General features: G+C 38.1%; 6 protein-coding genes across 6 annotated transcripts in view; 2 read left to right on the top strand and 4 right to left on the bottom strand.

Annotated features, from left to right (window-relative positions):
* The window catches only part of LOC145773781 (radial spoke head protein 9 homolog), a 9,991-nt gene extending 8,172 nt beyond the window's left edge, over positions 1-1,819 (bottom strand). Inside the window, exon 1 of the mRNA XM_082584913.1 lies at positions 1,499-1,819. Within this exon, the coding sequence (XP_082441039.1) occupies positions 1,499-1,725 (227 nt within the window). The 5' untranslated portion in view covers positions 1,726-1,819. The remainder of the gene's footprint in view (positions 1-1,498) is intronic.
* Positions 1,820-26,019: 24,200 nt separating this feature from the next.
* On the top strand, positions 26,020-35,747 carry LOC145780387 (uncharacterized). The gene is made up of 2 exons (XM_082592079.1): positions 26,020-26,512; positions 35,523-35,747. The coding sequence occupies exons 1-2, from the start codon at positions 26,146-26,148 to the stop codon at positions 35,732-35,734; spliced, it is 579 nt and encodes a 192-aa protein (XP_082448205.1). The 5' UTR covers positions 26,020-26,145; the 3' UTR covers positions 35,735-35,747.
* Positions 35,748-46,883: 11,136 nt separating this feature from the next.
* On the bottom strand, positions 46,884-52,396 carry LOC145765537 (mitochondrial ribosome-associated GTPase 2-like). The gene has a single exon (XM_082577375.1). It carries the CDS (start codon positions 52,394-52,396, stop codon positions 51,230-51,232), a length of 1,167 nt encoding a protein of 388 aa, XP_082433501.1. The 3' UTR covers positions 46,884-51,229.
* Positions 52,397-67,707: 15,311 nt separating this feature from the next.
* LOC145772387 (melatonin receptor type 1A-like) lies at positions 67,708-91,570 on the top strand. Its single transcript, XM_082584268.1, has 8 exons — positions 67,708-67,969; positions 70,782-70,930; positions 73,763-73,926; positions 76,808-76,884; positions 78,790-78,937; positions 81,809-81,893; positions 88,736-89,022; positions 89,615-91,570. The coding sequence occupies exons 1-8, from the start codon at positions 67,828-67,830 to the stop codon at positions 89,823-89,825; spliced, it is 1,263 nt and encodes a 420-aa protein (XP_082440394.1). The 5' UTR covers positions 67,708-67,827; the 3' UTR covers positions 89,826-91,570.
* A 7,181-nt stretch (positions 91,571-98,751) lies between these two features.
* On the bottom strand, positions 98,752-110,796 carry LOC145778418 (14-3-3 protein epsilon-like). The gene is made up of 6 exons (XM_082589899.1): positions 110,621-110,796; positions 108,750-108,943; positions 104,880-104,986; positions 103,120-103,262; positions 102,510-102,713; positions 98,752-99,646 (listed from the first exon to the last, which is right to left on the bottom strand). Exons 1-6 carry the CDS (start codon positions 110,682-110,684, stop codon positions 99,591-99,593), a joined length of 768 nt encoding a protein of 255 aa, XP_082446025.1. The 5' UTR covers positions 110,685-110,796; the 3' UTR covers positions 98,752-99,590.
* Positions 110,797-120,609: 9,813 nt separating this feature from the next.
* LOC145778399 (14-3-3 protein epsilon-like) lies at positions 120,610-140,869 on the bottom strand. The gene is made up of 6 exons (XM_082589881.1): positions 140,675-140,869; positions 135,496-135,689; positions 131,858-131,964; positions 123,067-123,209; positions 121,961-122,164; positions 120,610-121,556 (listed from the first exon to the last, which is right to left on the bottom strand). Exons 1-6 carry the CDS (start codon positions 140,739-140,741, stop codon positions 121,498-121,500), a joined length of 774 nt encoding a protein of 257 aa, XP_082446007.1. The 5' UTR covers positions 140,742-140,869; the 3' UTR covers positions 120,610-121,497.
* Between the last annotated feature and the right edge of the window lie 3,310 nt (positions 140,870-144,179).

Raw genomic sequence — 144,179 nt, 5'->3', positions numbered from 1 at the left:
GAAATCTCCCTATTGATCGGTTCTGACAGACCAACACTTGGAAAATGGACTTCGAATTGCGATCACTTCCATTAAAGTAAATTTGGAACAAGCCGTCAGGAAAAGAAGCCAGCTGCAAACTTCTCACTGAGCTCGTTTAAAGACAGTGTGACAATAAATTTGAATAGCAGTTTTCTTCAGAAATTTATGCGTCCTAACTTATTATTTCTGGAAGGAGATAACCCCTAATATAAGAATAACATGAATAACAAGAAAAACTACTCTTTTGTGCCTGCAACTACTAGAAATCACATGTTAAATAAACGTGCGGCCCGCGGTTTCACCCAATTATTTATATCTGGCCCTCCTGTAACAAAGGTTGCACACCCCTGGCTTAAGCTACAAATAGCGTTGAATAATGCTAGTTGTAAGCTAAAAATAGATCGGAATAAAATGTTCAATAACAGTTACAATGAATGTTCTCCAATAAACTTCTGGCTCAGTATGGCCTCTTCATACTCAACGCTAGCTTTCCATGCTGTTCCACAGCTACTGATTTTCACTTCCATGTGGGAATGCGAGCAGGGATTTTCAGTCATGATCAACATCAAGTCAAAAAATCGAAACCGACTAGACGCGCCCGGAACTGACGTTCAATGTGCTGTTAGCAAATTTACACCGGGGATCGACCAATTGATGGACAGTAAATAAAAACAAAAATCTTATTAAATTTAGTTGTGGTGCTTTAGTGTTACTTTAGTACCCCAATATTATTCTCCTGAATACAATATGATTCGATCAAATTAGTTGTTCTGCAAGAAGTGGTACGCTTGGCAGTACAGAGCGTCCAAGTGGTACGAGATTGTAGAGAGGTTGGGAACCCTTGCCTAGAGCATACATATCATATAAAGGCACAACATAACACTAAAAAAATAAAACGACAACAACTGGTGCAGGAGACACTATATAAGATGGAATATAACTGTCAGTAGAGATAGGTATACAATGCACTATGTATGCGGTTCACAATACATCATCAGACTAACAAAGCCTTTGATTGGTTATTCTTGGTAGTTTTGCATAGGCCTACTTGCAAAGGCTTTTTGACGGAGGGCCAGTTATACTGAGATTGGCAAAGTGAAGCTTTTTGATTGTTGAAGTGTTGTTGTTGAACAATTATTCCATCCACTAAGTGCCGCTGAATGGAAAGCAGTCCTGAAATGTATTGCTTAAGCGCACACCCCGAAGCAAACCAGCGCCTCATAATCTTGAGTCGAGTAGCCTACCTGAACACTTCAAACTACAGTAGAATTTGCCTATAGTGACTTTGGCTATAGTGACACCTCGCCTATAGTGACACCTGTTGCAAAGTCCCGTTTGCATACGCAACAGTTGAGTAGAATTCGGCTATAGTGACACTTCGGTTATGGTGACACTTTTCCGCGGTCCCTTTAGGTGTCACAATAGGCGAATTCTACTGTAGTATGATAAGGCACAATATATTTCAAAGTAAAAATACCTGTATAAAGACTTTCGATCATTCATTTCATCTTTTCCACAACCTTGAGCAATAAAATAGTCATCTTTTATACCCAAAACTTTACCCCAGAGAGCTACTTTATGAAATTTGTAATGAGTTTTCACTATGATCAAAGAAGTTTGCAATGCTGCCTTTTGTTCAGGGCTCAACACTATTCCACTTCCAGCCAAATAATCAATGGATAAATGAAGACCTTCAGAATCCATTGTTATATCAATCTACTGATATCGTAAGTGATTTGACTTCCCTGTAGCTTCTCTCAATAACAAAATAGTTCATGAATTGTGTTGTGTATTCGAAGCGCGAGTCAATTATCTCTGCTTGTTCTGTCGCCATAACGACAGTGCCAAATTTGGCTACAGAGTTGCCAGCAAGCGGTTTCAATGCCTGAACAACTGAAAAGAGCATTTTTGAGACTTTTCTCATAAAACTGTACAGTAAATTTGCGTTACACATTGTTTCTACATTTAAAGTACCGGTATGTACAATAATACAAAAAAGTGCAGAACACAATAAACACCCTTTTCAAAAGTGGTAGCCTACACAATATCTGTCAAGTGTTACACTTTGGAATCACAAAAAATCAAATAGACTACATTTTAATGAGTAAACGACACAGGAATGGGATGATCAATGCAAAGGTACGAACAAGTGCAGACTGCGATTCTGATCATAACGTGGTGGTGTGCAAAATAAAAAACAAATTGAAAGCATTGATGAAGACAAAGAAACGTTCATTGTGGGATATCAACAAGCTAAAGGACCCCAGACAACGGGAAAATTTTAGAGAAGAACTGGACAATAAACTCGCAAAGAAATGTTTAGAAACGGACTGGAATAAGATGAAAAGTTGTATAAAAGAAGTTGCGGAAAACATATGCGGAAGGCATTTGTTAGAAAAAAAGCAACAGTGGATGACGAAAGAAATACTGAATAAAATGAAAGAAAGGCGAAATCTGAAAGGAACATTGCTTGTAAAAAACGCACTTTTGTACAAAAAACTAAACAAAAAGATCCGACAAATGTGTAGAAAAGCAAAAGAAGATTACTGGGAAAAAAAGTGTAAAGAGTTGGAGCATTTAGATGACATGAGATCGCCAAAACTGTTCACCAAACTAAAAGAAATGAAAGGTCAAACTCCAGCTGCAAAGATGGGGCTGATCGATAAAGATGGACAAGTAATACAAACTCAAGAAGGAATAACCAACAGATGGCAAGAATATGTGTCAGACAGTCAGAACTATATGATGACGAACGAGAAAATATAGAAATTTCACCAGCAACATCTGAAGTTACAAAAATAATGGAACATGAAGTTAGAGATGTCATAGAAAGACTCCCAGATGGAAAATCAACTGGGATAGATAAAATTCCTGCGGAAGTTCTAAAACAACTGGGAGAAACGGGATTGCAGCACATGACGAAACTAATAAACAAGGTATACAATAGTGGTGAAATTCCGGATGACTTCACTAAGAGCATCTTGATCCCAATACCAAAAGTAACAAAAACAATGAAATGTGAAGAACACAGGACTATAAGTCTGATTTCACACGCCAGCAAAATTCTGCTACACCTTATCAAAAAAAGGATAACCCCAATAATACAACAACAAATTGATGAAAATCAAGCGGGATATAAAAAAGGATCCAGAACAAGAAATGCAATCTTCCTTCTAAGAACAATTGGCGAACGCAGAATAGAAAAAGGAAAACACACTTACATTGCATACATAGATTACAGCAAAGCATTTGACAGGATAAAACATACCAAATTACTGCAATTGCTCGAAAAATTTAATGTCCCGTTCTTACAAAGAAGGCTTATAAAAAACATATATTTTAAACAAACAGTAGCAGTTCGAAGTGGTAGCAGTCTCACAGAATTTTTCCCGATATTCAAAGGAGTTCAGCAGGGATGCATACTCTCACCAATATTATTCAATTTGTACAGCGAAGCAATAATCAAGGAAACATTAACAACACTAAACAAAAACGGAGTAAAATTCAATGGTCAAATAGTAAGCAACATACGATACGCAGATGACACTGTCATACTCGCCGACACAGAAGAAAAACTACAAGAAACCATGGACAAAATCAATGAAATCAGTAAAAAATACGGAATGAAACTCAATTTGAAGAAAACAAAGACAATGCTCATCGAAAAAAGCAATGGAAATAATAAAATAAACATTAAGCTGGAAGGAGAACAATTGGATCAGGTCACCACATACACATACCTAGGGTCCCTCATTACACAAGATGGAAGATGCACCAATGATATAAAAAGAAGAATCGGTCAAGCAAAAGCGTCATTTTGGAAATGCAAGGAATTTTTAAGAGGAAAAATAAATTTACAATTAAAACTGAGACTTCTATCTTGTTACATCAAACCAGTCATGTCATATGGAAGTGAAAGTTGGACCTACAGCAAAGAAATTCACAAAAAAATTAATGCTTTTCAACTCTGGTGCTACAGAAGAATATTAAAAATATCATATAAAAAACACATTACAAACGAAGCAATTAGGAAAAGAAATGGAGTGCAAGATACATGGGCAAACGACTTGGCAAAACAAAAGATGAAATTCGCGGGATATATTTTGAGAGGATCGGCAGGACAGCTACATCAATTGGTTATTGAAGGTATGGTGGAAGGAAAGAGATGCAGGGGAAGAAGGAGACGAACATGGGGAGATGACGTGATACAGTGGGCTGATTTGTCAAGCATTGGAGAAACAAAAAGAGTAGCGGAAGAACGTGACTTGTGGAAGAAAGTGACAGCCAACCTCCGGATCGGAGACGGCACGTGATGATGATGATGTTACACTTTAGCTAAATCCTCTCAGATTGATTCAATGTTTATCCTCAGACCGGGAAAGCTCTTTGAAGAGCTTAATCCTGGCAGTTTTGCATACTTGTAGAAGCTTTGAATCACTGACGCAGGCCCGGTCACCGAGATTGACAGATTGAAGTTTCCGATTGTTGAAGTCTTGTTGCCAGGAAATTATTCCATCCATTAGATGCCACTGAATGGAGAGCAGTCCTTAACAAGCGTTGCTCAAGCGCACACCCCGAGAGTCGAACCAGCGACGCTTGATCTTGAAGCATCTTCGTCCCAGAAGTGACGCACTAACCAACTGATCTATCGGGGCGGGCTGACCATCACAACGAAAAACTTCAGCTATTATGGGCTACCATTTTGGTTCGCATTTTATCGCTTTTACCATTTTCTCGACTGTTGTCATCTTTTGATAAGCATGCTTGCTTCCATGGTAAAACATAGGCTCAGTGTTGTACGTTGACGCCGTCAATTTGACGGCGTCATTTGACGGCGTCAACTTTTTGTTGACGCTGAGGCTAGCGCCGTCAATTTATTTTTCAATTGACGGAAGTGATAGCGCCGTCAACTATTTTGCCGATTTTAAGCGTCAAGCGCTAAGCGTCATTTTTTGTTTTCATGGAAAATCTCGTTTCACAATGTATTCTGGCCAGCGTGACTCATCCGAATTACCGGCTTTTGCGTTGGTTGGAATGGCTCCCTGGAAGACATGCGGAAGAAGTTCTCCAAATGGTGATCACCCATGTATTGAGAACGAGGGATCAGAGACAGAAAGCGAAATCCATGAATGGCATCGCGGACGTTGAATATACTTTATTTCAAGAGCTCTATGCCCCTGAAAAGAGCGATGTTGGTGCAGTGGACCTCGTTAAAAGATTTATACGTGCTAAACTATCACAGCACGCTTGGAACAGTGATACCTTTCCGACTAAACGTTTTCAACTTGTTTTTGAAATACAACACACCAATACCAACCAGCGCTGCTGTGGAACGCATGTTTTCACTTGGAAAGGACAATATGCGCAGGGGCGCCGGAAGCGGGGGGGAGCAGGGGGAGCGGATGCCCCCTTGCCCTCAAATTTCTGTGGATTGGGAGGGAAGAGGGGGCAGTGGTGCCCTTTTAAGGTCATGTAAGCTACTGCACACTTTGCAATATAACAATTTATGCTATTCGCTTTTAGCCTAATTATAAGGTTCTATTTTTGCCTCAAAATAATATTCACGACACAAAATTCTCCATCACAGTAAGTTATATTACATCATTATAAAATAGCATGATGCCCTTCCGTGCCATTGTTCTTTGTATAGCGGACACTTGTATCATTACTCGATAATGAGCTGATAGATGAGCATTATCGCTATATCTTATCTTAAAACTTACAAAAAAAATTGGCCTTTCAGCAACAAAAGTGCCCTTTTTTCATACTCCTGCCCATCCAGTCAAAAATCGCTCCAGCGCCCCTGAATATGCGTCCCAAACGCAGCAGATTGTCAGACAAACGTTTTGAAATGCTTGTTTTTCTGCAAGGAAATAACTAATAGGCTGAGCAGCTAATTACAATACAGTCCCAAAACATAATACCTGCTCTTTATTTATACTATAGCTATTGTTAGCCTGAACTTGGTTGAAATATTTCCGTTTTATGAGACGCTGGCAAAAAATAGCGCTAGAAATTAGCGCTGACGCTGTCAATTTCTTTAAGAGCTTACGCAGTCCTTTACGCCGTAAAGTTTTTAGGCAATTTGCGCTGACGCTGACGCCGTCAAATTATTTCAATGACGCGTACAACACTGCATAGGCTATACATCTAACAATTAAAACAATGAAAACTATTAATACTACAAAAAGTGCTCAATGCCAAGCAAAAAAGCAAAGCAGAGCGAATTAAATCAAATAAATTAAATTAAATCAAATAAATTAATTAATAATTAAATTAAATCAAATAAGTTAAATCTCGTAGCAACTATGATTGATTTATATCTAACAATTGATATAACTGCAGACAGTGGTACAGTACACAGTTTCATTTTTTTTTCGAACGACGATCATAGTTCAAGGTCAAAGTTCTTCATTGTAGGCTATTCAAGGCTGCTGAGATTTCATCAGGGACTGTTCTCCATTCAGCGGCACCTAGTGGATAAAATAGCTTACAGACTTCAACCAGAGATTACTAAGAAACTATCTATGCTTCAACAATCGTCAGTCAAACTGTCAAACCATAGATGACTTAGGCAACTGATTGTATAAGTACGGTAATCTCTAGTCAAACTTGGTGACCAGGCCAGCGTCGTCGTCAGGTAAGGGAACCTGGCATGATTAAACCATAGTGTCTCTGATTAAACGGTACCTCGAACACCCATTGTCACTTGTCAAGCATGGTCACTGGTCAGGCCTACTTTTAGTGTTTTTGCTTCGTCGCTTGTGTGTTTTTGCGTAAGTGTTTTTTTTTTCTTTTTGTTTTATGTTTGTTGTTGTTTTTTTCTCAGGCCTACTACTTTTGTAAGGCATGATATTTTTTGATGTTTGAATAAAACCACAGGAATTCACTTTTTTGTTTACATTTTTACGGAACTTATGCTTATCTTGTTTGCAACGTAATGCCGATGCTTCACATTTGTCACATTAAAAACACGGAAAGCAGCTGACTCGAAGACTAATATAGTCTTTCGCTGCTTCCTGTCTGTTGTTTAATATATTTGTACCCGTTTATATTTGTACCGTATACTATTTTTCGCAGCATACAAAATAAAAGGTTTCTTTCTCTCCCTCTCTCTCTGGTGGTAACAACTAGAACATCACACAACTAAAGCGAAAGAGAAAATTGAAAACAGAAAACTAATCGGGAAAAATGATGGTTTGCAAAAATGAGAGAATTGGAAGTACTGTAGTTACTTTTAGCGCCAAAAAATCGAGATGTTTTAACTATTTCCAGATTAGTTCTCTTTTTTTAATATTCTCTATCGCCTTAGTTGTGTGATGTTCTAGTCGTTACCCTCTCTGGTCGCCTTTTCCGGTAGGCACTTTAACAAGCAGATTTCTAATAAACTACGAACCAATCAGAAGCTACGCTGTTCATGACGTCATCAAGGTTGCGCTTCGGAAGAATAAAGGAAAAACTCAAATTCTAGCTAAATTAAATCAAAACTTTGCCATCGGTTGACTTGACGCATTGGGTTAGGGCGGTGGTAGTCATTACAATGACGGGGGTTTGATACCCATACCCACCTCTGTTATAGCTCTTTTTTTTTCTCCAATTGCCAAATAAAGTTTAAAGTAATAATAATCAATTCTCTGGCTGAATGCTGGAATGGTCAACAATTGGGCAGACAACGTAGCATCTAATTGGTGGTAGCACGACAATTTAAAGCAGACAATTCAAAGCCGAAAATTCAAAGCCGTTTATTCAAAGCTGATGATTCAAAGACGAAAATTCAAAGCGGTTGGTTCAAAGACGAAAATTCAAAGCCGTCAATTAAAAGCCGATAATTCAAAGCTGAGATTAACGACAAAAAACAAAACAGAGAAAAGCCGACAATGCAAACCTAAAATAGTTCATAAGAAAACAGTTTCAATTTAATTACATACCAAAAGCCGACAATTCTAACAGAAAATAGTTTGCAAGAAAACTACATGCCAAAGTTGTGAGCAATTCCACGCAGATACTGAGCCGTTGTTTGAGCATCATACTGTTGCACAATGCGAAGGATCCGTTCATTTAGTTGTTCATATTTCCTTTTTCGAGATGGAGGATTGTGGCCTGCCACAAGACGTTCCATTAGGACTTCGTTATGTTTTTGCTCTTTCTTAAGAGCGTTGATGCAGCGAAAGATGGACGGACGAAAGCAACCGACAGTTGATTGAAAACGTCTATGCCACCCTTCAATGCTATTGTTGGTACGATGCTCTCCACGCAAAGTGCGCTGATAAACATTCCAAAGTTCATTTGGAAACACAGCAGGTCTTCGATGCCCGTGGCGAGTTGGTCGACCAATCCAAGTGTCCTCAAAGTAATCAGCTACAGGTTGAATTCGGTGATCAAATTCTTCATCTATCACTAGGGCTTGTAATGCGTTCTCAACGTCTTGTTCTGGTACCGTACAAAAGCTAGTGCTGCCAGGCCCCGCGCACTCATTGCAAACTTTCCATCATCTTCTTTATAAGCTGCTACCAATCCAAATTGCTGTATTTTACGCCAAACACATTGCTGTAAATGGAAAAAGCAGCCCGTCAGTGAAGTTGCGGGAAAATCGTCTTGAATGGCATTGATTGCAGCCTTCTCAAAGTCTGTCATCCAGGACATTGGATTTATTTGAGGTCGAAGGTTTTTTATAGCCCGCAAAAGTCGACAATAGGTTTGAGCAGCTTTGTTCGGAAGAAGAGCATAGATAAGAGGTACAATTGTGCCTAATTCAATAGCATGGATGGTATATAGCTGTTGAAAGAGATGGCTTGGAGCTGTGCTAAACGTTCCATCAGAGAAATAGCTTTGACTCTGAGAGAGAAGTTCAAGGTTACGCTGGGTACTGAAGATGCATATGCGATCATTTCCAGGCCCAGAATCATAAAGCAGAAACACAGTACCATCATCCAATTTCTTGAATTCTAATGGAATTACCAGTTCTTCAGCATTTGACGGCTCCACAGGAATATTTTGTACTTGCCTTCTGGCTCGCTGAATGCTGCGTTTCAAAACACGTTGCTCAGGAATTTGAGCTGCTGCATTTGGATGCAAATCTGCTGTTGCCGCCGTAATGATTTGCTGAGTTGTAGCGTAAGACGTTGCTGCTTGCAACTTAACCTGGGCACAAACGTCCAAAACCTGCTTACGCTGACCATTTGGAGCGTGGTTATGTTCTCCTACAAATTTCGCTGCCTTTTCATTGCAGACATGCATTCTTGCTTTGCACTTATTTTCCTTCCAATACTCTTCACACAACCAGAAGCTTAACCCCTCACCAAGCTTACTCTCCCTGTCGTGATTATAGCAGTAGCCGCCATGGCATGCTTTATTCCTTCCTCTTTCCGTTTTCGTGAAAGAAACATCCATACTACTCCTTGTTCGACTTCTGACTAACTTCAGCATTGCAAAACGATGGACTTTTGAGTACAGCACGAGCTCGCACTCTTATCACATCACAATAAGATTAATTAATTTCAATTATTGACTTTTCCAATCAAGCGGATTAATTATCGTTAACTTTGAACTGCCGGCTTTCAATTGTCGGCTTTCAATTGACCGCTTGGAATTGTCGTCTTTGAATTATCGACTTTCAATCGACCGCTTTGAATTGTTATCTTTGAATTATCGGCTTTGAATTTACCACTTTGAATTATCGGCTTTGAATAGACGCATAACCCTAATTGGTTCGTGGTTGGATTGGACAGAAGTCCATGGATTTGGATATCTGCATGTTAAAGCAGTGCTTCCACTTTGAAGGATTTTATCCCGAAAAAGAGATTTTTCAACGCTTCAAAGGATAAAAAAGGGAAATGAAGATCGGAAGGATTTTTAGGGATTTTTGACAATTTTACAGGAAAATTTTGTCTTAAAAAGGGAATTGTAGTTTTTAGCAATATTAAAGAAAATTTTATTAATATTTCCATTTAAAAGTTCTCAAAACGACTAGAATAACGATGATCAGCTGGTTCCGTCGCCACTCGCCATCCGAAACCTCTTCTCACTCTTTTTCCCATTCTCGCCTTCACTCGATTTTTATTCTCGCCATTTTGGTAATTGGACGTGAGTGAGTTAGTTTTCAGGGTACGAAATGAGGGTACCAAGTGTTCAGGGTACGAATTAGGTTGCACCCATAATAGGGCTAGCTAGGCTGTGTATACGACATGTATAATTGTACCGTATGGTGTACACAGGCAGACTGAGTCAGTATCATGAATAGGCCTAGTATCTTAAAGTTTTTCATCAGTCTCAGATGATTGTGAAGACGTTACTGACAAGGAGAAAAAAGAGATAGCCTCGCCTTATAGAGTTGAACAAGTTAGCGCATCAAGGAAAACTGAACTAAACACATAAATAAATTTGTTAATCGATGGATAATAATTCGTTACTGCACATTTACCACCTGTATATTTTCGGCGTTAGGGATAGGTTAAAGAGTCCGTGTGGGAAAGATGAGAGTGGTAATAGGTAAATGATGTCCAGGACTCCAGGTGATAAATATCCCAGAACCGACTAACTGACAAGCGGTTTTTTGGCTAGACAGTGAACAAAGGAAGTAAACCATGTTATTGTAAAATATGTGCTGCTTTTGTGTAGCCTACTGTTCTAATTAAACAACGTTGCTTCGACATACCGTTGCTAGGCTACTGAAAAAAATCATGCTAACCTTTGTAATTTATTTAGCAACTTTATCTTATCAGATTGGGTTTGTCAACTAAATCAGCCATGCTAGGTACTGCCTGCAAGGTTTTGTTTTTTTGTAGCGATTTGAATACTGTACCACTTCTTCAATTTACTGATTTTCTGTTCTTTCAGGTTAAAACGTAACTTGGGTGAGATTAAAATAACTTTAAAGTTGTATTGGCACTTTTTTTACGGTAGGTAACTTGAATAACGTCAAAAATAACCTCGCCGATGAAGGAAATTTTGAAGGATTTCCGACTGAGAAAAAAGGGATTTTTCAGGATAAAAAAGGAAACTGAAGAGGATTTATCAATTGTCAAAAGTGGAAGCACTGTGTTAAAGGGTAGGCACTTTAACATTACCCACTGGTCGAAGAGGTACGCAATCATGCGTGACATGTTCAATCAATATTTGTGTTTTAGTCACAATTTCGACTTGTTAAAGTGGCTACCATTAAGATCCTTCTTGCACTCAGTTCAGTTGCAGAAGAAAAAATAGTATTAGCAGAGGGTGGGAATCGAACCCACGAAATCGAAATTACTATACTCCTCTGCCCTAACCATTAGGCAACGGTGGTTGTGGTGAAGCATTCAGTTAAATTTCTTTGTATCAAAATTTTTCGATCAGAATAACACGTCACGAGTCACATGACTGAAATCAGCTGAATCGCGAATGAACATGTCACGCATGATTGCGTACCTCTTCGACCAGTGGGTAATGTTAAAGTGCCTACCATGTTAAAGCATAGTTAAAGCATAGATATCTTACATTATAGATATGCAACTCAGCAATCGTGGAATTATCGTCATGCTCGACTGACTTTATGGACACAATCAACAATCAAGGTTGCCAGCTTGGCTAGCGTATCTATGGTAGGCTATTATTGTACGGTTTGGGCTTGGCGAGTGGTGGCTTTTGAGCTCCTTTGGAAAATTTTGTTTGGCGTATATTTCAAGTTTTCACAGAATAGCCTACTATGAAAAATCAAGACAACAACCTTTCTTCACGTAGGTTATGCAACTTCTGTTTCATGATCGTTGGAACTTTCATTTAAGCTTATTTCCAGTGACTCATTAAAGCTTGTTGTAGGCAGTTTACAAACCTGAGATAGAGGGGCGCCTGAACAATTTTAGGACGAGAGTTTTAGGATGAGATTTAGCGATAATGCTGGGCAACTCATTCGTTTTCCCGCTATTAGCCATGAAAGTCGAAATGTGAGACAGATGAATAATTGCAATAGCTTGAACAAGAAACGAAAGGTAAATTTCACATTCATAGCATCACAATCTGCTGCAAAGTATAAAATGAGTCCACGGGATAATTTGTGTGGGCCTACTGTAGGCTATAGGCCCTATAATTTGGCTATTTGCAGTAGCTTACATGACCTTAAAAGGGCACAATTGCCCCCCATTCAGAGAAAATTTGAGGGCAGGGGGCATCCTCCCCCCTGCTGAGACAGCTTCATTAGCATCACGGATCCAACCGCCAAACCAAGACAATTTTAATGTTTGGTACACACCATAACTAGGCTATCAAATGCTGTAGCACAGCTTTCGGTAGCCAGCAGTAACTTTCATTTTGGTAACACTCAGTAGATTAATTGAATAAAACTTCAGCTTGTCCTGGAACTACAGCTCCAAAAAAGGTCTTTACTTACTTATCAATGGTTGACAGCCTTGTTGTTAGGCATTGTCGGAAATTTTCAGGGGTTGTCAGGCATTGTAGAGTAGCTACTTTCAGGCATTGTCTAGGATTTCCAGGCATTGTCGAACATTATCAGTGGTTGACGGGGTTGTTAGGCATTATAGAATATTTTCAGGCATTGCCAAACATTTTCAAGGGTTGTCGAGAATTTTCAGGGGTTGTCAGGCATTGTAGAGTAGCTACTTTCAGGCATTGTTGGGAATTTCCAGGCATTGTCTAGGATTTCCAGGCATTGTCGATCAATATCAGTGGTTGATAGGTTTGGTAGTCATTATGGAACATTTTCAGGCATTGTCGAACATTTTCAGGGATTGTCGAACATTTTCAGGGGTTGTCGAGCATTTTCAGGGATTGTCAGGCATTGTCGGTAATTTCAAGGCATTGTCTAAGATTTCCAGGCATTGTTAATGCTAGACAACCCCTGAAAATGTTCGACAATGCCTGACAAACCCGTCAACCACTAGTAGTGATCAACAATGCCTGGAAATCTTAGACAATGCTTGGAAATTCCCAACAATGCCTGAAAGTAGCTACTCTACAATGCCTGACAACCCCTGAAAATGCTCGACAATCCCTGAAAATGTTCGACAATGCCTGAAAATGTTCCATAATGACTACCAAACCTGTCAAACACTGATATTGATCGACAATGCCTGGAAATCCTAGACAATGCCTGGAAATTCCCAACAATGCCTGAAAGTAGCTACTCTACAATGCCTGACAACCCCTGAAAATGCTCGACAACCCCTGAATATGTTCGATAATACTTGAAAATGTTCGACAATGCCTCACAAGCCTGTAAACCACTGATAATGATCGACAATGCCTGGAAATCCTACACAATGCCTAGAAATTCCCAACAATGCCTGAAAGTAGTTAGCCTACTCTACAATACCTGAAACCCCTGAAAATGTTCGACAACCCCTGAAAATGATCCACAACCCCCCAAAAATCCGACAATGCCCGACAATGCCTGACAATGCCCGACAATGCCTGACAATGGGTATTTAGAGGTACCCTCTGTGACTGTGATTTGTTTTCAATCGCCAGAATCTCCATAAAGCAGTCCATGCGGAACGAAAATGTGACGTCAACACAAGCAATCCATACGTCAACTTGAAAACGAAGAAAGTTTTATTTAAACAAAAACCAAAAAAATATATTAAAAATAAAGTTGTTTTTCTGTGCCAAGTTTGAAGTCAATGCATACAGCCATAGCTACGCTGTTAGCCTTCAAACATCGTTACGCACCACTGAGTTGCATATCTATATATAAGATATCTATGGTTAAAGTGCCTTTCCCTGGGCATTGTCAGAGTTGCCAGTTTAAGTTGGACCAGTTTTGTGAATTGAAGTTTGGGTTACGATTCAGGTGAAGATTAAGATTATACCAAAGACAGGCAAGACACAACAATACGACAGGGTTGAGCATTACAACAGTATATACTTTTTACATATTTACAAAATAGTTTAACATTCAAACGTTTTCGGGTTAACCTAAGCCCTCATCAGGAATCTGAAAATATTAATAAAATGCAATAAATTTCAACTTCTTGAAGGTAACTAGCTAACTAATTGTAAGCATCAAGAAATACGCAGCGGTTAAAAGCAATAGTGTGGAAAACCAAAACAAACAGACGGACGGAAAACAAAATTACATTAGAAAAAAGCAACCACATGACTACAAACGAATTAGCAAGTCAAGTCAAGTCAAGTCAATTTATTTTGTTTTAACAGCGCCATATATTAACATATAATCAGAGTAAAATGTAATTGTCAAAACAATGCATTGTACAACTGTTGGTTAGATTATGGCGCAATCAGGATGGTAGCGAAAGACCATAAGCAGTCATCTAGTCAGCCACCACCCCATCACAGTAAATCTAACTACACATTCATACACACTAGTGTGCAGAGGCAGGCACACTACTTCATTGAATAAAAAGGGTTCGCCACTGAGATTGAAAAACAACTACTGTTGGTTTGAATCTGCATTCTCAGACTGAGTAAGCCGAGGATGAAGATTCAAACCAACGACCAAGAATTGACCAACCACCAATAATTAGTGATTGTGTGCTATAATAGGCTACAGCACTTGCGAAAGTTTTCCTGAAATAACGAGGAAAAACGTGGATACCACCACCGAATTGCAACAATTTTTATGTGAAGCATACAAAAACAGGGCAATTTGATACTAATAACTGTAGAGAACAAATATTAATAAGTACGATATGATGATATAGGCCTACTGTAAAGGTAAGTTATCCTTTGTATTGAGCACTTAAGGTACGCATGTACTGTATATTCATGTAACAGTTGGTTTTTGAGATTTTTTTTAAAGCAATGGAACGGTAAGTCTTTTATATCGTGTGAAATTTCACTCCACACTTGCACACACAAGAAATGGAGTGTTTTTTTGCCAAAGTTTGTTTCAAACCTGGGAAGAAAAAATCTGGTTTTAGCCTTATGTCTTGTATCATGTTGATGTATGTCGTCTAATTTAACAAAGTAGCCAGAGAAACATGCTGGCAAAAAATTATTTTCGTACTTGAACATGAACTGTGCATTTGCAAGCTTTGCAAGGTCACTCACTTTTAATACCTGAAATTTGCTGTACATGTAGGTCGTCGAAGTTTTCCTGTCACCAAACAAACACGCTCTAATAAATTTGTTCTGAATCACTTCCACCTTGTGTACTAACGTTTTGTTGGCCCTACCCCAATTAATTATCGAATATTGACGATTTGGTTTAAATAATGAAAAGTAAATTAATCGTAATGTGGATAATGGGACATAGTATCTGATTTTGTAAGCAATGCCACATACTTTACTCAATTTTGTGCAAAGGTTAGAGATATGGGCGTTCCAGTTCAATCTGTGGTCCATCGTTACTCCAAGATATTTTACTTGATCAGTTTTGTTAATGCTTTGGCCGTTTAAGGTGAGAGGACCACAGGGAAACGTGATCCATCTAACTTAGTAAATCCCTGTGGTGCTTAGTAACTTAGTAAATCCCTGTAGTAGCTTAGTAGTAACTTAGTAAATTCCTGTGGTACGTTCCCTGTGGTGCTAATTCGTTTGTAGTCATGTGGTTGCCTTTTTCTAATGTAATTTTGTTTTCCGTCCGTCTGTTTGTTTTGGTGTTCCACACTATTGCTTTTAATCGCTGCGTATTTCTTGATGCTTACAATTAGTTAGCTAATTACCTTCAAGAAGTTGAAATTTATTGCATTTTATTAATATTTTCAGATTCCTGATGAGGGCTTAGGTTAAGCCGAAAACGTTTGAATGTTAAACTATTTTGTAAATATGTAAAAAATATATACTGTTGTAATGCTCAAACCTGTGGTATTGTTGTGTCTTGCCTGTCTTTAGTATAAAAAAGCAAACTCTCTCCCGAAACTAGATTAAGATTATGTCCGACAACCATTTCAAACATCTGCCAATTTCTTAAAAAAAGCCGACAATGCCCGGTAATTTTCAAAGATTGCCAGATTCACAAGTTTTGCCCGACAACTGGGCTTCCCATTTGCGCAAATTTTGGCTTCTCATTTGCGAAAATATTTGGCAGTTGCAGGTTTTGATATTGTTGATTCCTTTGAATTCCTATTATTTCAAAACGACTTCATGATTATTAAAAATTTGAATTCTATGGACTTTGTGTCTGATGCAAATAAAAAAAAAAATAAATAATAATAATACTATTTTTAGTGAAAACCATCTTGCAACCCTGTCCTGACAATCGAAATTTAGATTTTAGAGGACGGTCACGGACTCACGGTACCCCGTACCCGCTACATGGTACCTGCATAAAGCTCTCCTCTCAAAGAGTTTAATCGCATGAGGTACGTACCGTACCAGATTAAGCTCTCAAAGAAGCTTTCTCAGTCCAAGAATAATATCCTAATAATAATGGTGTTGCAAGTGCTGCAGTGTTTTTCACCTTTTATGGTAAATTACGGTACATTCCGGTAACAACAACACAGTAAAAAATCCAAATAGAATAGGCCTAGCCTACTGTACTACTAAGCATTGAATCAATTCACAAGTTTATTCTTGGTCTTTTGATTAACATGTGAGGTTATGGTACTTGCTGCTGGTGAAAGCAGAAAAATTAAGGGTGTTGTTAATAAGTAAGTTACTAAGGTTTTAAGTTAAGTCCGTTTTGTTGGCCTAGTTGTTACGGGCCCACTCCAGACCAAGCGCTTGAGCAACGCATTTCAGGACTGCTCTACATTCAGCGGCATCAAATGAATGCAATAATTCCCCCTAAAAGAACAAGCGGAAGCTTCACTCTGTCAATCTCAATGACTAGGCCTGCGTCAGTGATTCATACCTCTACAAGTATATGAAACTGCCAGTTGATTAAGCTCTCAAACAGCTTTTCCAGTTTGAGGATAAAGATTAAATCAACCACGTACCGTATGTTTTGCAGTGTTCTGTCTAAATGCAGGTTTGTAATAAGTGTACATAAAAGTACTGAACTATTATATTGAGAATTGAATTAATTGCATATGAAAATATTTAGGTAATTTTTAACATGTTTGGCCTAATTTTGAAGTGGATTTGGCTTTTTTCTGAGTTTTTTCAAACACAATTTTTATCTATATGAATTGGAATCTACGGTACACTGTGATTCACCAAAAAAACATAGGGTTTGTTTAAATTGTTAGGAGTTGTACTGATGTGTTAAACTGGTGATGGATGATGATGAGGTAATAGATTGAGTTTTGCTTAGAGCAGCATGATAACCTTTTTCGCAGTTATTGATAAAATGATTATTTCAGTTTAATTACTGTACTGTAGCAAAACATACACTGCAATGAGAAAAGACTGGGGAAGTTTTGAATTGCCAATTTGTGAAATACATTTTCATAGCAGGGTTGTCGGTATTTTACCCGACCCAAAAAAAACCGGGTGGGTTTTTTTGAAAAAACCCACTTAAAAAAACCCAAAAAAACCCATAAAAAAACCCAGAGCATCATATTTGTCCAGTTTTTATTAGAAAATTAAAAAAATGAACAAAAACACTACAAGGCACTTAAAACAAACTTTAAATTAGGACTTAAGGATGTGGTTGTGAAGTAAATTTCCAAGAATAAACTGAAAACGCAGTGGATATTGTACACAAAATCAAATACAAAATCAAATAATGCCACTTTGTGTATACTACATTAAAACTCATTTATGCAAGAAGGCCTTTATAGTTAAACTGGTGAAAGTACTACTCTACTGTAGTCTGTATATTAGGGTGGTCCCCAAAATCGAATTTTTGAAATTACCATGTCTTACCCTCTGAAAAGTCTCTAAATGACTTAAAACTAAACCTATAAAAAATTGAGACCCATTGGATTACGTTTAGGGGTGCCACAATGAACTTGAAAATCGATCTGAGGGGTCGCGGGGAATTTTTGCTTAAATTTACATAACTCCAGAACCAGATGACATAGAGAACTGTGCTTGGTGTCAAAAGATGCAAAGCAACCATATTCCTATCTGTGCTCAAGAGGAAAGTATGCTCTAACTGCTTTAATTTTTGAGAAAATCCAAAAAAACTGAAAATAGGGTTGAAAACAAACTTTTTCGCCCTATGTTGCTTCAGTGAATTATGTATGCTTTACTGCAGGCAGCCTGTATGTGGCCTGTTGCTGTAATTGTATTCATTTATTTAATTGCACCAATGCACCTATTAAAGAGGTAGTTTCCTATATACGGGGTTAATCTTCCAATCACAGTATGACACACAACCATGTGGCTTCTATTCCTCAGCTTTCCATGACTTTATTTAGTATCAATACAAGGCATAGCAGTGGCACTTGTTCACTATTTGGCTAAGAAAGTTGGTGTTTTTGTTACCAAGCAGATATGTAAAGAAATGGAAATCATTGCTGAAACAGCCTTTTTAATTTCTACTGCCCATTGTTCACTGGAATGGAAAACTCCTTCCAGCTATAACTGGTAACAAAAAAAGTTAAACGGTTACCACTAATTGTCACTGGAATGACTACTAACACATTGCTTGGAGTGCCAAAGTCGCAGTCTTCATCAGGAAGTGCGCAAGCTACTGGACTAATAGTAGGCCTAGATGTGTTAAAGATTTGGGTGTTGTTGAGTGTTGACAATGTAAGAGCAATGTGTTTTGACACGACATCCAGCAACACTGGTGTTTGGTCTGGTGCCTGTATTTAATTGCAAAAGAATTAAACAAGGACTTGCTCCATTTGGCTTGCTGTCACCATATTCTAGATTCTAGAACTTGTGCTGCAAAGAGCGTTCTCAACATTGGGCCATCATCTGGACAGGATATTCTTGTTTTCAGGTGATTTAAAGCAAAGTGAGATAGCCTAGTTTTGACAAAGATTGTTATGTCACCTTAGAAAATGATAACTTCTGCTGTGCTGATGAGATCATTAGTTTTTGCATAGACCAGTTGAAAAAAACTCAATCAAGAGATGACCAAGAGTTCCTTGAATTATCTATCATAATTCTTAATGGAGCACCACCACATGGCATTCGGTTTCGTTATCCTGGCGCCCTTCATCAGGCAAGATGGATGGCCACTGCTAGTATATATGCATTGAAGATTTGGCTGTTCAGAATGCAGTTTGATTTGACCAATAAGGAGCAATGTGGTTTCAAAAAATTTGTCATTTTTGTGTTAAAAGTATATTTCTTTCTTGTATTGCAATGTGCAGACGCATTGCTTATAACTTCTAATCTTGGTTTACTGCTTCTTTAACAACGTGCGACCCACGGAATGATCTGCAACCCCAGATAAAAAGACTAAAGGAATATCAGCAAGATGATTCAGCAGTAGCCAAGGAAGCAATGAAAACATTCTCAAGGCACTTATGGTACATAAGTGAGGATGCAACCTAATTCTATATACTGAACCATTCGTACCCTCATTTTGTATCCTGAAAAAATCGAGAAAAAAATTTAAAAAAGCCAAAATAGTACACGAATTGGAGTTTCCGCTTAACCCTAACTTTAAGTGAAGAACTTATTGGCCTTGTATTTTTTGATGAAGGTGTTTCAAGTATTGGAAAAGAAGCTATGGTTTTTGCCTTGACCCATAAAAGTATGAGTAGTCCACCATTGAAGCGTATTTCTTCATTGCCAGATGATGTCTTTTCAAAAGATTTATCAGACTTTGTCACATCCAACACCATGCGATTGTTCCAGATTCTGGATTTGCCATCTGACTTTCTAAAGCTGGAAGTTGTAGCATGGGATTTGGATGAAAGTTATAATAGAGCAAAAAGGGTTGTTAGTTAGTCTTCATGTGATCAACGATTTTGCTGAAAGAGGTGTTGCATTGATGCAAAATTTTAACAATTTGCTGACAAAAGATGAAAATCAAATGCAGTATATTCTGCGTCATCTTCGAAAGTGCAATAATATGAATATTGAGAACCACTTAAAGTCCACAGACTAAATCATATTTGATATACGAGACCTGTAAATGTGTCCACTCTAGGTGGGTGCGATCTAACTTATAAACATATTCAGCATATCATTACAGTATATTTTATAGCCCACTACAGACTGGAGTAGTTGTTACTGCCAGATTTGGCAAGATTGTTGCCTATTTTTTTTCATTTGTATCTGCACTCTGCAGTGCATTGTATATTGCTGAGGTTTTGTTTTTAAGACATTTATTTAGGCGGTTTACGTATTTTGACAAAATTTTCGTATTTTTGTCATTTTTCACTGGTCATGTGGCACCTCTAAACCTTTATCAAAATACTTCAAACTTTTAGTGAACTGTTTTTTAGTGAAATGGAACCAAATGAGAGGGTAAGAACCAAACTTTTCCAACTTTAAAATTTTACCATACATTTGAGGACCACCCTACTGTATATATGATGTGAAATGCAATTTAGGAGGCTATTTACCAATTACAGATTCTGGATTCTAACGCATGGCTGTTTCAGAGCATTTGCCTAAATAGCCATTGGCCACGCAATCGCTCAATTGCTCATCTATTACTATATATATAATATATATATATAAATGATAAAAAATATTTAAACATGGTGGCATAAATGCTCCTTGCCTTCAAATCTAAAGCAAATCATGCAATAATGTGATTTCTACCACGGTAGCATCAACTTGATATAGAAATCAGTGGATGATGCAACATCCAACTTGATCTTGAAATTAATGGATGATGCAACATTCAAGCAACAACAGCCCTAGTGCATTATTTTATTGAGTTATGCAAGCATGTACTGTGAGTGAAAGGCACTTCATTCGTAAAAAGTAGTTTTGAGGTGAAATAAGCATGAATCTACCTTTTTTTTGCATCTTTTTTTAAAAAAACCAAAAAAACTCGGGTTTTTCTCAACCCTGTTTCATAGAGTCATATTTTCACTGAAAGTGAATTTAATTTTGAATCTCCTAATTACTGTAAAGTAGTGCAGGCGAAATTGGTTAAGCGCATACTGCTTGAACGTACCAATCATTTTATTGTATCACAATTAGGGGTGTTCAATTTCGATTAAGGTGATATTCGAAATTCATTTTTCGTATCGGACATATTCGAAATTATAGCCGCCCTTTCGGCTGAACGTGGTTGAAAGTAACTCAAGTGGCGCAAAATCGGTCCTGTCACATTTTGCAAGCGAAAAAAGACTTTGACGCATGTGCATCGTCGATCATGTGACTATCACACGCTCTCGCGGGTCCAACGGCCAGTCCTGCACCAGGGATGCCAGGTTGGCATTTTTAATGCCAAATTTCTCTCAAGAATGAAGATAGCTAGGTTGTGCAATAGCAGAAAGTGTAAGCTGAGCTTTGTCGCAGTTTTATCCATTTTTTACCGAATTCATACGCGCCTAAGCCGTGGGGGCAGGGCCGTAGCCAGACCGCAGAGCAAGGGGGGGCCAAAAAAATTTCAATGGGCAAAATCATTATAATTGTAGCTGTTGCTCGAGAATGTTGAGATTTTGCCAAGGGGGGGCAAAATTTTTTTCAGGGGGGTACGAGGCTCCCCCGGCTGGCTACGGGCCTGCGTGGGGGCCAGGCCCCACGCATATTTCTGTGTGGGGGCAACTTTTTATGCTGTATTGATACATAAAACAATAGATGAACTAGCGATCGGCAGCAGGAAAATACTTTTTGAATGCAAACCGCAACAGCTTTGCGATAAATAATCACTAGAACGAGTTGCGATGCTACCATCCAACAACAGACAACAAAATCTGTCATTTTTACATTGATTTAATGTCTGCAGACGTTGAATCAATGTAAAAATGACTGATTTTGCTGCCTGGGACATAGCAAAAATCTACCATTTCGTGTCGATTCAATGTCATCAGATGTTGAATGCACCCAAAAACAACATAATTTGCTACGTAGACGGAGTGTGCGTTTAGCTTTATGCGCTTGAAAACATACTCGATGTCGCTTTCGAGTCGAAACCTCTGCAGTGAAATGTCGCAGCAGTGAATCGCTCGCTGTGAAAATGAACTTGAAGTGTTTGGGATCCCAGCGACCTCGGCTTCAGCGGAGCAATCGTTTTCAAAAGCTGGCCTGACCGTCACGAAGCTGAGATCTCGACTGATGGGTGACCATGTCGCTTGTGTTCTTAAACACCAACATGGGCCTGGAGCTGTAAACGTTATTTTGTGTTCTTTTTTCGCAAATTTTCATCGCTTTTTTTTCGCGTTTTCTAGCGAATTTTCATGTTGTTTCTTTCAATAAAATCACATTTTGCAGTGTGGTGAATAGTTGTGATATTCGAAATTCGGAAATCGAAAATAAATTAAATTTCGAATATTCAAATAATCGAAATTGAACACCCCTAATCACAATGTGAAATCCCAAACCAAAGCCTATCTAATGTTAAGTAAAACTTACTGTATCCCATTAAAAGGAATTTATCGGATAAGTTTATCAGCATTTGCTTCTCGTTTGCATACTTCATTCATTTAATCATATCATTGTCTTTGCTTACAAACATCTGCACAAAACAATGAGTCACGTGACAAACGTTTACTGGTAGTGGTAGACAAAAAGAAAAATGTCCCTTTTTTCCCATAAATGTCTGCTATGTGCAAAAGCAAAGTGAAGAAAATAAGCTCATCAGACAGATGCAATTGCATGCCATTAAAAGAAAACAAGAGGTTGTAATCCCGTTCTGTGATCTCATGAGCAAGACATCGTATCTCAAAGATGTAACCTTTACACAGCTGGACTTGATTAAGGCAAAATAATGGACAAAGGAAATAATCACATCACAACAGATCTAAAAATAGCACGTTTGAAACTATGACCCGGCTGGTCAAAGTTCATCTTGTGACAATATGTGAAATCACAGAAATTGGTAAAGATAAAAGAAGTCAGATTGCCGGTTATCTGGAAAATACTTTAATCGTACAACTGATAATGCTCTGTGTTGTGTAACAAAGCACTAAAAAACTCCTCCGAGTTTATTAAACTTGCAAACAGTTGTAGGATGAAACCATACAGTCGTGAAGAAATCGAATTAGTACACACATATTCCCAACAATAGCACTTGTTCACAATAAACCTCTTTTCTGGAGAAAATTGGTTAAATGTATCTATCATATAATCGTATTCAAACATCAAGTAAATTGCTGATGAGATTAACTGATTTCGTCTGCAGTAATTACAAGCATAGTACTGGTACTCCGGTAGTGTAGGCTTTTTTGATGTTGGGATCCATCAGTTAAAAACATCTAAAACTTAATATACAGTTTGAAACAACTAGTGGCATTTTTTTCTTCAAATTTTAATGTAAAACACAATAAATTTATCACTACAGTACTAATGTTGTGTTTTTGTGAATTTCTTTTGAAAAAAATTATTTCGAACAGCCGTAGCCACCTATCTGTTAACATAAAATATTGACCAAACTAAGAATTAAGACTTACTAATTTTCTTAAGGGAACGTTCAAATATTACGTAACGCCTTCGAGGGGGAGGGGGGGTTTATGCAAAGCGTTACGTTAGCGTCACATCGGGGGGGGAGGGGGTTCAAGCAAAACGTTACGTAACGCTGTCGAGTACGGAATGGTAGTTTTTTGTGCTGAATTCGTAGTGAAAAAGCGTTACATGGGGGAAGGGGGGATTGAAAAAAGCGTTACGTTGGCGTTACATGGGGGAGGGGGGGGTCAAAAATTCGGAAAAAAAGCGTTACGTAATATTTGAACGTTCCCTAATCACAATTTCTTGTCAACAGCTTTAAAATTTTCTTAAATTTGGACAGCATCTGGCATACAATGCAATTATTAGACTTATTTTTTTTTGCAGTCTTGTAGCCTTTTCCTAAGAAATATCCTTTATATTACAGTACGGTACTCAGCTTTTTTGTCCTCTACTTTACCTGTTTTTCAGAAGTTTGGTCTTTGGCTTGGTTTAACTTTTGCATGAGGTCATCCTGGTAAATTTATCATTCTGTCACATTTGGTCATTCAACAGGAGCTATCGTTATAGTCTCATACAATAATTACAACTTTATTTGTAATATATGTATATATATTGATAATATGAAACCAAGGAACTTTCAGAAATAATTAATTAAACTACCATTCAACGTTTTATAGGCAGAGAAAACTTTTTCTCGAACCGTAGAAAATGTCATTATCAGATCACCACTTCAATGCGTGATGGAAATCTACAGATAAATCTGCATCAGGCATTGCAGAGTGCAAAAAACAGTGTTGCATTTTGCACTCTGCAATGCCTGATGCAGATTTATCTGTAGATTTCCATCACGCATTGAAGCAGTGATCTGATAATGAAATTTTCTACGGTTTGAGAAAAAGTTTTCTCTGCCTATAAAACGTTGAATGGTAGTTTAATTAATTATACTGTATGAGTGTATATATTATATATTGCTTTAATGCTGTACCTCTTCATTCAATTTCATCAAGTCTTTTTATAGTGTGTCAGTAATATATTTTACAAAGCCATGTGATATGGATAACAGCAATGCTTCCCTTTTGTGAAGTGTTTGAATTTGTGTCTTTGAGATATGCTATGTAAAATTAGCTTGGTTTATCTTAAAACGTCGTTTCAAAATTCCTATTTAAGTCCATCCATTCAGGCCAGGTTTTGATTGTTTTCACATTGTATATATGAAGTCTAGCAGTTAAGTTCATAAGATGTCATTAACTGCGTACTGTAAACTTACTTTGCTAGTTTACTCATAATGTTGAAGATAGTATCAATTGCATATTATCTGGATTTTCTTCATATCTCAAACCATTCTGTTTTCCACAACTTACAGACTAGGGTAGAGTTCATTCCATTCATTTTAGAATTCGTGTTATTCAGGGCTACAAATTGCTGTCTAGCGTTATTTTATTCATGCTTGATGTCATGAATTGATGTGCTTTGAATAATTTACAAAATATAAAAATGGGTCTAGTTAATTCAATAGGCCTAGGCTACCGTATGATATATCAGTGAAGCAAACAATAACACTTTCCATAGCAATGCGTTAGCAGGAGTCTACAAAACGCTAATTTCGACAATATTATGACACCGACTAGGCTACTGAAATACCGTAACTCGCGTCATTTATAGATGTCATATTATAGATTTAATTGCGCTTCACTAGCACTGCAAGCACTATCTCTGACCAGCGCAGCCTCAACCGCCTAGTTCACGTCATTCAAGTCTCTCGTCATTGTGACTGCGGCATAGATATTGGAGATAGAGAAGATTGATTGATTGGTAATTTTCTTGGCTGAAGAAATAATACATACCTAGCTAAAACATTTTTTTGGGTAATTAACTATAACGTCATAGTTGGTAATTTCATAAACCGCAACTTGCTCAGGGCGTTGGCTTCAAGTCATTATTGTAGTGTAACATTTATTTGGCATCTGCTCCTTCGGGATTTAGCATGACTTTGAATGATTTCATCACAACTGTTGTTATGAATCTAGGATTAGCTTATTGTTGAATTTTGAACCACGTAATTATCTTTTTCTTCTAATCTGAAAGTATGCAGTTATGCACTGTACTTTAAATAGTCCCAAACAAGTTTTTATTCATATTCTTAATTTGTAAATTTCTCAGAGTCTTTCGGTTTCTTTTCGATTTATTACCTTTCCAATTCAAACTCACGACAATAAAACTTCTTTGAAACTCATACCACTTTCGGTGTTCTATCAAAGCATTATAGTTAGGTTCAGCAGTGGTTCTGCTGTCATCAGGGTTAGCAAACAAAGAGCCATCAACCTTGTGACTGAAAAGTTTATCAAAAGGTTTTCCAGTAGCTATTTTACTGTGTTTGTGGTCTACTTGCAGTTTGAAAGCATTGTAATCCATTTTGTATGGCAGTAATTTGGTGGGTCGGTGGGATGAGGTGATGGATATTAGATTCGACCTTCGTTTTCCGACCATATAACGACTGAAGCCGGTCGTTGAAAATTTATCACTCCCCTCTACTCAGGATGTAATTAATTGGGTTGACTTAGTTGCCATAGTTTGTACCTTACTAAATGGTAAGAAAAGAACTTTATCCTCGATGCTTGCTTACAAGCCCGACGTCACCTTTTGCCTGTTCAGATTTGATTTCAGAAAGAAAAAATATTGTTTTTATGTAGATTTGAACTTCATAGTTTGTGAAGTGCGTAAGTCATTTATGTAGTGAATAAAAGTCCCTATTATATGCATGACAACACTTTGAAGCAATGCGATGGTAAATTTTGTGATTGTTGAACAATTCTTTACATCATGTCTTTGAATAGCAATGGAAAATATGCAATCAAACTTGGATCACAAGGATCTATTTACAAAGCTACTGGCAATAATCAAGTAATACTCAATTCTATAAATAAATCACGGAGAGGAGTGGTTGGATTTGCTGCGTTTGTTTGGATAGCGTGTGGTGCATATGCATATCATACTTGGAAAAACAAAAAGGAAGAAATCTCGGAGGCCACGGAAGAAAAAATACCTGAAAGTGATCCAAATCTTCCTAAAACTATGGGAGAAGCATTGACTTTTAAGAAATTTAAAGGCTGGGTAGAAACAACGCCTGAAGAATATGCCAAGCATCGCATCTCATCCAACCCCAATGTTGTTTTCAACAAAGAAAAACGTAAGTAATGTATATATGTATCCCATAACTAGAGATCATTAAAAACGTTTTTTTAGTCGTTGTTTTTACAGTATACTATTTCTAATCGTTTCATACATTTTTATAAGTAACAACTGTTTTAGTTATCATAACAAAAAACCGCCGAAGAAATTATAACATTATAGCTGCTGAATATCTTATTATAAATTAGTTTCCTGTAGTTTTGACTATGTTCCGCAAATCAAAAGTGTGGCTACATGCTTATGTGCTCTACATGCTCATGTGCCATTCTTACCCAAGTCGGAAACGTCTGAAATTCCCATCAGGTCGGAAGTTCGATTCCCGCTCAAGACATATGGATATGCACCACTGATGATCCCTAACAAAAGGGAACATTAATGATTTTACAAATCCCCATATCCCCTTAAATATAATTAATTACATATTTCAATTGCAAAATTTAAATGTTTCAATATTTATGTTTATTGATGATTTTTTTTGCAGTTTGATTTTAGCAAAAACAAGTAAGTTAGTTGCATTTGATAAAGATTTGCTTGCAATGTAAAAGTCCCTGTTGAACCCCAACTAGCGGCTCATCAAAAATACTGATATTATGCGTGCAACTTGCCAAATGTAATTGTAATTTGGACCAAAATTTTTTTGAAATTACCATTAGTACGTAACAACAAAAATTCTAAATTATAATTACAATCACATGAAAATGTGTAATTAATTATAATCAATAGTAATTGATAGGGGCGCAAAAATCAGTTGGTCAAAATTAAAATTTGTGACTTAGGCTACACTTTCTTCAAAATCCAATTTGCACCCAATGCAATACAAAGATCAAAAAGGAGTCTCTTTCACGGCAGCCATTGTTAAACAATGGAATTGTGACGTTGCAAAAGCAACATTGTGCCTCTCCTGGCTCATTGAGCCTGACCAGAGCACTCAGTCTGTTCCAGGAAGAAATTAGCATCAAAGTTATATTGAGCCTATAAGCATGCTTATATGAAATTTTGAGACCAAGAGTCCAAGAATTAGGCTAGGTATGATTTATTTTACGTGCTGTGCTGGCGCTGTCTGGAGCTTAGCAGTCTGAAGTTTTGAGGTTCATTCACAACTTCACAAATTGTGCTTTATGAATATACGGTACCGTACTTTTACCTAATTTCCTCAAGTTATCAAACGGATAAAATAAACGCAATTCGTAGTAGAACACACCAATGTTGGGGTTGGGGATGATTCGCTAATATCAGTTTCTTCAATCTCTAGTTAGCATACAACCCAACTGTCACAAAACCCGCCGACATGCCAACAAATGTCAGCGACAAATTTAATTAATTGTATAATATTAGTTTTTTTTAAATCTGCCGGTTGTTTTATTTTTATCCACAGTTATCCGACAAAAATACTTACATCATCATAACATAGCATGATGCCCTCCTGTGCCATTGTTCTTTGTATACCGGACACTCGTAATATTATTACTCGATGATGAGCTGATTGATGAGCATTATTGCTATATCTTATCTTAAAACTTAAAAAAATGGTCTTTTAGCAACAAAAGTGCCCTTTTTTCATAATCCTCCCCCCCCCCCCCAGTCAAAAACCGTTTCGGCGCCCCTGCATATCTATATAGGTCGGTCATCGCCGGTTGCATCAGCACAGCGCTCTATTGAGATGAATTTTAAGTCAGCACATCATCAGCCGGTCATGCCACTGCTAGCAGGTGGCCTCCACATATATTTCCACACCATTCTGTCTTTTGCCGTTCTCATCCAGGTAATGCCAATCTTTTCTTCTAGGTCATCTCGCCATCTTCTTTTTGGTGTCCATTCTGTGGATTTAGCTCGGGGTGGCTGCCCCCCCGCAAATTATTTAAAAAAAAATCCTAAATCAAATGTTTCTAAGTTCAGATTTGCGTTAGTTTGACCTTCTTTGCGGATCGATCTCAATTAAAAGATCTACTTGTTGCAACAAGAGCGCTGCTCCTAAGATAACCAAAGAAAGAGAAGTACGGTAGCCGATAAACGCCAGCATGGTGCCGTTGAAGCTTAGTAACAATGATTGAAAAACGTTTTTCTTGATTTCTTCTGCTTTGTTTTTTCTTGGGAGTGTCAATAACGAGGTGCTGTTTGCTCAGTTTAGTATCTACGCGTATTAAGAGCTAAAGTTCAAATTGACCAGCATATAATTTGAAGTAGCCTACAGGCCTCGAAATTCGTTGTTGTTGACGGCGGACAAACGTGTCCGGTCTGAGCAGCTATCTCGGCGGACAAATTAAGTCTCACGGCTGACACACCAGTTTTAGCCGTCGATCGTCATGCTTAATCACTTTATCTTGATAATAATTCTTAGCCATTTCAGACCTACAACTAAGGTTTTAGAAGGCATTTTAAAAATTCAGTGAAGTCACTGTGAAAGGCTTTCATCAGACCAACGACTTGCGCTTGAAGAGTCAAAGCGCCGTGTAGCTGGTCAATACGTCACATAACTGATTAACTTCCACCGAACGAGGTCGTGTGGCTTATTGCGTCACAATGCTCTGGGCAGGAGTCGGAAAATTTCTACACTAATGCTACTATTTTCTGTTGTGCAAAGTTTCACAGGCTTTTTTCTTTAAGTTTATTTTTGCGTGTCATGTGAGCGAAAGTGAATTTTCCTTGGGTCTTTTCTTTCTTACAGTAATACCAAAACTTAACAAATTTTGTTGCATCTTGCTGTAATAGCCTACTCGTATAATCTAATTTAGTAACCAACCTTGCCGTATCATTATTACTCGGAGATCAAAGCCAAACATTGTGACGTAAAACTTGAACTTAATTGCGCGTAATTAGTGTAGAACAGGGGTAACCAAACTACGGCCCGCGAACTGATTTCATCCGGCCCGCTACGTGCTGCGGAAATAATAGCTGCACTACAACTGTTAAGGAAAAAAGTTACCAAACTTTTTGTAAAGGACTGACGTTGCTGTTGAGCTACACGCAACTTGCTTGTCCTGCTAAGTGCTAAATAATGATTTTTCCATATTGTTTCTTATGACATCACAAACTTTGTTGTTCAAAACACCAATGTTTGATCAGTGCTCTGTTTAGGCCAATCATACCAGCCAGACTAGACATCATAAGCAGAAGGATTTGGACAATTTAAGTCAATGGAGATTCTAAATAATTGTATATCTTCTCGCAATTTGCATCCGGCCCGCAGCTGTAATCTCGCAGCAATCAGGCCCTCAGAGAAAAAAATTTGGAGACCCCTGGTGTAGAAGTACCATAGGCGTCATTTCAGGGGTGCGAAGGGTGCTTGAGCACCCCAAAATGAAAATCTGAGGTAACAACATAATTGCGAGAGCACCCCTGGGTCCTGGTTTGCATACAAACAGCGCTTCCACTTTTGTGGTAATTACCACAATTGTGGAATTTTCATCATGCTTGTGGTAAAAATGTGGTAATGAAAAATTTGTGGTAAAAATGTGGTAATATGGAAATTTTGTGTGGAAATGTTGCCAAAATGTGGAAATTATAAATTTTGAAAATTTGACATAAAATACTATGAATAAATAAGAGAATTTAAACTGTTGTCCTCCAAAATCGAACAGATATGCAAAAAACTACTTATAATAGCATGTGACTAGCATGTTCCGCTGTTTTCGGTTTGATTTTGGAATGCGTCCTGACTTTTGACTTTGAAGGTAGGGTGACCATGTGATCATATTCATAGTCAATATGTCTTTCAGATTCTAGCTGCGGTGTCAAGTACAGTACTTTGCAGTGGCGTAGCCAGGGGGGAGGTTACAACCCCCCCTTTGGCACGCGTGTGACGTCACGATATTGAGAATGATGCTTTCAGTCTCTATGTCTCTAAAACAAAGTTTGCCTAATTTTAAACGAAACTGCATTAAAAGAGCGAGTTTTTCGAATGCTACACATTCAAATATCTCAGCCAGGAATTAGCAACAAGAAAACATGATCTTATTCTTTTGCTATGCCACCAGACAGCACCATTTTACAGGAATATTTATACCCACATTTTTGTTGAAAATGCTCTCAGAATGCACCAAATTTAAAGTAATTTTTCAAAATTTTCTGGAGAGGCCCCCAGACCCCCCGCCGCTGGGTGTCGCCTTTGGCGAAGAGGTCGGCGGCGTCAAAACTCCCCCTTTCAAAATTCCTGGCTTAGCTACTGGTACTTTGCTTTCTTAATTTGGACGTTCTGTTAATAAACTGAGTACGGTAGTTGTTTTAGGCCTTATTTTACACTATATAGTGTAAATATAACCAAATAATAGCGTTGCCGGATAAGGAATTCTGTCGTAATTTGAGAAAAGTTTAAAGCTGTTGAAAACAAAAACTTGCATTTTAGAAAAATTTTTAGTTCTGGGTAAAGATCAAAACCCTAACCTTATTCCTAAGTCTTACCTTAACCCTTACTAACTTTAATCCTAACTCTGACAACACCTGATAGTAACTATGGCAACAAGTGGGTAAAAGTAGCCACTGTGTTAATGTAAAAGTAAGTCGAAATACAGTTAAGATCGGCATAGGCACCGACTTTTCAAAAAACCTTGGGGGGCGAGAAAGGTGATGACGTCATAACCATAACGCTACTTTACTCAATTAAAATAGTCTTTGATTAAGCTTACCGTTTTGTTTATATTGACACCTAGGTCGCAAACCGAATTTATTACAACCGCTGCTTGAAACAATTAGTTTTACGCATACAGTACGCCTAGTCGTAATAATTTTGATATTATTAGCTCATAATTGGAACAGTTGGAAAACAAGCCGATTCATTTCCTTTTCGTGCGAGTGAATAACACCGATCAAGACAGTGAAGTTATCGAAATAAAACGCAAAAAATCATGATTTCAAGCAGAGTGGAAACCCGCTATCAGTTTTATTAACCTCGTATCGCACGTTTTGCTAATTACTTTCCTTCGTTTTCTCTTCTGTTTTTTATCGAAAGTCTTTATAGTCTTTTATCAAATACCGTATATACTCGAATATGGATCGAGATTTTCACAAGTGGTTTTCACCTCAAAAATACAGGTTCAACTTATACACGGGACAAGCTGTTGTCCCCAGCTCGGCAGTTTTCAAAATTAACGCATTTTTGCTGCGGCAAAATCATTGCCGACGTAGATTACGGAAAGTGAAATGGCGTCGGCCGAAGTAAAAGTTTTGAATACGTTTATTTGCAAAGATTCAAACTTAACTTTCAAATTTAATGATTTCTTGTCAATTCTAAACTTTATGCACTTGTTGAGCAATATGCAAAGCTCACTAGACAAAACAGCAAAAAGAGCTGTTTTAAGAGATCAATTTTTTTATTTTTGCGTGTACTATATAATCGTTCTTATTACGTAACATTCCATGATCATTAAAGTCGATGTCAAACCTGAGCGGCCGCATAAAACAATGATGTCAGGTTGGCTAGGTGATAATAGAGGTAAGAGACGTGAATGCAGGCAATATCTGCGACCAAGACCATTAAACACCTTCTGTTTTATCGGTTTTCAATTTAATTCTCACACATTGCGAACAAAACAATGCGTTCTGTTGAATCATAATTGATCTCACAGCGGGGCGACCTCGTTGAAAATAGCTCGTCTAATTTAGCTGGTTTACATAATACTGCAGTGAATAGTTACGTGACTATTCCAGCAGCGTAAGTTACTCTACACTCTACTTTGAAATTTCCATACGGTATGATTTCCAAGCTGTATTCATGTAATTGTTCGGTGTGTCGTAATTTCAACTCGATAAAGTTTGCTAAAATCGATTTCATGTTTGAAGTCACAAAAAATCTAACGGACGTTTGGATAACTCGTGAAATGAGAATAAACATTTAACCTCGCATTCGCTTTTTCACTACCACGCGTTTTGACTTTGAAGTTGCTCCTCACGCGCGGGAAGATAAGCAGTGTGTGACTGTGAGCGTGCGTGCGGTGCGCATCTCAGTAGTAATTCACGTTCCAGAGAAAGCCATGTGATCAGCTGCTCTTTTGCGGGCAAGAGTCATGCAGGCTGTTTTTCGCTTTCGGCATTCTCTAAGTCCGTTTAAATGATCTAAACCTCTCGCGAAGTATTTTATCTTTGAAACACCACTTGTAAAAGATTTTTGTTGCCCCTCAACCATAAATTTACGGGGGGCGCCGCCCCCCGGCCCCCCCGGGAGTCGGCGCGTATGAAGATCGGGTAAAAAATCACAGTAAAAAATGTGGTAATCTGAGGACAAATGTGGTAATACAAGTGGTAATCTAGCTTTGTAAAAGTGGAAGCACTGCATACAAAATACACCGATTCAAATGGAAATTTGCATTGCTAAATATCGTTTTTTTTTTCTTTCTTGAAAGTCGTTTCACCAAAGCGCAATATTTTCAGTGTTTTACATTTGTGTGTGGCACGCAGCGCCACACATATCAAGGGCATACATGATTGTACTATTGCGTAACAATTAAGCACAAACACGCGCACTGCGTCAAGAAGTGCCGTTCGAGAGAAAACAATTTGTCTGGCTCGAAGAAAATTGCTGTTTTCTACTCAAACGTCTACAAAAACATTCTGCAAACGGCGTCAGATGCAATCGTTAGCGGTTTCCCTTGTTCATCATACCGAATGGCAGACTTGCTACGAGAGCTGCTAGAGAATCCCACAATGAAAGACGACGAAATTGCTGTTTTCTACTCAAACGTCTATAAAAACATTCTGCAAACGGCGTCAGATGCAATCGTTAGCCGTTTCCCTTCTTCATCATACCGAATGGCAGACTTGCTACGAGAGCTGCTAGACTCTAGAGAATCCCACAATGAAAGAAGCCGATGTTACGAAAGTAAGCCAATTTTATGATGGTGATTGGGAACGCAAGGATTTGCTGCGTGAACGCAAACAGTGGTTCGCTTGTTGCAAACGTGACGGTGATGTTGTGACAGTGAATACGCTACGTCAGAAATTCATTGCACAGCCGTCAATGGTCGATATAATGCCAAATATATATGCAGCTTTGGTAACTTACATTGTTATGCCGACTTCTTGCTGTGAAGCCGAACGTTCCTTTTCGTTATTACGACGCTTGAAGACCTACCTTCGCAGCACTCAAACGCAACAACGACTGAACAATTTGGCCGTTATAGGTAGTCATCGCGAATTGGCGGAGAAATTAAACATGGAAGAACTTGTCACGGAGTTTGTTTCCAAGACAACGACTTGCAGAAACAAATTTGGATGTGATTAATTTATAGCAAGCCGCATTATAAGGCAGACGTGAACAAATTAAAGTCGAATATATTTCAATATTCAATGTAAGATCACTTTCGCCTCGCATGTAATACGGTACTTGTTTTCATTTCTATCTGATCGTTTGACACACCGCTGCAGTCTATTCGATTACACATACGACAAAATTATCTTTTAGGTTGATTCGACGTTTCATGACGTAGGCTAAACATGGTTGAATTTACTATTAGATTGAGTCATTTGTTTTAACATTTTCCATCGGTCAGGTTTTCAATTGATTAGCCTATATTGACAATTTTCATAAGATAACTTAGAGCACCCCTAATTTCGACAAATTTTTTTAAAAAAATTACGCCAATGGAAGTACCTGTACTCCTATCGATTCTTAGCGAAGAAATCACTTTTGTTACGCTGATTCAATGTCATCAATCGTTGAAGCAACGTAAAAATCGAAAGTTTTTCTCCTTGAATGGAAGCTAAGGGATACAGTATTCACATTTTCTAGATGCGCGCTAGAATGCGCTGGAAATTATATTATCGCAACAATTGTTCGTGCTATGCAATGACGATTTGTATCGCTAGTTCCTGTGTTATTTCTCGGCGGACAAATATGACCGATCTAGATGGTACTTCCCGCGGACATCACATGCTGTGAATTTCGAGGCCTGAGCCTACATTATAAAGCTTGGCGATATACAATGGCATATAGACGCAAAAAACATCAATGCTGACAAACAAACATCAGCATTTTGAATGTAAGCAATCAGTCGGCTAGAAAGTTTGCCCCCCCCCCCGGCGATTTTCAAAACCCGGCGCCTATGTAGGTTATTATAATTATAGACCAAGCCTATTTTTAATTTAACATTTAGCCTACTTGCCCTTTTTAATTCCAAATATATAATTATAAAAGCAGACCATGAAACAAACCAATACAAAGAAAAATGGAAGTGGGGCTGAAGGGCAAAAGTTGACAATTGACATTAACGATACTTACAACAAACCAACGATATTAGCAAATAGAAAGTCATAACAACCTTATGTCGGATTGTGTCCAATAATTCACTTGGTTGTAGGCTACAGTATACACAACGTCAGATGAAAAAGAAAGGGGACCCCGCGCGCGTTAGCTAGTTTTTATGTGGGAAATAACTTGGAAAGAAGGCACACAGCGCAGCATTCTATCAAATTGATTAGCTCCGCAGAGAGAACAAAACTTGCACGACGAAACAATCTCATGTGACTGCCTTTGAACATAATAAAACAGCAATAACACGTTTATTTTCTTCCTAATTTGTTTATAAAAGACTTGTATGCAATATTTAACTTGAATTGTTAAAAAGGGCGCACATTTAAACTTTGCCATGGGCGCCATTTTGCATAGGTACGCCACTGAATTGATCCAGTTCAGTACTTTACAGTACGGACATTTTGCGGGAGGGGGTAATTTTTTCAAATTTATGAGGACATTTTTCATAATCAGCCCATAATGTCGAATGTAATATTAACGAAAGAGAAAGGTGATAAAATATGGGGGAATGAAATAAGATTATAGGCTACTGCATTAGCCTTCACATAGAAATAATCTCCCAAAATGTAGATACTAAACTCGTGTAGGCTACTGCTTCAGTACATTTATAGCTCTAAAGATGAAGACAAGACAAATGTACTTTTCGAAACGTTCGCTGACCATGAGTTTAGTATCGACGTTTTGGGCTCTTACTTTTTGATAAATTAACCAGGCATTCCAACTATTTTGCTCCTAAGAAATAATAGGTTTGTTTAAACTCTTTCAGAACGAGTGGAAATATACAAAATATATCGTTATAAGTGGCCTTCAATTACGCTGAAAACTGGAGTTCCAGTGGATTTGATCAAAAAAGATGAAGATGGAAATTTATTATTTGATGACGAAGGCTACCCCATTCGCACTATTAAAAGAGGAAAGTTTTTCCAATTTTTGCATGATGATTTCTTGCAATTTTGTGGTTTTTTCGGAATAAAATAAAATTAGCAAGCGATTTACTGTACGAGATTAACTGCTAGAGCAATTACAGCCATATACGCAGTTTGAACCGGAAAATAAGAGAGGTTGTAAAATGGAAAATTAGTTATCTGCTGAAGATATGAAAATGTACATTGAGCTTGTGCAAACATCAATACAATGAAAGTTTAATCTGGTGTGAAACAAACTTGGGCAACTAAAAAAACAAAAACGCTTTTAAAACTAATTAATAACTTACGTGTTTTAAAAAAGTATGTTTAAAATTTGGCACGGTTGCAACAGTGCGAGATGTAGACTTAAACACGCTGTGGCTGGTCGCTAATTTAGAAATGTTTCAGAGGGTGGGCTACCAAAGGGCTATCAAAAATCTTTCAATATAGGGAAAAAATTCACATTAATCATTTTTAAAAGTATAAACAACTCTTAGATGTTTTATAAAAAGAAATACTTTGTCGGCTATGACGACAATGCAGTAGAGGATCTAGAAAAAAGTTGGGGAAGGGTTAGAGTTTTAATAAAGAAGAGTTTATAAGATCAATGCAAAACTTAATGTACGAAAAGGTGAAGGCGGTGTGGAAGCCTGCTCCCGGAAATTTTTGACAAGTTTAATCTTGTTTTGGTCACTTTTCAGGTGCAATAATGTTTTTTTTATCAAGATGCACATTTTGTATGACCATAGGTCGCTGTATACATAGTCTATGAAAACAAATTCACCCAAATTAAAATTGGTTTTGAGTAGAAGGTTTGGTTTGAAATTTAAGTCAGCCCACCAGGCTATTTAAAATAAATTCATTTACAATCACAGGATTTCAATAATCTATTTCTTGAAAATTTGTATAGCCTAGTGCAGCGTTTCTCAACCTGGGGGTCGCGAAGGTCCTGTCACAGGGGTCGCAATGAATTCTTCTGGAAAAATGAAAAAAATTTGCAGCAATCACTTTGTATACAGTAATGTCGTAGCAAGGGACTAATTGGTTACACTGTTACAAAAGGGAAGGCGTAGCTCGGTTGTAGGCCAATTTATCATCGTTTGTTCAAGTAGAACGAATGAACTGAGCCTGTTTAACAGTCTCAAAACGTTAGTTGTCGAAAAACCTTGGTCTGCGAAGTGAAGAAAATTGCGGTCGTCGTCGCCGTGTGAGCCTCTGGGGGCGAGGGTCTATCCTTTTACAACCCCAGATTCACGATGCTCCCGGACAACACTGGAAGGCTACTAGAGAGCAGCCAGTCTTTGGTTGCATCATTAGGGTTGCCAGATGTTCACTATTGTAGTGAACAAATCACTATTTTAAGAAAATGTTCACTGTAAACTATTTTGCTAATAGTGATAGTGAACATGTTCACTATTTTGACAATTAATTTTTGTCTACAATTCTGTCAATATATTTTAGCCAATAGCCATGGATTAACCAGTGACTATACACTTCTGCTGCTTAGAGAGTAAAAGCACACGAGTCTGGTGCTTTGAGGAAAAGCCCCTAATATGCTACCCCAGTGTAATTTCGCCAAAGCCAGGCTTGGCCAGCACGAAGTCTAACAGTGGAGTGTACACTGTACAGCCTACGTAGCTGACAAACTGAAAGCCACTAGCCTGAGCAACTAACAGCCTAGAAGTTTGGCCATTTAACTGTTTGTTTATAGACTGTGTAGGCCAGCTACTCAATCATGTGTGATGTGGCTAATAAGTTAAGATCATCGCTGGAAAAGCGGACTAACTTCTGTCAGAAAGAAACTGCACCTAAATTGTTAAAATTTGTCCAGTATGCAATGTCTATCCCTGTATCTAATGCCAATGTTGAGAGAATTTTCAGTGTTATGGGTAACATATGGACAGATGAGCGAAACCAGTGGCGTAACCAAGGGGGGGTTTGGGGGTTACAACCCCCCGCCTTTGTCACGCGTGTGACGTCATGATATTGAGAATGATGCTTTCAGTCTCTATGCCTCAAAACAAAGTTTGCCTAATTTTAAACGAAACTGCATTAAAAGAGCGAGTTTTGCCAATACCAAACATTCAAATATCTCAGCCAGGAATTAGCAACAAGAAAACATAGACATAGCTCTATTACCGAAAAATGCCCAAGAAAACATGATCTTATCCTTTTGCTATGCCACCAGACAGCACCATTTTACAGGAATATTTATACCCACATTTTTGTTGAAAATGCTCTCAGAATGCACCAAATTCAAAGTCATTTTTCAAAATTTTCTGGGGGAGGCCCCCCAGACCCCCCGCCACTGGGTGTTGCCCTTGGTGAAGACGCCGTCGGGCTTTGCCCGCCGGCCGTCAACCCCCCCCCCCCCCTTCACAATTCCTGGCTACGCCACTGCTTTGAGAACTTTGAGGATGCGGTGGCGCGGTTTCAAAATGTTCACTATTTTGAGGAAAAAAATCTGGCAACCCTATGCATCATCCATGACACGCAGACCTTCCACTCCGTTAGGTGGCTTGAAGACGGTACAGTCATTGGTGATGTCCGTCTGCGGCAGGGTTGCAAGTATCGGTTCCAAATCGCTATTCGATAGCTCTATTCTCTACTTTTTCAATATCGATTACGTCATGGTCTTTTCTTTTTTCCGCCAATATCGTTTATGGTTTTTCTTTACTTTTTTTTATGTGAATTGATATTCTTTATTCGATTGTTTTGCGACTTTTTTCAAGCCTTTAATTCTACTTAATAATAACATACGACGGACAAAGATATCATAACGTATTTTGACGCTCATGCGAGAAAAATGATATTCGAACAATACCGATCAAGCGGAGTTAAAAGAATAAGCATTTTGTTTGAAGTTATGCATGATTGAGCTGAAAGGAAGCACTGGTAGGCAGTATAAAATCAGATACGTAATTTGTATTTTTTTTGTAATTGCGTTTAATATCGATTAGCCTATTCTTTATTCTCTACTTTTTTGGGAGGCTAATGAAATCGGATATTTCTCTACTTTTTTGTTTGACAATCGATATCGATTTATCCCCTCCTTTTTTCAATATCGACTTGCAACCCTGGTCTGCGGTCGGTTTCTCGGCACCACATTCACAGGAGGAGGAAGAGGCCATTCCCCATTGGTGCATGGTTGAGCGGAAAACCCGACGCCCGTACGGAGACGGTTGAGGCGTACCCATGCCTGTCTTGGTAATGTCAGGCCAATGGGGCGTGTGTCGGCGTCGGGGATGAACGAATAAATTCTGGTGGTGCTTGACTTACATTCAGAATTCCATTTATGGTCCGCCCAAGTAGCCGCAGAGATGTCTTGTTTATCAGCTTCGTTGACCAGAAGTTGAGCGGCTGGCACGAATGGGTGTCTTGGGTGCTCGTTTGGGAGAGCAGAGATCTTGTGGTGGAGAAGGTGGGTAGGCTCCAGTCCAGTTCCCGTCGGCTGAGAGACAGAGTGGCTTCTTCGCGACGAAGCTCAGCGGTTTGGATGCCATCGAGAATGGGGAGATTGTCCAATGGTGTGGGACGCAGGCATCCGATCACTGTGTGCAGGGCGCTGTTTATGGCAGTGAGCACTGCGGCACCAAACAGGTGTACAGTACTCTGCTGAAGAGTAGACACGGGCTAAGACTGCTATACGCAAAGTGTCAGCCCTCGGCTCCCCAGCTAGAAAATTGCGGTAAGAGTGAAGAATAAAGTTGTTAATAAACATTTGTCTCAATCAGACTTTAATTATTGTGCAGTTACGTTTAGTGAGTGAAGAGTAAACGTATTTCAGTGCTTATAAATATTTCAGTTTTATAGCCTACTTACCATGGACAAGAAACAAAAATATTTTGAAGAGTATTTAATGTTTGGCATTACTTCCATAGTTAGCAACAGCATTGAGAAGCCACAGTGTGTTTTGTGCAATGAAGTTCTCAGTGCTAAATTTATGAAGCCATCAAAGTTAAAGGGCGGGGAAACCCTAATTAACTCTTCGAGTTTTTTGTTTCAGCGTGATGTCATTGTATACAACATGCGTTTTAGAAAAACAAAAATTCAAATTTTGTTGCCCTTGTCTCACTAAGGCCGCTTTTGTTAGATCCCCGTTGGCGAGGCAGCTCGCGTATCCAGCTGTGACGTCACAAGGCACATACAGTATTGTTCGAAGTAATTGAAACTGTCAAGAAAACAGGCTGAATTTGTGTTTATTGCGATAATTTAACAGATGTGTATAGTTTAATACCTAATGTGGCCTCCACCTTCTTTCAATATTGCACGAACACGGTTTGGAACAATTTTTAGGTGTTACAAGGTCAAAGCCTGCAACACACAACAGCAGTGCAAAAAAATTAACTGTTTTTTTTTCGGTAGAAAACCCTGACATTGCAGCATCTGAAAGATCAGGCCGCGAAAAGTCAAAACACAAATGCCCTGGAACAGAAAATAGCTTCCCAGTTTCTTTGGTTGGTGAACATATTCTCCGGATCCGTTGTCAGCAGGACATTCAGCAGCTTTATAACGTAACCTTAACAAAAACGTTAAGTGAACGTCATTGCAAGAATTGTTAAGTTTCATTTTACAAGCATTTATCTTCAGCCTGTTTTCTTGACAGATTCAATTAATTCGAACAATACTGTATGTACCTTGTGACGTCACAGCGTACGGCGTCACGGCTGGATGCGCGCGAGTCCTTGCAAACGGGGATCAAACAAAAGCGGCTTTAGCGAGACGAGGGCAACAAAATTTGGATTTTTTTTTTTCTAAAACGCATGTTGTACACAATGACATCACGCTGAAACAAAAAACTCACAAAAAGTTAATTTGGGTTTCCCCGCCCTTTAAAACGGCATTTAGAAACACAGCATTCCAATCACATCAGCAAGCATTTAGAATTTTTTCAACGCCATGAGGCTGGTTTGAAACGCCAAACATTAAAAGTTGTGACATTCAGCAGTTCTTTGAAATTAAACGTTATTGAAATGTATTTTTGTGCTAATTTTTATAGCTTATCTATAGAAAAGAGAGCAGGAAGGGGGTCGCAGGCTGTATTCAACACCTAAAAGGGGTCGTGAACCACAAAAGGTTGAGAAACACTGGCCTAGTGTTATGTAGCCTAGGGCTTCCTGAACTTATTTGCTCGCGACCCCTTTAATCTCCTAAAAAATTTCGCGACCCTCTACAGTTAAAATGATAAACAGTGCGAAATGTGCATTTGTGATATTAAAAGGCTTAATTCGAACGAAACTACAGTAAAAACAAGCTACAGGTACTCGAAACCTGCTACCTCAACACATATCTATTGGAAACAAAAAAACATATTTATTCGGTGTGATGGGTGCGACTACTTTCTGCTACAAAGTAAGTTCAGCCGTTGCTCAATGTTTCGTACTGCTGGACCTAGTCTCAAGACTGTTTCAATGTTGCTTAGTCTGGAAAGATTCAGCAAGTTAGGACTTCGAAAATCTATTCGAGGTATCCCCATTTTCACCTATAGTATTTTTGCGACGCATTTCACTTTATAGCCCGTATCCATTAACATTAAAATTTTATAATTGTTAATTAACTATAGGCTATTTAAATGAGCAGTGTTTATTTCGAAATAGGGCATTATTTTGTTAAGTGTTTGTGGGACACAAAAAATGTCCCCCTCTTAATCCACTTCTGAAACTACATCCATGCCCAATATTGCTGGTTAGGTGAATAAAATGTGATTGAGCAAAAAATTTTGCGAAAAAAACATTAAGTTACATGTAAAATTACAAGCCGAAAAACGCTGTAGAGAGAAACCTTTATATTGTCTGTTGCGAAAAATAGTATACGGTACAAATAATATACTCAGCTACAGACAACGTAGCTGTAGCCAGTGTTGTACGCGTCATTGAAATAATTTGACGGCGTCAGCGTCAGCGCAAATTGCCTAAAAACTTTACGGCGTAAAGGACTGCGTAAGCTCTTAAAGAAATTGACAGCGTCAGCGCTAATTTCTAGCGCTATTTTTTGCCAGCGTCTCATAAAACGGAAATATTTCAACCAAGTTCAGGCTAACAATAGCTATAGTATAAATAAAGAGCAGGTATTATGTTTTGGGACTGTATTGTAATTAGCTGCTCAGCCTATTAGTTATTTCCTTGCAGAAAAACAAGCATTTCAAAACGTTTGTCTGACAATCTGCTGCGTTTGGGACGCATATTCAGGGGCGCTGGAGCGATTTTTGACTGGATGGTCTGGAGTATGAAAAAAGGGCACTTTTGTTGCTGAAAGGCCAATTTTTTTTGTAAGTTTTAAGATAAGATATAGCGATAATGCTCATCTATCAGCTCATTATCGAGTAATGATACAAGTGTCCGCTATACAAAGAACAATGGCACGGAAGGGCATCATGCTATTTTATAATGATGTAATATAACTTACTGTGATGGAGAATTTTGTGTCGTGAATATTATTTTGAGGCAAAAATAGAACCTTATAATTAGGCTAAAAGCGAATAGCATAAATTGTTATATTGCAAAGTGTGCAGTAGCTTACATGACCTTAAAAGGGCACCATTGCCCCCTCTTCCCTCCCCATCCACTGAAATTTGAGGGCAAGGGGGCATCCGCTCCCCCTGCTCCCCCCCGCTTCCGGCGCCCCTGCGCATATTGTCCTTTCCAAGTGAAAACATGCGTTCCACAGCAGCGCTGGTTGGTATTGGTGTGTTGTATTTCAAAACCAAGTTGAAAACGTTTAGTCGGAAAGGTATCACTGTTCCAAGCGTGCTGTGATAGTTTAGCACGTATAAATCTTTTAACGAGGTCCACTGCACCAACATCGCTCTTTTCAGGGGCATAGAGCTCTTGAAATAAAGTATATTCAACGTCCGCGATGCCATTCATGGATTTTTCGCTTTCTGTCTCTGATCCCTCGTTCTCAATACATGGGTGATCACCATTTGGAGAACTTCTTCCGCATGTATTCCAGGGAGCCATTCCAACCAACGCAAAAGCCGGTAATTCGGATGAGTCGCGCTGGCCAGAATACATTGTGAAACGAGATTTTCCATGAAAACAAAAAATGACGCGTAGCGCTTGACGCTTAAAATCGGCAAAATAGTTGACGGCGCTATCACTTCCGTCAATTGAAAAATAAATTGACGGCGCTAGCCTCAGCGTCAACAAAAAGTTGACGCCGTCAAATTGACGGCGTCAACGTACAACACTGGCTGTAGCCCTGTAGCATACGAACTAAATATGCGTAGGTCTCTAGACGTAGATGGGCCCCCAACCGGGGATTGGAAAAGCAGTAAACACGGCCTAGCATGATTTAAGCTTTTGATTATCGAGCTTCTGCAGCAATTTTTTTCTTTTTTAAATAGCAAAAAAAAATTAATTATCATAAAATATAGCAAAAACAATAGCAAAATTACTCGCAAAAAAATAACAACGTCTAGCGTTTCACTTCTAGAGGATAAAAACTAGTAGGAGTCTCAACTCTTGGTAGGCCTACTAGTCCAGTCGTTGAAGGGTTTTACCTTGACTTAATTGGTGTAAAGCTGAAATTTTGCACATTGGTTCTGTTCATTATGTACAATGACCAAAAAAAAATCCCCGTCAAAATTTTTTGGTGAAAAAAAGTTATCCGCTATTTTCGAAATTCCGCCATTTTTTTCAAAATGGCGGATATACAATTACTGAATTATTCAATTTTTATGAAATTATAGTTAGTGTTGGTGCTCATTTAAAAGTAAATTTTATACTGCAATTATTTCACACTGGCAAAGTTTTGGTCCACCGTGATTGCCGGAGGAAGTTTACGGATACACGGAAAAAGAGTTCAGAAAAAATGCCTGCAAAGAAATTACCGTCTGTGACAAGGAAATTCAAGCTTCTGGAGCCTCCAGTAGGCTATACTGCGTCAAAAAGGTGCTGATAGGATTAATGTTGCTAGTACTAATAGAGGGGACAATACTGTTGCGACAGCTGGTCGAAAAGTACACATAGACTGTCGTAAACGTTATACCAACCCAATCGATATACACTGCAGCTTAAGACGAACAGAGAGGAAAGTGGGTCCTGCCTCACGGAGAAACAAAGTGTTCGAATTTTTGATGGCAATTTCCACAGTAAGACTCATTGTTTGTTTTGTGGGACTCGAGTTCTCACGGACAGACCTGGCTTTAGTTTTGTTAAAACAGATGTTTTTGCAAGGACTATATTAGAGTGTTGTGAGAGACGTTCTGACAATTGGTCATGCGCCATGAAAGGTCGTATTGAATAGTACGGTAGCGATTTGCATGCTGCAGACTGTTTATACCATCATTCTTGTAGTGTTAATTTTATATGTGGATTTAACGTACCCTTGCAATGCGGCAGAGTACCTGAGGCAAAACGTCTAAAATCTGGGCGACCTAAGGATGAGGAACAGGACCAGGCATTTCTAAAGATGTGTTCCCATCTTGAACGGAATGATGAAGAACAGTTAACGATATCAGACCTCAGATCTAAAATGAAGGAGTTTTTAGCAAATGATGATTGCCTTCCTTAAGGATCAAAATATCTGAAGACCCAATTATAGAAACAGTGTGGTGAATCTATTTATATAGCTGAAGGTCAGGGCCTTCATTGCATTGTCACTATGAGAGAGAAGACATCCGAAATCCTCCGATCTCATTACCTAAAAACAAGACATGAGGATGATGAAAAGTCACAAAAGAGAGAAATAGTTAAAACTGCGGCAAGGCTCATCAATAATGGTGTTCCAACTGTTAATGATCACTATCCAAGCACAGACGCACTCCTAAATAATAATAATAATCGTGTTTCATTTGCGCCCAAGGCGATACATAACATACAATGACACTGCGATCACAGATGTGATAGCCTACAACAGACGACAGGAGGCAGCGAAGTGACATATAGGCTTAGTCTTCGAGTCAGCTTCTCTCCTTATTTTGGGTTGCCATTAAGTGTCTGTGTCTAGACACAGTCGCGTGCTCTGGAGCGGTGTCGAACCCACATCCTTTCGAACGTCGCGCAGACGTTCTCACCACTTCGCTACGCAACCGACACTCAATCTCGGTCCTGAAGACGCAGAAGACATCCTGAAGCGCAGAAGGCATCCTGAAGCGCAGAATACATCACTGGCTGGTTATGTACCTTTTTCTCAGGATCAAACCCTGAGGAATATTGTGAATGGTGTTGTGGCCGAGAATGACGTTAATGTAGGCATAAACAAACGAAAAATGATCGACTTGATCAGTAAAACACTTCGGGGTAGTCAAAAGGCTGCAAAGTGATCAATGTCCCAGGGGATGCTGATGTTCCGATTGTGAAGGCTACTGTTGTTAATGTAATGTCATACTCGACAACGTTGATTGAAGAAGACACAGATCTGTTGGTCCTGCTTCTTCATTATGCGCAACAAGCAAACAAAGATCTATATTTCCGTTCCGACAAGGAAAATGCTGACAAAGTGTATCAAATAAACGAACTGAAAATGGTGATGGGTGAAGAATTATGTTCCCAATTACTTTTTCTACATGCCTACTCTGGATGTGACACAGCATCAAGAATCTTTGGTGTTGATAAGCAATTTGTCTTTCACAAGCTGGTAAAGGGTGCTGCTACTCTGAAAGACTGTGCCAATTACTTCCTTCTTCCAAAGCAGACAGCAGCATCCATTGTGAACAAAGATTGTCAAGCAATGGTTGTGATTTTTGGGGGCACGCGGACGGATTCCCTCTCGTCATTGCTACAGATTACTAATAAAAAAGTAGTCTCTTCCCAATCATTTGTGACGCCTACCAGAACGCCCAGAACGCCTACCACCTACTGAGTCATCGACAAAATTTCACTGTCTAAGGGTTTACTACCAAATAATGGTCTGGCTAGGACAGGAGGTGATATGGAAACTTACGGGTGGGGTTGGAAACTGGAAGGCAGTCAGTTTGTGACAACAGAGTCGGACATGGATGCTGACCCAGATTCCCTCTTATAGAACCTACAGCAACTGTACAACTGGCTGTAGCACTGCCAGGTGGAGCTGTAGGCAGAATAATCTACCCTGTACCGCATCATGTGGACAGTGCAACTTGATGCCTGTAACAATACGTACAATCAGTCATTACTGGATGAAGATGATGACCAGGACTAATTGATGGAGGTTTTTACGTAATTTAACGTGGAAAGTAACCGCTCACACATCATTGGCCAGTTGTTCAATTTTAAGTTATCTGTTATTTTTTCTTGCCTTCAACCGCACTACAGTATATAACCTTGTGAAGTTTTATTTTGAATGTTATTCGCTCTGAGGATGCGCGTTCTCATGGTGCGCGAAACGTCAGTAAAGCAATAAACCATCCTGTTTGTTGTAGCTTTTACTTTCAATTTCATCAGATGAACGTTGCAACTAGTACTAGAAGCGATAATTGTCCTAATGAACACCCAAACTTTTCAGTATTCAACTGAATGTAAATAACTTAATAAGTGGTCTGCCATTCCTGTACAGCCAATGTTTCACGTTATTGGTTTTGTTTCATATAAGTCTTTCCATTAAACTAATGAGTTAATTTCATTTTCAATTGTTTTAATGAATTCTTTACCACCTTAAGCTTTGGGATAGACGCCAGAATTAAAGCTCTAGCATGAATATTAAGTGAATTATTGTCATTACACTGTTTTGTCGGCCATCTTGAAAATGACAACTTTCCGGTGCTCTGATTCTCCTAGATTTTTAATATATTATTCTTGGTGATAGCCTAAATAGGCCTACTAGAAAAAACCTTTTGGAAAACCTTTTGTAGAAAATTTTTTTTGTTTTTAATTTTTTGTTTGAAAAGTTTGTTTATCCGCCAGTTTGAGAAAAAAATTGGTGGATTTTCAAAAAAAGCGGATAACTTTTTTTCACCAAAAGATTTTCACGGGGATTTTTTTTTGGTCAATGTACATAATCAACAGAAGCAATGTGCAAAGTTTCAGCTTTACACCAATTAAGTCAAGGTTCGACCCTTTTTTTCGCTTCAACGACTGGACTATACGGAATGTAAGTTTTGATAAGTTATAGAATGAGTTGGCTTTCAATATGTATACTTTTCAATATGCATATGCTAAAAGCGAAACTCATTCAACTTCAATATGTATGTTTGGTATATGTCTCAAGAAGTTTCAACGTGCAGTCGAATGCAGAAAAGTAGTTTCAATAGTTTTCAAGATGAGCAGTGTGCAACTGTAAAAACTCTCGCTGTGGGCTTCAGTTTCAAGAGTGATTTCGATCAGTTTTCTATTCTTTGAAAAAGCTTAGTTTCGTCAGACCGGTCTTAGGCTACTTTTTTTGTTCCAATGTGTCAAGTTGGCTTGTGCAATCGCATTAAACTACTACGAAGAATATAGACGCCGTTCTTTGTTCATCCCCACCACTACCGCGCTCGGGACTACTGCAGCAGTATATGGGTGATCCATCTTTAAATAATGCCGTTACAATACAATAGTCTTGCAGATAGATTAGATGTAAAAAAAATGTTTTTACCACAATTCCCAAAGTCACACTTTACCTTCCCGAAAAATCTACTTATTGTCAAAGAGTTTTAATAGAAAATAAGTAACCTATAAGGAGGAAAATAAAAAAAGCTATACGGTTGCCTTCTCGAAAAGGTAGACCTTCTATGCGTTTCTTCGTTGGAATCATTCAGTGTCAACTTTTGATATTTTCTTACGGTGCTCTGCTCCTGACAGCAAAATCCGTCATTTTTACACTGAATCAAGGTCTGCAGACGTTGAATCAATGTAAAAACGACGGATTTCGTTGTCAGGAATTTTGCAAACTGTGCATTGCAGGCCTCGAAATATCCGGCGGTCATGACCTCCAGAATGACCTCGAATGTCTGCCGAAGCCTACTCATTGGTCGGTCATAAATGACCGCCGCAAAATTCTTGACAAAAATAGAGCTAATGCAGCAAAATATATTTTAAAAGTCGAATTGTTACAATTGTTTATTTAACGCGAACAAATACGGAGCTGAAACAATAATAGTACAGGCAATTGCTTTAAAGATCACATTAGAGTGGCGTGGTTAACGAGCTGATGGCAAAAGTAGCCATTTTTACATCATTTCAACGCCTTGCAATGTTGCCTTGAAATAAAGTTGTCTGAACTTTTCGGCAAGATATGTATTCCAATTTTAATAATGAGGATTATTGCGTTACATTGATCGTTTGTTAAAAAAAAGTCACAGAGAAGTCAAAAAGTCACAAAAAAAAGTCACAGAGAAGCAAGTCTCAGCTGGGTTCCGCACGTGCTTAGGCGAATGTGGCGACCTTATTCACGCTGATACTGATAGAAATAGAATTTTTGCACAGAAGGGAGGGTGTTACACACATTTGTCTGGTCAGATTCATGGTCCCACAACCACTTAGTTGTGGGACCATCAACCATTGCAGAGTTATTCTGCTGTAGAAAATCTTCTTCTACAAACACGACTACACAATACTGTAGTGTGATTTTGTGCAAAATCTACATGCAAAAAATATGTCCGGTTGAGATATTAAATGTCCGCTGAAAGGGCCAGTCCGGTAGGACATGCTTGACCGCCGGAAAAAAATACAAATTTCGAGGCCTGCATTGCCAAGATATAGCTACGTGCCCACAATATATCAAGTATATACATTTACATCTCGGTTACGCAGCAGTCATTCAAATTTAAAAAAAAAACACACACACATTGTCATTGTAAAATACAGAAAAAATTGTCACCAAAAGTTGAATTTAAATCATGGTTTACGGCATCTGCGGAAAATACATGATAAACGTCAGACAAGCGCATGTCACATCACTGAAAACATGCAAATTTTTGCCTACAACAAAGGTGAAGTCATTACAGCACAATTTTTTACGAGTGGACAGTATCGGATACGGAAAAAAAATGGGGCGTCATAGTTCCAACAAAGCTAGTTTATTAAAACAAATAACAGTGCTTTATGCCACCAGATATTAAACAAAGCAAAATTCGTCAGACTAATAAAATAATGGCGTAACTCACTTTTTGATGAAATTGAGATATTAGTGTTTTGTAGGTCCCTAAAATGTCACTGCCACTTTATTTTCTAAGACCTACGTTAACGAGAAAGAGGTATTTTCATAAAAAAAATGTCAAATGGCCTAACTCAAACCCATGACTTAGGCCATTTTACAAATCTTTTTAATCGTTTGTTGGAAATAAAGCTTTCTTCCAACAGAGCAGATGGTCAGAAGACGACAATCTAAATTGTACAGAAATAGAGCTTCCACTTCATCACAAGTCTAGGCTATTAATTTAGCACAAGATTGATTGATTGAATCTTTATCCTCGGACTGGGAAAGCTTCTTGCAGAGCTTAATCCTGGCAGTTTTACATACTTGTAGAGGCTTTGAATCACTGACATAATTATAGTTTTTTTTTTCTATTCTACTGTATGTATAGCAATCTTGGCCATTTCCAAATAACTATCCTACTTAAATCAATCTGTTTTCTTCCTGTTTCTTTGAGAAGCTTCATTTTCCTAGCACTCTGGTAGTGCGACTTATCACCTCACACTGTGATACAGGTCAGATCTTCTCAATGCACCATTTCTCAGTTGGAAACTTCTTGCACCCATGGTAGGTTTTTGTAGAAAGCCATTATTGGACACTTAATTAATCACAAACGCATAATACATCATTTTAATTTTGTTTTCTGATATACTGTACATCAGTATTGAATACTTTAAAATTGATTATGCAATTATGTTGCAACTCTCATTGCCTAATGCCTATTTTAGAAGAAATAGTTGCTCAGTGCAAACAATTTAACTTTTATGTGTAGGTAAATGTGCCAAAGTGGGAAAAGAGGAAAAGGACTTTTTGGCGAAATTTCTCAATGACTTGCCTACTGTACATTCCCATTACTGTAGAAAAGTTCACAACGTACAGCAAGAAGAAATTCTTGTACCCTGGAACTACCATAATCCAACTTCATCGACAATATAAAGAGCTTGCTGAATCATCAGGAATACGATCATTGAGCGCAGCCTATTTTAGTGAAGTATTTCATGATAAGTACTTCTCCGTCTTCATACCACGTAAGGATCAGTGCGACGTGTGTGTTTCATTCAAACACGGTAATATTACCAAGGAATGATACGATGACCATATCAAAATGAAGAATGAAGCTCGAGATGAGAAGACGAAAGACAAAGAGTCCGCTAGCACAGTAAAATCTGTATGGACAATGGATTTACAGGCTGTACTTCTGTGTCTCAAAACTAAGGCAAGCAGTATGTAACTATAAAACCAAGCTGCAGGTACACAATTTTACACTATTCAATCTTGAATCAAAAGATGCTTATTGCTATATTTGGAATGAAACAGAAGGTGATTTACGAAGTGAAGTATTCGCTTTCTAGCAGTTTAATCATTTCTAACGGGTAATTTCTGGAAGCCCCAGTCTGGAGGAGATAATTATTTGGAGTGATAGGTGTGGATATCAAAAAAGAAACTCTAATGTCTCTATCTAGTGCCTATTGTGCCCTTGCATGGAAGCATGGCATCATTATTCACTATTACTCAGAACTTCAGAAGTACCTTGTGGCTGGTCACACTCAAATGGAGTGCGATAGCATGCACATTGCACAGTACCATCAAGCGAAAATTGGTAAACAACATTTTTACGACGAGGGATTACGAAATTATCATCCAGAATGCCAGGATCAGACCGCATCCGTACAATGTACAGAGGATGCAACACAGTAATTTTATGAAAATGGATAGATCATACTTGTTGAGTATCAGGTCTGGAAAGAAAGCTGGGGATCCCACGGTTCATGATCGTAGAGGCCTAAAATATGAAATCAGTGGAAAGGTATTGTACAAGCTCTCATTATGTGAGGCTGCACAGTGGGTGGATCTGCCACAGCGGTCACAAACAAATTTAGGCGACACTGAATGAATTCCTGTTTTACCAAGCGCTCTTCCTATCAAATTGAGGAAATACAATGATCTCCAATCTACGAAACATGTTATGCCAACATAGTGCCACTCCTTCTTTGATAATTTATTCAGCTTGTCTTACCAACTCTGAACTGTTTTTGGGCGAAATATGCAGTCTAGCATGAAATATAACTCCTATCGTTAGATTGGAGTTACTAGGGATTTTCCTGTTAATTCTAGTCGTATTATTACGGTGATAATGTCAACGTTAAAAAACTTATATTGACAAACTCAAAATATCAAATGGACCAAGTCATGACTGACAGTGACGACTGTGCGTTCGGAAAATGGCCCAAGTCATCCCAGCACATTATGGGATGCAAAATGAAGCAAATCAAAGTATATAAGCTCATTGTACTTGTGTCAACATGCTATTTTCATTTAACTGTACAATAAATTATGATAGCAACAACTGTGTAATCAGTTTTTTTTTTGATTATTTCAAAACAACAAAAAATGAGTTACGCCATTATTTTATTAGTCTGACAATAAAAAAAATTTGCAAATATTGCATGCCTTTTCCGATTTTGGGGAGAAATTTGACCAAGCGCCACCTAGATCCCTTACCGATAGTGCATGAAATGTACGCTATAAAAAGGAATTACCATTCTAATGCTATAGTTTGTCCATATATTTTTCTTTCTTTAATATCTATATCATATTTTTCTCGTATTTTCATTATTACATCTTCTAAATAATTACCCATTTTTCCAGATACGGGTAAAATTTCAAAATCAAGATTAAGTTCTGTAACATGTTGTTTGAAAGCTGGAAAGTTTTCAATTGCTTGTGGTAGATCTATTTTATTTCCAAGAATAATCCCTGGTCTCTCTGTAAGATCAATATCAAAATGTTGAAATTCATCAAAAATTGTATAAAGTTCTTCCCATGGTTGCGGAACTGATAAGTCAATAACATACAAAAGAAATCTGCAACGTTCAATGTGTTTAAGAAAACGGATTCCACGTCCTTTGTTTAAATGCGCACCTTCAATTATACCTGGTGTATCAGCAATAGCTATTTGTGTAAAATCTTCGAAATGTAGTATGCCTACATGAGGCACAAGGGTTGTAAAGGCATAAGCAGCAACAGCAGGTCTTGCTCTTGTGAGGGCTCGCAAAAGAGTTGATTTTCCTGCATTTGGAAATCCAACAATTCCAGCATGAGCTAATGTTCTCATTTCAACCCATACAACCATATGTTCTCCAGGCAAGCCAGGTGTGCATTCTTCAGGCGTTGTGTTAACACTACTTACAAAAAATCGATTCCCCATCCCCCCAACACCACCAGCACACATCAGAAAGTTTTGTTCATGTTTACAGAAATCTGCTATAACCTCGCCAGTTTGATCGCATCGTACTAGTGTACCAACTGGCACAGAAACATACAGACTCTTTCCATTTCTTCCGTATAAGTCAAACGATCCTCCATCTTTTCCACTTTCAGCACTATACAGAGATTGTAGATGTTGTAAACTTTTCACGTTGTTGTCAGCAACAAACATTACATCTCCACCTTTACCTCCATTTCCACCATTAGGTCCTCCAAATGCGGACACTTTGTCACGTAAAAAGCAAGATCTTCCATCTCCACCTTTTCCTCCACTAATTTTTATGCGTTTTTCATCAACAAACTTTCTGAACAATTGTTTTTCTGACAACTGTGGCTTTTTTTGTGTGTAGTGCCCACAAGACAAACATAAATTTCTGAAATGAGTAGATCTGAAAAAGGAGAAGCAAATTGTTCTCTGAACAATTTTCATCTTCATTGTAACCATTCAGTTGTCATATACTTTCAAATGTCATATAATATACCCCTGCAACTACATTATATCCAACAGTATTGCAAATATTCAACAATACAAGTTCACCTAAACACAAAAAGTAGATCTCACTTTGCGTATTTGCCTAAGATCTGTGGTCTTAATCTGCGGTTCATTATTATTCATTAGTGCTCTAGAAATTAAGATAAAGTAAAACATTTTAAAGGTTCAAATGTAGATATTCTAGTATAAATAACACTGAGATACTACTGCCTACCGGTAGTATAGTATAGTACAAGCCTTAAAGCAGCCGGCGGCCATCGCGGCCATGGCCACTAAGTAGTGCTTGAATGACCGCCGGTGCTACCTCTTCAGTCGGCCAAGTTTGGCCGCCGGTTTCTTGTAGCCAACTATTTGATTTCGCAAAAGAATGATCGTGGATTAATTGTTGAAAATATGTACTAACAAAAAGTGATGCAAAATTAGATCAGCGCGTTATAATCACTACTGTTGTATTGTGCGGGAACATTCGCTATTGTATGGAATATTGCGATCACCATTCACCAGCTTTAAGTCTTGTTTGTAATTTTCGACGTTTATTTTAACAAAGTGTTAATCCGAAGTGCTAATTTACATCGTTGCAATATTGTCGTTTTTATGTCGATTCAATGTTGTCGGACATTGAACCGTTGTTAAAAAGGAGAACTAGGTTAGCTGACATCCAAGGGGAAAACACACGTGTCTTCATAGTTGAGAAATGTTCCCGCTGTGAGTTAGTGACTTCACACTCTCAATGGTGACATCATAACAGAATAAATGGTCAGGTTTTATGAAAGGCGGTATGCAGTTGAAACAATTTACTAAGCTGCGAGCAGTTGAAATAATTTAGTGTCGTTAAATGGTCCCACAATTCCGGATTACATTCCCGATAAAGTAGTTATTGCGTGGTACAACGATTCTATTGCAGGACGTCGCCCAGATTTCAACAACGCTAAGTGATCATTTTAGCATTGTTGCAAGTTTAATTCTATAAGTGCTATCGTTATTTGTATTTTGGCCTCCAAGCACGCAGATTTGGCCGCCGAGAAGGACCTCTCGGTAGGCCACGATGGCTGCCGGAAAAAAACACGAGTTTTAAGGCCTGATAGTACTATTATAAAGTCACTGGATAACAATGTTGAATGTTTTCACTTTTCAGTGTATACTTTCTACATTTTCTGAGTTGTTTTTTTCCAAAACCAAGACAGATGTGTTTGATGGACCTCAGATTTGCACGCTTGTAAGTGATGAGAATTTAAAAATGGATAGCAAGTACAAAGCGGCATGGCTATTTTATGTTGTGCACATAGATACCGTACCTAACAAAGTGTCATGGGTGGCCAAGTGCCAACAAGCAATATAGTTTCATAAACATGTACTAGTAGTAATACAATGCCATGAAGCAAAAGGGAGGATGATTAATGGTCGACGATAATTGGTCGTTAACTATTAAAGTATTGTATTGTTACAGGGTCCATTTCAAAATCAATTACGATGGATGCTATGTTATTCATGAAAATAAGGCAAAAACTTCATTTTGGCAACTTCTGACTTATTTAATTGAAATAGATAAAAGTTGTATTAAAGCAGATATAAACAATAAACATGGACCTTCTGAGAATTTTAGGCCAAAAACCAACGTCAAGAACCGACTTTGGCACTGCTATATTTTTTCTCAATCCGTTCAGTGGACAAACTTAGAAGTCAAAGTGTTTAGGGTACAAAATAGGTGACATCCAAATAATGAAAGCGTTGAATGAAGGAAGTGGCTACACTTACGGCGTCGTAAATACAGCCTTTTTTTAATCTTTATGTTGCTATTACTGCGCACGCGCGCTGTTGCTGCGTCTGCGAGCTTGCTGCGTATTTTTTTTTCTTTTTTCACCTTCTTTTTCTAAGCGAAACACGAAAGAACAAATGAAAAAAAGTGCATATATAACTTCTAAATTCAAATGTTGTTGCCAAGTGAATCTGTGGCGCGTGCGATCTTTGTCTGGCTCGCACTCACAAGAATATGAGTTCGATACCACCAGTGGTGACCTTCTTTTAAAACTCAATTCTAACCCGAAGTGAGTCAATCGTTAGGCTACGCATTTTTGTGGCCGTATTTAGATCTGACCATCACAACGAAAAACAGTACCGTGCATGACAAACATAGCAGAGGTCTAGAAAAAGGTACCGTAGAAGCAACAAAACTGGGAGGTTATAGCATGCATGATACCAAAGCAGGACAATCAGTTTGAAATACGGCACGGTCGTAACCGTGGCGTCGTCGTAATACCTTAACAAATTTTTTATAAATTTAACACAAAAAGAAAAAAAAGGCTAGTGAGTTTTTTTTCTTTAACAATTAAAATGAGTAAAAAAAAATTCTAAATTTGTGAAATTTTTAGGTGTTACGACCGTGCCATATTTTAAACTGATTGTCCTGCTTTACTATCATACACGCTATAACATCCGCGTTTTGTCGTTTCTACCTTTTTCTATACCTCTGCTATGTTTGTCATATATTGTTTTTCGTTGTGATGGTCAGAACTAAAAACAAACTAAACTGAACGGCCACAAAAATGCGTAGTCTAACGATTGAGTCACTTTGAGTTAGAATTGAGTTTAAAAAAAATCACCTTGTGGTGAAATCAAATTCATATTCAAATTCATTGTTTGCGCCAGTAATCAAAATAAGAGTACGAGCCAGACAAAGACCGCACGCGCCACAGATTTACTTGGCAAAAACAGTCAAATTTAGAAGTTATATACGCACTTTTTTTCCAGCCACAGCGTGCAGTAAAAGTGACGTAAAGATTAAAAATAAGGCATGGAACGGCTGTATTTACGGCGCCGTAAATGTAGCCACTTCCTTGAATGAAATAATGTTGAACAGTTACTAAACAACTCATACCCAGAAGTCAGAACATAGCACTTTACAATTACAAAGTAGGTAACAAATTATTTTCAATTACAAACTATTTTAACGGTAAGATAGAGGAGTGGATAAGGCGTTGGCTTTCCAATTATGTAAACCTGGTTCGACTCACCTCATGGCTTAAGCTGGTTGTTGAAAAACACCACTCAGCTCTACTTAAAGTGTAATAACTTCGGTGGGAGTAGTTGCTGATGGAAAGGCGGCCGAGAGAAAGAAACTGGCCAGTGGCCACCCTACTCTCATTAGTGTCAACAGCTGAGTATAATGAGAACCTTATCTTCTCATAATTCCCTAAAAGCTTAAAACTGAGTATGGAATCTTTACTGCTATTTTGCATTCATCCAATTTCGCATTTGCACCACAATGTAACCTCTCAGTGAAATTTATTTAGAATCGGTTTCGCTATGAAAACAACTTCAGCTTAAAAATCTTGCAGAGTCAAAAACCAGAAAACTGGGAAGTGAACAATGGTAATTCTGACAGAGACGGGAAATAATGGTGTTGCTAACTGAATTGAAACAAAAGTTGCATAAAAAAAGTGTTGCCAGATAATCACTTGTTAATACAGAAAACAATTGCAGTCGTTTTATACTGTACCAGTGGTTCCCAACACGTTTTTAAGGCGACTCATTTTAAAAACAAAATCAGTTCGATAAAATCTTGCGACCCAAGCAAATTGTCGTAATATGTTAAAAGCTATACAAAAGTGCGTTGCAAAAAAACAGCACTACAAAAGCAGTAACTTTTTCCGAAAATAATATGTTTTTCAAATTACTACAATCAATCATTTTATTTTTCGTCATTAACGCGTCCGGGACGAAAAAGATACTAACTACAAAAATCGATATAAACCTACCAGCACGTTAACGAACGGGAAAAGGTGGCAAAACCTTGAAAGGTTTAAAACATGTCTGAATGAAAAATTATGTAGTAGGCTATATATCAGTAGTTAGCACGGGCACGGCCACAAAACCCAAAAAAACCAATAGCAAAAAAATAAAACAAAAACAGAGAAAAGCACACATGTAGTAATGAATGACAGCCTAATGAAAAGTGTTGTGAATTGAATTTGCCAGTTCCAATATTGATGTGGATGAGCAGTTATAATAATAATAATAGGATGGAGAAAGAAAACCGGACATAAAAGAAACCCATCCTCAGGCAAAAGCCCGTTTCAATGTGGCCCAGGAGAGCAGGTGTTGAGCTCTTGTGATGTCTGTGCTCGCTTGATGTCAATGAATTTTGGAAATCGAGGCGTTATTTTGCTTATTCATAACCGAATGTCGGCTTCAACTTCCAGCTTGTTTCGATGTTTAGTTTTCATTGCATACATGGCGCTAAATCCAGCCTCACAAAGCCAAGTTGTTGCAAATGGAATCAGTTTTTGAATCAGTGATTTTGAAGCTGTGGGATGCACCTTGTAGGCCTACATGGAAGCCCAAAAGTGGATGTTTGCAGAATCTTTGTGGTATTTGTCTTTGAAGCAGACAAAAGAAATATGATTTGCTGCTTCTGTCGTTATGTCCATAAACTGTTCTGCCACATGGATGGGAAGTTGAGGCAGGTCTTTTCCAGCAAATGGATCAATTATCTAATTATTTTGGCTATTAGGTCAGAGACCTCAGAATACCAGTGTACTTCAGAGATCCCTGTATTAGGTTTTAGGGATTCTTCATAGTTGTTGCGGACAATCGTTCAATAAATGAAACGTCACATAACTTACGTCATGGAATATTTTAAAAAATGAGCAGAGATTGCAACATACTTCGTAAAGACCTAGTGTAAAACATTGCACAAACCGTTTCAACACCTGTGAACTTGCATAACAATGCATATGGACTATTACGTCACAGAAGCTGGTTACGTGCGTTTGAAATATCTCAAGTCAGTTTCGTCATTTTGGACGCTTCAATACGCAAGCCCAATTTTATTGAACTGCTTACGTAGGCTACACAGGCAGTGCCGTTCGGATCGTGAACAAACGCCCTTTGGTACCTTTGAGGGACGACCCTAGAGATTTTACTGTCATCACTCCTGCCTCACTGGAGTCACTGTTGACCCCATACTTAGACCCATATTGTGCTGTTGGGCAACCACATGATCGTGACCAACTAAGAAGGGATTATCGGTTCAATTTGTCACTTTTTCAGCAGTTTTGCAGTAAATGGATAGATTTTTACCTGCCAGGGCTTCAGGGCCGGAAAAATGGTTAAAAATGGCCGAGAATTTGGAGCCTGGTCAACTTGTAGTGGTGGGTTTTCTCCAAGACATTGGCAAACGTGGGAAGTATCAACTTGAGAGGGTGCATGAAGTGGTCCCACAAATCAGGAAAGGGAAGCCTGTGGTTCGTAGAGCTAAAGTTGCCGTTTGCAACTATGATGAGAGTACGGGGAAGTGAAAGTAGACTACGTGTTGAGGGATATTTCGTGCCTCGCCCCCGTAAAGAACACTTAAAAGTTAGGGTTTGAGCCTGGTTCTGTCGGCGGTGGCCGACACTTGTCTGAGCCCAGAACAGTCGGTTATTATCGCAACCATTGTACATAGCGAGTACCTATGGTACCAATTTCATGTATCGTCGTGTATTATTCATATTGTTGTTCATTCTTTGCATGCCCTTTGTATTTGCGTATTAACTTAAACGTGAGTGATTCAAGCGATTTGTGTATCGCGTGTCTTTTATTTATTGGCTCACGATTGTCGTCAATTCTTTTTTAGTTATGCCATGTCAAACTGTCATAACTAGAGGTCGCTATGTTGCGGACAATCGTTCAGCAAATGAAACGTCACATAACTTACGTCATGGAATATTTTAAAAAATGAGCAGAGATTGCAACATACTTCGTAAAGACCTAGTGTAAAACATTGCACAAACCGTTTCAACACCTGTGAAATTGCATAACAATGCATATGGACTATTGCGTTTGTTTGTTTGTTTGTTTATCTTTATCCTGCATTGCGGGAAAGCGGACTTGAGCGCTATGCATCGGTGTACGCCTTCCGACATACACCTGACCCACGCTGCAGCCGACGGCAATGTCTGTTTTCGGTTGTCTACTCTACTTATGACTTGAATTTGGTATTACCCATTACTCGAAATCGATCACTAGGTAGAGGCAATTATCGTAAAGTTTCTTGCCCAGAGAAACAACAGCAAGTGCGGGTGGCTGGAGTCGAACATGCAGGCTCTCGACTGCGAGCCCAACGCGCTAACCGCTTGGCCACGGCCGTCACAGAAGCTGGTTACGTGCGTTTGAAATATCTTTTTCGTTTCGTCAGTCAGTCAGTTTTTCGTTTCGTCAAGTCAGTTTCGTCATTTAGAATTGTCGTTTTGAAAAGTTGGTCGAATGTTAAAACTGCTTTGCTTGTAGCCTACTTACCAACTAGACGAAATTTCTGTCTTTTATCCAAGTAATTTGTATTGTGGCGACAAGTTTTTTGTGCGTACGTGTTGCGTTCACTTTTCGACAGCCGGTGGCTATTTTTTGCTGAAATACAACTAGTGAAAGACGTTTTCAGAAGAGTGTTTTTTCGTTGTTATCGCATACAGACGAAAGGATCTGGGAATTTTATGTTACAACTTTCCCAAGAAGATATTATGGTTTACCATTGTGACCAACAGTAGTGCACACAATTTCTGGCAAACTGTTCCAGGTGTCCAATTATGATTTGCTTAATGTTCCTTGCCACAAATATATTACGTTAGCTGAGGAAACATATCGTACTCATCTCTGGTGACATAACTTTTCCAGAGTATGAGTTTTTTGTGGTAAGCAGAAACTTTTGCGGCGTGATCAATTACCGTAAAACCATTGCCTTGCATAGATAAATTTAGAGAATTCAGAAAGTCAAATATATCGGCAAGGTAAGCAACTTTTGCGTTGAAATCTATTTGCAAAAACTTCTCGGCTAATCCCACACAGTTTTGTTGCCTCCGAAAAATACTCTCCTCCCGCAAATCACAAACTCGGTTAAGGACACGACCTCGGACCTCGTGACAAACATCGCACTCCCGTATGCAGTAGCAATGCTTGATAATCAGAATCCATGTCAGTGCACAAAGACGAAACCAAACGCCGATTTAGTGGCTTTGCTTTGATGAAGTTTACACACTTCCCAACATCGATCAACACTTCGTGCAGCTCTTGAGATAGCTTTTTGCAGCAATGCTTTTTGAGATAGCTGCACCAACAGCAACTTGCAGCAACAGCTTTTTGAGATAGCTTTTGGCCTCTCTGTGGAGAAAGCAATGAGGTCATACAGCACTTGGAGCTTTGTCTTTGATGCGTTTTACCACACCAGACTATATGTGTGGCCCAACGTGTGGAAAACTTTGTCATGGTTTGTCCGACATAGTATTCGTGACATAGCCTAGTGCACGGCTGGACGTTGCAATGTAGCTATATCCCGTAATTTTGGCAAGTTAATTTATGTTTGTGACTGAAAGCTTTGTTTAGTTTACATTTAATAATAATAAGAATATTTAATAATAAAAACAAAAACTGTTAAAAGTTCTTGCACCACGAACATGCTACAAAGCTTTCTGATGTCTCGTCATGAAACGCTTCATGACTTGTGTTTATATTTTCCAGTTTTGTGATCGATCTCTTCACGTTTTAAATTTTTTTTAGTGTTTTTTTTTTTCGCCTAAGATACAATATGGCTGAAAAAGGATCAGTAATCAATCAATCCCTCATCCCTAATAGAGACAATCCCTAATAGGCACTGCACTCTCTTTAGAAAACCAGAGGGCATACTATTAGTTGCTTGAAAAAGCAGAACTGTAGGCAGTGCTGTAGTCGAGGGTATACTGCGTATACCGCCGTATACCCTCGACTACAGCACTGCCTGTCAGTCTGTTTTTATAACTGCAAGGCATTGCTTCAAAATATAACACTGCATTTTTATTTTACCAACAGAAGCTAAAAAACAAACATTAAAAAGCTACAAGGTTATCTCTTTTGGAGTAAGTTGAGCAACTGCTGTAACTAACGTCGCACTCTGGACCCCATCTTGAGTTTTGCCACAAAATTTAAAATATTTAAAAAAAACTACAAAACTAACTGATCTAAACTTTTTATTGAATAACATCACTTTTCATACCTACCAAAATTAAACAAAACACCAAATTTGATAAACCTTACTACATGGTGTAACAATCAGTGATGTACGCGCATGCAAAAAATATTGACGCCGTCAGCGTAAACGCAAACGTTCGAAAAAACATACGCCGTATGTGTCAACGTAACTTGTAAAAAAATTTGTCAGCGTCAGCTCATACACTAGCTTTAACTCATTTTGTTTGCTAGGTGCCAAACATTCACACGGTATAAACCACTCGAAACAAACAAGTTATTTTGAATTTCCACGAAAAAAAAACAAGCATCTGAAGGTGTTCATCAGACATTTTGTTGCATTTTGGTTTCAATAGCCTATGTCTTTGCCCATTGAAAACATTCTTTCAATTGCAGCGCTGGAAGGTATTGGCGTGTTGTAGCGAAAAAAAGACATTAAAAAGTATGCGTTGACGCTATACGCTAAAAAACCGCGAAAACTTTACGGCGTACCCTCAAGCGACAACTATCCAAAAAATGTGGCCGTAAGCGTTAGCGTAAACAAAAATTCTACGCCGCAAGTCTACGGCGTAGAATTTTCGGCGTATACGTACATCTCTGGTAACAATAAAATTATTCAGTTTTTCCTCGGAGAAAAGGGTCGATAGTTCGACGTAATAGTAAATATGATTGCATGCCATTGTAATTCTCACCTAACATAAATAAAATTATTGAAGTGACATCATAAGACAGTGGTTCCCAACCTTTTTTATCCGGTGGACCCTTTTAGTCGATATTCAAATTTAAATTCCCCCCCCCTATAAATATAGTTTGTTAAAAACTCGTTTATATTAATATTGTAATCTAAGTCTTGGAAGATAAACTAAATTTTCACTAGTAATAAGCTTTTTAGCCTGTAATATTCGTTTTCATATTAAAATAATTTAATTAATGAAGAACGTTGCTGAAAAGTATTTTATTCAAAGAATACATTCAAAATATAAGAGTTAATGCATTTAACAGTCTGTGTGAAGCTTGTGAAGTCTTCTGGAACAAAGAAGCTTCAAGATCAAGCGTCGCTGGTTCGACTCTCGGGGTGTGCGCATGAGCAACGCACGTTAAGGACTGCTCTCCATTCAGCGGCATCTAATGAATGGAATAGTTCCACGGCAACAAGATTTCAGCAATCGGAAACTTCACTCTGTCAATCTCGGTGACCGGGCCTGCGTCAGTGATTCAAAGCCTCTACAAGTATGCGAAACTGCCAGGATTAAGCTCTGCAAGAAGCTTTCCCAGTCCGAGGATAAAGATTCAATCAATCAATCAATAGCATTCTCCACGTCTAATCTGTTTCTCTGTTTTCTTTTCATTTGCAAAAGTAAAAAACGTGATTCGCATAGATAAGTGGAAGCAAATGGAAGGATATTTCTTTGCCACTTTGGAATAGGAATTACACATTTAATGGCCAAAATCCAGCGATTAATAAATCCGTTTTGAGTTCTAAAAATTCATCCTGTCATTCATCGGGAAGTTTTTCCATCAACAATGTGAATGAATTTCGTATTAAATCAAGATTATATTGTTATAAATTTCAGGAAAATATCGAATGAATTCCAGTTCTAATGCTGTGAGATCACGACCTACTAGAACACGGCCGAATATGTTGCTATTTAAGGAAATTTCTAAAAGTCTGAATTGTTACAATCATAGCTATGATAAACCTGTCATCTTCCCATTACCAGAAGTAAGTAAAATAAGCAATATTTGCACCTAGACATATGTTTGGCTTTTTTAACCGGAGATTAAGTATGTACGTTGAGCACAGTTTACACAATAATAATGTAATATGTTTCTCGGCAGCCGATTTGTAGCAAGAATTGACAGCGATAGACACCGTGTTTCGCCCATGAGGCTGGGCTCGTCAGTATCGCACCACTAATTCTGCCACAAAGGTATTCGACCACCGCTTTACCAGTCAGTTTAACTCTTATCTTTGTGGAAAGAAAAGAGCCAACAAAACCAGCAGGCGCCAGGGCAGAGGACATTGTGAAGAAAGGGGCGTTCTTCCCGGCTATCAGCACAAGGCTGAGCACTCACTAGTACAGCGAGCAGTTGCGATTCGCTAACCATAACGGTGTAGCTTCCACGCTAGCTATTCAGACCATCCAATCAACAATATGTTTCTCGGCAGCCGATTTGTAGCAAGAATTGACAGCGATAGACACCGTGTTTCGCCCATGAGGCTGGGCTCGTCAGTATCGCACCACTAATTCTGCCACAAAGGTATTCGATCACCGCTTTACCAGTCAGTTTAACTCTTATGGTCTGCACACATGTTCAATAATTGTTCAATAATCAAGCTACACATGTTCAATAATTGTTCATTCTAACTTTTCTCTTTCAACTATCAAGCTTGCTGGTGAAAGCCTCCAAAGCATCTTTAAATAATGCTGAGCGGTACTGGCATCTGCTCTTGGAAGGGCCAACCAAGCCAGGGTGGTCGAAAGGTAGAGGCCAGACAAAACGTAGTCTCCCCGCGACCAGGACAGATTGATTGATTGAATGTTTATCCTCAGACTAGGAAAGCCTCGGACTGGAGAGCAATCCTTAACGTGCGTTGCTGAAGCGCACACCCCGAGAGTCGAACCAGCGCCGCTTGATCTTGAGCGCAAACCAACTGAGCAACTGAGCCTTCTAGTACCTTGACAATCTTCTAATGACAGTGACATAAATCAATCACTCTCTTCCAACCGGCCTTGAGCCTGAAGGAGGCAGTAGCCTACAGTTTGTAAATTCCCATGGTATCAATATGTCAATCACTCATTGATACAGATAACCCATGTTGATTCTAGTGAAAATCCTAGTAAAAATTGCAAAATTCCCCCCTAGTGGAGAATTCCCCCCCCTCCCGGTTGGGAACCACTGTCCTAAGTAATATATTCAGGACACAGAAAAAACAAATTCCACCGACTCGTTTATCCAAAAGCAGGGTTGCTCATCTTACCCCATTGCACGCTTGGTCACAGCGGTAAACCATAATCTCTTCGTGGGAAAATTGTAACGTAAGACTCCCAAATCCGTTCGTCTGCATGCAATGACCCAAAAATAAACACACTTTCGAAACGTCTATTCAAAGTGTATTCCAGTAAAATTAGCCCGAGGCTATCGAAATGACTGGTGCAACGCCGTACACCTAAAAACTGTCACTACAATACAAATTACTTGGATAAAAGACGGAACTTTTGTCCAGCTAGCAAGCACTAAGCCAACAGTTAAATGTGCGGCCAACTTTCAAACAATCATTTTACGAATGACCAGAATAGATATCAATATCTCAAATTCACGTAGAAAGTAACTGTGACGCAATAAATGAAAGACAATTATGAAGTCATTCCAACAGGTGTTTAAAGCTGATGTAATATTTCCTGTTTAAACAGGCCCAAACAAGTCCAAACAAGTTTGACACAAGTCTATGAACGATGGTGCAATTTTGGCACATTTTCTAGCAACTTCCATGACGTAATATTCAGTAGACTTGAACGGTTTTATATGACGTTTGATTTGTACAGAGATTGGCTGTAACAACGCTTTACTTCATTCTCCCTAATTGGGAGATGAGATTCACAATATCCTTTCTGGTGAAACTAAATACGGTACGGTATTTACTATTTGACAAGTCAGACACGATCAGAAAGTGGCTGGTATGCGGTATCCCGCGAATCCCGCGATGCACTTTGCTATTGCTTGGTCAATGAACATACTAATTCCGTACATGGCCTTGTTACCGCTGGAATGAATGATGGTGTATCCATCCCGAATGCTCTAGATCTGAATCAAGAAGTGTGGAGACGCTCTGGGTGCACCCCTGGCGTCTTCATCACAATTATCAAAAAAAGACAAATGACATTTATCGGGCATGTCTACCGCAAACGCGGAATTGAACACTCGGCAATAATGGGGCGACTTCCTGGTCAAAGGCACCGGGGCGTCCACGTTTGGAAATCTTCAAAAATCTTTCAACATGGACAAACCAAAATTTTGAAAACTTAATGAGAAGTATGGACAATCGATCGTTGTGGAGACTCACGGTAGCCGACGCCTTATTCAGGCATGGCCGATGGTGATGATGATTTACTATTTAGTGTTTGAAATATTTCGACTTCTACAAAGTGTCAGAGGACATTAAAGCTTTCAATAGAGAATTGCAAGATTTATAACGACGTTGTATAAAGGCATGACGTGATTTTCGCAAGAGAGCGTCAATTGTTGAACCATTTACTGCAACATGACATTCACGTGCACTAGCATAACGAGAGATATTGTGTAAAATACGAAACGAATCATTAAAGGCAATTCCAATCCTGTTGAACGAAGAGCAATGGTAATAGTGCCATGGTTGACATACTGTACTTAAAGAAATACAATAAGAGGGAAACAACACATTTTTTACTCTTTCTAATCGTTTATTGTATTCAATCCTTAATTTGTTCGCTGTGCTATAAAGAGGTTTAACTTGTCTTGGTATGACACTGTCATCTGATAAAGAGGAGTCGATATGAACACCCTAATAGGCTACGTAATGCTTTTAACAAAGTGCATCGATTCCTGTTTCATAAAGATTTTAGACGTACCAGATAGACCAAAATGTTTTGTTTAGATTTGAACAACATTTCAAAGACTATCTACAATTGAAAGTAGGCTAACGTGATGTTGCTTAGCGAATTCCTTGCAGATTTCAACTACCGGTAAGCTTAATATTCAAGTAAACCAACAAATGTGATATTCAAAAAGGCATTCCCTACGCAGCAACCAGGTTGTAGTAGCCTGATTTCTTAGCTTTTGAGAGTACAGTAGCATTTAAATTTTTTACCATTCCAATGCTGAAAACAGGTGTATATAATGTTGTAATTTGGGTCGATAAAATACAACTGACTGAGCAAGAAAAGTTTGCACATCAGAGAAAAGTAACATTTTTTCTCGGTTTTGCGAAGGCATGTAATTAAATGCCTCAACCCTTGGATCCTTCCCCGCTTCCGGCTATAAATCGAACACAAAACTTTTTAGCACCATTGAACTTATTAATCCGGCAGTGTGCTGACGTAGCCTTTTGTAATCTTGTGGTGATGATTGTTGTTGAATCTTTGAAAAACATGGTTAACTTTACATGGTGCAAGATCGTTGTGCACTGTGAAGTATGAATTTTCGGCGCTTCCTGCATTTAGAGAATCTTGTTTAGTTTGTTTGATGGTATCAGAAATGAATATTAAAAACATGAAATTCTTTACAAAGAAACGAAACCTAAATATTAATAATTTCATTTCAAAATGTTTTTGTTTCGAATGACTCTGGGCTACGGACAACTAGAGTAGTTCAAATATCTTCGAAATTATTTACGTTGCAACTTTATGTCGCTGGGCAGAGAAATACTAATTGCGATATATATCATTGGGCTTAGTTCTTCAAATCGAGGAAACGAGCGATTGGATTCACTTTGAGATAAAAGAGAAACCACATCACTTTGCGTGAGAAACGGATGTGAAAAGAAAAAAAGCTCGATTCTTTTCAGCTGATGACAGGTTTTATTTAACGCTGTAATTCAGTCTTCCTTAAATTGTGGTGTCGTTTCTCGTTTTGTTATTCAAAAGCGTAGTTTGAGGTATTGTGATGATCGACTCAACCATGAAATGACGATAATAGCCCAGAAAGAAAAAAACTGGACAAATGTATAACATTACCCAATGCCCAGTACAATGTGACACAGAACAGACAAGATTTTACAATCGCACGTTTCGTTGGAGAGGTTTAACGTTTCTGTAGTGCTATTCTCGAATTGTTTGAACAAGAACTACAGATACATTAGAACGGGCGCTCAGCAATTTGATAAGCTTGTGGCGAAATGAGAAAACATTGCTTTATGAAGCAGAATTTGTTAGCGTAGGCTTACCAGAGTTTTTTTGTGGAGGTAAATTATTGTGTTAGCTTCATCTTTGATTAGGTTTTGATTACAAAAACACGGCATGAAAGAGATACAAAGTTACATGCATTGTAGCTTACGATATTCTGTGCGATACTTAGATGAGTCTTTTTAAATACAAACTGCCAACCACACAGAACACAGTAGGCCTATTGGTTTTTAGTGTAAAGTGTGACCTAAATCTGGTAGACAGAAATATCACTCAAACAGGGGCGTAACCAAACGGGGGAAACATTTTTGAATTTAGGCTGAAAGTACTCTCAAAATGCGCAATTTTAAGGTAATTTTTCAAAAATTGTTGGGGGAGGTTCCCCAGATCCCCCTATGCGTGCTTTCCCGTTACCAACTCATTGCCAGGCTCACTGACGTTATTAACTATGCTGACACGTGCAATAATACTGAATTTGCCCCTTGAAATTTTGTGCTTGCTACGCCTCTGCGCTTCGTGGTAGATTTGTAGCTCACTAATCACACGTAGGCTACGCAGTGTAAAACTTGTTCAAGTTTAAGTTAGAAGTGAGATAAAATAAATTATCAGACATATACAGGCTATCTGTTAACATTCCATTGCGCATACTTACTAAATTATTCTACCACGATTGTCACTGGCCTAATTGGATGTTGTTTTGACTGATTTGAGAATATTATTTTGATACTGTTGCCAGACAGCAAATCAGGCGTTTTTTTACATTGATTAAACTTCTGTAGACGTCTGCAGTCGTTGAATCAATGTAAAAAATGCCTGATTTTTTGTCTGGACGAGTCTCATTAGCGTTACCACAGGAACAGGGCTTGAGTTGGCAGGCTGAAGTGAGAAAGCTTAAAAAATGAGGTTAGACATTATAATCTCTTCTTACCTAGTGTTGTGCGCTTGTTTGATTAGTAGGCGATCACTTGTAAACAAAAGATTTCTCGAATAGTCAATGCGACCTGTAAGAACAATTTCTTGAGACTGACTGAAGAGTGAAGCCAGTCAGTAGTCTTATCTCTTTGAATGCTTGTTATTGTTAGGCCTAGTTGTTGACGACTTTCAAACATAGCGTGCTAGTTAGTAGAACTTATCAGAAAAGAGGAGTTGATAATAATCAGTTTTGCATATGAAGTACTGTAGATTTAACGCTTTGCGACGTTGCAACCACATTACAACTTTCGCGTGTGTGTTGTGACCAGAAAGGCAGTGAGTGTTTCCTGCTGTAGTCTTCATTCAGATGACATATGGATTGAGTTCACCTCGGGTTAAATATCATTGTTCTTATTGTAAGCATGGTGTTAGCTTTCATAGACACACGCTAAACGTGTCACGTTTTGATTCATTTCAGTTTATGAACTGGGGAAGTTTCTAGCCTGTTGTGAGTGCGTGTGTGTTCGCACAGCAAAATGAGATAAAGCAGTGTAAGATAAGCCTGTTTTAAGATCATGACAAAGATTATTCAGTTTTGCACATACTGAAATGGCGCTGGATAATAATAACTTTGTTTCTACTGAGGTCTTATTGCAAAATGCTACGGAATTTTCCTCCGAACTACCTGCGTCACAGGTACTGATGCATCCCTACGTCGAGATTCCTTTTCTGGTTATCGTTATAACGATTGGTGAGTTTTACTTTTTGTTTGACTTACATTCTTCCAGCAGGCAGTGGTAGCTATTTAAATCGTCACACCTTGTCACCATAACGAATTAACGATTAGCATAGTTGTGTGAAAATGCACTACAGTGTGATGATGTTTAGTGCAACATGAAGAATAGTCATCGTCATCTCTTCAGGAATGTCTGACCCAGGTGCAAATAGAAAGCAAGGCTCGCAAACTACAGTCGCCTACTGTACCTGTGCAGTATATTATCTCGATGTATTTTTAACTTGACCTGAAGAAGTGCAAGTGTTACTAATGGGTGGTTCAAATAAATAGTGCACATTCAAAAGTTTATCTAAATTAAACGAATTTTTTTCGTTTCGAAACAATATTGTTTTAGTTAAGATTTTTTATATTATTAATTGAAACTAGGCTATTATAATTTTGTGCAGATGAAAAAGGGTTTGTGAGAGCGCATTTTTCTAATTTCTTGTCCTAAATTTTGCAACAATTGCACTGACATGCAAAAAGTTAATGACATTGCTTAGAAAATAGATTGCAACAAGTAAGTTATAGCTGCACTCACTCATTGCTCAATGTTACTAAATGTTTTTCTGAACCAGCTGTTAACAAAATATTACAAGGAAGTATGTTGCATAAAAAGTAAGTAAAAACGTTATATCGTCATCTGTCCCTGTCATGCATTTGTCCCTTTATTAGATGAGACCTGATGTTTGTCCCCGCTGGCATGGGTCCGCCAGTTTTTACAGCTTTTCAGCCTTGCTTCCGGGTTGTTGGCAGGGCGCCGGAACGATTTTTGACTGGGGGGAGGGCAAGATTACGAAAAAAGGGCACTTTTGTTTACTAAAAGGCCAATTGTTTTTCAAGTTGTAAGATAAGATATAGCGACAATGCTAATCTATCAGCTCACTATGTATTGAGTAATGATAGCCTACAAGTGTCCAGTATACAAAGAAGGGCATCATGTTATGTTGTAATGATGTCACCTACTGTTGAGCCTTAAAGCAGCCTGCGGCCATGGCCGCTAAGTAGCGCTTGAATGACCGCCGGTGCTACCTCCTCAATCGGCCAAGTTTGGCCGCCGTCTCTTCTAGCCAATTCTTTAATTTCGCAATAGAATGATCGTGGATTAACTGTCGAGAATATGTAGTATCAAAGAGTGACGCAAAATTAGGTCAGCGCGTCATAATCGCCACTGTTGCATTGTGCAGGAATATTTGTTATTGATGGAATATATCTATCTGCGATCACCAGCGCTGTAAGTATTGTTTGTAATTCCCGACGTTTATTTTAACAAAGTCTTAATCCGAAGTGCTAATTTGCATCGGCTGGCAATATTGTCGTTTTTATGTCGATTCCATGTTGTCGGACATTAAAAAGGAGAACTAGGTTAGTTAGAAAGGAGAACTAGGTTAGTTGACATCCGCATGGAAAACATTTTTTTGATCATATTTTGCAAAAATTTTGCTTCTTTTAGTAATGTCCTTCACATCATTGAAATACTTATTTTATTACCTTGCCGTCATCGTCAACACATGTCAACGGTATTTTTCGTTGCTAAAGAGAATTCTAGGGGAGTGGCGAACTTCTTTAAAGTTAGCCACATTGGAGACACTCATGCGAGTGTCGTTAGATGGTCCCGCTGTATTGGATTACAATCCCGATAAAGCACTTATTGCGTGGTGCAACGATTCTATTGTAGGACGTCGCCCAGGCCCAAACTTCAACAACGCTAAGTGATCATTTTGCATTGTCTCAAGTTTAATTCTATTTAGGCTACTTGTGCTATCGTTATTTTTATTTTGTATTTTGGCCTGCAACCACGCAGATTTGGCTGCCGAGAAAGAGCTCCCGGTAGGCCACGATGGCTGCCAAAAAAAAAACGAGTTTTAAGGCCTGTACTGTGTTGCAAAATTTTGTGCCGTATATATTATTTTGAGGCAAAAATGAATGATTATAATTAGGCTAAAAGCGAATAGCAGAAATTGTTATATTGCAAAATGTGCAGTAGCTTACATAAATTTAAAAGGGCACCTTTGCCCCCCTGCCCCTCCATCTGCAAAAAAAATTGAGGGCAGGAGGGCGGCCGCTTCCCCTGCCCCCCCCCCCCCCCCCCCCCGCTTCCGGCGCCCCTGGTTGTTGGGGTAAAGTACTGATAGTACATATAAAACTACTGTTTCTTTCTAAACAACTAATTTGGTCTTTAATACTTTTCTTGTCATCTTTTTTTGTTTTTACTTAACCATGATTTTATTTGGAAATTGATAAGGTAAAAAGATGAAATTGAACACCCCGAAAAAAATTTCAGTCACCTTTTTTGCTTACGAAAAAGTTATGCAATTTATTGTTTTTTTATGCACATTCTTGACTTGCTGTTAAATACGCTATAATTGCATAAATAGAGCGTTGTGTGATGTGGACTTAGCCTGTATTAGCTAGAAGGAATACCAAAAATAAAGTTGTTAGAAGAGGGCTGCCATGTAATATTATTTTGAAAAACATTCTCCTTATCTTTTTTCATGACCAAGATTTATCCACGTTGGTCGCTGCCCTGCCAAGAAAAGAGTTTGTCAAAGCTGGTCAAGTCGTAAAACACAGCGATTATACTGTTTATGAAGAGTATAATACTTTTAGAGTTTGGATAAAAAAATTCTTCGTAGGCCCATTCCAAAAATTAAAGCAGCAGTTGCAAGTCTCCGAAATGTCTCTGCTGTTTGAATAAACGAATTCTAAACGTAATATGGATTGCCCTTGGCAATGCTTACTGAATTTCAGCTTTCGACTACTTACACAATGCTTTTTTTCAACGCAGGAACGGTGGGAAATTTATTCATTATAGGTGCCGCTCTGGTTGAACGATCTCTTCGGAACATGGGATTGACGTTTGTGATCAATCTTGCCGTGGCAGATCTTGTTGTTACCGCTTGGTATCTACCACAAATCCTGGCCAATGTGGCAAGCGTAAGTTTATTGACTGTTGTCACTCTACTGTAGTCTATATTGAGATCACTAAGGTAAAAACTGCCGACAGGAGAATAACCAATGAGGTCCTCTGGCCCCAAATTAAGACACTTTTCAGAAAAAAGCACATTATATCCATCAGCTACGAGGTGGTTTTTAAGTTTCCAGGTCCCTTGGAAAGATTCTACTCTCCCCTAAAATTATCCCTGGTCCTGGTCCACAATTTCCCCCTGGACCCCCTGTCAAAGCTACTGATTGTCAGACCCGAGTCATTAGCGTCAATTTGGTTACCTCACATATTCGTACTATGTCTTCTCCCGAAATGTTATGCTTTTCGATATTGCCTTTGGACGTGGTATGTTGTATCAAACAAACTGCATGCTTTTTAAGAAAGTCATTCGTATGCTTAAGTTTTATTGCGATCTTCTTTTGATAGGATGCGACAAGTTTTAAGCTTTCTGTGGGGTGTTTCAATAGAATTAGTTCCACAAAGATGAGTGTTTTTTAACCGTGATTCTTTCAGTGGAAAAATCGTCCTTTTTGTATTTAATTTGAATTTGCGTGATTGATATGCTGCGGAATTGCATTCAGTGACGTTGATTAGTTATGTTTGTTTCGAGTGTAATGAATAGTTGAAGACCTTGTCTTTTCATTTCTTGAGGTTTGGTAATAACATAAATAATAAATATGTAATAAATATGTGAGGTCTGGGACAACCTTTATATTTACGTATCTCAACTTCCCAAAACCGTTTGACGCATGCCTCATAGTTTGCCAGATTTACCCTGGTTTGTGCGATAACAAGTTTATTAGGTTATGCCATATATTGGTTCCACGCATTTGAGTTACTTTCAGGATACGTAAAATGTTGACATACTGATCGCATCATTCGGATTGAAGTTATTCGGACCGCGACATAAAGACTTGCTCTGTTAATGAAAAGTTTGGCAAATATTTGTCTCAATGATTGTGCTTAAGATTTTCAAGCAAAAAGGTTTGTGCTTGTGGTGGTTTTGCTTCGCTCTGAATTACACATTAGTGAAGCTTTCGCTTCGCCCAAGTGAAATTCGTTTTAACTTAAAAAAAAAACCATTAGCCAACACAGAGGATATGTCGTTTTGCCGGCCTCAAAAAGAATTGCAAATAATTACGCAATATAATAAATCGTTTATTCATAAAACCTTCTCAAATCCCACGCAATGTTAAATGACTAACTTTCTGTTTCTGTAACATGTCTTTGATGGCGCTTGTAGACACAGTCCATTGAAGCGGTATCACTTTCATTCATAGCACGCTTTCAAGACGGTGATAACAAAGACGTTGGAGTGATGTTAGTCAGTTGTTTTATTTTATTTGAACTGCTGATCAGCTTTTGACGTAGGCAACAGAACTGATGGACAAATGAGGTAGGTGTAGCCAATGTAGATGACAGTTGTTGGTTTTGGTTACTGGTTAGGTATGGAATGGTAGCAGTACATTTCATTTCATTCCTTTTTGGAGAATAGGGTTTTGTATCGCACCATCAATCCATCGTTGTTCCTTGAAAGAAACACAATAGCCACTGTGGTGTTCAGTTGCTTTGCGTTAAAAAATATTGCTTTATTTTGTAACACCCAACGGTAGTAAGACAGGCCAACATGCCTGACGTGCAAGATAGTCAGCCTTGATGCTACCTCGCTCTACCTTTAACAAAATTATTTCAAATATATCAAATTTTAGGTTGAAATAGTTTGGTTTTGAATCTTTATCTTCGGACTGGCAAAGCCTTGATAGGTTATTCCTGGTAGTTTCGCATACTTGTAGAGGCTTTTGACGCAGGGTCGGTTATCGAGATTGGCAGAGTGAAGTTCTCCGATTGTTGAAGTGTTGTTGCCGGGGAACTATTCCATCCACTAGTTGCCGCTAAATGGAGAGCAGTCCTGAAATGCGTTGCTCAAGCGCACACCCCGAGAGTCGAACCGGCACCGCGTGATCTTGAGCAAATATCTAATTCTGAAGATGCAACAATCGCTCTGATATGGGCAGCTTGCTCCTGATAGGCCATTCGGTTTAGGCATATTTCATACGATGCATTTCAATCGTGTCGATTTCAATTCATGTAATTTAACCCGTCATAAAAGATTCTAATTTTCTTTATTTGATAACCTGCAATGTCGTTTGTTGAGAGCGTAAGCACTACTTTTGAATTTAAGGAGGTTTTTTAATGTTTCTGAAATTGTCTTATTGTTGGTTTTAGTTTACTCCACGTATGTGGAAGTGACAGAGTCAGTGACGATCCATGTATTCAACATTTTATGATGGTTTTACTAAAACCTGTTCCCTTCAAACCAGACTAAACTACTTTGATGTCTTTTTCTGTAGTGATGATTCCTGTCCCTGAAACACGTTACACCAATTTTTCAATTAACTTGAGTTTCGAATGAAATTCACCAGTATAGCACCCGTCAAAACAAAAATCATGATTTATATTTGCCATTCATAAAATCAAACTTTGGCAAGAAGAAGTTATGTTTCAATAGAGTGTTTGTATGGAATCAAATCATTACAGTAACCATGCATTCCTAAAGCATATCATCTGCTTATCTCCTTGCACATAGTCTTTATGTTGCTTAGTTTTTGTTATTTTACTGTATTATGTTAAGTACCGGTATTATGGTCCTTAGGTTTTGTGTTTTGCTTATATGTTGGGGTGGCAACTGGCTTTGGTGACCATTTGGTCTTTCGCTGTCATCCTTGCTGTGCAAACTATAAATAAATAACAAAAATAAATAAACTGAACTGAATGTTCTTATAAAATCTTTCAGTTGTAACAGTGGATATTGTAATTTTCAGGGTTACATGAATTCAATGGAGCACGTCTGGGGATTATGCTTAGTGACCGGATTCATGGTATCCTGGTGCTGTGAAGTGTCTGTTTTGACTCTGATGTTCATTGCACTGACTCGGTATTGGAAATTTACGCGGTCTAGTTCTCACCAAAAGTGGTTTGGAAAAAGGTAAACTCTCCCCAGCTTAGTTTTGGCAAGGTTGCAAAATCAGTGCAGCCCAGCTAGCAAGATTCGTTTTGTTTACATTGATTCAGGGTATGGAAATGTTCAATCAAATTTAGCCTCCACCAAAGATTTTGGCAAGGGTAGAAATTTTTGCTGCATTCAGGGTAAACTAGGTTCCACGACGATTTTCGGCACCACTGTCTTCTCGTTCTCTCAATCTAAATCTTCAACCACCACACACACGCACACCCGAATAAGACGCCTTCCGTGAGCTTGGCGTGGTTTTTGTCAACTGGGAAAAATTCAAACGATATTGTGTTTTCCACCGCGTGTTGTGAATGAACAATGAACATCTCTAGTGTTACAAATTGGACTATTTTGATGGTCCTTGCCATTATTTAAGCGTGCATTAAACAGAACTGAAAGTCTGATTTGTTTTTTTATGAAACGTCAAAATGCATGGCAGTGCATGTCATAGTTGTTGTATTTAATTATTCATATCGTCATTATAGTTAAGCGAACAGGATGTGCCATATGTATTGTTCTACCTTGCGTGCATAAAATTTTATTTTCTTCATTTACAACTCTATTCTCACTTTGTGTATTTTAAACTTTTCTAACTGCGATGTATGGCCTGCTGATCTGTTTCTTGCGTTGAAGCTTGTAACTCTCAATTGCCGCTTTGAGTAGGTCATTGCTGCTTTAATAACTGTGTTTGAGTTTATGACGTAAATAACACGTCGATGATTTTATCAGAAGATTTCGTATCATTAATTGCGGCTGACATGTTTAATTTCACGAGGTTTGATAACCTGCTGATTAAAGCAATTTAAAACAAAACCCTAAACTCGTGAGAGTCGTGACTCACGCATGTGCGTTTTGTTGTGAGGTATGTTCCCCTGTGATACGCTGTAAATTCAAAATTTGCTTTCACGCATTGTGGTCTCTTTTTTCGGAAATTTGCTGCATGATATTTGATGTTAAACAAAAGTAAACAAAAGAGCCAGTAAAGCACGTAACCGGATAACGGATGAAGTTGATATAAGTAATGACATAGATACAAAAGGCTTTTGAATGATACGGGCTTTACAGCGATTGTATTGTTAAATATATTGACAGCAGAACACGTTGTTCGCAAGCAAAAAGAGATGAAGCTAACAATGACACACGGAAATCCTGTTTTCGGAATTTATTTTTTCTATTTTGCTGAGAAAGGGATTCTATGCAACCTTTTGTTTCTAGCAGAAATTGGTGCAGCTTAAAAACTTCAATACTTTTTTTTATTTCTTTTGAATTCAAGCGAATAGAGACGTTTATGCGAATTACGGATCAGTCAAAGCATCGTTTTCAACGTTAATTTTATCATAAGTTCATCAAATCAAAAAGCGGCTACTGAGGATTTTCTTCTCAGTTTAGAATTCCAGTTGTCAATGTTTTTGCTTATGTGTACAGTAGATTACTTGACTTATCTTTATCGTGTTCGAGATGCTGTATCTAACAACTTGTCACATAAAGATGCTCTACCTTGTATGGGCTTCTTGCTTGTCTTGTGTTTTTTAAATCAGTTACTGATGAGTCATATTCTACCCGCTATCTCTTCATATCGCCTTGGGTTATAATGCCGATGTAACGCATCGGGCATGAATGCCACACAAAGTTAGAATTTTTGTAACAAGCTTGTGAAGCAAATCTTTGGTGTCAACTAAATTAATATATTTTGCTAGATAACTTTGTATTTTGAATCTCATCTTAGGAGTAGGCTGGGACACTCGGTTACTTCCACGTTGTCACAATCAATACAGACTTCTCTCTATTTTGGTATATAAGCCAGCTTGCGAAATCCATTCTTTTTACAATAATTTAACTTCTGCAGGTATTGAATCAGCGTCTGCAGATGTTGAATCAATGCAAAAACGGAGGTTTTCTGGCTGGCGAGACGATGGATTAAAGTTTTTAATTGTACTCTGCATTTGATTAAAAGTTGAAAATAATGTAAAAAATCAATACAAAATTTTCCAACAAAAACATAATTAACTTCTAAGTCCAATAAGTCGGAAAACTAAAAACCATTAAGTTTATGAATAATCTGAAGTATTTGTATTGCCTAGTAACGACGAATATAATGCATCTACCACCAAGGGAGTTGGAATAACATCGTCGTTTAACAAGATCATAAGTTAAAAATTCAATGGTCATTATCTCGATCTATAAATTCATTGTAGTTTGACGTTTTGCCAATAACGATTATTTGCAAACAGGAAGGTAGCTATTTCTCAGCCTTTATTATCGGCTCTGTGAAACAAACCAATCACCATTGAGCGCGTCATTGGCGAATCGTTTCAACAAACGATTTATTACCGAATTATCCAATTTCCCCTTGTGAATCAATAATTGTGCCGTCAGGTGGTCTGTGGCCGTATCTTTGGAATCATGATATTTAACACCACACAGGTGGTCCTTTGAGTTTGTTTACAATTGTTTCTTCAAGATCTATTTCCTGATGTGACGCAATTTCAAATTTTGTCGCTTTTTGAGTTTGATATACATACAGGGCACATAATTAATTTATTTATTTACTAAAGATTGGACATAAAGTGAAGTTTTTATTCAGGTGTAGATTCATTTCTACTGATAACATTAGCACACGTGATACGTATTTCGTTGGTTTAACATTTAACAATTGTATTTTGTTGTACAAATTACTTATTTGAATATCGTATCCTTCGATACTGAAACACAGATGAAAACACACCATCGACTAGATTGACAAAAAAGGGGAAAGCTTTCACTCTGCAGTGGTCTCCCACAGGCTGAAAATGGTGATGATTGTGATCCTTTGATACGTGTTTTGTACAGTTTTGCGTAACTTTCCGTTTGTTTTCAGACAAACGATCGCCATCACTATGTTCATATGGATCGAATGCTTTCTTGTTTCTTTGCCTCTCATCGTTGGATGGAATGGTGGGTACAGTAGAAGTCCCTTGTTTGTCCAGAACAACGGTTTTGTAGATTTTTAAATGATGTTCCAATAACGTTAGCCTGACAATTTTTAGGGTGGTAGGAGCCATTTTAAAAATAACAAATATTTATGATAGTCAAAGTATAGTATAAGTATTTAGAAAACTTGAAATAGAAAGTGACTCAAGTATCATGTACCTTCAGGGGCTGCCATGACCAGGGCCGTGTGAGCACTATCTCTGCCCCTCCAAAATTTACTAGTGAGCCCCTACCCTATGTTTAGTGACTGCTCTTAAAAATAGGACCACAAAGCGTTTAAGGCAGCAAATCGTTTCAATGTGGGGTAAAATTTTCATTTATCATTTTAGCAAAGAGTAAACAACTTTTAAGGTTTTATAGAAAAAATATTTAATAGGCTATGTCGACCATGCAGAAGGGGATCGAGAAAAAAGTTGGAAAAGGACTAGAGTTTTAACAAAGTAAAATTTATAACATGAACAATGCAATGCAAATCTTAATGTCCAAATAAATTAAACAAAAAGGGGGTGTGGAGGCTTGCCCCCCAGAAAAGTCTAACAAAGATAATCTTATTTTGGTCATTTTAAAGGCAGTTTTAGGAGCAATATTTTTTTTTTGTCAAGGTGCACATTTTGTGTGTATGCAACCAAATTCAACAAATTAAAATTTGATTGGGGTAGAAGTTTTGTTTAAAATTTAAGTTAGCCTATCATTTCAAAATTGTTTTATTCACAACCACAGAAGGATTTGAGTAATTTATTTTTTGAAAGATTGTATAGCCTTGGGTGCTGTAGCCTTTCAGCAGGCTAGAACTTTGAAAATTTTACCTGAGGTGTCCCCACCTTCATGGATAACATTTTCACTTCATAGACTATCTTGATTCACATACAAATTTATCAATTTTTAGTTATTTTTAGTTAACTGGGCTATTTGAGTGAGCAGTGTCTACAGTAGCCTACTTCGAAATATTGCACCTTTTGTTATGGGTGTGGCAGGCTTGATGACCAGTTCGGTCTTTCTGCCACTCCCATCATCATCAGCAAACAACCTAACTCAAATTGTAATCTTGTGTGGTTTTTTTGTTTTTTCACATGTGCTGATGATGCAAAAATAAAAGAACTTCTTCTTCTGTTAGTTTTTTTTAGATACAAAAAACTTTTTACTTCCTTAATCCCCAACTGTGCTTGCCCAATATCGCTAACATGAAGAAAACTTACAAATATGGAAAAGAATAATTGTAAAATTACAAGCCGAAAAAGGCTGCAAGAACTAAATATGAGTGGGCTCCTAGTTAGAGATAAGCCCCCAGTCGGGGGTTCGAAAAGCAGTAAATACGGCCTTGCATGATTTAATTAGCTATTGATTATATCGAGCTTCTGCGGAATTTGTTTTGTTTTTTAAACAGTAAAAAAACATTAGACAGTCTAAAATGAGTGGGCCCTTAATCAGCCGTGGCCCCCTCCCCCCAGCCGGGGAGTAGTGGGAGTGGTTAACACGGCCCTGCCCATAACTTTCATGTTACCATAAACTGACAATAAACAGCATACTCAGGGTCATATGAGGATCGGAAAAAATAGAAATGGCGTTAATGTGACGAGTAAACTGTTTCTTATGTTTAAACACATGCACCTAATTTTTTTGGGGGGAAAATGTTCAAAACTTTAAAGGATAACCCGTAGCTGCGTCCGATTACTTTGTGTTGTCACAACTGGACGTATCTTGACGACTTCTCCTGACTCTTAAAAAGTATTTCCACTTTTTAGAAACACAATTTATTTATTTTTAATTTTGTTTTGCGACAGCGTAGATTGCTTTACAAAATTGAAAGCAACACCAGATTCAAAGTCAACGCCAGTTTCATTGTGGCTTGACCAATCCAGTTGTACGCAGGTACTGGCACGATGATAGACTTTGACGAAGTGATCGTTTCATGCTCTTGGAACGATAGACTTGAACCTCAGTACAACATCTTTCTTATCGTGGTCGCTATCTTCATTCCTCTTGTCGCAACTGTGTATTTCTATGTGGCAATATTCAAGTAAGTTTTGTGTTATACATTGCAAGGCACCATGGCGACGTTGTATTTTCATCGAACACTCGTTATGCTGGTGCACACAACACAAAATACAATGTTGAACTGGTTAATGTCAACCAGATGCAATCATCGACACGTAGATCAACTAAAAGAATTGATAATGTTTCCCAGCATATTTTTTGAGTTGTCTGCTGTGATACCAGTGCGCAGTAAAAGTGATGTCTCACAAAATAGTCTATAGAGATAAGCGGCGGTGGTAATTATGGACTTCCTAGTTTCTTGTAGTTTGGTTCGCATGATTTGATCATTTGGTTGGTCTTTGAATAGTGAAATTGTTGGAAGAAGTGGCATAGTGTGTTAGTAAAGGTTCATGCTTCATGCCTGTGCTGCCTGCTTGCACATACTATATGTGCTTTGTGGAAGAAATTCTGAAAATGGTATCATGGCCATGATGGTATTCAAAAAAATGTTGCAAATGCAGAACTATAAACGAATTGTTCTTAGTGACGCAAACCCATTTTAATGTGTAGGGCTACACAACTCTATGTGCACACGAAATCTGACTTTTAATTAACAGTCATTAAATGCAATGAACCTGACTGCCATGGCTTTATGTCATCTACAATCTACAGTAATTGTTGCATTCATGGGTTGAAGGTGTGCTTGTACGCCTAGTTAGCTTCTTTATTTCTCCCGGGAAAGCGCTTAGCTTACTCTAGTCGCATCAATCACTTTCATGTCTATTTAACGTAGACAAACGTTGATCTAGCGTCGCTGTACTAACTTTCAGAGGTGTACGGATCCAAGATTGTTAGAATCCTGACCCGATACTGTTGTTGCTTTTTGAGATCCGGATCCGGCAATTTCTAAATATCTTACATCCTGATCCGAAGTAATTCTATATCTAAAATTTTATAATAAAGTATTTTGCCATACCATAGATTTACACTTTTTGTAAAAGTAGTTTACAAAATGGATTCATTAAATTCAATAGCTTACTACTGAGTAGATGTATGGTGCATACTGCATAGCCTACTATCGATGGATGATCACCTCTTACTGTGCATTACTGGATGATCACCTCTTATAGCACTTTTGGTCCCTACATTCATAACAAGCATCCTGACTTGTAATGTGCTATCTTTCTTCATTCAAACCCATAATTGCATACTACCTGACACTATGGTTGCTGAAATAACCATTCAGTGCATAGCAAAGCAATAACTAAAACATGTAGGCTGTAAGCTTAATAATGCAATAAAGTCTATCATCATTTGTCAACTTAATGTAAGCAATTTTGGTACAGAGGTGATTTTTTTACCCATGGATAAACAAAACTTAACAACCACACGGCATTTAACATAATAACATGAAAACAAACTGAAAATTACAAACGTTTTCTGCCATATTCATGTTATCCCTTTTCACATAACCAACTGACCGATGTTTTTCATAAACTAAAATTACAAAACTGATGTAGGCCTACTGTACATTCAAAAAAATCGAAAAAAGGAACGCATAAGAATAAAACGGCAAGGCAGAGGAGAAGCAAAATCACATGATGCTTAATTCTTAATTGCCTGAGAAAAAGCACAAATCAATGACGCAACATTACGTGAAGACATTTAGCAGATAGGAGGCGCTTGCGACAAACAGCTGCCCATTGAGGCGAGAATTGCAAGATGTTATGAGCAAAGCCTCGTGGATTTTGGTATCAATTTCGGTGAAGCATTTACGTACAATTCTAAAAGACTCCAGGGATGCTTTATTGTTTAAACAAGTTTGACAATCGAGTGTATGATCTTTAGTGGCACTTTTTCTGTTTTGAGCAGTTAAATCCAAATGCTCCCTCACTCTTGTGGCTAAATGTCGCGTGGACATACCAATGTATGTACACTACAGTCCGCGTCGTGCGAACAAGTGCACATGTACACGACATTTGAACACAGAAAGGAGGGAGTTTCAGATTTAAGCTGAAAACAATAGCCAACTTTAAATGTTAGGCTTTTTTGAGTGTACCTTTCAAAGTAAAGTGCTTTGTTTTGAGATGTCGCAGTAGTTTTGATAGTTTCATAAACTCGTTGGCGAGTTTAGGTTTATCTCCGTAAATCAAACACATTAGAATTGGGGCATATTGATCCCCTGTAGCTGTAGCAACGAAACTAAATTTGAGATAAGATTCATCATATTTTCGATTGAAAACACCTTTTCTATTCATCGCTGCAAGCGTGGCTGTCTCTGCATTTTCTTTATTTGTTCTTTGCTTGTATCCATCGAAATAATTCTCAAAAGAAACCTACTTCTTGGTCATATTTCTTTCAAGTAATTTCATTTCTGTAATCTGTAATGCCAAGTGCTATGAGTCGAAAAATGAAATGCTGCGAGTTAATTACCATCTTCTGAATGCTGACATCGGGTTTGCCTTCGAAAAACATAAAGCAGCATCTTTGTTAGGCCTATATCACAGCATCATAATTTCGAGATAGTTTTGCTCCTGGTGGAGTATTGGAGCAGAATAACTTCGGAACTATGATGCTGTGATGTAACAAAGACTCTGCTTTTATGGTTAATCCATCACGTTTTTGCTTGTAAACTCCAAGAACAATTTTGGCGATTTTTGCAGCATTGATAGATAGCTTTTGATTGATACAGCAGGGTAGGCCTATAGTCTATAGGTAAGATTCATTTGTACGTGCAAAATGTGTGGTTTCAATTGTTTTCACTGTGATTAATTTATTTTAAGGCTAAAGACATACTTTTAACTAACTCGCACTCTTGTCGGCCATTTTAAACGAGTTTTTTTGCGACCCGGTGGTCGGGACCACTGGTATAGAACATGTTTTTGTGCTTACCTAAACAAAACAATTGCTACAGGCACGTTCGCGAATCAAGGAAACCACAGAGGAAGCGCATTTCATCCTTCAGCAAACCGAACTTTGATGATATCAGTAAGCATCAGGTGAAAAAGAAATTGTATTTATCCGTATTTAAAAAAAATAGTTTTGTTTTTCAGAATACCTCTGATGCTACTGTTATTTTAAAAAGTTTTTATTTATTTAAGTGTCGCACGTTAGTAAGTCACAAGAATATCTTATTGTTGAAGAAACGTCGCACAAAAACTGAGCTCCTAAAAACTTGTTGAAACTTGTGACAGTTGAGTTGTTGAAACTCTGTTCTTTTAATAGGTTTAGGGTAGGGATGTCCAGAGATGGGCATGATCTTGATCTTCAAGATCACTTTTTTTTTGGTAATCTTGATCTTAATCTAAGATCACTTTTTTTTGTGTGATCTTGATCTTGAAGAACAATAAGATCAAGATCACTTTAAAATTGAAGTTTACTTAGTAGATAGAGGCATTTTTTTAGAACTCGTACTGCACAAAGTAGTTAGTGGTAACTACTAACATTAAGCCACTGTTAATATGATATGTGTCCAAAAAAAGACGATTTAAAGTCTCCATCTAATCTGGTCAGTGTTGCCATTTCAAAATTGAAAAAGTTTTCTGTGTTGGTCATAATAAAGAAGTCAACTTCCGTGTACTTTATGTTGACGTATAATAAAAAATGATTTAACTTTGTTCACAATTTCCATGTGTGAATTAAAAGAAATGTTTGCTTTCTTTGACCCAATTTTAGATGCTTCAAAAGTCTAGAATGGCGGTGTTAAAAAATCTGGACTTCAGCCGACTTTGGTCATGCAAAGTGGTTTATTGCAGCAAATCAACCAGACCAAGACTTGTTTAGGGTCTGAGTATGGAGCGGCTTGTCTGACCGCAAACCTCTGAACTTTTTTGATAGCAGACAACAGTATCAAGACTATCAAGGTTGCAAGATGGATAAATGGTGCAATAAACAGGGCCGGATTAAGGGTTTATGGGGCTCTGGGCTGAGCTGAAAGTGGGGCCCTTATCAAGTGACATTTTTCGCTAAAAATTAATGGTGGAGTGGAGCTACGACACGGGCCCAGTTGCATGTATCTGTGGCACCGAGCCCCAAACAGCGGACCAGTAGCGTAGCCAGAAAAAAATTGTGGGGGGGCCAAATATTTGATGAATTGAAGGGAACAACAAAGTGTTTGATTTAAAGCCATCGCCACTTGATGTGCAGTGGCGTATCCTGGTGGGTTGAAGCAATAAAAGTGGTAGGGGGGTTAGAGTGTGCCGAAGGCACGCGTATTCTAGGGGGGTCCGGGGGCATGCTCCCCCGGAAAATTTTTGAAAAATTACACTCAAATAATGGATTATAGCGCTTTCTGAAAACACTTTTAGGATAATATTTGTATGAAATTTATTAGCAGATAAACAGCTATTAACTTATTAAAGATAGCTCTTACACACGAACGGGCAAAAACTGCGGCTAAAATTAAAGAACACTAAAAACTCAGCTACACAAAAACTCAATAACTACACAAAAACCCAACAGAGTAAGCCATTCTGAAATTGCTTCCACAAATTACAATAGTTCAAAGAAACGTAAATCGCGTAAATTTTGCGCGATTTACAATTGGCAAAATTTATTGGTGTCTTTCTGTGTGTCTAAAACAAGTCCTTGGGGGTGTGAATAGCCAGATGTCTTGGAAAACAATATAAATTTCTACAAACTTTATTATATTTTCAACAAAGGGCTCAACTTTGGAATCCAAACTTGGAAAATTTGGGGAGCATGGCCCTTTTCGCCCCTCCCCCTGGCTACGCCTATGCAGCGGATCACCTTCTTGTTTGCCCTCGGCTTGCCACCCGGTGCAGTAGGTGGGACCTGTCAGTGTATAACTCCGTTGCGGAAGAATGTGTCAATCTGTGGTGTACGGTATCAACGAACTTTAGAAGACTCGATAGAAGAAGAACTGCATCATATCTAACTGACCATCTTGTATCAGATAATGTCTTCAAAACAGGCAAACCATCTAGGAATTTTCGATGGACTTGCCAACGATGAGTAGACGAGAGCCATGAATAAAGGCTTTGCAATAATTCTAAAAGCTCAGCGGCAGAACGGCATGTTTCTACAGGACATTTAGGCTACCGATTAAATTAAGTGAATGTGCTGTGCAAGGGACATATTGAGCTACTCTACATTTCTCGCGCAGAAGAGCTTGAAGACCGTTATACTTGCCACTCATATTGGCAGCATTATCATAACTTTGACCCGCAATCCGTACCATTTTCGGATATAAAAGTATCAAATAAATATGTTTTTTGTTAACAAAACGAAGAAAAATTGAATAACTGGGATTGGGCAGGGGTGCTGCAGCACCGCAGCACATATGGGTGAGCCGCCCTTGCTTGTTTGAGATACGAATTAAAGCAGTAATCTCCAGCTGTGCAACTAAAAAAATTAGTAGATTTTTTCTTTGAAGTGGGGGCCCCCACAAGTGGGGGCCCTGGGCTTCAGCCCAGTCCGCCCCCCCCTTAATCCGGCACTGGCAATAAACATTGACATATTACAGTGAAAGCTAAAACTACTTAGTAAGCCTAACACGTATAAAAACTCCCACATGAACTAGACAAAAATTTGGTAAAAAATTATGCAGTTTAAAGTTTATTTATTTTCATTTATTATAAATAAAAAGTATACAAACAATTTCAAATTTTGCGACTTTTTCAGTAACTTACTACTGTAATTAACCTCGGCCTTGGGTGTGACGTTGCGATTCTACGCAAACTACGTCAAAAATTGATAGGCCTGATAGCAACAGTCACAAACTTATTACAATTATTAGGCCAGCGATCGAGTAGTTAAAAGTAAAAGCTAGCAATACCAACTATATACCTTTACCCAGGCCAGGTTGCTTATAGTGATTATTTTTTACTACATCATTGATCAAAAACTTCATTTTTTTTCAAGTACACAAAAAGTGATCTTGAAAGTGATTTTGATCTTCAAGATCACGATCTTGATCTTGATCTTCAAGATCACATAGTTTGGTGATCTTGATCTTGATCTTCAAGATCACCTATTCTTGGTGATCTTGATCTTCAAGATCACCAATACTGGTGATCTTGCCCATCTCTGGGGATGTCCAACCTGCGTTCAACCATTGTCATCATATTATAGAAGCAAAGTAGGGGAAAGCATGGCCACCTGGAGATGCGGCCTGATTTGTCACATTTTGCAGATTTTGATTACAGCTACTGCTAGTGCTTGACTGACATTTTTTGAGATGTTTTTACTTTTTGCGGTTTCCTAATGACATAAAACTTTTTTGTTGCCTTGGGGAAGCAGTAGCAAATGAGAAAAAGTAAGTTGAAAAACGCAAAATCAGACTGTTATTGAAAAATTAACAGTCTGACTAAAATCTTCGAAATCAAATTTTCTTTGTTTTTCAACATGTGAGGATGTTAAAACCTACTGTGTCATCTGGGGAAAAGAGTAAAGAAAGCGTAAAAATCTAATTTTTAGAAAAATTTATTTAAACGTTCGCCCAAAGTTAGAAAAACCTGAAAATTTCTGCAAAATGTGACAAATCAGGCCGTATCTTTAGGTGGCCATCGGGAAAGGTGTGTATTTTGAACTCCTTAAAGAAAAATAAGCACAACTCAGCCAACTTCCGGTCAATGTGTATTATTTTTCACCCAGATACAGTCTAGGTACTTGCAAACCAGTGTAGAAAATATAAATCACGTACAATAAAAAATACAGAATAATTAAGCAATAAAAAATGTTCAAAAATGGTCCAAATTACACATATGGTGTGTATTTTGGACCATTGGGGTGTGTATTTTGGACCATTGGAGTATGTAGTTTGAACTAAAGTTGCTTGAGGTCTTCGCAATGAAATTTATGGATGACGGTTCAAGAATCCCTTAAGCCAATCTTTTTTCAGCCAGATCCTTTTCACTGTTGAAGCGGGTATTGATATTATTGGCAGACGCAATGTCATATATGCAAGCTTTCTTAAGTCTATGGTCCTTAAACCATAAAATCTCCATTACTCCATTTCCAAAACATGTTTGACCAGTTAATCTTCAATATTTTCGGGAAGATCAAGTTGTCGACCAATGATTTTTGACACTTGTGGAGCATATTTATTGGTAGCCTGTTATTGACATGTCTTAACACTACAGCTTTGGGAATTTTGAACTGACGCGGTGCTGCATAGGTGAGATGACTGGTCCAAATTACACACTGTCATGCACTGTTAAAAATTAACAACTATGAATTCCACGCTTAGTTACAAGTCTTGTAATTGATCACAACATCTCCTCATAGGTTAAAGATAATACTAACATCATATCAGACTCAAACGTCATGCCAATAACGTCTGAGCGCTTACCAACCAACTCCCCAAAATAACATCAACATACCCAAAACCACAAATTCCAATCTCCCGTCCACGTTTCTAAACCAAATGAGCTGAGTTTTTCACATCCGGGCTATTATTATTTTTTCTTTCAAGCTGTTCAAAAATATTGACAAAACGATTTTTATTTTTTGAGCTAGGGGACTGGTCCAAATTACACACTGGTCCAAGTTACACCACTTTTTCCTACTACAATAAAAGGTTGGACATCCCTGGTTTAGGGCTTTGAATCGCACCACTAATAGACAGTTTTATCGATTGCTAACTACGGCTGGATCAGATTGTAACAGCTTACCGATATAAGAATTCGGAGAGCAGCGAACAAGTAAATGTTTCAGTGTTCTCAGGTCTGCTTTGAAAAATGCCATGTGCTGTAAAATTGAAATCCGGTCTATTAGTTAGCATTCTCAAAAATCATTGTGCGTCGCCCTTTGGGAACAGACTCGTTAAACAAGAACATTTAGTGCAGTAGCGAATTAAGTGAGAAAGGGGGCACTTCGTTATCAAGTAAGTATTACTTTTAATGATGTCTTTTTAGACATTATTTTTAAACAAATAAAAAAAAGAGTCAAAAGTCACGTAAATTTCACTTTGGATGGAGCTACATGTACTTGAGAGGTTACTTTCTCTCTCTGTTTTTACTACCATGAGAGGTTACTGTTATTTCTTTATTCACTTGTTGATTTATGCATATCAGTTTGTATCCTCTGTGGATCCTTCTCTTGTATCATGGGCCAATCCTATATAGTATCCAAGCCAATCCTATCTTGTATTACTTTTAATGATGTCTTTTTAGACATTATTTTTAAACAAATAAAAAAAGAGTCAATCGTCATGTAAATTTCACTTTGTGTGGAGCTACATGTACTTGAGAGCAGTGACGATCGGTGAGGGAAAGCAAGGAAAGCAGTGCTTACCTGAGCAAAAACTATGCAAAATATAATGACTGAATTCTAGGTTTAACTTCTTATTATTTTTATCATGTTTATTTTGACTTGAAAATTACTGTATTCGTGACTAGAATTACTCGTAACGCTTGTGAGTAGTCTAAGTCCTCACCAAACCGCATGTCTTGCCTATAAATGCCAGTTAACGCAAACGCTTCTGTCAGAAACAATCACTGAGGCTCCAGGGAAGCAACTATCAAAGTTGCTTACCCAGATTCAAAAATGTCAAAAAATGCCTTCGTTTTATCCAATCTTCACTCGTTTTGCAAAACGTCACCAGCTGCTTAGCCAATCAGATGTGTAATGGTGAGACCGGGTGAGTTTATCTTTCCCAGTGACGTCAATGCATACACTCGCTTGAGCGGCTAGACTAACTCGTCAGAATGGTCTCTCGTCACGGTACACAGCACAAGCATCATAATGCCGAAATAATTGTTGCTGTTTTTTGATGTCCCCTCGCCATGTACTTTAGCCTACTAGCTTTCATAGTCATGCCTTTGCCCTTTTTACAGCGTTGATGTAACGTTACTTCGCCAATGAACGTTCAGGTGCGGATGCAATATTTAGTTTGTTAAGCTTCTATCGCAGGAGGCAAACTTATCCAGCTTTTTGTACAAATTGCTTGCGGTTGTAATGTTTAGGCCTAAGTGTTAGTTTTTGTAGTGTAGGCCTAACTGAATATCTGAGAATGAACATTCATGACGAATTAAATATTTAGACAACTATTATTCCATGTCTAACACAGGATTTTGGTCCTGCAACGTTAAAATTAAGATTGTTCATGACTTCTAAACATTAAATGGATGTATGATCACGACATAGGCGAAGCACAATTTGACAGATTTTTATTTTTGATTTGTTTTGGAAATGCTCTCAGAGCGCACCAAATTGGAAGTGTTTTTCAAAATTTTCTGGGGGAGCCCCCCCAGACCCCCCGCTGAAAGTGTTGCCTTCGGCAACACGCCTTCGGGCTTCGCCCGACGGTTACGCCCTTCGTGCCTACTACCTTGCTGCAGCGTATTTACAAGTTGCTTTCCCAACGGTTTAAGCCACCGAACGTCACTGCTTGAGAGGTTACTTTCTCTGTTTTTACTACCATGAGAGGTTACTGTTATGTCTTTATTCACTTGTTGATTCATTCATATCAGTTTGTATCCTCTGTAGATCCTTCTCTTGTATCATGGGCCAATCCTATAGATGTTTGCTGGTACACCCCTTCATTTTTTTTGAACATTATTATATCTTCTAAAAACTCTCACAAAATAGCATTTATTGTTTCGTTACTTTGAAATAATCATATCAAATGATGAACCGACAATACAAAACTCTATTATGATGTGATGTAAGTTATTAATCATCGAGCTTTTGCAGCACTATTTGAACCTTTTTTTGATGTTAAATAATCAAAAAAAGTCAAACAGATTAAAAATGACTGGGATCTTTGCTGGCGGTGATGTCCGCCCGGAGTTATGAGGGAGGTTAGTGCGGCGCTGATAGTAGACCTTGAGTCAAATCAAATTATTTTACGATAAACCATGAAATATTTGTTTTACAGGTTCAAGTAAACGCAGCTGTTGCACCTGAGCTCTCGTCTTGTACGGACGAGCGCAACGTCACCAATAGCGTACGGACGCATCACGTGCGTCATAATTCTTTAAATACTCACAAAATAGCTCGATCGCGAAGAGCAGAAGAACGTGAAAGAAACTTGATGTTTACCTTAGTTGTGGTTGTCGTATTCTTCGTCTTGTGTTGGATACCTTACTCAATCGTTGTCTTGTTGCCGAACGCGCCTTCGCCTCTCGCAAAAAGAGCGTGCAGCTGGTTGGCTCTGAGTAATAGGTAAGATAGAATATTGCATCTTATGCAGTTTGTTTTACTTTCAGTTACGTTCGTTTCATATCTCAACCACATTTAAAGGAACATTAGTAATGATGATTTATTTTACACCGGTTGGGTGCAAAATAGCGTTTTACTGTTTCGTCAGTGAATACGAATTCGATTAAAGGAAGATTAGCTTTCCTTAAATTAAAAAGTATATCGTTTTGTTAAATAAATGGTTGAACTTAAGAAACATATTAATTGACCAACATGTGCAATTGTGCATTGCCACTTTTATATTGTTGACTTTTATTGGTGTTTTCTTTTGTCTTTTTTTTAAAACTAATGATGAAAAAGTATGTACAGAATATCAAATATTTTTTGAAAATGGTTCTCTAAAATAACGTATCAAAGTATCAAAAGCGTCTTATGATCATGATTATTCAGTTTGGACAGGCTAATGCATCGACACTGCTGTTCACGTTCAAAAAGCAACACTTTTTCAATACAAGTTGCAATGTCAAAAAGAAATCACTTGCACTGCTGAAGTAGCCTAATCAATCATGTTGTGCCGTTAATATTTGTTTAAACTTACACTGCAATTGTTTTTTAGTGCCATAAATAGCATCATCTATGGTGTGTTGAATCGTCACTTCCGTGCGGGATACGTCACTATGGCAAAACGAATATGTTCTGTTGTATGTTGCTGTGTTTCGGACCCTCTGCAACAATGGACAACTCGGCTGTCAACAAAGCAATCGGATCGAAAAACTTCGCAGAGCAATACCCAAGAATATAAACAACACAATGTTAAATTTGGTTAAGCTGGAGTTCTGTTGTTTTCACATCGAATTCTCGTGTTATGAGATATTTTCCTGGAAGAGTACTTGCTTCAAGTGGTTTGAAATGTGTCCAAAAAAATTGGAGACCATTAAGCAGATGCGCAGAACCGTGGCTGTGAGCAACGAATGAGTGGTTTTTCGAATTGCGAAAGCTGAATTTTTCTCGAAGCGAACTGATTGGGTCGCCAGTTTATGCCAATGATGTGCAACTAAGGTGCTGTATAACTGAGTAACTAATGCAGTGTTGGAATTTTAAAGTTGTTCTTTTTTCCCATTGAAGTATTTCTGCTTGAACACCGCATCCAGTTCTGGATTAAGAAAGAGCTGCTACAACTTGTCATGTTGTATTTCCGCATGAGCAATACGAAGTATCATTGGCCCGAGACATAATAAACAGAAATCTCATATCTCATTTTTGGAGGATAGTAGGCCTAGTCCATTTTCCAACAACGTTCAAAACTAAATGAGCAGAAATTAAAAAAAACATCTAAATATCATCACATTTAAAAGACAAGTTTTTATAACAAAATACTGAGAAAGCTATTTCGACCTCTTGGCCTCCGAGTGTGGCACAAAAGTTTCAAATTTTTGTGTGGAACATTCATTTAAATAGTAGTTTTAGTAGAGAAAAAGAGGTGTTATTTTATACTTGTAGTTTTCTCAAAAAGCAAATGTCTGTTTTGCTCCACCTTCCCCTAAGTTGTAAACAGGATTCAACTTAGCAATTTAGAAAAAGGAAAACGTAGCCTACTTTGTTGTTTTGATAATTTAAGATATTCGAGTGTTTTTATTTCTTTGTGAGCTTACCACTCTTATTTTTAATAAAACTCTGAATGTCTTCTGAAACGCAATAATGCAACACTCATATAGAACAAACAATGTCCGCGCCATATTTCCACTGATGATCTACAACCTTATTTTTAGCAGGAGTTGTCTACTTCTGTCAAAGTTGTTGAAACAATAAAAAGTCAAGACTCACATTGATTAAATTCGACATTTTGTTATGTTTAATCGTGTTATATTTGAGTGTGTTCATATTTCATCATGCTTACAAAGCTTTGTAGTGCAGGCCCTTATGGGCAAAAATGAGCATCTTTAGGCTAAACGTGTTACACGTTGTTTTTTTGCAGTTGATGAATCTAACTTCAATTTTAGTGGGTGCCGCAACTTTTTTGGGTCACGTGATCATCCCCAAATCGGGGATTCCCCCCAAGTCAATTTTGAGCTCTTTTCACGGCATTTTTATGCAATTAGATACGTTCTTTTTTTACATTTGGACTGACTGCCACTAAAAAATGCACGAGATAAAAATGACACAAAACTATGTTATTAATGACGTCATTGTGACGTCATGTATTAATTTTTTGCTTGATTTTTTCTTATTGTAGTCGCTTGTTTGTTGTTGGTGTTACTTTTTTGGTTACAATAAGTTACCAATGGTTTTTCAACTGATTTGATTAGTATTGAGTGTCAGTACTAACATATTCAAAATCTTAAGGAATCCAACTTCCGGAAAGTGGTTATTTTCAAGATAGCTTCCAAGATGGCCGCCAAACCATTGAACAAAACAGTAAATTGACCATAACTCGGTCATCATATGACCAAAACATGTAGTTTTGGTGTCTATATCTAGGTTTTTATACCCTGTGAAGTCAATGAGACTATTGTCAGAATTGTTGAATTATCTGATAGCCTATAAATTCAATATGGCCATCCAAGATGGCCGCCAAACCATTAAAATAACAGTAAATTGACCATAACTCGGTCATCCTATGACCAAAGCATGTAGTTTTGGTGTCTATATCTAGGTTTTTATACCCTGTAAAGTCAATGAAACCATTCTCAGAATTGTTAAATCATCTGATAGCCTATAAATTCAATATGGCAATCCAAGATGGCCGCCAAACCATTAAAATAACATAGTAAATTGACCATAACTAGGTCATCATATGACCAAAACATGTAGTTTTGGTGTCTATATCTAGGTTTTTATACCCTGTGAAGTCAATGAGACTATTCTCAGAATTGTTGAATTATCTGATAGCTTATAAATTCAATATGGCAAACCAAGATGGCCGCCAAACCATTAAAATAACATAGTAAATTGACCATAACTAGGTTATCATATGACCAAAACGTGTAGTTTTGGTGTCTATATCTAGTTTTTATACCTTGTGAAGTCAATGAGACCATTCTCAGAATTGTCAAATTATCTGATAGACTATAAATTCAATATGGCAATCCAAGATGGCTGCCAAAACTATTAAAAATGTACAATAACAATGTATTGTTTATTAAAAAACCCGGTAAATTTCTATCACAGGGATTTCTATATATATTTGAGTTAACTGAGCAGGCATAAAGAGCTCATACGATGTGGTCATGTAGACTCTTGGCATAATCAGCGTAAAGAAAGCAAATGGATCAAGTAAGTTATTACTAATGCTCATCGCTGTCACTCTCGATGTCATCGTCTGTAATTATGTGATTGCTGTATGGACACATGAACCAGTTTGGCATGGTCCATATCCAGCATGGTATGGTAGCACATATCTCCGGCAACTACAGTAAGGTGAACACGATTCGCAATTGCAGTGATTATTTTCAGTAGGTTGTCCGGGGCAGCTTTCATGTCCGTCATGATTAGAACCATCTGATTATTGTCTACTTTCCATCCTCAGTCTAGAGCAGTGGTTCTTAACCTATGGGTAATTACCCACATGTGGGTAATTTCAGGATAGCAGGTGGGTAATCAGCTGAACCAGAATATTTAGAATTATAGATGTAACAAACAATGTCACAGAGCTCTGTAAGTGGTAAAGTTGCTTTATTACTTATGCTTTTTTTATGTTTTGAGTCCGTTCAAAACAACCAAACAAGCACAGTGATATTTTATCATTTTTAGAATTCTTTCGTCATAGTGATTTATTTTTCGCATCATTTTTGTTGCCGGTTTTATGTATTTCATTTTTGTGACATATTAGTAAGATTTTTCTTGTATAATCAGTTCAGTTACAGTTGTTTTATGAGCAAGCTTGATGGCTGCGTTGCTGTTAGCAGTTGTTTGAAGTAGTTTATATAGCTAAGTGTACATTTAGAGTTAGTGTTGAGACGAGCGAGCTATATTCTTTTGAAGATGAAAGCTTGAGAAAATTCTGGGGAATGATGGGGAAAGCAATAAGCATATCCAAAAGTTGTGCAAAACCACTAACATTGTTGACTATGTTCCATTCCACTTATCTCTGTGAATCAGCATTTTCAAGTGTTGTTGCTTTGAAGTCAAAACTTCGAAACAAGCTGTTAGATCTGAAGTCAGATTTGCTTTGTGCAGTATCCAAAATCGCACCCAATATTGCATCGATTGTACACAAAAACAGCGCAAATGTCTCACTGAAACTATTGATGCCGTTCTTTACGTTAAATGTTGTTTTTGCTGAATAACGCTGTTTTATATTTTTAATATGGTAAAATAGATAAAATTAGATTTTGGGTAATGGGACTTTGATCTGGACAGAAATGGGTAATAAGGGAAAAAAGGTTAAGAACCCCTGGTCTAGAGCATCCATACCATCGTCAGTAGCCTACTCATCCTGACCATAATCTGGTAGTAAACTCTGAAGCAGTGGAATTTGGTAAAGGATGATGTAGGTGGCAAACGTTCAGGGTGAACAAAGGATTTGGCTGTTTTAATTTTCTTGACCAATGTATTGTATCGCTGTGTTTCTAGGTTACTACTGCCATCGTTGCCAAACATAACGGTCATAGCTTTGTTTCCAAGATCCTTAATGGTGTGGTCTGTCTGATTTGGGAGAATAAAGCAATTTGCACATTCTTTGATTATTGGTTGACTTTTCACTAGTTTCTTGAAAGCGTCTTCTTCCCGATACCAAATATCCTTGACGTTGAATCATAACCGGTGAATGCATGAATGAAGAGGAGCTGTAAGCATAATTATGTCTGGTCCGATGATTGCTTTGAGTTTGTTGATGTCGCGTGTCTTGGTTGCGTAAGCCTTTTCGGAGCGGAAGTTAGAGGTCTTTAATGTCTGGGTCAGTGTCAGCATAGCGTAGTATCAATATTAAAAGGTCCGTGTCTTCACCAATTAAAGTCGTACTATGTCGATGAGGGCTGTCCATCTGCCGTCTTGACGATGTCAACATCTGCATCACCTGGAGCGTTCATCACATTGCAGCTTCTATTCCTCAGTTGAGCAGAAATTAATCCTTCCTTGTTGGAAGCTCGAGGCAAGAACTGCTCCTTCTTTCCAATGAACTTGGTGTCTACAGTAAAGTGAACAACCGGGTGGACGTTCATGCCGCGTCTTTGATGGGTATTGTCTTTGATAGACGGACCACCATATCCATCAAAGACCACCGTTGCTAAGCGATAATGACGAATGGTAAAATCTGCATACGACTGTTTCATCTTGATGATATTGTTTCATCTTCACCCCAATCTCCGATGATTTGCGCTTCTTTACCTTTGTTTTATGCTATCACAATCTGTGATACTGTTTCGTCTTTGGAAAAAAAGGCTTGGGATTGTTGGATGCTTAATCTTACCGCAATGTGTGGCTTATTTAACTCGCTGAATTTCTCAAGCTCACCTAGTTCTATAAATGACATACAAAAGTATGTCATAGCTCTTTATGGCAATGGTCCTACTATCACGGATGTAGACGAATGCCGTTATATGATGTTTACCAATGGTTGCACTATTGAAAAGCTGCCACCAACGTCAGCTGCTCTGATGCAACATACACGCAGAGCGATACATCAAGCTGAAATACGGAAATCAAGCCTCGTAAATGTTCAGCAACTACCTTCTCCTTTAGCTTGGGGTTGGAAACATAATGATGCAAATCAGCTTGTTCCGTTTTGTCAGTTTACTTGTGGCTCTCGATGTTCCTGTAAGAAAAAATCCATAAAATGCACAAGTCTTTGTTCATGCGAGTACGAAACATGCAATTCGACCACAAAATATCCAATCCTCTCTGATGTTTCATCTTCAATTCACATTGACGTTTCATCTCCAATCCACACTGATCATTCAAGAAATGCTTTTGACTTTTTAAACTCTATCTTGTAACTTGAAAAAACTTGTCGTACACGAATTTTTTTAACATCAATTTCAAATTACGTATGGTAGGAATTTAACATCGAAAACCGCTAGTTTTTTCATCTTGAATTAACAGTGTTAAGACTCTGACATTGCATCATCTCTGGTCGTGTATTAATTTGATTTGTAGATCATAATTAGGCCTAGGGGAAGGGAAGGTAATTTGATACGGAAGGTAATTTGATACACCCCCCCTACAGAAATGTACAAAAAATATTGGTCAAAAATATTGTCATTAGGTGGAAGATCTGTGAAAATAATGCCTACAAAAATTGCACCATGCAGCTAACTCGTGCTTTTATGGCATAAAATTGTGAAAGTGTGTTTTTTGAGTATTTTCGTAAAAATTTTAACTCATGATTATTTTCGTCTGGAAAATTAAAGAAAAGTTCCTGAAAGATGAAACCAAACTCATTTGACAGTTCATTGATAAGGCTTCAAGGGCATGTCACGTTTTTTCTGCAATGTGCATCCAAGCATACAAAAATCAGTATTTTATAACTTTTTTTGAAAAAGGTAAATTGATACATGTGGAGAAGGTAAATTGATACAGTATATTACATTCTTTTTTGTGACTGTAATAAATGTTGACATTGCTCTACTTGATTTAAATAAGTTATTCTTTATTAACAAGACCCGCTACTTTGGGAAACAACTATTATATAGGCTTTCGTAGGCCTACACGCTATCTGCTGTCAAAATATGAGAACAGCGCAAAGCACCCCCCTTGAATAAGAACTCCAGCCAATGATCCTTCCCATGATCATCCCGCTGCAGAAGCTTCGCCGCACACATGGGCCTCAACAGTCATCTTTGCACCCAAGCACGCCAACCACATATTAAATTTTCATTTATTGCTTTGCTGTCAAAGGGGATTTCTGTATTAGTTTTACTGTATCAAATTACCTTCCGGGTGTATCAATTTACCTTCCGTGGAAGGTAATTTGATACATTTGAGTGACGTTTTTAAAATTTCAATTAAAAAAAAAGTAACAAAAATAAAAAAGTGAAAGTGTTTTTAAAAAGTGTGTAAGGGATCGGACTTTCATTTCAGCATAAAATCAATAGTTTGTGTCACGTAATTTTTAGTTAACAGGCAAAAATGTTAAAAGTGTATCAAATTACCTTCCCTTCCCCTACATATTATTTTTAATTTTAAAGTGGCATGACCAAAAGGGAAATTCACCCCTGGTAGCTGCTCTTCTGGTTATTCCCTTGATGACGTCGTTATTGCGTCATACTGTACTGGAATTATTGTTATTGCTTGCAATTGTAAAATTTTAAGCATTTGCAAAACTTAGGCTGTAATGAAAGTATTTGATCGCTTTTTTCGGAATAAACTTACCTTTGGTTCCTGAATTTGAAGTTGTCTAGTTTTAATAATGTAATGATGACGTCATAAAAGATGCAATCATGACGAAACTACTTTTAGGAATTGTGAAATGGTTTTAGTAACCGGTAAGTAAAGTAAAGGTGGTCCCATACTTGATTCAAGTGTCGGGTATGAGAAGATAGGGTTCTCATTGTACTAAGCCTTCGGCACTAAGGAGAGTAGGGTGGCCAGTTCCTTTCTCTCGGCCGCCTTTACTTCAGCAACTACGCCCACCGGTACTCCAACTAAAACCAACAGCAAACCACCAAAATAGGTTAAAAAAGCAAAAAAAACATATGTGATGACGTCACAATCAAATTATTTTATGTTTATTTTGTCTCACTTATTTGTATGTGCTTTTAAGTTAAAATATACAAAAATCAAATATGTAGCCTAATTGCACAAAAATGACGTAAAAAGAGCTGAAACGTGATTTCTGGGGAAATCCCCGATTTGGGAGTGATCACGTGACCCAAAAAGTTGCGGCACCCACTAAAATCAAAGTTGGGTAGATCAACTGCAAAAAAACAACGTGTAACACGTTTAGCCTAAAGATTCCCCTAAGGGCCTGCACTATTGTGCGAAACGTAGTTTTGGAAATAGGGTCGCCAAATCTTCGTTATTAATTTAACCTGAATATTTGGGTCGCCACAAATGTAAGTTGAGAAGCACTGCAATAAGGAGTTGTGGCATCGTCCTCTTCTTGTATGGTTTACACTGAGGAGTAGACAAAAAATCATGTCAAAAATTGTACCAACCCCCAACTATCAAGAGGAACAAAATCTTGTATAGTGGCTTAAATGTGGAGAGCAAAGAGTGATCTATTTTCGATATTCCTTCGTGCAGCAACGCACCTTCATTACCGGTAACAAAGTTGAAATTTAATAAATAAATGATTTGGAGTTGATTAACCCCTTCATTAAATTTATGTGTATAGCCTAATTTTCAAGTATAGGCCTACAAAATATTGTATTTAAGGCTAAAACCAATGTTTTTGAAGGACTACGTCTATTTTGTCTCTCCCCATCCACGTGGCGACAACTCTAAATCGAAGCATTTGCAAGGCATTACAATCGGGAAGTCCGCCAAAGTGTTGTGTTATCTTCCCGCCTTCTCCATGTTTCATCGATGTCAAAGTAACAACGTTAATTTAAGGCAGGAACGAAATAGGTGTTTCGGCAAGAGAAATCATACGTGGAGGCTTTTAACCTATTTGAAAGATGAGGAAATCCTAAGGTATTCCAAATCAAGACATTAAAAGTATTTTTATCAAGTGTTCATTCTACTGGTGCGGTAACTTTACCATGCAGGAAAAGTAACCACTGTAACATGAAAAAATTCTGCCATCACCCTTTTCTTCTGTAATTACCGTACTCAAAAAAGTTCAAAGCAAGGGTCAACTCTCTGACTGAGTGCAAAAAGAACCACAATGACACTAGCCACTTTCACGTCACGGACAACGTAGCTACTAATTTGTTCGAGGTTTCAGAGACTGAATTTATGTGAAAAGTAGCTACCTGCAGGACAAGTCGTGTTGAAGCCAAATCGGGCAACTCGCATTTTTAAGTGTTTGTCTGATTGAGACATTGAAATGATATGAGCGAAAGTGGCTTATTGCCAGCCTGTAACCTATAGCCTACGACCTGCAATTATTTTTGAAAAAAAAAAATTCGCTTTCACCGTCGTTTTGACTTTACAAGGTACTTTAGCACAGCCTCCAGTGTCATCTCACGGTAAAACTTCTTCTGATTACACTGCAGCAAGTTACTGACAAGATAACGAATGTCCACCTCCGTTTAAGCCTTATTAATATACAGTAGCCTACTGTCGGTTAGATTAATTTGATTTCAAAAACAAAATAGCTATAATTTTTTTAAACCATGAAGTTGATAAAAGAAATGGTAAAAAGATTGCACTTTTTATCGTTAAGAGTGGGGGATAGCAGGTGATCAACAAGCAAGTGAATATTAAACCGGGAACATGACATGATTATTTGTCTTTACCTAATAAATTCTGCGGCAACGTATACATTTTTTGTTTTTACTACACTTTTCTTAGCACCATAATTGGCGACTATTTTGATTTGTAAGCACTTACTTGGCCCACTTCAGAATAAATTAAAAATGAAAACATTTAGTTCGCCTACGTAATAAAAAAAACCCAAATTAAAACCAAAAAAACATATCTTGTATTTTCATTTTTTTGCCATCTTTTTTTAATGGAAGCTGAAGTCGAGAATTTGTAATCGTAACCTAAATACAAATCTCAGATGAGAAAAGCATTTGCAATCAGAATTTCTTTAAAATTACAAGAATGTGTGATTAAAATTGCAGATTGGCAATGTAAGCATCCGATGTCTAGCTTGAAATTTGAGGATGGACAATGGACATTCCTGTCAACTCTTGACCAAACAACAAATCGAAACATTGTATGCTTTAATTTTACACAAGTAGGCTATACAGAAATTTAAACGTTGATATGTCTGCACAAGGTTATACAATCAACACCATAACGCAGCAGTGTCAAATAAAACTGGCTTGAAACTTACACATAAATTTCAAAACAATTTTTAGTGACATTCATTAAATTTACGCTTATGTTTTGACATACTCATGATCAGGTTAAAACAAACACATGCTTTAATTAGTTAATGAATTTGATTGCTTAAAACTTGAAGAACAAAAACAAACAAAAACACATTTACAATGCCAATATATAACTTTTCAATTCTACTCAAACAATAATCGTCTTAAGTTACAACCATTTTACTGTCTAGACACCGAAATCCATAATTTTTACACTGAATCATCGTCTTGAGACGTTGAATCAAAGTAAAAGGAGGAATTTTGCTGTCCGAGTAGTCTTTCGAGGGGTCGGTAAGTGTGATTGAAGAAAAATATTTACTAATTCTGCACTAAATGCCGGTAAACAATAAGAAAGCGCAATGACACAGGCTTATCTATCATACACATCAAGAAGTAAACCAAAGATGACCTGGGTCTGGTGTAATTGTAGTATATACAATATACATACACGTTAAGAGAAAATTAGATTGTTGTTAAGATTGATCACAACCGATAAGTAAGCAACAGAGTATTCAGCGCACGAAACTACCTCTAGAACAATATCATGGTCTTGAAATATGTCAAGAATGAAGGGCGCATTACAACTATACTGATAGCGTTTCTGTATCAAATGTCTTACAATCGCGAGTACAACGAATATAATTCTTGGATACCCCAACTAAAAATCGAGACTTAAGAAGCGGCTTCAGGAGTATCCTCCACATCTTCTAGCTGACCATCTGTCGGCTCTGAAATTCAAAAGCGCATGTAATCCCAGACAGTAAATCAGTCTTTTACGACGTCTGTAGACGTTGAACCAATGAAAAAAACGACTGATTTGATGTCTGAAATCGGTTTACACTGCGGTTGAGGCAGATACAGAAAGGAAGTATGTGAATCACCTGAACACGGCACTTCCATTTTACTTGAACACATTGAGGTATGACAAATCTGAATTATTTAACTGTATTAATGCATCAGTTTACGAAAAACTGCGGACTTTTGATTCAGATATACTTTTTCTTTTACAGTAACAGAAATTGTAAATACTGTACAGGAGAGTGTTCACCATACATTTGATATAAAATGACTTGCGTTCTTCTGGTGACTGCACTAGGCTACCACGGCCACCTGGTATTAAGAATGACACCCAGCTTTTATTTCTTTATACAGTATACTTCAAACAATTCTTAAAACAGAAAGGGTTATACTAAAAGATTGTTTTCAGGAAGTTGGTACATAAACCAATAGGCACGTGCTCTCAAACAGAATGATGGCCAAAGCTTTTCCTCTGATTACAAAAAATTGCTTTGACGTTGCAATTACCATTACTCACAGCTTTTCCACATCATTGATTTGCTGATTCATTTCGCTACGCGCTACCTTTGTCTCATATTATTTCAACGTTTATTGACTTTGAACCACAAAGAGAGAAATTTACGCTGTCGGTGTCGGATAGTAGTTTTTAGGTATCATTGCATTGTCAATTAAATTGAGCGGCAAGCTTGATGGGTTATTTTAAGCTCTGATGTCGTCGTGTGAGCCTCTGGGGCTGAGGCCGGAGAGTCTATCCTTGTACCACCCGATTCATGGTGTTCCGGGACTAAGCTGGAAGGCTACTAGAGAGCAGCCAGTATTTTGTTTCATTATCCAAAACACGCAGTCCTTCCACTCCCTTAGGTGGCTTGAGGATGGTGCATTGATGCAATAGTTGATAATGTGGACGGCGGTACCGTATGTTCCTCACCACCACATTCACAAGTAGATAAAAAAGATATTCCCCATTGGTGTCCTGTTGAGAGGAAGATCCCGACGCCCGTACGGAGATGAGACGCACCTACGGCCTACGCCTGTCTTTGAACTGTCAGGCCGGTGAGACGGGTGTCGGCATCGAAGGGAGATGAACGAATGGAGTCTGGTGGTGTTTGATTTCCATTTATGGTCCGCCAAATTAGTCACAGAGATGTTTTGTCCATCAGCTACGTTGATCAGAAGTGGAGCGGTTGGCACAAATGGGTGGGTGTCTTGATTTCAGTCGACGGGGGTGCTCTTTTGGGGAAAAAAAGATCTTGCAATGAACAAGCTGGTTGGGCTCCAATGCCCGTCGACCGAGAAACAGAGTGCCTTCTTTACAACGAAGCTCAGCGGGTTGGATGCCAGTAAGAACGGGAAGATTGTCCAATGCTGTAGGACGGAGACACCCGGTCACTGTGCGCAGGGACACCAAATGGTGGCGGTACGTGAACGGTCTGTCTAATGTCACCCGAGGTATTTTGGTTAGGGGCAAGACATTCAGCTCACGATCGGCTTCCCGGTTATGTAGATGAAAAGTTGCTGCCACAGTTTTGGTTTCGCTGTGTTTTAGTCGCCATTTCTACAGATAAATTGAGAGGGTTTTATGTACTTGCTCAGGATGTCTTCCAGGTTTTCCCACGGCTTTGTGGGTGTGGACTGTGGAGTGAAGAACTGCCAGGTTGTCCCCGTATGTGTATTTTGCTGCGATCGTCATCGCAGGTCGTGGGTGTTGTAGATGTTAAAAAGAAGTGGAGCCAGGACTGATCCTTGTGGGACGCCATTTTTCAGGCGTCTTAGTCTGTCTTGCCGTGAGTTGCCGGTGGTGAGGGTGAAGCTTCGATTTCTGACAAGTTCCATGATCACATGGACCATATGTCAGTATGGAAGCAGGTGAAGCAGAGGAAAGTAAGGTCGAGGTGCCATACGGTGTAGTAGCCAGCTGTAACATCTGAAGACAACGACAGCCTTCTTTTTTGGCTAAAGGCAATCCTCGATGTCTTCGGTCAAGAGTGTGGTCTGGCATATGGTAGATTTTCCGCGCCGGAACCCAGCTTGCTCCTTTGGGAAGAGTGGGTCGATGATTGGATTGACGGAGGCATAGATCAGTTTTTTGAAGACTTTGAAAGGAACAGAGGAGAGATATAGGACGATAGCTCCATGGGTCCTCTGGTGGCTTGTGAGGCTGAGATCGCAATTACTAAAGCTTTTCTAAAGCAGAACAGCGACAACTACATCAGTCGTAAGCATTCGTCTACAGTAAGTATTTTAATCGTTGGTGCGAACTTCTATAAAATTTATTATGTTTTTGCTCTTTAAATTATACAATTTCAAGGCTACTTTTTATACTACTAGTGACTATCAGGGACGGACTCAGCAAATAGGGGGTCAATTTCAACAAAACACAAATACACAATGACGTGTAGACTGTAGGTCTACATGAAATTTCGACCTTGCAAATGTGAATAAAGTACTTTTCTGGGTACTATACTTATACTCAGATAAAGACTACTAAACGCGTTCAATTAAGAGAAATTTCAGGCAATTCCGTTTTTGGCTTAAAATCATCCTTCAAGCAGTTTATCATAAATCTATTTTTCTCTTAACTTCAAAAATTGTTTGTCGAAAAAGCTGCATATATTTTATTTTTTAAGTGTTAACAGTTTGCCAAATCTGTTTTGGTGAGATTTTTACTGAAAAAAATCTAAATACGTAAACCAAAAACAAGATATATACCATAAAAAATGAGAGTACAAGTCGTTCATTTGCACCACACGTGGCGCGAGTTAGCTAGCTTGGTACTTCGCTAAATGGCCTCACCTTGGTCAGCATTCTGATCCGACGTCCACAAAGTAAGGTTGTCACGCAAAAGCTGCATGATCAAAGTAGAATCTTTGTAAGATTCCTCCGATAATGAGTCAAGTTCAGCAATTGCGTCATCAAATGCCTTCTTGGCGAGTGAACAAGCACGTTCGGGGGAATTCAATATTTCATAATAAAACACAGAGAAGTTCAATGCTAGCCCTGAAAATTGCATTTTGGTAAGCTTGTTTTTTCAATTAACCACACCACTCATCCAAAATAGGTACAATTAGGAAAAATTGTTGAAAAAAAATAATCTTATGATGTACGCTTGGCGGCGTTTAAGAAGACTTTTTTGTTCTTTTATGTCGTTTATCCATACTTTTTTTTATTTCATACGTAATAATATTCAAGCAACAAATCACAACAATTAGGAGTTAAGGTGAAATCAATAAAGAAACAACTCAACGACAAACACTCCCTTGCAGATTTGCTTTAAAAGTAAAATGTCAAATGGCTGTCGCAACCATGCATTAGAATAAAACCATGGCAAAGTTTTGTTTGGCAACTTGATAAATAACCCAGCAATTGTGCAGTACTTTGCCAGTCAAAAACAGTTGAAACTGACCTAATCGAATAGGATGTGTTGGTGCAAGGTCCACCTGAGCTATCTCACTAGCGGCTTTGTAGGCTACAAGACTCTCCTCAGCCACACGCTTGCGATCATCTCCAATTTCAAATTCCGCTAAATATCTGTTGTAATCTCCTTTCCTGGAATTAAGCGACAGAAAATTAATAATGTACCGTATTTGTTCGAGGATGAGTGGCACTCGTGTGTAAGTCGCATCCCGACTTTCTCGGTAAACAATTTGGTACAAATTCTGCGTCTTATGCTCGAACCAATACGGTAGTGAGTTGAGACAAGTCGGAATATACTTCTTGCAAACAAAGGCCGTAAGATGGATCACTTGAAACCAAAAATCACAAGAAAATACTTTACAACTAAAAAACCTTTGAGTGCACAATGAACCAGGGGATCACATTGCAGCCTTTGTAGGTGTGATGACCTAGATGCTTGCCACTTGAGAGCAATGAAATTGAATTGTAATAATGCAGTCTTCAAAATTAGCGTCGGCAATCCGCAATTGCCGAGGTAATTGCCGACGCAGATGCATGAATGGCACATTAGCGTCGGCAATAAAAATGTCGAGGCCATACGAGCGCTTGTAAGGTTAGCGTTAGACATTGCTCCCAGTCGTTATGCCACAGATTTGCTCCTTAGTCAACACCCTAATGGGGAGCTCTGCGAAAGAGGCGTGTGGATAGGAATCAAAGCACGAATGCCGCAAAACGTGGACGCTTCATTGCCAACGGCGAAGACAGTGTAGACTGTAGATTTACAGTCAAGCGATGAGCCTCTTGATGTGTCTGACTCTAGTGATCACGCGACAACTTCATCCTTCGATACAGCATTTGATGATTCTGATTGCTAGTTCTTTATCAAACAGACTTTGTGTTGCTCGCAGTATCCCAGTTGTGCCGAAATAATATTAGTAAAACGAGGCAATCTTCTCGCAGGGAGCTATTAATTTGTTACCGGTATCTGGTTGAGCAATTAACGTTATTTCATGATAATTCAACGTCGCTAGATGTCGAATTAATGTAAAACAAACATAAATTTCTTATTGGGCCTTGTTACGCAATATAACCCACTGGTAAAATTAAATCGATTTGTGCTGACTCGAACGTTGAATCAACCCAAAATTCTTACTGTTATTGAAAAATTAACAGTCTGACTAAAATCTTCGAAATCAAATTGTCTTTGTTTTTCAACATTTGGGGATGTTAAAACCTATTGTATTATCTGGAGAAAACAGTAAAGAAAGCGTAATAAATATAATTTTTTGAAAAATTCATTTAAACATTCACCTAAACTTAGCAAAATCTGGAAATTTCTGCAAAATGTGACAAATCAGGCCATATTTTTAGGTAGCCATGATCTACCCAACAAAATACACTTTACTATGAATGGTCAAAAGACACCAAAATATTCATATTAAACCGCCGAACGACAACATGAGCACTGCGCTAAGTCGGATGCATAGCCGAGGGGTGAGACTAAGAGCCCTGGCTAAACGTTCGGAAGGGAGCAGGTTCTACACCGCTCCAGAGCATGCGGCAGTGTTTTTGACAAGTGTCACTGAAAAGCATGCCTAAAGGTGTGTTTTTTATTGTCACGACGTTTGGATTCCTTGCTTTCCTGACAACTTAATCTAAATCTTCAAACATTGGGCGTAAGCCTGGACACGACAAGAGAAAGTGATATCAATCTGGCAATCTTTTCAATAAAACGAAACCAACAACAATTGTGGAAAACAGCGTACTTACATTTTGTAATAAAAAACTTTTGATTCTTCTGATGACGCATCAGGAATGAGATGTTTGTCAATTAAAGTTAAGATATCTTGACATATATCTTTTAACTCTTTTTCGACCTAGAAAAAATCAAATTCAATCACAACGTAGTGCATGCTGCAAAATACTCTACAGGCTGTTTTCTGCATAAAAGTTAATTAACAACAAGGGTTCGGACTTCGGATACCAAGCCAATCGGTACACGACATCTGGGCAAAACCCTCTTGGGCAAGACCATGTGAGTGACGGTCAAAGTAGGTGACGGCCCATGTAGGCGACGGTAGCGAAAGTTTAGCCATTTGGAACGGCGGTGACCTATATAATTTATCTAGTTGCTTTGCGTCGTCATGGTTTATCGTGAAACTTTTAAAGAGAAACCCTCAGAAAAGAAACAAACGAAGACCTCCGAAGAGGAATGGCCAAAAAAATGGTTGTCGTCAGTTATGAACGCTCCATAACCGTTATCGAAACTTGTTAGTCACAATATCGATGCTGATGGTGCAAGATGCATTCTGTTGAAACATTTTTCGGTATAAGCGACAGGCAGAAAAACCATCCGGCAACCACTGCAAAGTTCTGACTCCGTGTGACTTCAAGTCTTAAAATGTGATGACTGTCAATCACAAGCCTTAAAGCAGCCGGCGGCCATCGAGGCAATGGCCGTTAAGTAGTGCTTGAATGACCGCCGGTGCTACCTCCTCAGTCGGCCAAGTTTGGCCGCCGGTTTCTTCTAGCCGATTATTTAATTTCGCAATAGAATGATCGTGGGTTAAATGTCGAAAATATGTATCAAAGAGTGACGCAGAATTAGGTCAACGCGTTATAATCACCACTGTTGTATTGCGCGGGAGCATTTGCTATTGTATATACATGGAATATATCCAGCTGCGATCACCAGCGTTGTAAGTGTTGTTTGCAATTCCCGACGTTTATTTCAGCAAAGTGTTAATTCGACGTGCTAAATTACATAGGCTGGCAATATTGTCGTTTTTATATCGATTGACATTGAATCGTTGTTAAAAAGGAGAACTATGTTAGTTGAAATCGGAGGGGAAAACACGTGTCTTCATAGTTGGGAAACGTTCCCGCTGTGGGTTAGTGACATCACACCCTCAATGGTGACATCATAACACTGTTTTTGTTTTTTTCGGTCATTTATCGGTCATTGACCGACTTTTTAGCAAAATGTCTGAAAAAAGTATAGTCAATTCGGTCAAAATGTCCGAAAAAATATATAGTCAATTCAGTGCAATAAAAGATGTCTGCGGCCGGGTGTTACAAGGTTGAGTTTCGCTGATGAACGTGGAAGAAACGTTTGTCTGTTCTAACTTTTCTCAGATAACATAGCACGACAACGTTTCTCAGCGAAACTTAATGCTGTAGCAGTCAGGAAGTGCAAATTTTGGTTTGTATCAGCTACTTGAAAGGAAATATTTTTATCAGAAGAAATGACCGAAATACATAAAAAATGACCAAATTTTTTCAAGTCACTTCGGACAAATGACCGAAAAGTCTCAGCAAAAAAAACCCCAGCATCATAACGAAATAAATGGCCAGGTTTATGAAAGGCGGTATGCAGTTGAAACAACCTACTGAACTGCGAACAGTTGCAACAATTTAGTGTAATTTGATGGTCCCGCAATACTGGATTACAATCCAGATAAAGCAGTTATTGCGTGGTACAACGATTCTATTGCCAACGATTATTTGTTCCAAGAACCGATTTAGCATAACATTTCATTTGTACATTGAATCAAAGTCTGAATCTTAAAAATGCAACGTATCGTAGGGCTTCTGTGAATGTTTCTCAGTTTCATAATTAACGGCAGGTCGAACGTAGCGATAACTCCGAGTGTGGCAATAAAAGCAATCCTAGTGTGACGACATAATTACGTCATCCATCTGCGTGACATTTCGCTGAATTTACGTTGCTGCTGATGAAACACGCTTTCGCCCCCACGGCCAAAAAAATAGTTAGGCGCCTATGATTTTAACTATTTAAAAGTACTAACTTATAGACATAAACATTATTTTTTTTCTAACATTTTCTTTGTTTTATTTTTCCTTCATATCTTAAATTTTTCTGAAGGTGATGCAACCTTACCAAATTTCTTTCAACTCAATAACTTACTTCGGTCACAAGCACGTTTTAACGTTCGCGTTTTGTCGCTTCTACCTTTTTCTACACCTTTGCTATGTTGACGTGAATTGTTTTTGATATCATGATCAGAAATAAAAACAACTGAACTGACATGACGAATTCAAGCACGTTTTAACGTTCGCGTTTTGTCGCTTCTACCTTTGCTATGTTGACGTGTATTGTTTTTGATATGATGGTCAAAAATAAAAATAACTGAACTGACATGACGAATTTTAATTTAATAGTTCAAACATTTTATTTTTATTCCTTTCTGCACGATTTCAACGTTTAGCGTCGTTAAAACGATGTAAAAACGGCAATTGTAATTAGGCTACGGTACCCGATAATTTCCTTTTAAAAATTTCAAAAACTCGCCGAATAGGGCACTCGCCGAAAAAGGCTCTCGCCGAATAGGGAACTCGCCGAATCGGACTAGTCGAATCGGACTCGCCGAAACGAGCCATTCCGATATATAATATTCTGCTGCCAATATGCTCTAAATTTGTGGTCTCAATCATCACAGTTGCGTCTGTTACGTCACTGATATTAAACTCGCAAGTTTCGTCCCGTAACCCGCGCATACCAATCACACAAAAATGCGGAACTGAATTACCAGGACCAGACGTTGTTGCGTACCGTACCAATTATATTTATTACTTGTTTCCAAATCGTGTTAGAGGAGACATAGACTTAAATGTAAAACTAGGCTAGCCCAACAACCTAGCAAAATCGCCCTTTTGAAAAACGCACAAAATAACCTTTATGACGTGACAGTATGTGTTCGCCCGCCCAGCTATTTTGAAAACTCGGCGCCTATGCGTACAGATCAACAATAGCTGATCACCACCTTAGTCCTTACAGAATTACGCATTGCAAGCAGCTTTTACAGTCCGGACTAGAACCTTGCCTTCTCGTCTCAGGTTTTGCACCAAGGCAGGAAATGATTTCCATTTTTTCAAATTCCAAGATCTACCTGTTTTCTAGGTGTTTTTTTTTTCTATTCTACCATGTGTAAGCCTGGATAAGCTACTACAAAAAAACAGGAGATTTGAGAGAGAAATTATATTTCGTTCAAATAGACATGTACAATATTGTACATTGTACAACACTGCTGTGATGTTGGTTTTATTGGTAATTTTTGGTGAAGTTTACAGCTAATGTGAGTTATTCGTTGAACTGCAAATACCTCATGAGTTTTCCTGTAGGCTACATATTATCATCTATATACATGATTGGTTTTAGTTTTGCTAAAGAAAATGCTCAGTCAATCTGCCCATAAACGTTTCAATAAATGTAGCTTGACATGTTAAATTATGGCTCTTGCTCATGCTGATGATTCATAACAATCTGTGCGATGTTGACGCTGATCAGGTAGATCGCAAGAGGTTGGTTGCTTACAAAGTAGATCTTTGGTCAAAAAGGTTGGGCACAATGCAACATCAAGCATAGAACTAAATATATATTAAAATTATGATTCAACAAAACAATTTGATAGGTTACATAAAAATGAAACTAAGGAAAAAATAAAACAAATATAATATAATTATAAACGTGATTACTGTTATGCCTGTTAAATTTAATGCAAAAATAATTGGCTAACCACCACTAATCAAGTTTAATGAATATATCCCAATAACATAAAAGTTAGAAGACTGCTTCCTTAATTATATATATACATAATACATAACCAAGAAATTGCTTACAGATTTGCGATACTCTTCAACCATCTGTGTTGGTGCAGACTTGGACCCTTCTTTCTGTTCAATGCTACTTATTATTCTCCAGGAAGCCCGTCGAGCACCAATCACATTTTTGAAAGCAACTGAAAGAAGATTTCTTTCTTCCACTGAGAGATCACCATCCAGCTCGGCCACCTCTTTCATTTCATTTACCATTTCTAAACAAGGCATATAATCACTAAAAAATACTCAAAATACCCGGAATGGCCCGTTTCGGTGAGTCCGATCCCTATTTGATGATTTTTTTTTAAATTATCGAGTACTGTAGCCTAATTATCATTGCCGTTTTAGGGTTAGGAACTCACCGAATAGCAGCAGATCCCAAAATACCATATGGTACTTTCTAAAAACTGGCAACTGGGTTGCAAAACATACACACAGTTTTTCCTTTCTCGGTGAGTTTATATGACATTATTACAGGCATTGAAAACATGGTGGAATAGTAGTTACCAACAATCATTCTAATGAAAAATTGTAGTGATAAGACCTAAACAAGGCCAGGGCAGAAAAGACAGTGGGTGACTTCCTGTGCTACGAAGGCAAGTGGAAAAAAAAGTTTCAAGTACAAACGCAGGTGGAGAAAAAAGTTTCACGTAAGAACGCAGGTAGAGAAAAAAGTTTCGAGTACAAACGCAGGTGGAGAAAAAGTTTTATGTACGAACGCAAGTGGAGAAAATTCTTTTCTAAATTCTAGCATTCTTGTCTATTTAAAAAAAAAACACTATTGATGACATTTCACTTAAATCCAAAAACATTTACTACTTGCGCAAGTAAGCTTAAGTTTATAACACAACTTTATGACAAAATACATTATAAGTATAGCCTATGCTTGTTACAGCTAGTGTTGAAACAACCTGGGCTCAGGCCAAAGTCCGGCCACTTCTCCGGCACGAAGGAGTGTGTCATTTGTATGGCTGAGGTCAAGGTCATGACCTTGGATAAATGTAATTTTATGTTTCATTGTGGTATTGTTTATTCTTAAATGAACCCCTAAAAGGAACATAAACATGGCCATTAAGCAATTTCTTTAAGAGTGCCTGGTTAGTGGTTATCGCTTTACTGCTTGATAAGAATGGTGTACCAACAACCAGGGTTGTTTAGAGGATAATTTGGTTCCAGTATCAATGAGACTTTCAGGCACCAAGTTCAGACACTTTTAAAAAAATGCACCACATCCAACAAATACGAGGTGGTTTCTTCAAGTTCCCGGCCACTTTGGAATGGTTCTAGCTCTTAAAATCATCCTGGGTCCAAAAATATCCTCTGGACCACCCCGTCAACACGACTGCTAATAACCCCTTGGTTAAAACATTTATATGAGATAGATATTAACGGCCGGAAGCTCTGGCCTCCAGCCAGAGTTGACATTCTCTGGATGGAACACCTTGCCTCTGGCCAAAATCTTGCCTTTGGTGCATCACTAGTTACAGCAGACCTACCGTAGGCTACTCATTAGGATATTGCAATTTTTACTGCATGTCATCTTTATTTCTAATAGTTGTTGTTGTTTTGAAGAGCAGTGTTTTAGAAAACTCCATTGTACTTAATTCTCAAACTGTAAACTGTACCGTACTTAAACTACTTATATTGGACAAATGTTCATATTTTTGCTCTGGAGCTAAAGCCTGAAAGTTACGAAGCTGAGGCCAGAGCACTTGTATAGTGGCACCACAGCCCTGGCTAAGGCTTACATTTATGTGGTTCTTTTTGTATGGCTGCTTTCCAACATTTCATGACACCTAAACACTTTCAGTTGGGCAAAAAAACAAGTCTTTTTTTAAATTGTTTATTTGTCAGCTACTAGAGTGCAACAATATTGTGTGCTCAATACATACCATCATATCTTTCAGCTTGCTCTGCCAATTTAGCTTTGTAGACATTCTTTTCTCGGTCTGCCATTTTCGTATTTATAAAAAAAAAACAATTCAGTAGAACTACAAATAGCTTTCTGCAAGACTGCTTTTTTATGTTTAATTGGTTTAAATAATAAAACGTGGCTAGATTTTTACAAATTTCCTAAAATGCAAAATATAACCTACTTGTTACCAATTTTGCAAACACAACATTGCCATGGCATGAACTACTTAAAACATTTGTAAGATGAATTTCAATAATCGGTTAAACCATTGAGTGTCTATCAATTGAAACGGAAAGTACCGTACCATACCTGAATATATACTGTGAATACGGTATAGTTTCTGAGGATAGGATGCAACCTATTTCATCCCCTGAACACTTCGTCCACTGATTTTGTCCCCTAAAAAGATTGAGAGAAAAATAGAACAAAGACGAAGTCACTGATTTCCGCAAACATTTTGGTTTATCAAAATAACCTTAACCCGAAAGTGAGGTTCGGTTTATCCACTACTACTTCAAGATACCTAGCATGGTCAACTGTTTCGTCAACTCCGATCAGCAACTTCGCCGCTTTTGCATTTTTTATCTTCATTTTTTCAAGGTAAAAATTTTGAAATGTTTGCACAACTCCGATCAGCGACTTCGACTCTGTTGTAACTTTTCTCAATCTTTTTAGGGGACAAAATAGGTTGCAACCCTGAGGACATAGGGAAGGCTGGGGTATAAAAGAAAGAAACAGGCATCATAATTGGGGTTTCAAAAAATTAATAAAGAGCTTGCGCAAAGTCTTTATTCAAAAAATTAAAAAAGAGTTTGCGCAAAGTCTTTAAATGGGATATCATAATAAAGTACAAGATACCAATTTTAAACAAAGATTTTTCTGTAGTCAAACAAAAACTATTGAACAAACAGTGTTTGACATAAGGGCACTTGTCATTTGGTTGAAGCTTTTGCCAGGCTTAAGGCTACCCAGGAAGCAAAAATGCATAATCTTGCATTGTTTTTACATCGCAAAATGTCAGAAAAACATGCGATTTGATCGTTTTCCATGTGCTGGTTCTATCATCAGTTTGTGATTCAATTATAACTTTTAGTTGTAATTTGTAAACTTGTAATGAACTTTCTTCGATCACACCAAATTTTTCAGATGATTGGGCTACTAAAATACTTTTTTAATAATTTTTGTTGTGGGTGTAACAGTAGTTTTAGATGAATCACCAAATGGCAGTGCCAGAAAAAAGAAAACTAGTAAAAAAGACTTTTGAGGCAGATATCATGCTTTTGTTAAAGATAAAAATTGTCTTAACTGTAGAACATACCGGTACAGTACCAACAAAGACCAACTTACATAACAATTGAACAGAAAAGAATGAGGGAGTGCAACCTATTTTGTCCCCTGGCTGTAAGTGATGCTGCACTTTAATAACCAGTACTTTTTAGGCATAGAGTACATGTCAATTGTCAGAACTCATAAACCTGGTTATCTTAAATTTCAAGCATGCATTATGAACAACATTTTGCCATACCCAGTATTACACCTCAATGGTTGACTGATTAACTGTTCAGAATATGCTTCCTCATGAAGAAACCATAATTTGAGCATGCTGATTATCAAAAAAGATTTTCAACTTTGTTATTAATCCATTTTTTAAGATTCAAACACTTAAAAAATAACTGATACAGTATCCGTCAGAAACAGAAGTTCCTTAGTCAAGTGAATTTACTTGTTTCGTTGATTACTTGATGGGTACTTTGAAAGTGAGTGCCAAAAGATGATATAATATGGTGTAAAAAAATTGCTTTGCAGTAAAAATGTTACCGTCTGCATAATAGTCTTAAACTTTGGTCTCGCCTGCAGCACACCACCCGTCTCATCCTAATCCTAAGTAACCCGGTCAACATCAACTCAACTTGTGAGATTTCATTCTTTAAAATTTTAATCAATATACCTGCGCTATCTCATGCAATCTTGTGTGAGACTGTAAAAATAGCTCCTTTTTTCAAACTTCTTCCAATTTGCACAAAGTAACCAAACCATAAAGCAGATTTAAACGGATTTATGTTTTAGACTTCAAAAGAACATATTCTAAAGAAGCATGTGCGGATGAATACAAATTAATTTGCCGAATCGGAAAATGTCGTATCCGAAGTTTTACGAAGAATTTGCCGTGTTCCCATCAAAATTCTAAACTCTTCAAAATGTATTTATTCGTTTTATTTGTATCCGACTCAAAATGTTCCATATTATGATCAAAGGTGGGCATCAAATAATTTAAAAGTAGCACGCAACTTGCCACCGCTACTCGGGCTAAAGTAGTGCGCGCTACCGCTACTTTTATCAACTTAAACTGTCACAGAAAGCACTTTGTAACGTCAAAATGACCTTGAAAACGAATGATACTGTAGCGCACCCAGCATGGGGCTAAGGGGGCTCAAGCCCCCCCAAACCCGCCACCACAAATGAAGTTTTTGTATGTTCCCCATTTATACCTTTTGCTTACAGGTTAGATATGAATTAGACACAACAATACAACAAAGCTGAGCATTATAACAATGTATTTTACATATTTACAAATAGCCTACTGTAGTTTTAACAGTTGAACGTTTTCGGCTTAACTTAAGCTCTTATTATGAATCTGAAAATATTTAAGGTAAAATTACATTAGGAAAAGGCAACTACATGAATAACTACTACCAAAAAATTTGCACCACAAAACGTGATACATCAAGTAAATGTTGAAGAGAATGGACGCGCCTCAGCAAATAATTGTTTGTTTAAATTGGGGCTGTTGTAGCGTTTGACTAACACTGCTTCCTGAATTTTGGTGTCAAATTGGGATTTGCCTTCGCGTAAAATTTTAAATGAGTCAGTAGAGAATTTTCGATCTGTGTAAAAACAACACTCCATGAATAGCTCAATTGGTTAGCGCGTCACTTCTGGAACGAAGAAGCTTCAAGATCAAGCGACGCTGGTTCGACTCTCGGGGTGTGCGCTTGAGCAACGCACGTTAAGGACTGCTCTCCATTCAGCGGCATTTAATGGATGGAATAGTTTCCCCGGCAACAAGACTTCAACAATCGGAATCTTCACTCTGTCAATCTCGGTGACCGGGCCTGCGTCAGTGATTCAAAGCCTCTACAAGTATGCGAAACTGCCAGGATTAAGCTCTGCAAGAAGCTTTCCCAGTCCGAGGATAAAGATTCAATCAATCAATCAATCAATCAATGATATGGTCTTTGATGGCACTTTCTTTAACTCCTAAAGTTAAGATGCTCCCGTACTCTCGTGGTCAAATGTCTGGGTGACATAGCCTACGATGTACGTCAATGCCGAATCACACGGACATGTAAAACTGTATACATAGGCGTAGCCAGGGGGGGCGAAAGGGGCCATAGCCCCCCCAAATTTTCAAAGTTTGGATTACGAAGTTGAGCCCTTTGTTGAAAATATAGCTAATATAATTTACAAGTATAAATTTATATCGTTTTCCAAGACATCTAGCTATTAACACCTCCCAGGACTTGTTTTAGACACACAGAAAGACACCAATAAATTTTGCAAATCGTAAATCGCGCAAAATTTACGCGATTTACGCTTCTTTTAACTAATCTATGCAAGCAATTTCAGAATCGCTTACTCTGTTGGGTTTTTGTGTAGTTTATGAGTAGCTGAGTTTTTGGTGTTCGCTAATTTTAGCCGCAGTTTTTGCCCGTTCGTGTGTAATAGCTACCTTTAATAAGTTAATAGTTGTTTATCTGGTAATATATTTCATACAAATATTACCCTAAAAGTGTTTCCAGAAAGCGCTATAATCCAATATTTGAGTGTAATTTTGCAAAAATTTTCCGGGGGAGCATGCCCCCGGACCCCCCTAGAAAGGACCCCGGACCCCTCTAACCCCCCACCACTTTTATTACTTCCCTTGCTCGATCCACCAGGATACGCCACTGCACATCAGGTGGCGATGTCTTTAATCAAACACTTTGTCGTTCTCTTCAATTCATCAAATATTTGCCCCCCCCAAAAAAATTTTCCTGGCTACGCCACTGACTTTATACCGGTACGACAGTTGTACAGAGAGACGAAGACGTCTCGGACTTTAGTTGAAAATACGAACTAATTTTGAATGTTTTGTAAATAGGAAAACGTCCACATCAAATTTACTGTTTACAAACTTAGTGTTTTGTTTCAAACTGTTTTTGTGCTAGTTGTTGCTTTCGCACTTATTTGTGTTGGCAAACAGAAAGCTAATTCTATTATGTCATACATGACGAAAAAGTCGGGGATTTATAGAAGATTGCGAGAGTGGACATAGGGATGAGGATGCTGCTAGTAGCATGGGGTTCACTAGGCCAACTTCTAATCTGATTGAGAGAACGAATCCTGATGTAGGCTATCGGCAACCGGTGGGTTGTGGGCGTGAGTGCCTTTAAATAATAATCAAAGGGATGGGCATTAGCCTATTGTCACTGTCACTATTGTCGCAAATCACTCAGCCGACATTTCTGAATTAGCCCCCCCCCCCTAATCTTTTTTCTGAATGCGCTACTGATGATATCATTCGTTTACACTGCCATTTCAACGTTGTTACAAAAAACACGTCTAGATGAAATTTATTGTTACCGGTACGCATCTTTTCTATCCGTACCGACGTTTCATGCAATAGCACCAACAAGTTTGTAGCGGACGAAGCGTAGCCTACTGCACGATGACACACCCGCTCAGTGACGTACGCAGGATTTTCGCAAAGGAGAGCCATTCGAAATTTTTCTCGAATGGAAACTAATTATTGAAAAACAGCTATTTGCCAATAATAACCAGAAAGTAATACTGTGTAAGATTACCCTACCATACTCAGCTTGCATTGGTGATATTTTTTTAGTTTGCAGCTACTAGTTTACATTTTTTAATTTGGATAAATTTTGTATTATGTTATGAAAACAAAAAAATGTGATATAGGGGAGACCGGAGATAGCTCGGAGGATTTTTTGAAAACAGCCCATATTTTTTTCAATTACACAGCATGTTCGTAAATTTTATTTTGTAGTAAACCGTAAAGGTAGAGCTTTGCCGAAAAAGGGTATGAGTATCGTTTGTTTCAACAAACCGGAAATTCTTATAAAAAGCATAATCTCAACGGTCCTCAAATGTTCGAAGTCACCCCGGTACGGGTAATTTCGGACATGCCTGGGGTCATCTCGGACAGCAATTTTATGCAGACGTTTTGAGTTGATTTGACAGTTATTACAAAATATTTGCTTTTCATTTATATGTGCGAACCATTATGTCTATAAAATGCAATATAACTTGTTAATTTTATAATCGCCTTGAGTATATTATGTCAAGTACGGTACCAGCCGAACAAGCAAGTCTTGTTGTTTCAAGAAAACCTCTGAAACGTCAATCGTGTTTTCGTGTTGATAGAATTATTACGTTACTTTTACAGACATAAAGCTTGTGTTTACTTAAATCCATATATATAACTCTCCACGGAGTTAGTAGTCTATCGAATTGTACAAAAACAATTTACATTTTTAGCAATTCCTTATTCTTCCCGAAACACAAGTTTAAATAATGCTGTCAGTTTCTAGACAAGAGACTGGGCTTGCAAGGGATTGTGACTCATGAAACGGCACCAGAGTATCTGTAGTGTGTTGTTTTAAAACGCTATTTTTAACTCTACTGCTCTAAAAACAATTTTATGTCATCTTGTGGGCTGAAAATTAATCGTTGTTTTTCATCATCCATTTAAACGTTGGCATAGCACGGCCAACGGTAATTCAACGTCTAAATGTCGTTTGTCTGTATGTGAATGTAAATACTTGGTGTAGCACAATAATTCTTCGAAGCTTTCGCCGCATCTTGAAAGACGTTGTATGAACGTTAGCGAACGATTGTTATCCACTTGCTTGCTTTAACCAAGGCATATTATTGAAGGTATTTTTTTTTATCGTTGTCTTTATATAACCCACATCCTCTGTGTTTTGCTGCAATCAGCGTAAAAGCTTAGCAAAGCGAAGTCTGTTTACTTGTGAAGGCATAGACGAGCAATTCTCTTTGAGTTTTGTATTAGCTGCATTTGGTAAAATGAGATGTTTAAATCTTAACTCGCATAAATTGAAAAACTTTATGTTAAATATTTCTTGACCATTTACTAATTGTAAATTTTACATTCTATTTTAATAAGATGCACTAGTAGAATCAATTGCTGTAGGCTATGACTGTTACGACTTATTATCATTTGGATTATTATTTGTACGGATTATCACTTCAAGCCCTGATTGCTGTCTCGGTGAGTCTGAACTGTAGGCTAATCACCAGCTCTATCTAGAATTGAAGTAGCCTATATCTGCCCACTAAGTTTGTTAAACGACCTTGCGACCTGCAACCCCGTAAACTTGCGATCTGCAACCTGTGATCTTGTAGCTAAACCTGCGATCTGCAACTTATGATCTTGTGGCTAAACTTGCGACCTGCAAACTTGTGACCTTGCAACCTTTCTGCCATAATAAACTAACAGAACTCAAGACCGTGTTCAGATTCAATCTACTTGGCTTGTTTCTCTGTCTGTTGTAGGCGCATAACCGTATTAACTAAGCGACGCATATAATAATCCAATCCACTGTTTGGCGCCAGTGAGAAAGATATTCTTTAACGTAGAATTCGCGTCAAAAAATCTACATAACTTATTACTCAAAAGATCTGAAAATAAGATTTTGTTTAAGTTTGATTTTCCCACGGGAATACTTCGCCCATTGTGTCCGAAACATCCCGGACCACGTGACAACAGGTAGGCTAAATGAAAAAAATATGGCTACCGGTACCTGATTAACTGCTGGTCAGAAGTCAACCGCCACCAGACTCTATTCGTTCATCCCCGACACACGCCCCATCGGTCTAACACTACCAAGGCAGGCATGGGTGCGCCTCAATTAACCGTCTCCGTACGGGCGTCGGGCTTTTCCGCTCAACCATGCACCAATGGGGAATGGCCTCTTCCTCCTCCTGTGGTGCCGAGGAACAGACCGCAGACCACATCATCAATGACTGGTCCATCTTCAAGCCACCTAACGGAGTGGAAGGTCTGCGTGTCATGGGCGATGAAACCAAAGACTGGCTGCTCTCTAGCAGCCTTCCAGTGTAGTCCGGAAACATTGTGAGTCTGGGGTGGTAAATGGATAGACCCTCGGCCCCAGACGCTCACACGACGACGAGGGAAAATAAAAAACATCAAACTGTTTCCATCTTTCACTACCGTACATTTAAATGTGATTTGGGCTAAAAGTTGGGACTTTAGCACTACACTGCTTTTGCCAAACTTTTCATCAATCTTTCCTCTACCCAATAAATTTTTTTTTTAAAGTTACGCATCATGGGTTTTATCGGTGCGTAACAAGAGGTTAATTTCTTTTTATCTCAAAAAGTAGTAGCCAAAACTTGTTTTAATGTTCATAAACAGATAGCCCACCCAGAAAACATGGGGGTAGAGCTAAAAATTATCCAAATATGTTGAGCGGTTCTTGAGATATTGCCGTTTTTCTATTGTTCCTTATCTATGAAGCCACCTAGTGGCTAAGTTTATTTCACTTATAACTCGAGAACTGCATGTATGGTTTTCATCAAGTTTAAACCAAATGCACATCAACTGGAACAACTCTTGACGTTGTACTGGAAAAGGTGTGGTGTGCTGGTCAAAAGTGCCTTTTGAGACGATGAGAAATCTTTATGGCTCGAGTGTTGAGATCTACAAAATTGCAATGAAACAATATACCAGACATATAGTCTGATTTGAAATAAGTTATACAAGTTATGAGTCTGTTTCTTTGTTGAAAGAGACGCTATTGCAATGAGTTTACCTAAACAGGTAAAAAAAACAAAAAAACGAGCTCGTTTTTTTAAAACAAAAAAAAAACGTTTTTTACATCTCTAGTTGCAACGTTCAACTGATCAATTTCATCAGATGAACGTTGCAACTAGTGCTAGAAACGATAAAGCAAACTTGTCATTTTTGGGTAGGCTACCTTTGCAAAATTCAAATATCAAGTTTAGCGTATAAAATTTTAGACTATTTACTTTTCAAACTTAGACATGATTTTTCTGTACACCAGTGTGACTTCTGTTGAAATAGCACCAGCGGATCACAAGTAACAGGCTCATCCCTTGAGCAGTTTAACTTGCAAAAAAAGGTTGAAGAGCAAATGGTTAATCAGTTTGACCATTGCACTGGTAGAGAGTACACGTGTGGTTCTTTTCATTGACTTAGTTTTACGCTATAATATTTGACTGTTAAAAACTTTTCCTATTTCTCTAATGTGGCAAGCATTACTTTGACATTCTCTGTACCGGTACCGTAATCAATTCTACAGAAACCACCATGACAAAATTTGACAATCCTTATGATGATGCTCACTGTAGAAAAACTGACAACGTACACTGTACAGTGACTAAGTGAGTACCGTAGTCCTGCAGTAACCCCAGAATGAAACCCACACACGAAACGGAATTATGGAGGTCAATCACTGTGTAGTTACCAAATCCTGCTGCATCAATTACATAGGCTTACTATTCGCGGATTCAATTGACAGAATTCTGCCACAGCCACCGAAACTTCGAACCAATCATAAACTACGTTTTCCGTGACTTGATATAGCGCGAAAAGCAGATGATACGAATTACAATGCAAGTAATGCTTTCGACGCCATCTGCTCGACTTAGTGGTTAAGCTGTTAAGGAATAGTCATCTCGTTGACCTGAGTTTGTTTCCAACACCTGCCCTTACTCTTTTTTCTTCTGTAATTACCAAACAAAATTCAAAGCAAGGAGCAACTCTGGCTGAGTGCTAGAAGGGTCACAATTAGACGGTAGCCTCTGAAAATATGTTCTGATTGGTTTGCGGTGTCATTACATTCATTGGGATCTGGCATAATTTCTTCATGCTAAGCTGATTTCCCGTAAATATGGGCAACGGCAGTGTTCCCAAGAATTAGAATCTCAAAGTATCATCAGTATGAACAAATTACAAACAGTTCTTGTTTGCTTTCGCGCTTTTCTGGTGATCATATACTGTTCAATGTTCATTTTAATGTCGTCATTGGTTGATTTTGATGCTTGAGTCAAAACAGATTTGACAATCACTATTAGCGGAAAAAAATAGGTAGAATACCTTAACATATTAACGTCCCAGCTGGACCAGAAAAACTTTGAAAACTATTAATGCTGTAGTTGATCTAACATGGAAGTTTAGCAAATAAATTCTTGTTTCTCTTTGAATTGACTTGCACTCTACAAGGTTGATGTTAATATGTTAAGGTATTTTACCTATTTTTTTCTTAAATTTTCGACGCATAAGTATCTGCTTTACGTGGATCCCTTAAAAACTTTACGTTTATTTAAGGTTAAATGTGTCAAACCCCTTTTTAATCACTATTAGCGGGTTTAGAAGTAACTGGGAGCACCCAGCTCCATCCAAAAAATCTTGTAGGGATAAGGGATGAGAAAATGTCAAAATAGCTGGGATCTGGGGGGCTTGTCCCCAGAAAAAAAGGCAAAGTTTTACCTTATTAGATCGTTTTGTGACTCTGATGCTTTTTGTCGAAGACGCACACATTAATTGTATTTAAGTATGATAATAATTCATCAGATACGCTTTTCAAACGTTAAACTTTGTTTTAACGTTAAAGCGTGCAAGTGCGCAGAAACGAAACCACACTGCGCAAATGGTCTGGTGTTACTGCACATTTGCGCACCTTAGAGGGAACACTGGACAGCAGGCACGACGAAATCAAAGCTCACGTGACTGGCTGCAGTGCATTACCATAAAGTGAACTCACGTTACTGAACTGCATCAGAAACATCGAGAGACATGAATCATGAGAACCACGAACAGGCTCATTTTCACATGGCTACAACAACCAGCTTAGACAGCCCACTACAACGCAGTGGTGCTTAAACTGGATATAACAATGGTACATAAAATTCACAATTTATTCTAATCATTCGATTAATTTGCAATTGAAAAGCTTTTTACATAATAAAACATAATATCCAAACAAATGTGATACGTGTAAATTGGTTTATAAATTTGATTGTTAAGTTTTTTTGAATTTAACAAACATAAATAAACAACACATTTAAAAGACAACTATACAGCTTTTTCAGTTTAGTTCAAAAAATAAACGGCAACAGTTAAACCAGCTTCATCACGATTTTATGGGTAGTCAATAGCATATTATCACCGGCATTGAAGAAAACATTTACTCAGCCTGTGCTACAGACCAGTTAACTTTACATGAGCTTAATGACATCTATACCATGATACAAAACAAGCAAACCAGAGATGACTGGATTAGGTGTAATTGTAGTGAAAAAAGGTAGCTAAGAAGGCATCATGTTATTGTGAGATCCAAAGAGATCTTGAACATGCATTGTAAGAAACTAGATTCTTATAAGAGTGCACGACCTACGACCACCATAGTGTTTCATCAAAGAACAGTCAGCAGCAAAAATTTTCATCTTGACAACTTTGGCACGCTATACAATACATGGTGTCGTACGGTAACCCGAAACCAACCGAGCAACAATATTTCGCTAAGCTTCACTATGGTAGCTTCTCCGTTAAGTTTATCACCATTAGATTATTTGTGTCAAGAAAAAAATCCAAACAAGAAACTCACGACTTGGCTATCAATGGCAGCGTGTGTTGACTAATCGCCTTCTCCCAGACTACAATAACATGACAGTATGCTAGCAGCGAAGGGCGCATTATCTCGATACTGATAGAGCTTTTTTGCATCAAGTGTTTTTCATAGCAAGAACAAAGATAATAATTCTTGGATACCCCCAAAATAACAAAACTTAAGAAGCAGCTTCAGGAGTATCTTCCACATCTTCTAGCTCACCACCCTCTGCCGGCTCTGAAATTCAAAAAGCGCACTTAAGTCGATAAATAAGGATCTAAAATGCTATGAAATGTTTTTATTGGTGTTTTGCACAGATTCAGATTTTTTTTTATTACTACAGCACAAATACTTTGAATATGCTGCTGGTACTAAGATGACAGCGACAGACCGCAAGATCAAAAAACCCATAGTAGGCCAAACATGTTTGCAGAATCAATTTTTTTAGCGGTAACCACCGCAAAATAAGTTTGAAGCACGGCTTGAATTTAAGACAGAAAATCAATTCTTTACATTTTCAATTTTGCGATGAATATTGCTGTTGACGGCTGTGACATACTTTCTTTATTTTTTCTTGATGCACGGGCGCCGACAATGAGGAACTAAAAAGTAAAGCTTCGTACTTTTCTAAATGGCCTCACCTTGCTCTGTATTCTGATCCGACGTCCACAAAGTAAGGTTATCACGCAAAAGCTGCATGATCAAAGTAGAATCTTTGTAAGATTCCTCCGATAATGTGTCAAGTTCAGCAATCGCGTCATCAAATGCCTTCTTGGCAAGTGTACAAGCACGATCGGGGGCATTCAATATTTCATAATAAAAGACAGAGAAGTTCAATGCCAGCCCTGAAAATTGCATTTTGGTAAGTTTTTTACATTGTTTTTTTTTTCAATTGACCACACCACGCATCCAAAATAAGTATATACAACCAGGAAACACGCGTTTATTGAAAAAAAAAATCAGAAAAACACTTCATATCTGCAATTCTGCATACCTGCTTATTTCAATCTCACGTTTGATATTCCAATTGTTCAAACACGTGGTGTCATGGTTGTAATAAACTTATTTAACTAAGTTACTAGGCTAATACAACTAAAAGCTGGCTGCTCTCTAGTAGCTTTCCAAGGTAGTCAAGAAACATCGTGAAACTGGAGCGGTAAAAGGATGACCCTCGGCTCCAGCAGCTTAAACGACCAAGAAGAATACTACCAACTCCAGCATACTATCTCGCTCTTAATTACTGTTAAATAATACAATAATAATAATTAATACTCATTTGTTTACATAGACAAAGTTAATTAATACTCATTGTTTTACATAGATAAATTTTTAGCAACATGCACATATGGGAAATGATTCCACACGCGATCTGTGTGTGGTGATGAGGGACAAACCGCTGACCACACCATCTGTAATTGCGCCATTTACCATGCGTCAAATGGTGTGTGTGGTCTGCGTGGACGGGATGACGAATCTATTCAGTGGCTGCTTAACACCTGCCCAAACAGCCTAGACCGAGTTGCCACCACAGCCCAAGGGTGGTAAAAGGCAGAGCCTCTCGACCCCTGGAGTGGCAAAGAAGGTTAAGACGAAAAAGAAGAAAAATACAATAATAATATTATATAATACTCATTGATTTTTTTACATACATAAAATTTTAGCAAGGGGTGCCGTTTTTCCCAACTATCACTTTGATTTTTTGCCCCACATTACCCAGACCAGTTACTGCAAATCATTCAAAACTTACCTAATCGAATAGGATGTGTTGTTGAAAGTTCATTATCAGCGATATCACTGGCAGATTTATAGGCTCCAAGACTGTTGTCAGCAGCCTCTTTGCGTTTGGAACCAGATTCGAATTCTGCTAAATATCTGTGATAATCTCCTTTCCTGAAATCAATTTATGAAGAATGATACAAGTTGTTCAAAGTACTGTCAAACTTCACACCACAGCACAAGAGCCAAATGCAGTGTTCAGCTTGAAACTTGACAAGAAAAATGCTACACCATCCAAAAACGAGTTGTGCCCTTTTTTCACATTTACAAACTATCAACAGATAAAATATAATCGGTTGTGGGTCAATCAAAACATATACATTATACATACTGTGCTCTTTAGCCACTATCCAAGCACTATAATTAGTAGCATACCCCATAATCATATTATTGTATAAACAGTTAAACACTTGCTGTGGTACAAGTTCCAAATGATACAAATATTTAAATTCGAAAACTTAGGACATCTTAAGAATTGCCGGGACTACACTGGCAACTAGAGTTGGATCAACTACACTGGCAACTAGAGTTGGATCAATTACACCACATAGTTTTCAGTTCTAAGGTGAGTTCTAGCACAACGGGATTGCTGACTTTGCAAATTTCGATAAGGGAACGTTCAAATATTACGTAACGCCTTCGAGGGGGAGGGGTAGGGTGCATCATCTGCCCCTCATTTTTTTCTTTGATTTTCTGCAGTGGATTAAAATGTTCCTTTTTATGATTGTTGAAGATGTGCAACTTTTCAGAAGAATTCATTAACATCTAGGGGTACCACAATTGGATTAAATTATGTCATTTTTTGTTATTTTGGGGTCATTTCATGGCTACTGGTACAGTTGTGGAACCATATGTCTTAGAATTTTATGAAATTTCATATGTAGAATCTTTGTGCAATTCTGAGAAAAGTGCTACCAATTTTACCAAAATCGGCCCAGTACTTTTTGAGATATCGATGATTGAAAATTGGCCCTTTTCGTGATCGTTCATGCGTAAAAATTAACTGCAAATTTTGTTTGACCTATTAGGCTATTATGAAGGTGTTTTAAATGGTAACTTGAAAATTCCAATGCATATGAGTTATCCAAAGTAAGGAGGTTCTGAAAAGATTTTTTTTTTTTTTGTAATATCACTACAGGCCACCAAGTGGCTAGTTTCACACATGACTATTTGTGATCAGTCATGCATGACGAAACTTTGATCGCTTATAGCAAAAAACACTCTACTTCGATTTGTCTGCAACTTGGCTTAAATGAAAGATAATTTCCTTGGCTTTCTACCTTCCAAATATGGGGTCTGCTACTATTCGGCGAGTCCGATTCGACTAGTCCGATTCGGCGAATTCCCTATTCGGCGAGAGCCCTTTTCGGCGAGTGCCCTATTTGGCGAGTTTTTAAAATTTTTGAAAGAAAATTATCGGGTACCGTGGCTTAATTATAATTGCCGTTTTTACATCGTTTTAACGTCGCTAAACGTTGAAATCGTGCAGAAAGGAATAAAAAGAAAATGTTTGAACTATTAAATTAAAATTCGTAATGTCAGTTCAGTTGTTTTTATTTTTGACCATCATATGAAAAACAATACACGTCAACATAGCAAAGGTAGAAGCGACAAAACGCGAACGTTAAAACGTGCTTGAATTCGTCATGTCAGTTCAGTTGTTTTTATTTCTGATCATGATATCAAAAACAATTCACGTCAACATAGCAAAGGTGTAGAAAAAGGTAGAAGCGACAAAACGCGAACGTTAAAACGTGCTTGTGACCGAAGTAAGTTATTGAGTTGAAAGAAATTGGGCACGGTCGCAACACCTTCAGAAAAATTTAAGATATGAAGGGAAAATAAAACAAAGAAAATGTTACAAAAAAAAAAAAATAGATCATGTTTATGTCTATAAGTTAGTACTATTGAATAGTTAAAATGATTAGTTTGGACCAACAAATGTGTGGCCTACAGCTTGGATTGAAAGGAAATTATCGGGTACCGTAGCCTAGTTATCCCGACCAGCAAAAATTTGTTCCAAGAACACAGTTCATTTTCACATTGTAGTAACAGAATGAAAAGGCTAAACAAATGTGTGGCCTATCGTGTTAACGTCGCTAAACGTTGAAATCGTGTAGAAAAGGGAGCTTTTGCTGACTATGATACTTTGAAACTGAGAAACATTCACAGAAGCCCTACGATTTGTTCCAAGAACCCATTTAGCATAACATTTCATTTGTACATTGATTCAACGTCTGAATACATTATCTTAAAAATGCAACGTATCGTAGGGCTTCTGTGAATGTTTAGCTGGTCAGCCATAAGTTGCGATATTGTAGTGAAAAGGGAGCTATGTCAAGTCGAAAACTTAATCAAACGTCTCTAGCTGTAACTATTTTTCAAGGGCTGTTTACGGATGTCAGCAACTTTTAAATTTATTAATGGTGACTTGCTGTTGAATTGATGTAAACATGAATGATTTTGCTTTCAACAGGCATATTTTCAAGCATATGATCAAGTTAGTATTTTCATTCCATTTACAGTATACCTTTTAGTAAACCTTTTCGTCTCTTGTTTCATGCTAATAAATCTAGCTCGTTGCTAAACTTTATGTTGCGCTTAGCTTAAAGAGTCGCAGTCCATCAACCGCTAGCCAACGCAGACGCATAGCATGTGTTTTGGTCGAGCTTTGTTTATAATAATTAACGGTAGGTCGAACGTAGCGATAACTCCGAGTGTGGCAATAAAAGAAATCCTAGTGTGACGACATAATTACGTCATCCATCTGCGTGACATTTCGCTGAATTTACGTTGCTGCTGATGAAACACGCTTTCGCCCCCACGGCCAAAAAAATAGTTAGGTGCCTATGATTTTAACTATTCAAAAGTACTAACTTATAGACATAAACATTAAATTTTTTGTAACATTTTCTTTGTTTTATTTTTCCTTCATATCTTAAATTTTTCTGAAGGTGATGCAACCTTGCCAAATTTCTTTCAACTCAATAACTTACTTCGGTCACAAACACGTTTTAACGTTCGCGTTTTGTCGCTTCTACCTTTTTCTACACCTTTGCTATGTTGACGTGAATTGTTTTTGATATCATGATCAGAAATAAAAACAACTGAACTGACACGACGAATTCAAGCACGTTTTAACGTTCGCGTTTCGTCGCTTCTACCTCTGCTATGTTGACGTGTATTGTTTTTGATATGATGGTCAAAAATAAAAATAACTGAACTGACATGACGAATTCAAGCACGTTTTAACGTTCGCGTTTTGTCGCTTCTACCGTTGCTATGTTGACGTGTATTGTTTTTGATATGATGGTCAAAAATAAAAATAACTGAACTGACATGACGAATTTTAATTTAATAGTTCAAACATTTTATTTTTATTCCTTTCTGCACGATTTCAACGTTTAGCGACGTTAAAACGATGTAAAAACGGCAATTGCAATTAGGCTACGGTACCCGATAATTTCCTTTTAAAAATTTCAAAAACTCGCCGAATAGGGCACTCGCCGAATAGGGAACTCGCCGAATCGGACTAGTCGAATCGGACTCGCCGAAACGGGCCATTCCGCAAATATGAAGTGGGATAATTGAGTATAAATGAGGTAGTTTGCTGTAGTAAGTGTACCATGTATTTTTAAAAGTGAAAGAAGGATGGGTAGCACAGTTTAAACAACTGACTGAGGGGAGACGTTAAAACCAATTCCGTGGCCGGTTACAACGTCTTATGCAGCAGTTACAACGTTAAATTGGGATTCTCATGAATTAGACAAACACAAACTGAATGGGTTCCGGAAGCTCCTGCCAAAACGCACCATTTTGGCCTTAATGTGCAAAATTTTGACAAACCAATCTTCATATCTGGTTGTCTCTTTTTCAACTCCTGATACAACTCATTTAGTGTCACCAAAACCAATCTTCCAAAACCTCAACCACGTCGACAAAGGGCTTTCCCTCAAGAGATTATTGATTCTGTGTTGAAGTTCTATGCAGATGATGAATTTAGTAGGTTACTTCCAGGTCAAAAGGATAAAGTGCCTGTGGGCAAAAAATGCTATCAACAAAACAGATTGGTTTTGGTGACACTAAATGAGTTGTATCAGGAGTTGAAAAAGAGACAACCAGATATGAAGATTGGTTTGTCAAAATTTTGCACATTAAGGTCAAAATGGTGCGTTTTGGCAGGAGCTTCCGGAACCCATTCAGTTTGTGTTTGTCTAATTAGCACCGTGGTTTTTAGCACCGTGCCAAGTCAACGCACCAACAAACAATTTGCGCTCTATTGAAATCTTACACCAATACAAAGAAGAAGACAAGCTGGTAGCAGAGGTAGCGCTCAAATATTTCATGCTACACACATGGTACTTGTCTGGAGAACTTGCTCCCTTTGCCCTTTTCAGCACCAAGACACTGCCAGCTGAGAAAGCAGCAATGGCAAGAGCAATACTAAAGAAAATGAAAAGTTTCAGACAGCCATTAAAAAGATTTGTAGAAGGTTTTGGAAAACCAAGGTTGATTCCAATGTTGTCAGCCACCAAGTTGGCTGATCTAATCAATAAAGATTCCTGGTTCCTTTTTGCAGCACTAAAGCTTGGCCATTGTACAAGTTTCATGGACGAAGATGTTCTTCAGTGAGACAGCTGTCCTTCATATGCAGCTTGCTACACAGTTGTAAGGCAGCTGAGAGCAGTGAATGATGCAGCTAAACGGGGCGGCGTCAAGCTTGGATGCGACTATCTTTCATCGGCAAAGTCTGAACAGAGATTCCCAACTGTTCTGCAGACTGTTGAAGGCAGCTATTGGCAGTGTCCGAATTTACGGAAGAAGGAGATGCATAGGCGCCGAGTTTTGAAAATCGCCTGGGGGGGCAAACTTTCTAGCCAACTGATTGCTTACATTCAAAATGCTGATGTTTGTTTGTCAGCATTGATGTTTGATTGCGTCTACATGCCAAGCCATTGTATATCACCAAGCTTTATAATTTAGGCCCAGGCCTCGAAATTCACGGCGGACATCGGACATGTCCGCGGGAAGTACCATCTAGATCGGAATGGCCCGTTTCGGTGAGTCCGATCCCTTAACGGGGAATTTTTTCAATTTTTTTTTTTAATTATTGGGTACCGTGGCCTGATTATCATTGCCATTTTAGGGTTAGGGGTTAAGAGTTAGGGTTAGGGGTTAGAGGTTAGGAACTCACCGAATCAGACTCACCGAATCGGACTCACCGAATCGGACTCACCGAATCGGACTCACCGAATCGGACTCACCGAATCGGACTCACCGAATCGGACTCACCGAATAGTAGCAGACCCATCTAGATCGGTCATATTTGTCCGCCGAGAAATAACACAGGAACTAGTGATACAAATCGTCATTGCATAGCACGAACAATTGTTGCGATAATATAATTTCCAGCGCATTCTAGCGCGCATCTAGAAAATGTGAATACTGTATCCCTTAGCTTCCATTCAAGAAGGAAAACTTTCGATTTTTACATTACTTCAACGATTGATGATATTGAATCAGCGTAACAAAGGTGAATTCTTCGCTAAGAATCGATATTAGGAGTACATGTACTTCTACACCAGGGGTCACCAAACTTTTTTCTCTGAGGGCCGGATGCAAATTGTGAAAAGATATACAACTATTTAGAATCTCCATTGATTGTCCAAATCCTTCTGCTTATGATGTCTAGTCTGGCCGGTATGATTTGCCTAAACAGAGATATCGCACTGATCAAACATTGGTGTTTTGAGCAACAAAGTTTGTGATGTCATAAGAAGAAACAATATGGAAAAATCATTATTTAGCACTTAGCAGGACAAGCAAGTTGCGTGTAGCTCAACAGCAACGTCAGTCCTTTACAAATAGTTTGTTAACAGTTGTAGTGCAGCTGTTATTTCCGCAGCACGTAGCGGGCCGGATGAAATCAGATCGCGGGCCGTAGTTTGGTGACCCCTGTTCTACACTAATCACGCGCAATTTAGTTCAAGTGTTACGTCACAATGTCTGGCTTTGATCTCCGAGTAATCATAATACAGCAAGGTTAGTTACTAAATTAGGTTATACGAGTAGGCTATTACAGCAAGATGCAACAAAATTTGTGAAGTTTTGGTATTACAGTAAGAAAAGACCCAAGAAAAAATCACTTTCGCTCACATGACACGCTAAAATAAACTTAAAGAAAAAAGTCTGTGAAACTTTGCACAGCAGAAAATAGTAGCGTTAGTGCAGAAACTTTCCGACTTCTGTCCAGAGCATTGTGACGCAATAAGCCACACGACCTCGTTCGGTGGAAGTTAATCAGTTATGTGACGTATTGACCAGCTACACTCGCTTTGACTCTTCAAGCGCAAGTCGTTGGTCTGATGAAAGCCTTTCAGAGTGACTTTACTGAATTTTTAAAAAGCCTTCTAAAACGTAGTTATAGTTCTGAAATGGCGAAGAATTATTATCAAGATAAAGTGATTAAGCATGACGAACGACGGCTAAAACTGGTGTGTCCGCCGTGAGACTTGATTTGTCCGCCGAGATAGCTGCTCAGACCGGACACGTTTGTCCGCCATCAACAAAAATGAATTTCGAGGCCTGTAGGCTAATTCGAATTATATGCTGGTCACTTTGAACTTTAGCTCTTAATACGCATAGATACTAAACTGAGCAAACAGCACCTCGTTATTGACACTCCCAAGAAAAAACAAAGCAGAAGAAATCAAGAAAAACGTTTTTCAATCATTGTTACTATGCTTCAACGGCACCATGCTGGCGTTTATCAGCTACCGTACTTCTGTTTCTTTTGTTATCTTAGGAGCAGCACTCTTGTTGCAACAAGTAGATCTTTTAATTGAGATCGATCCGCAATGAAGGTCAAATTAACGCAAATCTGAACTTAGAAACATTTGATTTAGGATATTTTTAAAAATAATTTGCGGGGGGGCAGCCACTCCGAGCTAAATTCACGGGGGGGGGCGCCGCCCCCCGCCCCCCTGGAGTCGGTGCCTATGAGGAGATGAACAACAATGTTTAATGGATACTGCATATTTTGCTGAGCAGGAAACTGTGCCTTTTCTAACTGTGTTATTTCAATTCGGAAAATACAGAATTTTGCAAATTCAGCAAAACAATGTGCATTTATTGGTGTTTTGTGACCAAACAGTGAATGTTAAAGTTTAGATAAAGTTTAGCGAATATTTTTTTGCAATAAAATGATCAAAAGGTGTGCACTGTGCAGTTGGAGGAAAATCCTAAAATGAATGACTTAACGCTTTTGGACTAACGGTACATATGTGTACCACAGACATGCCATCTGAAACTAGGCTTTTCGCATTTTTCGCTTGACGTCTATATGTCAAAACTTCATTTGCGATGTGGTACCCCTAGATCCAAATCATTTCGCATAAAACTTTACAGGTGTGTTTACTTTGACAAAAGAAACACTTCTGACAACTGCAGAACAAAATTTAGTCGAAAAAGGGCAGATGATGCACCCTAGGGAGGGGGGGTTTATGCAAAGCGTTACGTTAGCGTCACATCGGGGGGAGGGGGTTCAAGCAAAACGTTACGTAACGCTTTCGAGTACGGAATGGTAGTTTTTTGTGCTGAATTCGTAGTGAAAAAGCGTTACATGGGGGAGGGGTCAAAAATTCGGAAAAAAAGCGTTACGTAATATTTGAACGTTCCCTAAAGCGATGGACACTAGAAGGGTCAGCGCTGTTAACGCCCGAAAATAAAAAAGGCGAAAGCGCGTGTCAATTACGCTGTTGAGAAGTCGCCTTTTCTAGATATCCCTGCTGTGAAGCAAGTCTCGTGACTGTATGACAGAAAAAGAAATCTAGTCGTTTGCTTTGCAGCTGTGTAAAGTAGAGTAGAGAATCTAACGATGTAGGATAGTGTGATAGTTTCAGCGTTTTAGTACCAGTACACTGGTAGTTTAGATTCAATTGGCTAGTTTGCCTAGTTATATAAAACATAGTCAGTTAAGTTTAGTATTGTTACAGATTTCGAAGAATATCGTCAGTATCGGTAGTTGGCGTTATTTTAAATGTACATTTTGTAGCCTACTTTACACGATTGCTGGACTACTGTCAGTATGTTGATACATTTTAGTACGGCATCGGTTCTGGTAGGTCACAGTTTGAATTTAATAAACAAGAGACAAACTTGGAGTCAACATTTTAAACTGTAAAAAAGCATTGTTAAAAGAGGTGTAAGATTTTAACGATTAAATCTAAAATAGCTACAACAACTGCATGGGACTATTAGGCTATAGGTTCTCGTACATCGTACCTACTAGTCTGTAAATATTGTCGGATTTTATAATTTAAGAATGCTAAAAGTTTCTATAATCTGTTACAGTGTAAGTTGATTTTAAGTTAATTAAGTTATCTGCAAATTTATTCCGTTCATCGTTCATTTTTCATTTTTAAAATCTTGTCGCGATGGTGAACACGTGCTGTGTACCGGGATGTAGCAGTGGCTACAAGTCGAGCAAAGAAGAAGACAAGCCCGCTTTATTTAAATTCCCTGCAGATCCTGATATTCGAAGAAAAAGATAAGAAAAGCATGTTGAGGAACATTTATTCTTCCTTAAATGCACTGCAACATAGTCTGATGCAGTAACCCTCCTATTATCCACTTTAAAACAGAGTCAGCAATCCCTGAGTTCTAGGTTAGGTCATTTGTGTATTTTCAAATTAACAATGTTTAAAAATGAAAAAATCCTAATAACACAACAGTTAACACATTATTGAGAAACAAATACTTACATTTTGTAATAAAAAACTTTAGATTCCCCGGATTCTGCTGAGGGGATTAGGTGTTGTTCTATTAAATCTAGAATATCTTCACATATCTTTTTTAACTCTTTTTCAACCTGAAACAAATTTTAATGCGCTACATTATAATGTCAGAGTATTTCTTTGTTAAGTTTTAACAAAGCGTCGATCAAACTGGCGATTGTTTTCTCATTGGCGTTGCCAGATTTCCTCTCAAAATTGAGATAATCTCGTTTCAGAGTTGGAAAAATACACATTTGCAGTTGCCGTTTTTTTCAGCAGGTTTTAACTTTTACACCTGTGTGTAAAATTGGCATGAAGTACCGTAACCGCTAGCATTACTTATAAAAGCAGTTATATTGCGCTTAATTTTTGTGATTTTGTAAGGTTTGTCTTAATTTTCACATGGTTGAAGAGCATGTGACAACAATGGTAGACATTTTCAGAACGGATGTGAGAAAATACTAGAAAATACAGTCTGTTACATTTTTTAATCGGAGATTAATACCTCATTTTCATTAAATCAGTTCTGGCCTAGTCCATCTTTTTTTCAAAAACTGTGTTTGTTGTTGTCGTCAGGTTTTGTGATATTGAAACGTTTCAATTTAGATCAAAACTTAAAAGAAATTAAATATTAAAAAAATGTATGATGAAAATTGAAAAAATCCGGCAAAACTGAAGCCCGAGTCGGCCCGACTCAGTCGGGGTTGTATATTTTTCGCCCAAATCCACTGCCCTGCTAAGGTCTACTGTCAAAAAAGTATGGTTTCCTAGAACTGAATTTTTTTGCAAAGGATTGCCAAAAGTTATTGTACAATGTACATGCATCAATCAAGAATCGTCGACGACGACGACGACGACGACGACGAATCAAGAATGATTGCAGAAAAGCTTCTTCAGCAAAATCAATGCAGGCCTCGAAATTCACGCCGTTGATGTCCGCGGGAAGTACCATCTAGATCGGTCATATTTGTCGGCCGAGAAATAACACAGGAACTAGCGATACAAATCGTCATTGTATGGCACGAACAATTGTTGCAAGAATATAATTTCCCGCATCTAAAAGATGTGAATAATGTATCCTTTAGCTTCCATTCAAGCAGGAAAACTTTCGATTTTTACGTTGCTTCAACGATTGATGACATTGAATCAGCGTAACAAAGATGAATTCTTTGCTACGAATCGACAGGAGTACAGGTACTTCCACAGTAATCACGCGCAACTTAGTTCAAGTGTTACGTCACAATGACTGGCTTTGATCTCCGAGTAATATTGATAAGGCAAAGTTGGTTACAAAATTAGATTCTACGAGTAGGCTATTACAGCAAGATGCAGCAAAATTTGTTAAGTTTTGGTATTACCGTGAGAAAGAAAAGACAGAGAAAATTTACTTTCGCTAACATGATATGCAAAAGTAAACCTAAAGAAAAAAGCCTAATAAAACTTTGCACATCAGAAAAAAGTAGCGTTGGTGTAAAGGTTTTCCGACTCATGCCCAGTGCATTGTGACGCAAGAAGCCACACGACCTCGTTCGGTGGAAGTTAATCAGTTATGCAGCGTATTAAGCAGCTACGCGGGGCTTGGTTTGATGAAAGCCTTTCGGATTGACTTCTCTGAAAATTTAAAAAGCCTTTTAAACCGTAGCTATAGTCATAGGCGCCGACTTTTATTTTTGCATGGGGTGGCGGATAGCACAATATGGCAACCTAAAAACTTTCAAACTGCATGTTTTTGTTTGATTTTTACTAAGCGTGTTTCGTAGATGCAATTGTCTTTTCACACCTGATTTGTAGCTCGATAATTTACAAAGCAACTTTAAAACAAAGCACAGGAGGTATGTCGTAAATTTTATTGTTATGTTGCTGCTCTGACATTTAACATTTGGCAAAAGTATTTTTGCGAACAGCAGCTCTGTCAATCAACTGTTAATCAACTGGTCAAGTTGTAACCGTAAAGCTTCAGCTTGGTAAGCATTTAAAATTAGGACGTGGTTCAATCGCTGTTGCGTCATGGTAGATCGCAAGTAGGTTTTTATGCGCCTGAGTGCACTAAACGATCGCTCTGTCTCGCAGGTGGTGGAAGGCAACGATAAGTATATTTTCACAATGCAGACCACGTTTGGAAGCATTAATGAAATTGTTTCATTGCTTGCAAATAGATCAAGCAGTTGCGACAATCATATGGACTCTATGCTGTAGATTAAAATTTTTCATAAAAGATTTTTGAGGGAGGCAATGGAAAGATTGTATTTTATTGATTAAGAAATCCCATTGTAAACCTAACAAATGTAACAATGACTTATGACAAGTAACAAATAAAACGATCGCAACAACAAGGAAAAAACTCGTAGCCACGTGTTGCGTAATCTTCACGTAGCTTGCTTGATGTTACGCGAGTATCATGCTTGTGACAAAAACAATCATTTTCTTCGCAATACTGTATTGGTTCACCTCTTGCTTTACGTTGACTTGAAGCGAAAACCAATGATCAAAAAAAGATTTAAACGTCCGTTTAAATTACATTTATTTCATCATCATCATCATAATCCATCGTCGGTTTGTTCCCCACTAGTGGGGGTGGCCGATTGTTTCCGTGCAGCAATTGTTTTAATCCCTTTTCTCCATTTCACCCTGTCCCTTGCATCTTCCTCCTTCAGTCCGACTTTTTTAATTTTTGCAGTAAGTAATGTAACCTAAACGGGGTGGCTGCCACCCCGCCAATGCGGTTACGGGGTGGCGTGGCCACCCCGTAACCCCGTAAGTCGGCGCCAGTGGCTATAGTTATCAAAATTATCAAGATAAAGTGATTAAGCATGATGTTTGACGCTCAAACTGGTGTGTACGCCATGAAACTTAATTTGTCCGCCGAGATAGCTGCTCAGACCGGACACGTTTGTCCGCCGTCAAAACGAATTTCGAGGCCTGCAATGTCACAATTTTGAAGCAATTGAGGCATTAACACTAGGGCTGTAGAGTGTACTGTAGAGTCAAGCCAAAAATTGTCTGACTCTTGACTCCTCAGTTTATAACTGGCCGATTCCGACTCCAGTGTTGTCAGACTTTTGAAATTTTTCTCCTTTTTCATTTTTTTGAAATTTAATTTTACTTTTGTGACTGAAATTGAAATGGCAACTTTTATTAACTATTTTTACTGCATTTTCTGGTGAAGTTGTAGAGCTCAATAAGGAGAACAAGAAACAATATTTTAAAAACAGATTGCAAACAAAATTTTTATTGTTTTATAACAAGCCAAAGTTAGAATTTTTTTAATTACTCCGACTCCACAGCCATGGCTTAGGTTTATTTTGTTGCAGGCAGAAAAAGTTTTCACAAGAAACGTATTTTATAAAAAAATTGTAGTAAAAAAGATAAAAATTTATCACAAAATATTTTGTTTTAAACAACATATCTTTTCAAAATAATTGATAATCTGTAAACTTTTTAAGAGCCTAATAAAATGTTACACTTGGTTCTATATAGCAGCCAGTCGAACATTGGTACAATCGTATATATACCAAAATATGATAAGTATTTAAGCAAACCTTAGTAAGTGAGCGGTTGCGTGAATTGCATTATGCCATAAGTAAATTTTTGCACAATAAGCCTAAAAATGCACGAACAGTTCTTACAACTTTGCGATATTCCCTGGGCATCCCTTCTGCTTTCCCAGACGAATCTTCCTTTTGTTCAATGCTGCTTATTATTCTCCATGAAGCCCGTCGAGCACCAATCACATTTTTGAAGGCAACTGAAAGTAGATTTCTTTCTTCCACTGAGAGTTCTTTGTCAAGCATAGCAACCTTTTTCATCTCTTCCACCATTTCTAAAATAAAAAAGACCAGGTCCAGCAAGACAGCTACTAAACATTTTTCGGCTGAAACTACAAGAAAAACACTGTTTGATTTCAAACCAACTTTAATAAAATAAATAGCCTAACATTTTTACTTTCCAGCAATATTGACAATGCACTTATTTATTGGTATCTATCGCCCACACCCCCTTGTTCCTTCTTTTTATGTCGTCTGTAAGTTAGTTTTTTGCGCGAACCAAACCAGATTTAAATTGGTATGTCCGACTCCCTGTTATTTACTCATAACACTGGTCTACACGATTTTTATGGCATGAACTTTGAAAACTGATTTAGAGTAATTTTGGTGTGCTGAATCCGAGTCTGACCTCACATTTTGCCAATCCCGTCAGGTTTGTGAGATATGATAACAAATTGTTACTTTTGTCAAACGTGGAAAGTTTGATGTCGCATTGATCACACATACACATTGTGCTATATCCGGAAATCCAGGCCATGTGGTGCATCATAGCTGAAATACACCCACAAACTACAATTTTGACACCAATTTGTTTTCTAAGTAACATTATTAACCATGCAGTAAAAACAAGCTAAAAGGGAGGCTAAAAGTGTAACTGAACCCCTCCCCGGTCAATATTTTGCATGAAACCACAAAGATATAGGCATGCCTATGGCAATGCTTGTTCAGTAACCTTATTTAAGCTGTTTTGGCCTGTCTAACACTAACCTTTCACTATAGCACTGTATATGTTGGTAGTAAACACAACGTCAAATCTTTCATTTTTGGCAAAAATAAAGTATTTTGTTTGGCTATCATATCTCAAAAATTTGATGTGATAGTAAAAATCTGAGTTCAGATTCGGATTCAGCACCCCAAAATTACCGTACCTGAAATCAGTTGTCAAAGTCCAAATCGCAGAAAAAAAAAACTTTTTTTGCAGACCAGTGATAATCATTCTTGTATTGTATCACTTGCAGGGTTGCCACTTTAAAAAGTTACATTTTATTATGAATTTATGACAAAATGGAGTGAAAATTTATGCCTATTTTTTATGATTTTATCCCAAATTTTATGCTAACCGCCGAAAAATGCCAATTTTCTGCTTCGGAAGGAAGTTTAAGAAATTCTGCTTTAGGTTGGTATATTGTTCTAATATACGTACTGCAACATATTTCATCGATAACCATCTAGTTTCAGTGTGATGAGTGACATAATGTGCTGCAATATCGGTTACATCTGCCATTCGATTATAGTCCTCACGCATTGCACCGGACAACTTCAAAAAGAATGCAGGTTGTGAAAAAGGTATCAATATCAAACTAACAACTCATTTTCGAAAAGCTGTGTGAACTGGATGGAGTGTGCAGATCCCAACGTTAAGCATGGTACTTTGCAACGTTTCTTCCAAATACATCTTGCTTTAGTTTTCTTTCAAAACTTAAAATTACATTTGGCCCATCCATTCCAATGCCCAAAATCAATTGTGGGTTTAAAGAAAGGCTTTGCATAAACTGTCCCAAGTGTTCCAGAAGAAGGTTACTGTTGCAATAGCCCAGAAACGATGAACCATAATCAGCACTAACAATTTCATGTTGTTTGTTACTCCAATACTACACATAATCGCCGTATTTCTTTTTGACTTGACAGGCTGTTGTTTCATCAAATTTGAAAGAGAATGGTGTGTTGCGCATTTCATAAATCAATTCTGCTTTAAGAAAAGGAGCATTGTCGAACTGAATGTTATATTTAACTTTTGTTTTAGCTTGTCCATAGTTTTGTGCAATTATTGAATCCGGAAATATTAGTTGAAGCCTCTTACCATCAGGATTAACACTCAAAAACGAGTAATTATACTAAACAAAATGCAATGCCTGAAGAATCTCGGCATTAACCACTTCGTCTTCCTAAACAAGAGTTTCTGGCTTTGCTGCAGAAAGCTCTAACTGTGCTATTACCAGCCAAAACAAAAGTGCGTTGCAATGATGCGAAATGTGAGATTTAACTTTTGCAACACCACTGCCATCAATCCTAACCGTTTTTAACATTGCTTACAAAATGCTTGGTAGGCCTAGATACATCATTCTTCACATGATCAATCTATGGTAAGTACCCTCCCAGGAAAATTGAAACTTAGGTTTACCCATTATCTTACTCTAAATAATTTCTGACATAAAAATGCACAAAAAGAAATCATTTTGCCGCATCCAATTAGCACAGGAACCGAAATACTAGGAAATTGATATTGTGCAATTGTGTGAGTTATGGCAAGAAGGGGTTCAGGGAAGTTTAAATTTCTGGTGCTCCTGTGCTGATCGGATAAACATGGTTAGTGTTGAATACATAGTGATAAAACTATCCTTCCACAATCAAGTTAGTTAAATACTGGTAGTTATCAACTGCCAAACAACAAATCAGACCAAGTCTACAGACAGTCCGACATATTACAGTATATAATATCCATAACCAATTGGTTAAACCATGCAGTTAGCTGCAGTAATCACTTTCGTTGTCGTTGCACATAAACAAACATGCAAAGAATGATGCTTTTTTAATGTGTTTATAACAGATTGGCAATTGAAACAACAATCAAACAAAAGTTTAAAAAATATTTAGCGTCATATAATTATTGGAATACCATAATTTTTCAAAAATTTTATGCCTTTTAATGATAAAGTACCTATGATTTTTATGAGTTTTTTATGCTACACGGTATTTTTGGAAGGATTTTATGATTTTTTATGATTTTATACTGTGTAGCAACCCTGCACTTGTTGAGTTTGTGCTATTCAGTCCAAAATTTATGTATAATGCAGACACAAATTAATTCCTGATGAGGAGACAATGACGTGTCAAAAACGTTTGAAAGCTTATTTTAATTATGTTTATTAAAATATGTTTACACATGACCAAAAAACTCAGATGTTTAAATATGTTACGACTTTGTCATCTTCAACGTAGTGCAATTCAACGTGGTTGAGCAAGTTGTGATTAAGACAACAACTAATTTTGGGGGGTACGATTTCTGGTTCTCAAACCTGATCCATTTTATAACTTGTAAAACGTTGTAGAAAACGTGCAAGAAAGCCTATCTTTGTCCACCTTCAGGCATGCCTTGAAGTGTCCTGTCAAATACACAGCTGCATGCTCTTGAGCGGTGTTGAACTAGCGTCCTTTCGAACGCCAAGCCAGTGCTCTCACCACTCGGCTATGCAGCCGACTATGCAGGCTTATGAGTAATTCGACGCGACTTATGGGTAATTCGTGGGACCTTTAAAAACCATATGTTTGCAGTTTCTATATGAGAATAGTGTGATCAACTGTGTCGAAGGCATTGGCTAATTCAAGAAGTATTTTTATTATCTAGATTAGTTAAAATGTCATCACAAATGTTTAAGACAGCCAAAAAATGGAATATTGTGGTCTAAATCCATATGATGTGGTGTGAACAGATCTTTTTTTTAAGGCAGTGGCTATTTGACCGGCTCCGGTCTTTGAATCTGAAACACTATTTGACCGGTCATGACGTCACTACATAAGCACTTTTTTCTTTTTCTCTTTCAAAGCAAAAGACGATAAGCGCCTTAAGTTTTAAATTCAACACGTTTTCTTCAACTGAGTCCGTGGCGCATACGTAACGTCTCGGACTGCCATTCTAAAGGGAATGAGTTCGATACTATCCGGAAGCGTTCTTTTTTTTTTTTTTCAACTAAATTTTGACCCAAAGTGCATTTTTGTGGTCAATTTTTAATTTGAGTAGCCTACAGCCCATTTTTTTAAATCTTTCCAAATGTGAGTAATAAAGTTATATAAGTTTTTTTAATTTGTGAATAAAAGAATAACAGTTAACCTCTTAATTAAGTACATGTAGCTCCACACAGAGTGAAATTTACATGCCTTTTGACTCCTTTTTATTTCTTTAAAAGTAATATCTAAAAAGACATTATTGACCCAAAAAGAATGTCTAAAAAGACATTATGAAAAGCAACTACGGACAAAGGCCAGTGTTTCGATCTCCCGACCTCTTCAGCGTAGCGTAGTAAAGTGAAAGTGGAAAGTTGTCTTGAAGGGTTGGTTGAGATGATGGTTTGAAACTTGACTGATTGTTGTGCGACAATGAGACTGGATTTAATTTTTAACTTCGGACTTCAGCGAAACGTAATCTTACAGCCTATTAGAAGGTGTGATTTTTTCAGAGAATTTGTGCTAAGAAATAAAAGGAATTTGTTAAAAATAAAGACTAGAAAAAACTTTTTTAATTCGTTTTGAAACTTTTTTATTCACTTGTTGATTCATTCATATCAGTTTGTATCCTTTTGTAGTTAAAAAAATTAAAAAAAAAAGAACGCTTCCAGATAGTATCGAACTTATTCCCTCTAGAATGGTAGCCCGAGACGTTACGTATGCGCCACGGACTCAGTTGTAGAAACCGTGTTGAATTTAAAACTTAAGGCGCTTATCGTCTTTTGCTTTGAAAGAAAAAAGTGCTTTGAAAGAAAAAAGTGCTTTTGTAGTGACGTCATGACCGGTCAAATAGTGTTTCAGATTCAAAGACTGGAGCCGGTCAAATAGCCACTGCCTTTTTTTAATATTTTGGTAAAAAGGGACAAAAGTGGGAGTTGGTATACAAGTCCCCCTCCCTCCCTAGGTAACTCATGACAAAGAGGAATTGACCAAAACATGTGGATTGAAGTGTGTGAACAGTATAGCAAAGGTAAAGTAGTTTCACCCTATATGTTTCGTGGAGTCCTGTCTTTGTCATGAGTTATCAAAGGGGGGGGGGGGGACTTGTATACCAGCTCCCAAAAGTGAAATTGTAAAATGTATAGCAGACGCTTGATGAAAATTTTGACTGAAAAACGTTCATTCCATTGTGAAATAACTGCAGTTAGTTCTTTTGTGACCAAATATAGCCTGAACTATGAAAACGTCTTTTTTAAATCTAAACAAGTAACGTACAGTACTGGATTAAAGTGAAATTGATAACACGTTCAGCACATACCATCATATCTTTCAGCTTGTTCAGCCAATTTAGCTTTGTACACACTGCTTTCTCGATCTTCTTCCATTTTTATTTGTGAAGCACTTCGATTGAAACAGATATGCCGGTATTGTATTACGTAAAGCTAGCTGCTACTACAAAGGTAAGGATCTGACAAGTGACAACTACAAATTTACTTACAAGATCAGCCAAGTATCCAAATACCTTTTTTTAAACCAAACTTAACTTTAGCATTTATCAAATCCTATATGTCCTGCATGTTTGGACAAACACTTTTTAAATTCACATCCCATTTCGTACACCATAGCAACGCTTTACGGATTTAAGTGGATAAAAACGTTATTAAAGTTTTAAATTAATCATGTGCGGATGAATATCAAACAAACGCCCATCATAATCGGGAAAAATCGTTTCCGAACTTGTACGAACTGTTTGCGTAACAAGAAACAAGAAACTGCCATATTTACTCTAATTTTTCCAGGTTGCCATATCAAGATTTATATCAAAATTTATTAATATATCCAAACTTATTCAAAAACTGCAAAGTCGCAACAAACACCACCTTCAACATGCAGAAAGTTTTAATTTTATTGTTGTTCTACTTTGTTTTTTTTCCAAAGGTTTCCAAACATAACCAAGGATTTTTGCTCAACTAACCGCACCCAGTCACACCACCCAAGGGACCAATGTCAATATCAACGGAAACTGAAAGCCTTTGGGTTGACACTACTATTCCAACCTTCATATAGTCGGAGCCGGCGCGTGTAATGGTGCAATTAGGGATAGTGATGATGATGTTCGCCCTTCGTTTCCGAAGATGGCCAATGAGACTGAGATCAAGTTTCTTTTTTCTTTTTTTTTAGTGTTGACTTTGGCCAGTGTAGGCTACATGAGTGCGGAGATGGCTGATGAGGCCTATCTGTGCGGTGAAACTTCTGCTGCAGGATGGACATTGGAAGGATGGTTGGCTAGGGCCAGGGTTGTTTGAGGCTCGGGCCTTGCGATGTTCTCGTTTTCTGACAGCAGATAGCGTACGGTGTTTCTCAGCTGATTCTGCGCCTTTATAAATAATACTGCGCCATGTTGGTCGTTCTGCGGCTAAGTCTTCCCACGAATCTACGTCGATGGCGAATTCTTTCATGGAAGCTTTTAAAGTGTCCTTAAAGCGTTTTCTTTGACCACCTACATGACGTTTGCCGTTAGTCAGTTCTCCGTAGAGCAGTTGTTTAGGAATGCGATGGTTCGGCATCCGGTGGACCCCGCACAACAACGTGTCGTTGGTCCAACGTTAGACCATCGGAAACGTCCCGTGGGCCCTCTGTTGGTTTCCGACGTTGGCGCGTAACAAATTTGGCCAGCGGGCCACCTTGGGCGAATCGTCAGTCACAAAAATCGGTTGGTTAAACGTCGATCCCTCGGTGGCACACTGTTGGCCAACCCTTTCCCGACCATTTGCCACCTGCGACCAACTTGACGACCAAACGCTTTCGTCGGTTCGACGTGGAATCCACGACGCAATTTACAACTATCCTCACTGTGGCGAAAAAAGGCTTGGCTAATCGTAGACCCAACGTTGATGCACTGTTGGCCAACCCTTTCCCGACCATTTGCCACCTGCGACCAACCTGACGACCAAACGCTTTCGTCGGTTCGACGTGGAATCCACGACGCAATTTACAACTATCCTCACTGTGGCGAAAAAAGGCTTGGCTAATCGTAGACCCAACGTTGATGCACTGTTGGCCAACCCTTTCCCGACCATTTGCCACCTACGATCAAACGCTTTCGTCGGTTCGACGTGGAATCCATGACGCAATTTACAACTATCCTCACTGTGGCAAAAAAAATGCTTGGCTAATCGTAGACCCAACTTTGGTGCACTGTTGGCCAACCTGACGACCAAACGCTTTCGTTGGTTCGACGTGGGATCCACGACGCAATTTAGCCTACAACTATCCTCACTGTGGCAAAAAAGAGTTGTTTAATCGTAGAACCAACGTTAGTGCACTGTTGGCCAACCTACGACCAAACACTTTCGTTGGGTCGACGTGGAAGACGCAATTTACTATCATCCCCTCTGGCGAAAACGATTTGGTTACTCGTGGGTCTAGCGTTGGCCATCATTTGCTAATCTACGACCAAACGCTCACGTTTTGCTCTGACAAGGGTTAGACATTACGACCTCACCAAACCGAAAACGTTTCTTAACTTTGACCACATGGTGGCGTGTTATTAACTCACTTTTTTCGAGTTAATCTGTGCTGAAAATGATGACCACGAAGACGTGGGATCGAGGCCTCAATTCGCAGTAAACCTTATCACTTACCATACTAGCATTCCACTCGGTACAACATTGCTAGAAAAGGCACTCATACAAGCAAAGAGTAGGACAGATGGCAGTTAAGTTTGTTTTTATTTCCAACCATCACAGCAAAAACAAAGAACATGCTAAATATAACAGCGGTCTAGAAAAGGGCATGAGGCAAATTAAATCAAATTTCCTGTCTTCCTCTTTTCAAACTTCTCAGTCCTCATCTCTTGCGTATTTCAGCCAGTCTGAAATAGCGGCATGGATATTTGAATTTGTTGCTGTGGACAAGTTATGGGTTCTTCGTACTCCATCTAAAAATAATAATGTGATTGGGATAAATTGCCAATAGCTGGTCCAAACCAATATGTCTAGTGGAAAAGGTTGGTTGCTGAAGCCACGTAACTAACTCTAACAAGCAACTTTTTCCCATAAAGCAATGAACTAATCACACTGAAAAAGTTCTGAAAGTATCTCCCATGGATAAACTCAGAATTACATTGATTACAACAGTCTGGAAAAGAAAATGAGAATTATCCTGCTACAAATAAACTTTGAAATCATTTCTTCAAAGATTTTGCGAATTACTTCTATTACAAATACAAAATTATGATTTTTCGTCACTGTAATAAACACCTTTTTCATGCAACCTTGCATTAAATTAACTACAAAAGCTTTGTCTGTAGTTATTATTTATTAAAAACTGAGAGTTTGTTGAAAAAGAAACATAAGGTAAAGGGGTAAATGCTTAAGCTGACCATGCTTGTGCTTGTAGTGAAAAAGGATTAACGAAATCTGATGTAGCCTCATCATCATCCGTCATCACCATCATCCATCATCATCAGCCTATTCCTCACAAATAGAGCAAGTTTTCGACCTGAATATTCAAAATAATTTACTTTAAAATGTGAAAATGACCTTAATGACCTAACAAAAACTTGACCCAATAATTTAGTGTTTTTTTAGATTTTATGTTAAAACTAATTGCTTTTAATCAATTAGATCGTACCAAAATTGCAAAATTGCGATACAAGACAGTAGTCTGAGCCACAAAACTGGCGACATAAAAATAAACAAATTATTGAGGGTGAGCTTTTTTTATCAATGTAGGAGGAAACATTTTGCTTACCAGTGTCCATTTAAAACAAACTGACTTAAAATAAGTAATGGTATTGAATTGACTTTTCATTGATCTAT

This window comes from Aplidium turbinatum, chromosome 1, assembly GCF_918807975.1.
Source record: "Aplidium turbinatum chromosome 1, kaAplTurb1.1, whole genome shotgun sequence".
NCBI lineage: Eukaryota > Metazoa > Chordata > Ascidiacea > Aplousobranchia > Polyclinidae > Aplidium > Aplidium turbinatum.
This window is presented reverse-complemented; position numbering and strand designations above follow the sequence as displayed.

Bases quoted from the DNA above. Each gene is read 5' to 3' on its own strand.
- LOC145780387 (XM_082592079.1), top strand. From the start codon at position 26,146: ATGTCTTTGAATAGCAATGGAAAATATGCAATCAAACTTGGATCACAA. The intron at 26,513-35,522 runs GTAAGTAATGTA...AAACTCTTTCAG, and splicing joins TGTTTTCAACAAAGAAAAAC to AACGAGTGGAAATATACAAA.
- LOC145765537 (XM_082577375.1), bottom strand. From the start codon at position 52,396: ATGAAGATGAAAATTGTTCAGAGAACAATTTGCTTCTCCTTTTTCAGA.
- LOC145772387 (XM_082584268.1), top strand. From the start codon at position 67,828: ATGGCGCTGGATAATAATAACTTTGTTTCTACTGAGGTCTTATTGCAA. The intron at 73,927-76,807 runs GTAAACTCTCCC...GTTTGTTTTCAG, and splicing joins CAAAAGTGGTTTGGAAAAAG to ACAAACGATCGCCATCACTA. The intron at 81,894-88,735 runs GTGAAAAAGAAA...TTTGTTTTACAG, and splicing joins ATGATATCAGTAAGCATCAG to GTTCAAGTAAACGCAGCTGT.
- LOC145778418 (XM_082589899.1), bottom strand. From the start codon at position 110,684: ATGGCAGACCGAGAAAAGAATGTCTACAAAGCTAAATTGGCAGAGCAA. The intron at 103,263-104,879 runs GTAAGTACGCTG...GCTTAATTCCAG, and splicing joins AAAGTTTTTTATTACAAAAT to GAAAGGAGATTACAACAGAT. The intron at 99,647-102,509 runs GTGAGGCCATTT...TTTGAATTTCAG, and splicing joins GGATCAGAATGCTGACCAAG to AGCCGACAGATGGTCAGCTA.
- LOC145778399 (XM_082589881.1), bottom strand. From the start codon at position 140,741: ATGGAAGAAGATCGAGAAAGCAGTGTGTACAAAGCTAAATTGGCTGAA. The intron at 131,965-135,495 runs GTAAGAACTGTT...AATTTGTTTCAG, and splicing joins CCAGGGAATATCGCAAAGTT to GTTGAAAAAGAGTTAAAAAA. The intron at 122,165-123,066 runs GTAAGTTTTGAA...TGCAATTTTCAG, and splicing joins AACACATCCTATTCGATTAG to GGCTGGCATTGAACTTCTCT.